Below are 144,179 nucleotides of genomic sequence, written 5' to 3' on the forward strand. Positions count from 1 at the left end.
CCTTGACAAGACTTAATTAAAATTGAAACTAAGATTTAAAAGTGCTTAGAAATGCTATTTCTTCATGTAGTTTGCACCAAAACGGAGCAAAGGATCACGGTCGATGTAATTCCCTCTGTTTTTTTTAGCTACTGCTGCACCATAACAATGAATTTAAGCAAAGAAACTTGATTCCATTTTCTTCTGCTTATCCAGGGCCAGGTCACGGGGGCAGCAGTCTAAGCAGGGACTCCCAGACTTCCTTCACCCCAGACACATCCTCCAGCTCCTCCGGAGGAACCCCGAGGCGTTCCCAGGCCAGCCAAGAGACATAGTCCCTCCAGCGTGTCCTGGGTCTTCCCCGGGGCCTCCTCCCGGTGGGACATGCCCGGAACACCTCCCGAGGGAGGCGCCCAGGAGGCATCCGGAACAGATGCCCGAGCCACCTCAACTGGCTCCTCTCGACGTGGAGGAGCAGCGGCTCTACTCCGAGCTCCTCCCGTGTGACTGAGCTCCTCACTCTATCTCTAAGGGAGCGCCCAGACACCCTGCGAAGGAAACTCATTTCGAGTGCTTGTATTCGCGATCTCGTCCTTTTGGTCATTACCCAGAGCTCATGACCATAGGTGAGAGTAGGAACGAAGACTGATGGTAAATCAAGAGCTTCGCCTTTCGGCTCAGCACAGCGACCACATCACTGCCGACGCTGCACCGATCCACCTGTCAATCTCACGTTCCGTCCTCCCCTCACTCGTGAACAAGACCCCGAGATACTTGAGGCAGGGACTCTCCAGGGGGGCAAACCACCTTTTTCCGGTCGAGAACCATGGCCTCGGATTTAGAAGAGCTGATCCTCATCTCAGCCACTTCACACTCGGCTGCAAACCGCCCCAAAGAAACTTGTGAATCGATATATTGTGAAGGCCCATGATATTATTGAAAGACTTTTGATGACACGATATCATGATATTTTGGTTATTATTACACATCTAACTTGGAATTGTGTTTTGTTTCATTCATGTTTAACACACAAACTCTGCAGATTTAGGCTGAGCTCTCTCTTCTCTCAAACAGAAAAACACTCTGTTCCAGCTTGTGGTGATACAGGAAGTGCTCCACTGTGTTTTTAAACACCATACACCTTCACTAGAATCATTCGGATGATTTCAGATCTAGAATTTTCAACTTTATCTACTAAACTAAAAGGTAAAGTGTAGCTGTTAACTTGAAAACTACTGCTTCATTGTCCAGTGAGGTTCGTTTGGTCTTCTGACAATTTATGTTATTAGGTTCTTTTTTCAGACCAAGAGTTTGTTTTTCATACCTGACAGTTTCGTTCTTAGAGTAATTCCTCACGTGATGTTGTTGCGACGTGTCCGATCAGCTGATTTAAACAGGTTTTGCCGCTTTCTTCTTACTGGATGTGCAGGAATGAATCAGGTATGAAAACAAACTACTAACATAACATAAACTACTGCTTCATGACATCACAAGGTGGAACAAGAGCATTTTGAGCTTTTGAAATGTAGACAGATGAATAAAGGGTAAATAAAGGGTCACTCAAACATGTGTGAATGAAACAAAACACAACTATGGGTACGATTTTGGTGATTATAACATGTATTTTTATTTATTTTTTTCAGAATTTTGCTTAATATAGGACGTCTCTCTATATACCAAAAGTAAAGTGAACATAAGAAAGATCATCTATAGATATAAAAGTTCAAACATGTGTGAACTTTCACTTTTGTTTTTCGACACTCTCGGTCTCCCCTCCCTTTCCTCTCCGTGTTAAGTCACTCCCCCTACAGAGCGCTATCACAGTACAATTAATACTGCACATCGCATCAGGTTTGTGAAGTTCTCGTGTTGTTTTGCATCACGTTTTTGTATATTTGTGGAGAATTGTCGTGGGGGGTGGACAGAATCTTAAAGCTAAACGTAAGGAGGGTTCGAGTAAGGCTTGAGACAGATCACTAATTGACTCAAACATGCATGGATGACATTTAAAAGCTCTCAAATGGCATGTTTTTGATGAGAGAACAACATTATAATAACAACTCCATAAAGTCAATGCTGCATGATACTTTAATACTTTAAGCTGTGTACATTTTGTCGATCGATCGGTGGACTGAACAAGCACGGCGGCTGAGCAAAAGTCATTTAAATGCATAAGGAAATGCAAATACAAACAATGTAATGTGACCAGGCAGACGGAAAAGAGCTCAACTGAAGATTAGAAAAAGCTTCAAACAACATCTCTGACTTCACCAGGCTTAAAAAAGCTTTTCACTTGACACATGATCCATCCAAAGTAAATAACCTCTGTGAATAATTACATCTCTTTACTTGGCTCACATTTGATTTGTGTGCACATATTGTACATGTATTTCTACCAAAACATGCCTGAAGTGGTTCTAGATGTTATGATAGGTAGAACGATAGGTACTTTATTGATCCCGAAGGAAATTCATATCATCCATGCATGTTTGAATAATCTGAGTTTAATGCAAAATTGTGGATTGTTCCAGGCAAAGCAATAATATCTGCATGGAGACAAGTAGGTGATATAACCTCCTTCACAAAAGTTACATACTGTATCTTTCAGACTATGAGTCACACTTTTTTTCATGGTTTGGATGGTCCTGCGACTTATACTCCGGTGCGACTTATATATTAAAATTTTCACACTGACAGCCACGAGAGGCTCTAGTCTTGTGTGTCAGTATCTGCTGCTCCTGTTCCTCCTGTACCACTGTCACTTCACTCTACTGCGCATGTCTCCTGCAGAAAGAGCCTCTCTCCTGTCTGTATCATGTCAGTCGATCGCACCGTTACTTCTGTAACACTGAACAATTTAACATTTAAACAAACTTACAAAGACGACTGAGAAGACTGAACACAAACGCCCCCAAAAAGAAAGTCATATTTCGCAGATTATGAGCTGCAAATAGTGAAATCTGCAGCTGAAAACGGTAATTGAGAAAGAAAGAAAGTTTGGAGTGAGTGAGAAACTTGTGACACCGGGAGGATGCACCATGAAACTTTCCTGGAAAGTCACTGGATGGATGGACAAAGCCTGAACTTCAGTGACACCGAAACCATCCTGTCAGGATTCAGAAAGGCCAGAATAATTCTAACTGGAACTGATGCTGAGTCTGACGACAGCGACACAGAAGAGGAAGTGTCGCTCTGTTTACCTCCGGAGGTCGTGGAGTTGCTCAGAAGTGACACCGAGGATGAAGAATTGAATGGATTTAGTGATTTGGAGTGAGATGGAGAGTTTGGTAAACTTGTTCTGTTCTGTTGTTTATGTTATAGTTTATCTGAAGAACTGTTCATATGTGATGTTAACAGTCTGTTGTTCTCTGTTCTATTGTTGTTACTAGAACTTGACTTTCAAGATGAAACGTCGGTTCCTGGTCTCTGATTTTATCAAATAAATTTCCCCCAAACTGTGCAACTTGCTGTTTTTTCTTCTTCATTATGCATTTTTTGGCTGGTGCGACTTAAACTCCGCAGCGAATTATAGTCCATAAAATACAGTAATACTCCAGTAGAAATGTATTGTAGCTCTTGAGATATACGTGCTAAATACATCTAATTATAACGCATTTTATAGTCTATAAAACAGAAAGTGCGAGTCAGCATGGTAGTTGTTGTTAGCTTTACCATCACAGCAAAACTCAGCTCTGGACTCTGAAAGTTGTAAAAAGAACCGCAGTGAATTATTAGGATGCTCAGGAGAGGTAGAATATCCAAAAATCATACTCATGTAAGAGGTAAAAGTAGTAGTAAAGTAAAAGTACAAAGTAGCTGTCTAAGAAATTGCTCAAGGAAGAGTCAATAAATATTTGGGAAAACTATTACTAACATTAATGTAATTTGAAGGACAAAACATTAAATAATGCTCGAAATCTGTTTTTTTTTTCCTAACGGACAGACACAAAAATGAGACAAACTAAATCATATCTGAAGGAAACACAAATGAAATACAAATGTTCAAGTCATGTCATATTGTCACGTAAAGCTTTTGTCACTTTAGACTCACTGACAGTGGGAAGAGGAAGCACAACTTTCACTCAAGTAAGAGTACAAATATGACCAAAGTAGGAGTAAACGTAAGCAGCTAGAAAAGTACAACATCTTTAAAAAGTCACTTAGATAAATGTCTATAGATCCAGGTCAGTTGGACGGCTCTCCCTCAGCGATCTCTAATCCTGTTGACTCCTGGCCGTGCAGATTATGTCACTGGATTAATTCAGAGGTTCATCGACCGGTGAATCATTGAGCGACTCGACACGCCAAGTCACAGCTCAGTGCTACGTCTGCACACTGCGTAATACGGTTTATGAAGACGACGGTTAACCTTTCATCTGCCGAAAACCTGAAAAGCATCTTATTTTCAGATCTGTGTTATGATGTTGTTTCTTCATCACAAACAGACCTGGAGTTGTGTTTTGTTTCATTCACACATGTTTCAACACACAAGCCCTGCATATTTACTTATTACTTAAAATCAAATCAAATGCTCCACTTTTTTTACACTCCACACCTTCACAAGAATCATTTGGACGATTTAAGACCTAGAATTGCCAATCTCTGCTGAACAAACGGTAACTTAACTTGAAAACTACTGCTGCTATAACATCACAGAGTGGAACACAGCGTTTAGATTGAAAGAATAATAATAATAATAAAGGTGTACCGTATTTTTCAGACTATAAGTTGCACTTTTTTTCATGGTTTGGGTGTTTCCTGTGACTTATACTCTGGTGTGACTTATATATTAAAATTTTCACACTGAAATCCATGAGGAGGCTCTAGTCTTGTGTGTGAGTATCTGCTGCTCCTGTTCCTCCTGTACCACTGTCACTTCACTCTACTGCGCATGTCTCCTGCAGAAAGAGCCTCTGTTCTGTCTGTATCATGTCAGTCAATCGCACCATTACTTCTGTAACACTGAAAATTTTACATTTAAACTAAATTATAAAGACACTGAGAAGACTGAACACAAATGCCTTCAAAAAGAAACTCATATTTTGCAGATTACAAGTTGCAAGTCGTGACTTATGCAGCTGAAAACAGTAATCGAGCAGCAGAAATAAAGTTTGGAGTGAGCGACAAAGGATGCACCGTGAAACTTTCCTGGAAGTCACTGGATGGATCAACAAAACCTGGACTTCAGTGACACCGAAACCATCCTGTCGGGATTCAGAAAGACCAGAATAATTCTAACTGGAACTGATGCTGAGTCTGACGACAGCGACACAGAAGAGGAAGCGGCGCTCTGTTTACCTCCGGAGGTCGTGGAGTTGCTCAGAAGTGACACCGAGGATAAAGAATTCAATGGATTTAGTGATTTGGAGTGAGATGGAGAGTTTGGTAAACTTGTTCTGTTCTGTTGTTTATGTTATAGTTTATCTGAAGAACTGTTCATATGTGACGTTAACAGTCTGTTGTTCTCTCTTCTATTGTTACTACTAGAACTTGACTTTCAAGATGAAATGTTGGTTCCTGGTCTCTGATTTTATAAAATAAATTTTCCCAAAAAAGTGCAACTTATAGTCCAGTGTGACTTATATATGTTTTTTGTTCTTCATTACACATTTTTTGGCTGGTGCGACTTATACTCCAGAGCGACTTATAGTGTGAAAAATACAGTAGTCAAACATGTGTGACTGAAACAAAACACAAGTGTGGGTATGTTTTTAATGAGGTAACAACATTAGGTAATTAGAGGAAGGTGTTAGAGGTAACAACATTAAAACATGACTAAAAGCTCACAGGAGACAGTTTTGCATAATATGACCTTTAAAAAACACAACAGGCAAATCCACCACGTCTGACAAAAGTGGAGGTGAACTTTTGTGGTGGAGGGCCTGCCACCTGCTTGTCTCCATGGAGATTTTATTCATCAACTTTCCCTGGGGGTTTGACGCCAACTAGAGGCACTGCTCTGTCTGAAGCTCTGTTAAACTTTAAACTGATCTTTATTTTGACACAATCTGACTGTGAAGAACTGGATTAGTTGGAAGAGGTGAACCTATTTGAACTGTTGAACAAGTACCTCAAGTTAGGGATGTAACAATAACCAAAATATCATGATATCGTATCGTCAAAAGTCTCGCAATAATATCATGGACCATCACAATATATCGAATCACAAGTTCCTTTGCTTAAATTCATGGTTTTATAGTTACAACATCTTATAAACAACGGGAACTACATATCCCATGATTCATTTCAGTGCAGAGAAGATGAAGAAATTGATTTTTTACTTGGATTCTTGGGATTATGACAGAAATACAGTAATTCACACCAAGGTATTTTAAAATCAAAAAAGTGTCCCATCTACAATTATATTTAGTCTGCTCCAAAATATCGCAATAAATATCGCACTGTGAGATTTGGACATTGTTACATCCCTACCTCAAGTGCATTTTGTATTTTATAAAACATTTTTGCTAATGTGTGCACTGTGTCACCATGGTAACAGCTGAACATTCCGCCATAGACAAACACGCAGAACCTCTTCCGACGTGTTTTTGATCAGGGAACAATGTTATAACGTGGCGGAAAGCTCCAAAAAGTCTATTTTGCATAATACCCCCTCTTTACAGAGTTTAGCAGAACAGAGGAACCACGCTGAGAGACAAAACTGAGCTCTTACCCACAATCCTTCACTCCACAGAGGCGGAGCTCACATTAGAATTGCATGAGATGAATGGTATGTATTTTTCATGGCATCTTTATGTAGCAGGGACAACTAATACAGATTTATGCAGAGTAAAAGGGAGAGAGTTGAAAAAGTAACATACAGCAAGGACTCAAGAATAAATGGTTATAAAATATTGAGAAAAAAACTGATAATACTAATAAATAAAACGGCAAATAATAAAAACAGCAACAATAAAAAAAAAACATAAATGAATACAAATATTAAAGGTGGATTATGTAACGTTTCCGAAGGGGATTAGTGAAGATTAATGCTGTCATGACACTAAAACGTCAAATTTGATTTTGACAGAAACAGACTTGATACTCAGTAATGATTCTGATACCACAATAATAACAAACACTCTTAGGTTACGTTCAGATTGAAGCCTGAAGTGACCCAAATCCCATTTTTTTTGTCTCTATGTGACCTGTATCTGATCATTTAATGACGATTTTTTCAAATGTGACCAGGCCACTTCGATATGTGCTACTAAAACCGATACGTATCCGATCTTAAGACATGCGACTTCAGTCTGAACGGCCAGGTCGCATTCATTCCACCTACACGTCACAAATGTACACAAATGTTCTTCTTGTCATATGAAACTTGTGTATGAACGCAGTGTCAGTGAAGCAGCGAAGCACAGAACAAACCCACCACTCTTGGCTGCGACTCTGCACACACACGCTCCTTTCTACGGACGTTGCTGCCACTGCCCCACAAAACTACATGGACAAAAACCTCGTCCTTCTTCTTCTCAATCTCCTCCTTAAAACAAATAAGTTGCACATGTTCTGGCACCGGTACAGCAGCAACTTTAAAATCATCAGGTGCTCAAAGCAAACATCCACACTAAACACGCTCTCTGTGTGTGATGTTGTTGTGTCCTCCAGTGCACATGCGGGACAATTTTGGGGTGTTTAATGTTCACACTGGAGATCACATACAAGTCACATTTAATTGGGAATGTGAACGACCTAGCAGAAAATTTGGATTTCACAAAAAAATCCGAATTGAGCATTAAGCCCTGCAGTCTGAACATACTCTTATTTAACAGAACTCTTAGACTCTCTTGGGCGTATACTAGTGACGGGCAAATGAGACGGAGCTCTGGAGCACGTCTCCTTCTTTCTGAAACAAATTGCTCCGAAGCGCTGCCTCGGAGCTCGTCTCGCAGCAGCCGCTCACGTGACCAAAGTGTGGAAGTGTCGGTCCCTCCACCTACTGCTTCACTCTGCGTGACAATCGCTTCAGTGTATCGAAGCGTTTCATTGGCTCAGTGAATGTTCCGCTCTGTGATTGGTTCAGAGTGCTTCAGAGTGTTCAGCGCACTTCTGTGGTTTGACAAGCGCTAAACTGCTTCTGTAGGGGTGTCAAACTCATTTTGGTCCGGGGGCCGTATCCAACCTACTTTGATCTCAAAAGGGCCGGATCAGAAAACTCATGTCATATAAACCCCAAAAATAACAATAAGTTTAAATATTTGTGCAGAGAAATGCAAATCTATTACAGAAATCTTTTTTAATTGATGAACTATTTCTTTTACAAAATATTATAATATTATAAACAACCTGAAACTTTAAGAAAAAAAAACAATTTCAACACAATGTTTTAACATGAACTTGTATGTAAATAGGAATAAGTCAATTTTTCTTGGAAAATCCTGCACTCGGCTCCACTTTTCTCATGTTGGACATTTTTCTGATGAGGGTGTCACGGTCAACAGTCAAAACAATCGTCCTTTAAGAGCGTTTGGAAAGAGACAAGTCTTCATTTGTGCTGCTCTGGTGGGAGGGGCCACGTACAGAGACACTGGAGATGCTGCTGTGATAAACACCACAGAAAATTACCAATATTTTAATAGAAAATATAATTACAATATTTTAGTAGAAAATCAGCTGAGGGCCAGATTAAAGGTCTTGGAGGGCCAGATCTGGCCCCCGGGCCTTATGTTTGACACCTGTGTGCTACAGTATAAAAGATGCACCAATATTTCTTAAAAATGTTGGGTAGTGAGGAGTACTGTGTGACGTTAGTGGTGATTTTAGTGACTTTTGGCGACTTTTGGCATTTGTTTCATTCTCGATGGCATCTACGAGTTGAAAAAAACGATCCATGGTTTGGGATCACTTTGATCTAATTCCACCGAACAAGGTCACCTGTTTTCTTATTTACAGCATGTTATTTATGTTGCTCTTTACATATTATTTTTAAATCATCATTATTACTGTTGTTGTTAGGTACGGTGTCGCTCTGCACACAAGTATTGTCTTACACTAACAATACTTCATTGATGGTTAAATTTGTCCACTAGAGGTCAGTGTTTCTCCGAGGCCTCAGACACGTCGAACCATTTGAAACAATATTGCGACTGAGGTGTCAATGCTTCACGAGGCTCCATTCGCTCATCACTAGCGTATACTAGTCTGTGTGCTCTTATTCTTATACTTATACTTAAACATTCTAAAGCGATTCAGAAAAGGTTCATTGTCCTGTTGATGTGACTTTTTCAGTATTGATACCTGCTCAAATGAATATCTAGCTTCAATACTAGTTTTGGTGTTGATTAGTATCTGATTTTTGATACTTTTGAGAACCTATTGACAGGTAATACGTTTCTCATGTCCTTGCACTTGAAGCTAAACAGGTTTCATTAAAACGCGCCTCGTCATTACGGCTTCATTAAGTGGAGAGAGGGAGAGTGTGATCAGGTTCATTTAGTGGAGGCCAAATGAGCTGAACTCATCAGCCAGTCATTTCCATGTTGCCTCATAAAAAGTTATTGCTTTCATAATTTGAAAATAACAAGCTACAAGAGTGTCTTACTAATGAGAAAAATACACTCAACTTATCAACAACTCAATTCTTTTTTTTTTTTCAAATAATACATATGATTTAATTCAGGGGTAAATTCTCTATACGCTGATATACAAATCTTTGGGTAAATAAACGTGGTTGTATTGTATTTGCTTTACATTTTCAGAGCTCATTGGTTTTTCTTTTTAAACATCACAAAAACTTTTCTAGAGCTTTTGCAGAGGAGCGTCGATCTGCAGCGTGGGCGTTCCAGACGGGAAACAGAAACTCCCTAAAGGGCATTCCTGTAGAGTCTAATTAACCAATCAGAAAGAGCTTTACACTCTTCTGCTTTTTCGCTTCATCTCGGCAAAAGTCAGTACTGTTTATGGTCAAAGCAAAGCGGCAACCCGTGTGTTTCAAGAGGTTATGTCCGTAAGTATCGGCGCTTTCCGTTGGCAAGGGACACGGTTTGAACAGAGGTTTGCAGTCACACACATCTGATTCCCTTTTGCAGTTATGAAGTTTGCAAACACATTTCTCGAACCGTTTTCTGTTGTTAGGACGTCCGACAACCACACAATTACGATGTCCGAATCCTAAAACTAAAACATGACGATATCAGAACCAGAAACAAAAGCGATATGATTCAAAAGACTAGAAAAAACTGGCTTTGTCAATAGACTCCTCCCACTGGGAAAACAAACATGGCGATTTGATGCTCACTTTTTCGGAAAATCCTTCCCAGTATGTATTGCGCGATGACCGGAAGTCCGAAATTCTTGATGCATCTATTGCTTTGGCACACAGAGGACTGAAAAACATGATGGATTTTTGCAGAATCAATAAACAAAACACTGAACTCTTCCTTCATACAACGTGCGTCATCTCAAGTAAATCTGATTTCACAAACATGCTTGGTCCTGGCTCAAGACGTACCAGAGGGTGTGGGGGCCAGACTGACCTGGCATTCTACATCCTGGCAAGCACAATACAATATCCTCAGCAAAACAAATTAAACTATTGGACAATTATCGACTAACAAAGCTATACAAGTCTGATATTTCCCTAAGGAGGCACATTTCCTTACCTTTAGTGCAGCAGGTGGGTGGTTCTTTTCCCACAGTGATGCCAACTAAGCCTTTTTCCACATTTGTGCTGATTTCTTTTCTTTTCTTTGCTCCTGAAATATACAAATCTTCACTTAAAGCTGCACTGTGTAACTGGTGTAACTTGAGATCAGGGCTGGGTATCATTAATAACTTGATGATACGATACATACCTTGGTACAGAGCGGTTTTGGTTCGATACGATATATTTCAAATCGATTTGATACGGTTCAATAAAAAATAAAGGCTAAATCATGGCTGTGATACTAATAGTCTTCACTTTGCACAAGAAGTGGTTTAACAAACATTTTAAATCATCAAAACAATGAACATGAACAAGTTTCTTACCTCTAAACAAGCAACAAAACTGTAGCGCTGTAACAAAATAATTCAGTAAAATATACCAGAAAATACTTTTGGCGATATATCAATACAGCAGCCCACGATATCGATACTGTTTAGATTAAACGATACGATATATCAGTATTTTGATATTTTTGCACACCCCTTCTCGAGATGCACCGATCCTGCCTTTTCAGTTCTGATACTCATTTCGATACTAGAGCCTCAAGTATCTGCCGATACCTGATATCAACCGATACCAGTGCAGAGGCTGAAAATAGTTTTTAATTCCTTTCGACAAAAATAAAATAAGACTAAACTGATGCAAATGTGTTATGTGCATTATGTTATTTACCTCTCAACTCACCACAGAACAACTTTGTGTAAATATAAAATCAAACATTATGAGACTTTCAGAGCCAACTACGACCAGTCTAATTATGATCGATTTATATGTCCAAAAAGGATATCGGCTAATTGGAAGTCAATATCTGATCCTGCAAATTTTTCTGTATCAGCGCTGATATTCTATACCAGAATCAGATTGGTGCACCTGTAAGTATAATTGGTGGTAACATGGTATTGCTTTGCCTTAGATCAGGGGTGTCAAACTCATTTTGTTCCGGGGGCCGTATCCAACCTACTTTGATCCCAAAGGGGCCGGATCAGAAAACTCATGTCATATAAACCCCAAAAATAATAATCAGTTCAAATATTTGTGCAGAGAAATGCAAATCTATTACAGAAATCGTTTTTTAATTGATGAAATCTTTCTTTTACAAAATATTATAATATTGTGAACAACCTGAAGCTTTAAGAAAAATTCTATTTCAGCACAATGTTTTAATATGAACTTGTATGTAAATAGGAATAAGTCCATTTTTGTTGTAAAATCCTGCACTCGGCTCCGCTTTTCTCATGTTGGACATTTTTCTGATGAGGGTGTCACGGTCAACAGTCAAAACGATCGTCCTTTAAGAGCGTTTGGAAAGAGACAAGTCTTCATTTGTGCTGCTCTGGTGGGAGGGGCCACGTACAGAGACACTGTAGACGCTGCTGTGATAAACACCACAGAAAATTAACAAGATTTTAATAGAAAATATAATGAAAATATTTTAGTAGAAAATCACCCCAGGGCCACATTAAAGATCTTGGAGGGCCGGATCTGGCCCCCGGGCCTTATGTTTGACACCTGTGCCTTAGATGTTCCAGTATGGCATTAAACTCATCAACTTTGTATTTATTAACTTACAGATGTTATTAGTACTAAAAAAAAAAAAAAAACTTTGAAAAACATGCTGTCTTACTGCGAGATATAGATATGTATGTTTATTACCAACATTTTCATGGAGACAAGAAGGAAATCTACACTTTTCTGCACCTTTAAAGGACCTAAATTATGCTATTTTCTGATCCAAGTTATAATGTTTGGAGATGCAGACAAACTAATCTCAAGACAAACTAACATCTCACCTATTTTAGCCTCTCTCCATTGGCTTCCAGTGTCTTTTGGAGTCAATTTTAAAATTATTTTATTTACTTTTAAATATTTGCAAGGCCCAGCACCCTCCTACCTCGCTGACTTGATCGACCCTTGCGCCCCCTCTCGCCCTCTCAGATCTGCAGACCAGCTCCAACTCCAGCTTAGTCCAAAGACTAAACTTGAGCTTCGGGGAGGCCGTGCATTTTCTGTTGAGGTCCCTCGGCTGTGGACCCAGTTGCCTTTAGAGATTAGACGGGCGGAGTCTGTACCTGTTTTTAAATCATTCCTAAAAACGCACCTTTTTTTCACTGGCTTTAACAAATAACATGTACATTTTTTGTTGAGTATCTTATTGTTTTCTGTGTTTTTTAGTAGTTGTATTAAGTTTGTATTGTGTATTTTCTTGTACTGCGACTGTCCTTGTCTATTCAATGTTCATGTACAGCACTTTGGCCGGCTGCAAAGTTTTTAAAGTGCTTTATAAATAAAGTTGGTATGGTAATAATAAAGTGTTTCTCGAACATGTGTGAATGAAACAAAACAAACTCCAGGTCTGTTTTTGAGGAAGCTAACCTGACTAAAAGCTCACAAGTGTCAATTTGGTGTAATATAGAACCTTTAATTACAACAATCAACTTAGAAAAGAGCCACCACGAAGTCAATAGAACCAGATAAGGTTGCTGACATGACAGAAGATGGAGTACACTTAGAAGATATTGAACAAAAACCTTTTTAAATGTGTAACTGGAGCTGTGACCCTGGTTGGTTCTCAAAGACTTGGAATTGGATTAGGATAAATCTATTTTCCCCAGAGAATGAGCTGGTTTTGAGGAGATAAGCTGCTTACAAACTGATAACTGATAACCGTACGGCCCCAGCACCGTGATTTAGTTTAAGAGAAATAGAGGAGTCAAGATCAAATTAGACAAAACCCATGAAATCACAGCCATTGTTATTAGAAAAACTTCCATAGAGGAGACTACAGAGGCCCCCCGTAGTCTCAAATTCTCCCCCATGGTAACGTGGAGGCTCCGTCAAATGATTTTTCTTCATGGAGATGTGATTGTCTTTGTCTGGAATGTTCCACAGTGTGGCATTAAACCTTTCTGTCTTCACGGAGACCAAACCGGACCAAGTTACAGGTCAGATCTGTGGAGAAAGGACCCCGGCTCACAGTCAGAATGTCTGTTTGTCTGTTTTTCTAGGCGTTTTTGAGCTATAAAACCACCTGTAAGTGAATAAATGTAAACTAGAGCTGTTTAATGTCACACTGTGGAACATTCGTATCCGTAGAAACAAGCAGGCAATGGACCACCCCAACCGAAATGTTACATAATGCACCTTTAAGATTAAATATAGTCAGTAAAAGTCATTTATACTCCAGAATCAATGGGAAACACTGAATTAGACACTATAGTAAGATTATTTTTTCACCTTGGGTATTATTTTGAAGGTTATTTTTTCATGTAATAATTTTGTTTCTCCACTGTGGACCCTGAAGGACACAGAAGAGGGACACTTTTGGCTCTTCCACAGGATTTGCTGACCCTTCTTGACCAGTCCTCCTGTTAAACTGCACTGAGACCTTTGAAAAATAAAGGACACTGAAAAGTAGAAATGTTGCTGTAGCAAATCTTGAATTTCCCTCAGGATCAATAAAGTCTCTCTCTCTCTATATATACATAAATTACATTTGTACAGTTTAGAGTACTTTCTAGCAGCATACTTTTACTCCTACTTGAGTACAGGGTTCCCAGTGTTTTCCGTGACTTTTCCATGACTTTTCATGACCTTAAGTGGATTTTCCATGACTTTATGACACCTATATTTGTAGAATTTGCTCATTTTAAGACTAAATATGAAATGTTAATCCTTTCCACTCATCTTATGGTTTGGTTTTTATAGTTTTTTAACATTCAAAATACTGTCAGTGCATTTATTGTCATCTTTTTTGAACAAAAGGCGCATACGTTTGGAAATAATCATAACAGTCTAATGAGAACTTAACAGAACGTTGTAGTTCCGTGAAAGAGATACTAAAATGACATGACTTTGCATTACATGACCAGGCCTGGATTTCCAACTTCCATGACTTTTCCAGGATTTCCATGACAGTGAGAACCCTGTGAGTACTAGTTTTATGTTTTTTGCTCTGCTCCTTCAGGTATGACTTAGTTTGTCTTACTTTTGTGTCCGTCCTTTAGGCTAATGTTTTGTCCTTCAGATTACATTAACTTCAAATTATAAATCAGATCTATCACATCATCCTGACAGTTACTCTTCAAATTTTTCTTACAAGAGTGACCAGACGTCCCTATTTACCTGGGACAGTAGCAGTTTTGAGCGTCTCCTTCTCGAAAATCAGTGAGAAATGTCCTTGATATCCCCATTTTTTGCCAAAATGAACCCCACCAACAGTAAAGAGGAGGATATATTGTCCTTTGTTTCACTAAAATACAGAAAACCATGCTTGAAAACGACCATAAATCCAAACAATGCAACAACAGGAGTCCCTCAGATTATGACTAACCCATGAGTATGTCAAGAATGGACAAGGTTAAGCGCTCTTTTCACAGTTTTACTTAGAGCAAACATCCCAACCCAGTGTGTCCAGTTTGGAAATTTTGAAAATCTGATCACCTCAACTCTTACTTGAGTAGTAGTTTTCTCAAATACATTTTTACTCTTACTTTAGTAGTTTCTTGGACCACTACTTTGTTTATCTCCTTGAGTAATATGATTTTGAAATAACATGACTCTTACTTGAGTAAAATTTTTTGGCTAATCTAACCTTCATCTGCTAATTTCTTTCAAAAAGTCAAATTAGTTTACAGTTCTGGCTGCTAAGAAATGGTGTTGTAGTTCCAGAAGTAAACTACAAAATATTACTATAACTATGATTACCAGATTTTCAAAAATAAAAGCAGGGACTCGCCCGGTTTAGGTGATTATAATAAAATTGTAAAATGAGTGCGTATTTAAGGAGAATTGTTCTGCGTTTGACCAATTTATGACAACATATGAGTCAGCATAGTCACATTTAATTTGTGTTTTGGTCATTTTTAAGCAGCTTTTCTGTATTTTACCAAAACAAATGACAATGTATGCCTCGCTTTACTGTTGGCAGGTATCAGATTGGTCAAAAATAGGGGCATTTCTTTTATAAAACTGGGACAAATGACTGGTTTTATATAAATCTGCTGGGACAGGGGACACAGGGCTCCAAACAAATGGTGTTGTAGTTCCAGAAGTAAGCTACAAAATATTACTATAACTATAATTACCAGATTTTCAAAAGCAAAAGCAGGGACACCCCCAGTTTAGGTGATTATGATAAAATTGTGAAAGGACTGCGTATTTAAGGAGAACTGTTCTGCATTTGGCCCATTCATTACTAAAATGTGAGTCAGTATATTCACATTTTCTTCGTGTTTTGGTCATTTTTAAGCAGCTTTTCTGTATTTTACCAAAACAAATGACAATGAATGCCTCACTTTACTGTTGGCAGGGATCATATTGGCCAAAAATAGGGATACCTGGGACATTTCTTGCATAAAACTAGGCCAAATCACTGGTTTTGTATAAATCTGGGCAAAGGGACACAGGACTCAAAACAAATGGTGTTGTAGTTCCAAAAGTAAGCTACAAAATGCTATTATAACTACTTTTAACTACTTTTAACACATTTTGCATTCATATTATTATTTTTTTATTCATGTACACTTACCATGTCAATTTCTCTTATCCAGATTTATTTTGTCCATTCTCTTCAAGCCACTCCACGTTACTGGAGTGGCTTGTAAAATAAGTGCATATTTAAGGAGAATTGTTCTGCATTCGGCCCATTTATGACAAACATATGAGTCAGTATAGTCACATTTAAATTGTGTTTTGGTCATTTTTAAGCAGCTTTTTCTGTATTTTACCAAAACAAATGACAATGTATGCCTCGCTTTACTGTTGGCGGGGATCAGATTGGCCAAAAATAGGGATACCTGGGGCATTTCTTGCATAAAACTGGGACAAATCACTGATTTTGTATAAATCTGCTGGGACAGGGGACACAGGACTCCAAACAAATGGTGTTGCAGTTCCAAAAGTAAGATACAAACAGTGTTGGGAAGGTTACTTTAAAAATGTTTTCCCCTACAGATTACAGATTACATACACCAAAATGTAGTTTGTAACGGAATCCATTAAGTCACTTAAGGTGAGTAATGTAATCTGAATACTTTGGATTACTTGATTTGCTGTAGAAAAGCAAAGACTTGGATATCGTAATATAAGATGTTTTGTCTGTTAAAAGAAACTAAAAGAGCCCAGACTTTCCTTAACCGTATTAAAATTTTATTGATAGAAGAGGAGGAGACATGGTCCGCGCAGCATGATTTAGTCCTTTTAAATCCTGTTAAATCCTGTTTTAGTCCCGTGTTAGACCTGGTTTAGATCCAGATTAGACCTGGTTTCAGTCCTGATTTTGTCCTGGTTTAGTCCTGGTTTAGACCTGGTTAAGATCTAGTTTAGACCTGGTTAGTTTCCAGCAATGAGTGGAATTACCAAAAAAAAAAAAAAAAAAAGGGATTTAGCCCAAAATGTGAAAACAGGAAAATACCGCCGTGTAATCCATTTATTTCAACAAAGTAACTGTAATCCAATTACCACTCATGGAAACAGTAACTATAACTAAATACAGTTACTCATAATTTGTACTCTGATTACGTAACTCCGGGTACATGTAATCTGTTACTCCCCAACACTGGTTACAAAATGCTACTATAACTACTTTTAACTACTTTTAACACATTTTGCATTCATATTATTATTTTTTAATTCATTTACAACACGTACCCTGTCAATTTCTCTTCCCCAGATTTATTTTGTCCACTTTTCTCTTCAAGCCACTCCACGTTTTTTTCTTCTTACTCTTATTGTGAAAACCCCGGACCGGAAGCATGGGTGGAGCTTCGGGATTATTCACTTCCTTCTTCCGCACGGCGCTAGGATAACAACAAATGCACCATGAAGTTACCAGTTTTATTTTTAATTTTCGCCGTGCATTTTCTCTCGGGGACTGCACACATCGGGGTGAGTGTGGTGACTTTTCAGAAGCGTTATTGTTAAGTATAAAATGAATCGGGTTTATTTTATTGAGCCGAGTAGTTGTGGTTTAGCCTGTGCTAGCTGTCATTCAAATGTGCATGTTTTGATTGGATGTTTTGGACGATTATAAACAAAATCTACGTTCCCAGACTTAATATATTTGCTTTTATTGTCTAGAAAAATGTGGGGAATTTCTTTAGCAGCCAGCACACCAACAACTGGGCTGTTCTGGTGAGTTAAATATCGATTGATTGAATGAAAAAGTGAAAATCGAGGCAAATTTTTGTTGTGTTTTTGTTGTTTTGTTGAGCAGGTTTGCACGTCGAGATTTTGGTTCAACTATCGTCACGTGGCCAATACTTTATCCGTGTATAGAAGTGTCAAGAGGCTCGGTATTCCTGACAGGTAACTAACTACTGTGCTACAGATGAGTGAGAAATGCCTAAAAAATACTTAAATGCACTGGAACATCAGTCATGCTTGATTTTCTAATGTTCTAGGTCTGTTTTTAACTTGAATTGTACAAAATGACAGTTATAGTTACATGTGCACTGAATTAATATAGTATTTTTTTTAGGGGTGTGCAGAAATATAATATCGTATCGTTTAATGTGATGATACAGTATCGATATTGTGGGCTGCTGTATCGATATAGCACCAAGATTATTTATTTTTGGTATATTTTACTAAATTATTTTGTTACAGCTACAGTTTTGTTGATTGTTTAGAGGAAGGAAACTTGTTTATGTGACACATTTGACATTTTCACTGTTTTGATGATTAAAATGTTTGTGTTTCATTTGAACTTTGCACAAGAAGCGGTTTAACAAAGACTTTTAGTATCACAGCCATGATTTAGACATTATTTTTTATTGGACCTTATCGAACTGATTTGAAATATATCGTATTGAATTATATCGAATCGTAAGCTCACTGTATCGAAATATGTATCGTATCGTGGCCTATGTATCGCGATATGTATCGTATCGGCAAATTCTGAATGATACCCAGCCCTAGTATTTTTTGAGTTTTAAGATTATTTAAATGACATGTAGACAGCAAAATCACCAGATTTCTTTCTGATCATAGTCCCTCTGATCACTCACATTTGATTTTGCAGTCTGCATGTCATTTAAAGATCCTAGATTAAGCCAAATTGACTTTTGTGAGCTTTAAGTCATGTTATAATGTAGGGATGTAACGATATCCAAATCTCTCGATACGATATTTTCACAATATGCATCTCACGGTACGATATTTATTGTGATTATTGTGAATATGCTACTTTTCTGTCATAACCCAAGTAATTAAGATTGAAATCTGCTTAATAACAGTTGTTTTATCATATAGATTGGACTAAAACATAGCAAAGGATCATGGTCTACGTAGTTCTGTCTGTTTTTAAGATGTTGCTGCACCATAACAGTGAATTTAAGGAAAGAAACTTGTAAATCGATATATTGTGATGGTCCACGATATTATTGTGAGACTTTTAATGATACAATAATACGATATTTTGGTTATTGTTACATCCCTGTTAGAATGTTATTACCTCATCAAAAACATGCGTGGAGTTGCGTTTTGTTTTATTCACACATGTTTGAGTAACACTTTATTATTAGTCTGTCTACATCTCCAAAGCTCAAAATGCTCTTTTCCACTTTGTGATGTCATGAAATGGTAGTTTTCAAGGTGGAAAATAGTGTTTTCTGGGTGAGAAAAGAACTCAGCCTAAATATGCAGGATTTGTGTGTTAAACATGTGTGAGCATATGAACAAAACACAAGTACAAGTATGATTTTGATGCAGAAACGACATTATAATAGATCAGAAAATAGCATAATATGGGCCCTTTAAGTAATCTTCAAGCTCCAGAAATCATATTATAATCAGATTTTGTAAGCCTGGCCGCTGTTGGTTGGTGAATCAGTGTTTGAGTTACTGTAATTGAGTATTTGGCCAGGCAATATTTAAATTTAATTGTGATTTCATCCATGTGACACTTGTGGTGATATTATCAGATCATGATTTAGTATTTCTCCATTTAATGCACTTCTGTTCTCAAACACGGACTTTTTTCCCCCACCTAATCCTCCCGTTGGTCTCTGAGTGATTGACAGGTGGAATTAACCAATCATGTAACTTGAATCATAAAGTCAAAATTGTGATCTGGCTGAAAGAAAACCTTGACATACATATTTTGGCTCAGTGCCCTTCCCTAATTTGGGTTACTGGATCTGGCAAACTCCAAGTGGACACTGACAAAATAGAAAATTAAATACTTGAAAATAAGGTTAAATATTTTCAAAAACAGACAGTGAGACATGATGGCAGTAGTTTTACTCTTGTTTTATTTACAGCAATACTCAAAAAACGGCTTGACTTCCTATTTTTTGTCAGTCTAATGTAGTTTTAGTTATACCTCAAACATGACAACATCAACAAAGATTCCCAGGATCTTTCAAGGAAGAAAACATCACCATACAACCAATGACCTAATAAAAATGCATTTGTTTAATATAAAGCGTTTTCTGATGCTCAAAGGTGCTTTACAGTCTCATGCATTATTTATTAGACCTTCCTACTTTGGATGGAGAAACCAAAAGTCAATCAAATATTACTTTATTGCCCAAAGGTAAATATGTCTCAAGCAAAGTGACTCTTGAATATACATTACACATGAATGGGTAAAAAGGGCAGATATGGCACACAGCATGCAAAGTACAAATAGTATAATCAGAGGTGGGTAGTATTAAGTTACATTTACTTGAGTACTTTTCTAGTAGCATACTTTTACTACTTGAGTAATTATGTTTATTGAAGTAACAGTACTCTTACTCTTAAAAGCTTTATGTGACAATATGAAACGATTTGAACATTTGTGTTTCTTGCAGCGCTCCTTCAGATGTGATTTAGTTTGTCTCATTTTTGTGTCTGTTCTTTGAAAATACCAGATTTTATGCATTATTTATTTGAAATTACATTCACTTCAAATTATAAATCAGACTCTTACTCTTTTAACTACTCTTACTTGAGTAGTAGTTTTTCCAAATACTTTTTTACTTGAGCTATTTCTTGGACCACTACTTCTGCTTGAGTAATAGCTATTATTTTGAATGACTTTACTCTTATTTGAGTACAGTTTTTGGCTACTCTGTCCACCTCCGAGCACAATATTTTGAGATTAAACTGACAAAAAAATCATATAACTAATCATAAAAACATCAGTGTGTATCCTTTTTGGACGGAGAGAGGAAAAAAATCATTGGTTGGCAAAACTTCCCAAAAAGAACCTGACCTGAGGAGAGATGTGCTCCTCGTGGACGGTCCAATATAGAACTGTCTAAACTGTTGCTATGACATCCAGTGCAATAATAACGAGGCTGTACTTGTTGCTGTAGCCACATAGTGCTGATGCTGGCGGACGACATGGCGTGTAACCATAGAAACCCCAAACCGGCCACCGTCTTCAGTCACAAAAACATGGAGCTGAACGTGTACGGGGACGACGTCGAGGTGGACTACAGAGGATACGAGGTGAGATACAGACAAAGGACTGAAAAAAAATAAGTTTATTACTTCTTCCCAAAAAGCTAAAATATGAATAAAACATTTGTTTTTTATGAAAAAGCTGGATTTGTGAATCAATTTGTGAAAAGCTGCAAAGTGGATTTTTTAAAAGAACATAAACAACAAATGCCATCAACAAGGACATTAAATATATATCTGCTTACGGTTAGCAAATGGGCCCAAAACGTGAAAATAAAAAAATTTATAGTTACTGTATTTTTCAGACTATAAGTTGCACTTTTTTCTACTGTGCAGAAAGAGCCTCTGTCATGTCTGTATCATGTCAGTCGATCGCACCATTACTTCTGCACCACTGAAAATTTAACATTTAAAATTTTTAAAGAAAAACAAAATGAAAATACAGCTACAAACGCCTCTCCCTCCTCCTCCTTACGCCAGAAACAGGTTTGTTTACAGCCGGTGCACTGCAATGATGTAAACAACTAATACAGTGTTGGTTAGGCAAGACGGAGAAGTGAGGAGCGAGGGGAGCGGGTGTGCGGACATTTCGTTCGCGGACGAGAAGTGAGGAGCAGGGAGAAGAGCGGAGCAGGGAGAGAGGAGAGGAGAGGGGAGCGGTGCGCGGAGATTCCGTGCCCGGAGAAGTGAGGAGCAGGGGGAAGAGTGGATCGGGCAGCGGGGACAGGAGTAGGAAAGGGGAGCAGAGAAGGTTGCGCGGAGATTCAGTGCGAATGAACTATACAACACGCAGCAGCAAACTCTTTCTTTGCCTTGAAAATTAAGTTCAGACATAAGATATCGCTTTCGTGTCCTGAAAACATTTGTCTAGCTCTTGGAAATAAAGTATCATTAAGCAGAAGTGACTGTAGTAACGTCAGTCTTTAACCCTGCGTTGCTTCAGTCACACCATTTTTTCAAGAATCACCTTAGTTTGCTTCGTACTTTTCCCCTTGTCTTCTTCTTTCTCAAAACAGACTTTCTGCACTGCTCCATTCTTGTGTCTCCTCAAAAAAAGCCGCTAAGAACTGTTGCGTTGGTGGAGTAAACAGCGTCTGTGCGTCTTGCGTCTGTGGACTCTGACAGGCGTACGTAAACCACGTACCGCGCGCGCGCAGGCAAGTCAGTCGGTAGAAATGTAGGGAGATTGATTGACAGCCTGTCAGCTAACAGATAACGAGGCAGTGTCGTTATCTATTCAAATGTTTAGCACGTCCATTTTATTTCTTTTTTTTTGTCATCATAATTACAAGGCTACTGCACCTCTATAATCTATCATTGACAATTTGAAACAAAAAAAACAAAACAAAAAATCCTCCATACAACCTTTAAACAAACTTATAAAGACGACTGAGAAGACTGAACACAAATGTCCCCAAAAAGAAAATCATATTTTACAGATTACAAGCTGCAAGCTGAAAACAGTAATCGAGCAGCAGAAAGAAAGTTTGGAGTGAGCGAGAGTGCACGCTCCCAGTTGTCACAAGTTATAAACTGTCCTGGAAGTCATTGGATGCATCGACAAATTATGGATGTCAGTGACACCAAAACCATCCTGTCGGGATTCAGAAAGGCCGCAATAATTCTAACTGGAACTGGATGGAGAGTTTGGTAAACTTGTTCTGTTCTGTTGTTTATGTTATAGTTTAATCTGAAGAACTGTTCATATGTGACGTTGACAGTCTGTTGTTCTCTGTTCTATTGTTATTACTATAACTTGAATTCAAGATGAAATGTCGGTTCCTGGACTCTGAAAAAATGTGACTTATAGTCGGGTGCGACTTATATATGTTTTTTCTTCTTCATTGCGCATTTTTCGACTGATGCGACTTATACTCCGGAGCATCTTATAGTCTGAAAAATATGGTTTTTTTTTTCATAAGAATCTCCGTTGAGCTATAAAACCACGTGTAACTGAATAAACATAAGGTAAAGCTGTTTAATGTCACACTGTGGAACATTACAGGCAGAGCAATGACATATCCATAGAAACAAGCAGGCGGCAGACCCTCCACCAGAAAAGTTACACAATGCACCTTTAAGAGTCAGTCTTGGTTTTATTTCAGTGCTCATTTCTCTTGTTAAATCTTTTCTGTCAGACTATAATTGCGAGGGGGAAAATGGATTGAGAAATTGTCACACAAGCTATTGATTTTCACAGTTTAATGAAGAGCTAAGTGGAGCTGGTCTGGTGGGATTGTATTGGTCATGTCTGAGTCACTGAATAATCCTGCTCTGGTTTGAAGGTGACGGTGGAAAACTTCCTTCGGGTTTTGACCGGGAGGTTACCACCCAGCACGCCGCGCTCCAAACGCCTCCTGTCTGACGATCGAAGCAACATACTCATTTATTTAACTGGTAAGTACATCAGGAAAAAACACACAGTTCACACCTTTCTCATTATTTGTTACAGATTAGGTCCTCAAACCTGCAGTTTTAATGTTAGAGCTTAAAGTTTGTATGGCTATTGTTTATTTTTACAGGCAAAACCTTTGAACTTTGCTCCAGTTTTTGTTCCATGTGGATGACCTCAGTAATTACAGAGACATTAATCATAAACCAGGTCAACAAATCTGTAATCTGTGACAGTTACACAAAAACCTCCAGCACAGAATTCTGTTTTAAAGGTCCGATATTCCACAAAATTGACTCTTGTGAGCTTTAAGCCATGTTATAATGTTGTTCCCGCCTCAAAAACAGACCTGGAGTTGTGTTTTGTTTCATTCATACAAGCTCCAAATCTTAAAATGCTCTGTTCCACCTTGTGATGTTGTGAAGTGGTATTTTTCAAGTTAACAGCTACATTTTAGCTTTTGTTTAGTAGAAATTGGCAGTCATTTGGCTAGAGCTGAACAATTTATCATTTTGGACTGAAAACTGTGATCTCAGACAACACGATTTTCGGAGTGTCAAAGCCACAGTGCTCCTAAAGCCTAATTCTGAGGGTGAAGTTTAGTTTTGCGTCAATTCTATGCGCACTGCTGCCATCACCTTGCTGCTGTCGTTTTTGATTTGTGGATCTGTGTTGAGGTCTATGCACTGCAAAGTAATTCACCACCATAATGCTAAGAGGCGAGGATTTAAACCTGGCGTTCGTGTAAAGTTTAACATGAACCATCTCAGCGTAATTTTCTTACAGAACAGACTCACCATCAGCAGCACATCCTCTGTCACAGAAAGAACACTCATATTCCACTGAGTCGTGTCCTTTTAGTCCGACAGAAGCTGACCGCATCACAAGGAGCGAGCAGTTTTTTCAGCGCTTACAGTTTATGCAAATTAGCCATGTGGTTTTAAGTTTTGTTTGTGTAAAACTTAAACAAATTGGGCTTTACGGTCCAGCGTTAAATCGGTGCAGGACTCTGGTATAATGTAAGTTTCTGTGATGTTTGCAAATGTTCATGTGCACTCAAACTTGATCTATAAAAAAAAAAAAATCATAGATGAAGTTGAAATCGCAATATCTGCCAGAAAAATTGTAATTAAATTGTTTCTTAAGCTCATTCAGCCCTACCTTAGGCTTAAATTATCTAAATGATTCTAGTGAAGGTGTGTGGAGTTTAAAGACACAGTGGAGCACTTCCTGTATGGCCACATGACATCACAATTTGGAACAGAGTTTTTTCAGTTTGAGAGAAGAACTCAGCCTAAATATGAAGGGTTTTGTGTTTGATTTGGTCACTCGATTCTGTTTGTGGTTTAATTTGGGGAACTTGTGTTTTAGTTTAGTGTGTGTTCCTTTGTTAACCACTCGTTTTGTGTAAGCCTGCGTGACCCCTTTTGTGGTTGCGGTTTAATTTGGGGAACTTGTGTTTTAGTTTTCAACATGAACGAAACAAAACACAACTCCAGGTCTGTTTGTGATGAGGAAACAACATAACACAGATCAGAAAATAGCGTCATACGGGCCCTTAAACCGAGAAAGATTCGAGCGTGTTGTGGCGTCACGTGAACCCACCCTGATAATCTTGAATAATGTTTTGATTTGTCGAATACGTTGAACTCTTTTAGTTAAATGAAATCTTCAGTCTGATCAGATGCATCCAGTCTGAGTTTGTGGTTCGTGCTTTGAGCCTCTGCAGACGCCCACTCGCTTCACTCTGTCTGCCCTTGTGTTATTATCAAATGGAGATCGCACACTGATGCTATTTTGTAATGTTTTGCGTGGAGTTTACAAGTTATCCATATAATCTAGGCTTGTTCCAGATCACTATTTTGCCTCATAGTTTGATCATCTGGAGATATACATTATAGAAATATTGATATATCGTATTGTTTAATGTCATGATACAGTATCGATATCGTGGGTTGCTGTGTTGATATATCACCAAGAGTATTTTTTGGTTTATTTTGTTAAATTATTTTGTTACAGAGCTACAGTTTTGTTGCTCGTTTAGTGGAAGAAAACTAATTTATGTGACACATTTGACATGTTTGGATGATTAAAATGTTTGTGTTTCATATTCACTTTGCACAAGAAGTGGTTTAACAAAGACTTTTAGCATCACAGATATGATTTAGCCTTTATTTTTTATTGAACAGTATCAAATCGATTTGAAACATATCGTATCGAATCGAAAGTGCACTGTATCGAGATATGTATCGTATCGTGGCCTATGTATCGAGGTTTGTATCGTATCGGCAACTACTTAACGATACCCAGCTCTAATTGCAAGATAATTTTTTGTATATTTTACTAAATTATTTTGGTTCAACGCTACTGTTTTGTTGCTTGTTTAGAGGAAGAAAGCGCGTTTACTCCTATAACACATTGACATTTTCACTGTTTTGATGATTAAAATGGTTGTGTTTCAAATTAACTTTAGTTTAACAAAAACTTTTGGTATCACAGCCATGGTTTAGCCTTTATTTTTTATTGGATCGATTTGGAATATATCGTACTGAATCGTATTAAAACGAAAGCTCAGTGTATCAAGGGATGTATCGTATCGGCAACTTCTTAATAATAATACCCAGGCTTATTATTTAAGGTGTAATATTTGTGTGTTGTTTTTTTTTTTTTTTTTTAAAGCATCACTGTAGAACTAGTATTGTTTCGTTGTGTAATACCGATTGAGATGTAGACAGAAACAAAATAATAATTACTAAAGGTACAAATTATAGAACCCAACCAACTGTATAAATGATTGATTGTACATATTGGACAAAAAATATCTGACTGGAAATTTCCTGATCTTCTTTATTCCTCCTGATCATGCTAAATTTCTTTTTATTAAAAATTTGAACTTTGATGAGAATTCTACAATTGAGATTCACCGATCTGATACTGGTGTCAGATATCAGTCAATTAAATTTTATTCATAGAGCCATTTACAAACCACAAGGTGACCAAAGTGCTTCACATTAAAATCAACACAATACATTAAAAAAAACAAAAAAAAAAAACATACAAAACTTCAGACAGTGAAATAAGACAAATTGTGCAAAGTGTCACTGCATTACTGCGTGTTAAAAGCCTGTCTGAATAGAAGGTTTTGAGCTGGACTTACTGTGATGGTGCGGTTTGTTCCAGAGTCTGGGGCCAGAGACAGAGAAAGCCTCGTCACCTCAGTGTTTGAGTCTGGCTCTGGGGAGATCCAAGTAGAAGCTGGTTGTTTGACTCCCTGTTTAAGCTGTGGACAGACAGAAGTTAGGGATGTAACTATATCCAAATCTCACGGTACGATATTATCACGATAAGCATCTCACAGTACGATATTTACTGTGATATTTTGAGGCTGATATCATTGTAGATGGGACACATTTTTGCTTTTAAAACCCCTTGACAAGATTTTGGTGTGATTTATTTCCATGAAAATCCCAAGAATTCAAGTAAAAAACACATATATTCATGTTGTCTGCACTGAAATGAATCATGGGATATGTAGTTCCCGATGTTTATAAGCTGTTGCTACTATAAAACCATGTATTTAAGCAAAGGAACTTGTAATTCGATATATTGTGCCAGCCCACGATATTATTGCGAGACTTTTGACGATACGATATCACGATATTTTGGTTATTGTTACATCCCTAACAGAAGTTCAGTCAAATAGAGAGGGGCAAGGCCGTTCAGAGCTTTATAAAACAAACAATAACATTTAGAGTCAATTCAGCTCAACTCCAGCGTGAGTTAGAGGCGAGTGAGGGGCGGACTGGGAGACATAGCAGCTCCAATACTGAAAAATAAGCTGTATTCAGTATAGAGGCTTTGCACCGTCACGTGACCCATATAACAACGGTACCTACGCCGCCATGACACCGGACACACCATGTCATTGACTTCAGTAACATCGGAGAAACATGGGCAGGTTTTGTTGTGTATTTGGTTGTTCTAGACGCTCTGAAAGAGATAAAACGAATCATTTCTTCACTGTTCCTCTGGAAATGACTCATCAGGAGCTCAAACAAGGGAATCATCGAAAAAAAGACGTGGATTATGGCTAGAGAACATAAACCGCGAAGTGATTTCCTATGGTACCATCAAGACACACTCACATCACTTTCATCAAGGTATTTTCTATTTAAAATGTTTCATAGCTTATTTAATGAGAGAAGCACATTTACTGAACTAAAATGTAAAAAGGAAACATTTGCATTGTGAGCGGCAGTAGAAACTGTATCTTCCAACACACATATAAACATGTCACTCGTCGTAGGACCGATGTTTTCTTTATTGCCTTGTTTATCCACAACTATGTCTTCTAGAATTAAATGCTTTTTCCGAGTGGATCTTTCTAACTTTCGCGAGGATCTTTTCATGGACGATTCTTTCGAGGTTCGGCTCACAGACTCTTCGACTCGTGCGTCATGTTGATCAGAGGAGCCCAGTGTGGGTTCGTTGAATCGTAAACTAGTGCGGGTTTTCCTGGATAAATTAATGAAATTTTTGTTCAGTAAATGTGCTTCTTTCATTTAAATAAGCTATGAAACCATTTAAATAGCAAATACCTTGATGAAACTTCGGATGTCTTGATGGTACCATAGGAAATCTCTTCGTGGTTTATTTTTGCTAGCTGTAATCCGTGTCTTTTTTTCGATAATTCCCTTGTTTGAGCTCCTGATGAGTCATTTCCAGAGGAACAGTGAAGAAATGATTCGTTTTATCTCTTTCAGAGCGTCTAGAACAACCAAATACACAACAAAACCTGCCCATGTTTCTCCGATGCTGCTGAAGTCAATGACAGTGTGTCCGGTGTCATGGCGGCGTAGGTACTGTTGCTATAGGGTCACGTGACGGTGCAAAGCCTCTATTGGCCTCTAAATATCAGTTCAGCTTATATCCTGGTTGGACAGCTGCATTAAGTATAAATTATTCTTAAAGACAATTTTCTGGTTGTAGTTGGTCAAGAACATTGGTAAGTAAGTAATTGTACATGTATCATTTTGATGTCTAACTGTGCACTAAAAAATAGATGTTTTATGTTTTATAACCTTCTAACTTTTCCCCGTCTAAGGTTTGTCGTGGCTTTTATGTGAACTCTGTTTTTTGCAACCGCTAAAATGAGTCGCTCTCTGGCTTTTTTGTTTTGTAATGGAGCTCACAGGAGGAAAAAGGTTGGAGACCCGTGGCTTAGAAAGTCTCATAATGTTTGAACTTTTGTGTACGCAAAGCTTTTCTGTAGTTAATTGAGGATAAATGAAATGGCTACATAACACATTTGCTTCAGTTTTATCTGATTTTATTTTTGTTTTAAGGAAATAAATACTATTTTCATTCTGCTTTTGTATTTCGAGTATCGACAGATATTTAAATGGTATCGAAATCTGTATCGGATCTGAAAAAGCTGGATTTGTCACTTTTTCCCATTTCTTTTGAGCATAAATTCATAAGAACACTGAAGACTGAAATCTGAATTGCTAAACATAATAGAAGATTCATTTCAGAACATGTCTGTAAAGGTCTGAACTGTCAGAAAAGAAAATTTGGTTGTAGGGAGTAAGGAAGTAATGTTACCTAATGTGATCTTTGTTATTAGCTCATTAAATCAATCAAACTTTATTTATAGAGTGCTTTTCATACAAAAAATGCAACAAAATGCATGATCGTACCCATTCAAATTCTGATGTCAATTAAATTACCATTAACCTCACAGCCCTAGATAGATGTTTGTTTGTTATTTGAGTTAATTTGTTAGTAAAATTTGATAAACCACAGCTTTTAAACTCATTTCATTTCACAGTCAGACACATTACCGCTCTCCTCCTCTGCCTTTTCTCCCACATAGTTCATTCTCTGTTTTTTTTCTCACTTTAAAAACCCATAAACAAATGAATAATACATCTTTTCACTTTGGTTTCTGTAACAGGTCACGGCGGAAATGGTTTTCTGAAGTTCCAGGACTCGGAGGAGATAAGCAACGTGGAGCTGGCTGACGCGTTCGAGCAGATGTGGCAGAAAAGAAGGTGTGTGATTTATTTATGAAGTGATGCATAATGCTCCTCTGTGGGCTTTTAACACGCAGTCAAAACAAGCAAACAAAACAATATAGAAGAGGCTCTCAAAATGTGCTGCGTGGACTGATTTTAGTGCTAGTCAGAGATAACAGATGGTAAGCATTCATTTTGAAAGTCCTGTATTACACAAAACAGACTCTTTTAGCAAAAATTGAGCTTTAAGCCATGTTAGAATGCTGTTACCTCCTCAAAAACATATCTGAAGTTGAGTTTTGTTTTCCTAAATATGCAGTGTTTGTGTGTTAAACATGTGTGAATGAAACAAAAGGGCCCAGTCAAGCAGAAGTAAACAGCAAGGCCAAAAATTCAAGTTAATGCATCTGATATAAAAATGTATTCAACAGATACATATGTACTCTAGTTTATGAAACTGTTCACCTTTTTTCTGTACCATTTTTGGTTCTAAAGTTACATACGTTTTAAACAGACCATGTATGAAACATGGAACAAAAATTATCAGTTCAAAGACCTGCAAATCATGTAAATAAACTGATGTATTTCATCATATCTTGTGTTATTCCATCTGTTGATGAAGGTACATGATTTAAAAAAAAAAAAGTATTTAAAATGATAAAAATTTTCTTGGAAGGACTGACATATTTTATAGAAATAGTTTCCTTTCATTTTGAAGTAATATTAAAGTATTCAGAAGAAAAAAGCGACAAATTATGTTAAATCCTGCACCTTCTATTTGTTTGAACAATTTTCCCTCCGTTACCATGACCTTTCTTAATAAAAAATCTCATGACTCAAAAAGTAAGAGGTTTTTCAACCTAATCTTGTACCATATGGTAGAAAACTATATGAAGCAAATATTCAAACCAGTTTGTTAAGGATATGTAAGTGAGAACCAAGAGTTATCACTGTTTGTATTTATTGCCCAAAAAGTGCTGCATATTTCATTTCCTTTGTTACTACATGAGTTTTTAAATTTTTTGTCAACAACTTGAAAGAATATCACAGGTTTAACTTTACCCTGTTGGAGTTTGTAACTCTTTCCTACATTCTGATACTTTACTTATTTCAATAGTTCCTCTAGTTTCTGAATAAGAGACATTTGAATGTAAAAAATCTGCCCCTGTTTCCCTCCGTTATACCACTTGACTGGACCCAAAACACAAATCCAGGTATGTTTGGGATGAGGAAACAACATAACAGAGATCAGAAAATAGAGTAATCTTTTATTATTAGTTTGTCTACAAAGCTCAAAATGCTCTGTGTCTGTGTTGAAACTGTAGTTTTCAAGTTCACATCGACCTTGGACCTTTTGTTCAGCTGAGATTCCATTTTAGTTCTGCTTTAGTCCTAGTTTAGTCTGGGTTCAATCTTGATTTAGTGCTTGTTGAGTCCAGCTTCAGTTCAGGTTATCAAAAGTACTGAAAAATCAGATACTAAACGATACTAAAAGTAGTATCGAAACTAGGTACTCATTTGAACAAGTACTGATACTAACACACTCCAGTTCACAGGACAATGAACCTTTCCTGAACAGTGTGAAGAATCCCTCAGTCGTCCAGGTAGAATCCACGGCGAGGAGAAAATTCAGTTTGTCGACTGGACAAAAGTTAGATTGTTTGAAGACGTTTCACAGCTCGTCCAAGCTGCTTCTTCAGTTCTGGTCAGACGCTGGTGGACAGATATAAGGAAGGGTCTCGGTCTCGGTCTCAGTCCCGCTCTGGTCCCAGTCTGGTCTCAATCTCGGTCTGGTCCCGATCTCAGTTCTGATCTCAGTCCCGGTCTGGTCCCGGTCTGGTCTCGGTCTGGACCCGGTCTGGTCCCAGTCTGGTCTCAATCTGGTCTCAATCTCGGTCTGGTCCTGGTTTCAATTCTGATCTCAGTCTCGGTCTGGTCTCTGTCTGGTCTCTGTCTGGTCTCTGTCTGGTCTCTGTCTGGTCTCTGTCTGGTCTCTGTCTGGTCCGGTCTGGTCCCGGTCTGGTCCCGGTCTGGTCCCGGTCTGGTCTCGGTCTGGTCCTGGTTTCAGTTCTGATCTCAGTCTCAGTCTGGTCCCAGTCTGGTCCCGGTCTGGTCCCGGTCTGGTCCCGGTCTGGTCCCGGTCTGGTCTCGGTCTGGACCCGGTCTGGTCCCAGTATGGTCTCAATCTGGTCTCAATCTCGGTCTGGTCCTGGTTTCAGTTCTGATCTCAGTCCCGGTCTGGTCCCGGTCTGGTCTCTGTCTGGTTCCGGTCTGGTCCCGGTCTGGTCTCAATCTTGGTCTGGTCCTGGTTTCAGTTCTGATCTCAGTCTTGGTCTGGTCCCGGTCTGGTCCCGGTCTCGTCCCGGTCTGGTCCCGGTCTCGTCCCGGTCTCGTCCCGGTCTGGTCTCAGTCTGGTCTCAGTCTCAGTCCCGGTCTGGTCCCGATCTGGTCCTGGACCTGGATCAGTCCTGGTTCAGTCTGTACGCGGTGCAAAAATCCGACATCGCAGTCACTGAAGTCACGTAAACGGGAAACGGCTGTTATCCGTTTTTTCCGTTTTTCATTTAAACACAAAATCGAAAAACTGAAAAAACAAATCATTACCTGATTTTTAATTTTGGTTTTGGAGACAAATAATGAAGAAAACAGTTGTTTTTTTCGTTTTCTTATTTTTGGTTTTATATTTAAAAACAAATAAAGGAATGATACATGGGTTTGTGCCCTTCGCTCTGTGCATAATGTGGCACTTTGTATCAGAACAAATAAAGAGCACATAGACTCGTATACACTGTGGAACCAACCTGGACCACTGAGGCACTACACAGATATAAAACCACATAGAAATATAATAGGAAGTACTAAGATTTGATGTTAAAAATCACATTCTAGTGTCTAAAGAAAGAGTATGTTCCAAGTCTATTTAATTTGAATTAACGCTGAAATAATTAGCCAGTCCAACACCCATTTTTTTTCATTTTCAAATTGGCACTTGGAAAAACAAACAAATAAATAAATAAATCGACTGCACAAAATAATTGGACTCCGCCGCTGCAGAGAGGAGTCAGTTTTGAAAGCTCATAATTCTGAAGCAGTCTTTGGTGCGCTGCCAAAGCTCAGCCCCGGCGCACTTGTAACCGCCTTGAACCACCGCCTAAAACGACACTGTGTCCATGGAGATATTGTGGTGTTGCCTGGAGTGTTCCACAATATGGCATTAAAGGTATCTGTCGCTATGGAGATAAGTAAATGACTCCACCAGGCCAATTTATAGGTCAGATGTTTGGAGAGGCAATCCGGCTTACCACAAGAATGTGTGTTTTCAAGTTTTATATTAAAACCAAAAAAACATTTGGAAGTTTACCTTATGCAAAATGACTCTTGTGAGTTTTAAGAATCTGTGTAGCATTCGTTCATTCGTTTTTCACAATAAAACCAAAAAAAACAACAACTATTTTCTTCATTATTTGTCTCCAAAACCAAAATAAAAAAACTGATAATGATTTGTTTTTTCATTTTTCGATTTTGTGTTTAAATGAATAATGGAAAAACGGATAACGGACGTTTCCCGTTTCTGTGACTTAAACTGCGATGTCGGACTTTTGCGATGCATATGGACTGAACCAGGACTAAACCAGGTCTAAACCAGGTCTAAACCAGGTCTAAACCGGGACTGAACCAGGACTGAACCTAGGACTAAACCAGGGCTGAACCAGAGCTGAACCAGAGCTGAACCAGGTCTAAATCAGAACTGAACCAGGGCTAAACCAGGTCTAAACTAGGACTAAACCAGGACTAAATGAAGACTAAATCAGTCTGGGTCCTGATCTGGTCCAGGTCTCAGTCCTGATCACCCGACAAAAGTGAATTGTTATCAGTTTTTTCATCTTGATTTTGGAGACAAATAACGAAGAAACAGATTTTTTTTTTTTTTTTTTTATGTTATAATGTTTTTAACCTCCTGAAAAATGGTTATGATTATGATTAATCTCTCTGTAATTACTGGATCTTTCAACATGAATCTGAATGAACATAATTATCGCAAAGGCTCATAATTTCCTCCATAAACACCAAAATCTTCTGTCTTATTCTGCTTAAAACTGCTAACCCCGTAGTTTAAAGCTACATTGTGTAACTTTTCGGTTGGGGGTCTGTCACTTTCTGTCATTTCTCTGCCTGGAATGTTCCGCAATGTGACATTAAACAGCTCTACGTTACATTTATTCAATTACAGGTGGTTTTATAACTCAAAAAAACAAAACAAAACAGGCATTCTGACTCTGAACGGGGTCGCCTCTCCACAGATCTGACCTGTAACAGATAGAAAGATTTAATACCACACTGACAAAGCAATAACATCTCCACGGGGCAAAACATTTGACAGACTCTCGACCAGAAAAAGCTCCACAATGCACCTTTAAATCTGCACAAAAATGTTCTGAAATGTGAATCTCTTATTACTTCGCCACTTCACTCTTCAAGTCTTTTTGTAGATTCTTCCGGAGGCGTTTAAAAAGTGAACTTTGAACAGAATCGTTTTATTAAAACACGCAAATTAAGTATTTTTTTTCCCATACTTTCCGGTTACAATTACGTCACCGGTCTAGTCCGACTTGTTTGCTCTGATCTTAACAAAAATCAAGCGGAGGAAGTGACAGAGAGCTACGTGGGCGTCTTACAGTGAGCGTGCGGCTTTCCTCCCGTCGCCATGGAAACTGCTGTCAGATAGATGGGGATGCAGGATTGTCTGGTGCCGAGTCCTATTATAACAAATGAGCGGGTTTTTTTTTTTCTGACAGCTGTGCATCCTCCCATGTGAGGGTTAAGTGAGCGAGAAGATGGGGTCAAAATCTCTGCACCCGTCTCTATTTAATTAGTGCTCTCGTGTGAAGCTGAATTTTCGGTTTTGGACTGTAAATTAGGGCTGAATAATTTGGGGGAAAGAGCTAATTGGGATTTTTCTGGACAAGCATTTTGACTAATTTATGTTTTAAAGCACCCGTATTACACTATTTTGTGATCTGTGTTATAATGTTTGCTTGTCAAAAACAGACCTGGAGTTTTGTTTTGTTTCATTCACACATTTTTAACACACAAACCCTGCATATTTAGGCTGAGTTCTTCTCTAAAACAGAAAATTTCACCTGTTACAAGATGTGCTTCACTGTGTTTTTAAACTCCATACACCTTCTCTAGAATAATTTGGTTATTTTCAGCTCTGGAACTGCCAATCTCTATGAACTAAACGTAAAAGGTCGCTGTTAACTTGAAAACTACCACTACATGACATTATAAGATTGTCTGAGGGGAGGAACAGCCCTCAGGACAAAAGTGTCCCTCCTATGTGCTCTGTGTCCTGCAGCATTGGGGAAATTCAGAACACACTACACGAAAGCGCCTCCTGAGTGGGGCTGGGTGTCATTAAGAGAGTTAGACCCCGTTTACACTGAAACAAATCCACGTATCACCGTATCGGAAACGATCTGCGTCCACACACGTCGTTTCTGTGTCCGCAATCCTTCCTTATCCACACAGCTTTAAGCATATTTGTTTACATTTTACAGAAACTAAACTTGTGTTGCATTTTTATATGAAGCACTCTATAAATAAAGTTTGACTGAGCTTTCGATTTAATACGATATCTTTCAAATGGATTCAGTACAGTTCAATAAAAAATAAAGGCAAAATCATGGCTGTGATACTAAAAGTCTTTGTTAAACCACTTATTGTGCAAAGTTCATATAAAACACATCCTCAAAACAATGAATAAGTCAAATGTGTCGCATAAATGAGTTTCCTTCCACTAATCAAGCAACAAAACTAGCGCTGTAACAAAATAATTTAGTAAAATATGCCAAAAAATACTCTTGGCTGTATATATTGATACTGTATGTTCAAATTAAACGATACGATATATAGATATTTTATATTTTTGCTCACCCCTACTCCTGAGCTTCACTCTCTCCACCTCGCTGTGTTGTTCTGGCCGATGATGAGACAGGACATTCTCTCCGGAACATCTTCTGTCATATTTGGTGTGTAAACTGTCCTTAAAGGTCCTACATTATGCAAAAATTGGCTGTTGCGAGCTTCAGGCCATGTTATAAAGCTGTTACCTCCTCATTGTCCAAAGCTCAAATTGCACTGTTCCACCTTGTAATGTCATTCAGTTGTAGTTTTCAAGTTGACAGCTACCCTTTACCTTCTGTTCAGTAGAGCGTGGCAAGTCCAGAGCTAAAATGATCTAAATGAATATGACCTCACATGACACACAAGGTGGATCTGAGCATTTTCAGTTTAAGGGGACAGTCTGGAATTTTGGACATAGGACCTCATTTCCTAGTGATCCAGAGCGTTGGAGACGTGTGGAGACACTTTTTTAAATATTCCATCCAGTCCTTGTATTTGCAGAGGTCGCTGGTGCTAGGCTAGTGCATGTCAATGGCCATAGTTATCCTGCCACTAAAAACAGTCTTACCCACTCCACAAAACACCCGAAGCAAAACTATTATTACACCAGACTGTCGATGTAAATGTCTGTGTTGATAGAATAATGTTTGAAATAAAACTAACCTTGCATTGCATGAATCGTTGCATGTTGAGGGACTATTTTCTCATATATCAGTCCGCCGCTGCCGAGCTTTCTATCAGGAAATACAACTCCCTGCTCTGCTGATCTGCTGCTCAGACATAAATCCTTCAAATGCAAGGTTGGTTTTACTTCTAAAATTATTCTATCAACATAGACGTTTACATCGACAGTCTGGTGTAATAATAGACTTGCTTCGGGTGTTTTGTGGAGTGGGTAAGACTGTTTTTAGTGGCAGGATAACTATGGCCATTGACATGCACTAGTCTAGCACCAGCGACCTCTGCAAATACAAGGACTGAGTGGTAGGGGTGTAACGATATCGTTGAGGTATGAACCTCAAGGTACAATATTTATTGGGATATCGTGGGAAAGCTCACGATTAGAGATGTCACAATATCCAAATCTCTCAGCATGATATTTTCACGATATACATCTCACAGTATGATATTTATTGCGATATTTTTTGGGGGTGAACAAAACTGTTAACTTTTTCCTCTTAAAATGCCTTGACAAGACTTAATCCAAAGAACTAAGACTTAAAAGTGCTCAGAACTGTTATTTCTTCTTGTAGTCTGCACTGAAATGGAGCAAAGGATCATGGTCTATGTAGTTCCCTCTGTCTTTTTTTTTTTTTTTTTAGCTCTTACTGCACCATAACTCTTAATTTAAGCAAAGAGACTTGTAATTCGATATATTGTGATGGTCCACGATATTATTGTGAGAACTTTGGCGATACGATATCACGGTTATTGTTACATCCCTAAAAAAAAGTCTTCAAGGAAATCAGGTCCTATGTCCAAAATTCCGGACTGTCCCTTTAAGAGAAGAACTCAGCCTAAATATATAGGATTTGTGAGTTAAACGTGTGAATAAAACAACTAAAACACAACTCTAGGTCTGTTTGTGATGAAGAAACAACATTATAACATAGATCTAGAGTAAAACGAGCCCATGGGACAAATTCATTCAGTGGAAGAGAACACATTATTAGAGGTGATGAGTTTCCAGTGTTTGACTGTTGTGATTATGCGTCCTGTTGACAGAGTGTCTGTTTGCTCACTGTAAGCTCCATCGGATTCCTCTGTTTGTGTTTCAGATACAATGAGCTGCTGTTTATCATCGACACGTGTCAGGGCGCCTCCATGTACGAGCGCTTCTACTCCCCGAACCTCATGGCTCTGGCCAGCAGTCAGGTCGGAGAGGACTCGCTATCTGTGAGTGGGACACGGTGCACCGGGAATACAGGGCTCAAAGATCACACCAGCATCAGGCCTGTCATGATAATTACTAATTACTTAGACTTGGACAAACTTTGTTGATCCACAAGGGAAATTATTTGGACACAGTAGCTCACACATCACAATATATTATAATCACTTGACCGAACATGCCGTTATAAATTCTTTAGTTGCATACAGACCTAATTAAGCCTGGGTTTCATTAAGAAGTTGCTGATACGATACATAGGCCATAGAAGTAGTAGCTTTTTTCTGCAATGCTTTTCTTTTTTTCTGGTGACATAATGGCGATTAACTTTTATCACAATTGTACAAAATTTCTCACAAATTACCATATTTTTCGGACTATAAATTGGTCCGGATTATAAGTCGCACCAGCTAAAAAATGCATAATCAGGGCAGCCGCGGGTCTTAAAAGTCTTAAAAAGGTCTTAAATTTGATGTTCCTAAATTAAGGCCTTAAAAAGTCTTAAATTATGTTGTCCAAGTTTTATTTTTTTCACATAGTCTTAAATTTTATTAGCATATTTTTTGGTAAACTCAACCAAGCTGCAGTGCAACGTTAATGGAGGTAAAAAAAAAAAAAACAACAACATGAAATCACTTAATCTGAATGAACGTCTAATTTGGAGTAGACGTTTCTGGCGCCGATGGCAATGAGTAAACAAGTCAGTAGAGTGGAGGAAGACATTGGATGGGATCATGGGGAAGTGTAGGTTTAATCCACAGTGGCTCTTAGATTGTAGATATAGTACCGGTAGTTGGTTGGTCATTATTAGAATTGGATCTGGAGTTTTTCGCCTGCATAATGGGTGCGATGTTGGTCTTAATTTTCCTTTAAGTGGTCTTAAAAAAGTCTTAAATTTGGAGTAGTCAAACCTGGGGATACCCTGATAATGAAGAAGAAAAAAACAAATGTAAGTCTCACCGGACTATAAATCACACTTTTGGGGGGAAATTTATTTTATAAAATCAGAGACCAGGATCCAACATTTCATCTTGAAGTTCTAGTAAAAACAATAGAAGAGAGAACAACAGGCTGTTAACGTCACATATGAACAGTTCTTCAGATTAAACTATAACATAAACAACAGAACAGAACAAGTTTACCAAACTCTCTATCTCTTGAATTCTTCATCCTCGGTGTCACTTCTGAGCAACTCTGTGACCTCCGGAGGTAAACAGAGCGCCTCTTCCTCTTCTGTGTAGCTGTCGTCAGACTCAGCATCAGTTCCAGGTAGAATTATTCCGGCCTTTCTGAATCCTGACAGGATGGTTTCAGTTGTCTTTATGTTTGTTTAAATGTAAAATTTTCAGTGGTACTGGTGCGATCGACTGACATGACACAGACAGGACAGAGGCTCTTCTTCTCTTCTCTTTCTTCTGCAGGAGACATGCGCAGTAGATCCCTGGTGGTACAGCAGTAATAGGATCAGCAGATACTGACACACAAGCCTAGAGCCTTTCGTTGCTGTCAGTGTGAAAATTTTAATATATAAGTCGCACCGGAGTATAAATCGCAGGAAACACCCAAACCATGAAAAAAAGTGCAATTTATAGTTCAAAAAATACGGTAGAAATAAATAAAGATTATTGTCTACCCTTTTTTATCACAAAATGGGTCAGATTATGAAGACCTTAACCTTAAGCCTTAACCGGATGTGACCGTTCTCCTGACAAAGATTGAGTCTCATGATGTGAACAGCCTGGTTGGGTCCTCTTAAAATGTGCCAACAGAAAATTTAAGCAATAGCGTTCAACTTTCACGTGCAGGATTCAATGGAAGTTAAAACGACCTTGTATATAGCGCAGATATTTTTATTACTTATTACTTATTTTCGATTTAAATTTTACTTGTACATATACATTTATATAATTATGCTGTATTTGACACCAGCCTCTTGCTATTTTTATTGCTTCTTATTTAGATTGTGTTATTACCATTCATATTTTTTACTCTGTTATTATAATATATTGTGATCTGTGAGCTACTGTGTCAAAGTATTTTCCCTTGCGGATCAGTAAAGTTTAAGTCTACTTCAGAACATCTACCTTTAGGGGTGTGCAAAAAATATTAAAATATCAGCATTGTATGGTTCAATGTGATGATAGTGTATCGATATCGTGGGCTCACCAAGAGTATTTTTTGATATATTTTACTAAATTATTTTGTTACAGCGCTACACTTTTGTTGCTTGTTTAGCGGAAGGAAACTTGTTTATGTGACGCATTTAACATATTCACTGTTTTGAGGAATAAAATGGGTGTGTTTCATATTCACTTTTAGTATCACAGCCATGATTAAGCCATAATTTTTTAATTGAACCACATCGAATCGATTTGAAATATATCGTATCGAATCAAAAGTGCACTGTATCGAGATATGTATCGTATCGTGGCCTGTGTATCGAGGTATGTATCGTATCAGCAACTTCTTATTGATACCCAGCCCTATCCTCCATAGATTTCATGCCTTAATTTCATGTGTGAATATTGTTATGAGGCTACTCCCAAAAAATACTGATCATTGATTACATTTTGAAGTGAAAGCACAGCACACGGACGCATTATGTCTTATTAGGTTTCAAACTCCTGACAGTATTTTTATTCCAGGCTTGTACTTGGCACTTCTAATTGCTTATTTGAATATTCTAATCCTGTTTAAAGAGAGGGGACCCAGGGGTGCTGCTTCCTTCCTATGAGACTGATGACTCTTATCATGGTTTTAAATGAAGCCATCAATCACAAGTTTGAGTTATGCCAGTATAATACAGTCTGGTCTTTGCTTCTCATAGCAGGAACAAGGTTAAATATACGTTTTTAAAAGATGAAACTATGTATTTATTTGTTTGACGGGGACGTTTTTAGAGGTTTTAGATGTCATAACATGTTTGGGGACCATTCAAACCCTGTTTACAGTTAGCAGTATGAGTCTAAACTTCAGCACACAACAACAATTTTCTTTATTAGTTCCATAAATATGATACAAAACAATATATTACACCTTCACAAACCTCATGTGTGATGATAATATGTAATATGATTGCTCTCTGTGCTAAATCATTCCCCCTTCTGAGCGCTAAGGAAGGGGAGGGGGCTTAGAGGGTTAACTACAAAAGTGAAAATTATTAAACATTAGGGATGTAACAATAATCGAAATATCGTGATATTGTATCGTCAAAAGTCTCACAATAATACCGTGGGCTGTCACAGTATATCAAATTACAAAATCCTTTGCTTAAATGCATGGTTTTACAGTACCAATAGCTAATAGACGTAGGGCTACAATCAGAAAATTATCTTTTAGAATAATTTATAATTAATGTAGCTGTCCAACCAGGATATAAGATGAACCAATATTTAGAAGCTAATACTGGATCCAACCCATTTTTCAGTATTGGAGCTGCCTATGTCTCCCAGTCCGCCCCTCACTCGCCTCCAACTCACGCTGGAGTTGAGCTGAATTGATTCTAAATGTTATTGTTTGTTTTATAAAGCTCTGAACGGCCTTGCCCCTCCCTATTTGACTGAACTTCTGTTAGGGATGTAACAATAACCGAAATATCGTGATATCGTATCGTCAAAAGTCTCACAATAATATCGTGGGCTGGCACAATATATCGAATTACGAGTTCCTTCACTTAAATGCTTGGTTTTACAGTACCAGTGGCTAATAAACATCGGGAACTACATATCCCATGATTCATTTCAGCACAGACAACATGAAGAAATATGTTTTTACTTGAATTCTTGGGAAAATGACAGTAATAATTCACATCAAACTCTTGTCAGGGTATTTTAAAATCCAAAAAAGTGTCCTATCTACAATTATATCAGCCTCTTCAAAATATCGCAATAAATATCGTACCGTGACATGCATATCGTGATAATATAGTACAGAGAGATTTGGATATCGTTACACCCCTATTAAACATGTTAATAAGGCTGTGCAATTAATTGAATTTCGATTTGTGTGTCAGACAAACTCCAAACTCATATAATCGAGCTTAACAACGTTTATTTTGGGATTTTAAAAAAATATAAATAAGTATATTTATTTAATTTTTTAAATATAGAGATTATAGAACAGCTGGATATATAGTTTATTTTGGATAGATTTATGTTTTTCTTTGCCTTATTTCATGTTCAAAGTATATTTTATTCATTTTATGTTTTATACATCGCAAAACTGCTCTAAGGTTCATGGTTGTAGCCTATATTTATTTTCAGTTTGAAAGTTTTGTGAAAAATTATCAATTATAAAGTGTTCTGGGTATATTTTGTGAGAGAGAAATGCTGAATAAATGCATTGTGTAACAAAAAATAATCATTTGAGTAATCGTGATTTCAGTATTGACCAAAAATAATCGTGATAATGATTTTTTCGATAATTGTTAATACATAACATAGCATTTTCAAAACAATAAAAGGTAGCATGGTGGTAAAAGTTATGTGTTGCCAGTTAATACCCCTTATAGAAGCAAAATACGTAGTCTTTTTAAGTAAATAATTGTTTGTCTCTCTCACTTTGCAGCACCAGCCTGATTTAGCCATCGGGGTTCACCTCATGGACCGCTACACCTTTTACCTGCTCGAGTTCCTGGAGGACGTCCACCCGGCCAGCAAAACCAACATGAACGACCTGGTAAGATCTATTAAAACAACCGGATATGCCGTTGCTACCTTAGACTTGTCTCGAGTTGGATTAGTGGCCACTCGCTGGTACTACAACGAAAAAATCCCTGCCCCGAAAGGCTTTTTCCCACAGAGCGCAATGAAGTCACAAACTGCTCATACTTTGCTTTCAGAAATGTTGGATTTTGTGGCGATTTGTACTAGGGATGGGCATGATTAGTCGATTAATCGATAATTGATCATTAAGAATTTCGTCGATTACGTTCATTTTTAATCGACAAACTGAATGTAGGTTGCTGTGCGTAGCGTAGGGTGACCAAGCGTCTGTTTTTCCCCGGACATGTCCATTTTCCACGTCTTGTCCTGGCCGTCCGGGCTTTTTTTTTTTTTTTTAATAAAGTGATGCAAATGTTCAGGTTTTCATTATCTTTCATTGGGCCATTAAACTGAGCGTCTCTCTGTGCATCAGAAGGAGCGAGACACAAACAGTCGGTCAGTCTGCAACATGCCGAAGCACAAATGCGCATTTAACGATGACTTGTACAAGAAATTCCCCGCTTTACGTCCCGGTCGAGACAAGTGTGAGGACATGTGTACAAAGCAGCACATGTTTCGGTGTCCAGTGGCGGTGCCAGGGATCTCAAAGTTCACCAGGACACCGAAAAACATTAAAAAGCTTTGCCAGGTGAGAGTCGCGCAATGTCGATGACGAGACCCAACCTCCCACCCCCCGTACGGTGTCCTGGTTTTCACAAACGCAAATATGGTCACACTAACCTGTATTCACCTGAGTCGTGTCGTTTAGTCCGACAGAAGTTGAACCACATCAGCGCAAAAGAGCTGTTTTTTTCTTCACTTAGTTTATGCAAATTAGCCATGTGGTTTTAAGTTTTGTTTCTGTGAGAGTTGCACAAAGCTGCATTAAACACATTTTAATGTCAAACGGGCTGATGTGGCTCTAGAGTGGTGACAGTTTATTTGTTGTAAAGTTGAGTTTATTTATGCAGATTAATAGTGCAGATAGTAATAATAATAATGATAAATTTTATATAAAAACATTAATGATTAATCGATCGTTAATTCTCCCGACGATCGATTAATGAAATTTCATCGAATGCCCATCCCTAATTTATACCTATTTTTAGGCCATAAACTTTTTCTCCGCTTTCTTCAGTTGTCTTAAAAACAGCTTGATTGGTTCGAGCAGTTACATGGGCGAGAAGACGTTTTAAGTAAGAAATAACTCGATAACTTTTCACATTTTAAGATCCAACTCCTTTAAGTACTTTGCTGTGTGTATTTCCGGGCCCGTTTCCGTTGGTCCCGACCGAATCCACATGAAAGCGCTTCCCTTTCAGCCGCTCTTAAAGGACACTGTGTGATGTGCCCGCCCCGTGACCTTTGACTCTTCAGCCTTTAATAGTTAATGCACAAACATCAAAGCCAGACGCACATCTTTGTACCACCCTGTGTTTTATCTGCAACCTCCTGCACCCATGGGACACCTTACTCTGACCACAACCGTGCACTTCTGTTCAAATGCAAATGGTCTGACTGAGCATAATGAGGGGAAAGGCTGTAAAGTCCATGTGTCGTGTAAATAAATCAATATAAATCAAATAAATAACAGTACTGTACATTGAAGCCCCATTCATGAAAACCATAATGTCGTCTTTTAAGGGAACTTTGTGTGTTCCCATACATGTTTAAGTGTATATCCAGAGTTCATCTCAAACTGAAAACATTGTTCCATGTTATGATGTCATGTGGGAAAACATAAAGTGCTCCTCTGTGTTTTTAAACTCCACGCACCTTCATTAGAATCATCCATAATTTCAGTCCTGGAATTGCCAGTCTCTGCTGAACTAAAGGTAAAAGGTAGCACAACTCCAGGTATGTTTTTAGAAGGTTATATCATCATAATAATCTTAATTTATGAAGCACTTTTAAAAACAAGATTTACAAAGGGCGTTCAGGCATCAAAGAACAATACAAAAAACATAAAAATAGCGTACAGAAGGCACACAAAAACAGACAATGATAGAATAGAATGGAATAGAATAGAATAGAAAGCCTTTATTGGCATTTATTTGGCCGTTGTGTCCTTGGGCAAGACTTTTAACCCACCTTGCCCACAGTGTCTGTGTACATTGGTGTGTGAATGTGTGTGTGAATGGGTGCGTGGTTCCTTGTTGTAAAGCGCTTTGAAGGTGGAAAAGCGCTATAGAAAAATGTGACCATTTACCGTTTATACACTAGTATAATGAAATTCAGAATAGTATAATGATGCAAACGTGTCTATTAACTATAATAAATAAATAAATAAAAAGAAACAGAATAAATAAAATACAGCTAAAACTTGTGTTAAAGGAAGGCCAACCAAAAATAATGAGTCTTAAAAAGTGATTTAAAAGATGATACTGATGGTGTACAAGTTTGCAGTTTGACTCCAGTTTGACGCCAGTTAAGACTCCAAAAATGTTCACGTCTTTGTCTGTGTTGTTTTTAAACCTTACTCGCTGAACCCCAACTCGCTCACGGTCAACCTACGTACGTCACACTCAGGCAGGTCTTTCCAAAGCCGTGGCGTCCGGACTGAAAAGGCTCGATCAAGCTTCATCTGGAGCCTGGACTTCGAACAGTGAACAGGGACCTGCCTGAGGATCTAAGGCTGCAGGAAGGCTTAAAAGTTCTGAAATGTAACTCGGTGCAAGACCTAAACGAGCTTTTTAAAGTGATCAGTAAAATCGATTTTAAAACACATGCTGGAGTTGAGCTGAATTGATTCTAAATGTTATTGTTTGTTTTATAAAGCTCTGAACGCCCTTGCTCCTCCCTATTTGACTGAACTTCTGTTAGGGATGCAACAATAACCAAAATATCGTGATATCGTATCGTCAAAAGTCTCACAATAATATCGTGGGCTGGCACAATATATCGAATTACGAGTTCCTTCACTTAAATGCAGCCATTGAAGGAAAAATAAAACAGGGGTAATGTTAACTTCTTGGGTTCTTTTTAAAGACAATGCAGTAAAGTGTGTTCACCTTGTTGACATGTTTCGGCTGCTGCATCTTCAGAACTGTCCCCGGTGTTGGTGGTGACGTGTCGTATATCAGCTGTTGTTACTTCCTGTGGGCGTGGTCAGACCTGATGGACCTGCAGGTCGCTCAGACTGACCACGCCTCCCGTCGCCTGGTGTTCTCTGGAGGAGGGTGTCCCAGGTGTGTGACAGGAGGAACGCGCCGTCATCACGGTTAACGCTGTCCGTGCCTCGTTTCCTGATTTCACCGTCCTCCTTGATCCAGCGTTTGAACTTGTTGTTTTCCGATCCGATGACCCGAGCCCCGTCCCGATCCAGAATGTGGTTGTTCCTTTTACAGTGTCTGATATGGCGGATTTTAGGTTTTCCTGTTCTGCTTTGTCTTTTTGTGTTCTGGTGAGTCTCCCTGATGTTTCGTTTTCGCATTCCTTTTGGTGTTCCTTTTTTTTGGGTGTGAAATGCCCGGCCCGTTTCCCCTATGTATGATTTATTGCATGATTTGCATTGAATTTCGTATATGGCATTGCACTTTTGTTGTTGTGGGAATTTTGTCCTTGGGGTGTACGAGTTGTTGGCGGAGTTTTGTGTATGGTAAAGTGTTGATGTCTCTTAAAACAGCTTTATAACCCGGCTTAAAGCTCACAAGAGTCAGGTTTGTGTAATATAGGACCTTTTGTGTAATAAATGGCCTTTAAAGACAAAAAATATTTGGGTGAGTAGCATCTGACTGCTGACTCTGACTGCTCTTATCAGCTAATCTTCACTGGCCACATCCTGAAGATAAGAGCCGATAAGAGACACGTCACAGCAGTCAGGTGATGTTTTTGAGGAAGGGGACAGAGGCTCAGACTGTTGATTTGTGTTGCCAGATCCTATAAGACTAAAACCAGTTAAATAAACCCAAAAGTGATCTCTGTCCATACGATTTGTTCAGCCCACAAGCCTGCGTCTCCTTTGCTCCCACACGGCAATTTTCCATAACTTCAAAAACGTGTAGTGTGACAGTGCTCTGAAGGAGGAGTGACTTAGCGGAGAGAGCAAATTAATAAAAAAAAACAAACATAAATTAAATTAAAACTACTACTACTACGATTACTACTACTACTACAATTACTACTACTACTATGACTACTACTACTACTACCACCTCTACCACTACTACTACTACCACTACTTCTATTACTACTACTACTACTACTACTACTACTACTACTACTACTACTACTACTACTACTACTACTACTACTACTACTACTACTACCACCACTACTACCACCACTACTGCTACTACTACCGCTACTACCACTACTACTGTACAACTACTACTGCTACTACCACTACTACCACTAATACTACTACTATTACCACTACTACTAATACTACTACTACTATTACTACTACAACTACCACTACTACTAGTACCACTACCACTACTACTACCACTACTACTACTACTACTACTACTACTAGTACTACTAGTACCACTACCACTACCACTACCACTACTACTACTACTACTACTAGTACTACTAGTACCACTACCACTACTACTACTACTACTACTACTAGTACTACTAGTACCACTACTACTACTACTACTAGTACCACTACTACTACTAGTACTACTACTACTAGTACTAGTACCACTACTACTACCACTACTACTACTACTACTACTACTACTACTACTACTACTACTACTACTACTACTACTACTACTACTACTACTACTACTACTACTACTACTACTACTACTACTACTACTACTACTACTACTACTACCACTACTACTACCACTACTACTACCACTACTACTACCACTACTACCACTACTACTACCACTACTACCACTACTACTACTACTACTACTACTAGTACTTCTAGTACTACTACTAGTACTACTAGTACCACTACCACTACTACTACTACTACTACTTTCAACTTTCTGTTTAATACTAGTTTAACACTTGTAGAGCACCTGTACTGTTATTTTTTAACTCTTTTATGATCCAGTGAAGCGCACTACCTCTTTTCTTCATCTGACATTTCCTCAGACTCTTTTTAAACAACATTCTTGATCTGCCGTCACTAACCAGATGTGAAAAACTGCTCCACAATTTCCCCCATCTGTATCGAAGCAAAACTGAGCTCTTTATCTGACACATTTTGAAACATGATAATTACAATTTTGACGAGTTTTGTATCTGTGAATCTCCGCATTGGTTTTAAAGTCAAATGTGAAATGTTTGGGGATCGTAGTTGTATTATAAAGAATTTTGTACATAAAAATACACATCTGATAAATACTGATCTCATAAATATAAAAAATGTTAAGTTGGATGAATAAATCAGCAGACGAAGTTAGTTGTGATTCGAACAAAACGTGTTTGCACCAATAATATTTTGTTCAGAGTAGTTGAGAAAGTGCAGCCCAAATTATATTACAATATGACAGACAGGGATAAATTAAACTGTAGTATAATGTAAATATAGATTTTGAGTCCAGAAATTTACAAAATTTTCAGCCTGCTCTTTCCAGTTTAGATTATCTACTGTATCTCACTGAATTTGTCTCTCTGCTTCACCTTCTGTTGTAAATCAAGCGCTCCCTAAGAAACCCTTTATTGGGGTTTTAACAGGATTAGCACAGCGGTCTTAGCACTTGAGTCGCTAAAGTAACAGAGCTAATAGATTTAAATGATCAAATGCCTCGTGATTCACACCATTCTTTCATTTCTTTCCAACACCTCCTGCCGAGTCTCTAAATGTGTTCTGTGGAGGTTTGAGCAGAAGATAAAGACGCACACAGTTATGGACTGTTATGTAAAACGGCTTCTCGAGCAAATAGAGTTGTCAAAAGTATCGAAAATCAGACTAATCCAGAGAAAAATTTATATCGAATCTACTAATTTAAGTAGATACAAAAAAATTGCATTGACCGGACAGAAATGAACCTGTCCTGAAAAGCTTTAGAATGGTTCAGTTCTCGGCCCCCTCCTCCTTATAGTCTACATCCTCCTCCTCGGTCATATTATTCGTCACTTTGGCCTCCAGTCCCATTGCTTTGCAGATGATATCCAACTCTACCTCTTCACCAAATCCATAATCCCTTCCACACACTCCTAGCCAGGCGCCACCTAGTGCCTCCGCTCAATTTCATCTCTCTCCGGCGACTAGGTCAGGAATCAGAATACACTAGACGGTTTGCAAGAACCCCGGAAGTTGTAGACCAAGCACCGACCAATCAGCGAGGAGCTGTGAAGTCATGTCTGGGTCCCTTTTGTGGTACAGCACGACAGTAAACAAAGCGGTCGAGGTGAATCTAGACAAAGCCAGACATTCTGTGTTGGCAACGATTCCCGAGATCGAGGATTTAAAGTCGGAACAAAGAGAATGTTTGGTGAATTTTATCAAAAGGGAAAGACGTTATTGCCCTTCTTCCCACGGGATTTGGCGCATTACATACGTCATGTCCAAATAACAGTGATTGGTTAAATTAAAAAAAGTACCCGCCTACTGTCGAGCGAACGAATCCTAATGCTGTGAGGTCAGACGGTTTCCACGAAGAGAAAAAGGCTGCTGAATGCACTACACCTTCACAAACTGCATCTCTGAAATTAAGTCCTGGCTACAGTCAAACTGCCTCCAACTCAACCGCGACAAAACTGAAATAATCATTATCGGCCCCAAAACACTCACCAAAACCCACAATAACCTCACCCTCTCCACTGAAGGCTCCTCAGTTTCCTCCTCCGCCCACCTCGTATTTGGCCTGGAGAACGGCCTCCTCCTGCTTTTTTTTTTTTTTTTTTTGGCTGTAATATTCCACAGTATGGCTTTAAACATCTCTATGGAGAATGTTCCGAAGTATGGTTTTAACTTTCTATTTCCTTAGAATCCTACAGGTGACCAGCCACATCCAGAAAGTCACGTACTGTAGCTTTAAGAATTCTGGTTATGAAGTCAATGTTCATCGGTCAAATTAAATTATCGATTCATTCAAGTCTAAAATAATCAAAACAAAAAATCTAAATAGAAATATACATACTTTAATGTAACCTGAAGTTCATTGTTTATCATAATGTATGTGTCTTTTTTTTTCCTCAGTTCAAAGTTTGTCCCAAGAGCCAGTGCGTGTCCACTCCAGGCCACCGTACCGACCTCTTCCTCCGGGACCCGGGAAGCGTTCTGATCACGGACTTCTTCGGCAGCGTCCGAAAAGTGGAGATCACCACAGACGCCATCGAGCTGACAGAGCCCATCAAACAGAAAGAGCACACGTGAGTAATGATTTTTATGTTCATTTGTATTAAAGATTTAGATTTAAAACTCCATAAACACGACCTGTATCGCAAAGTAAGAGATAAACATCAAATCAAATATAGATTTACGATAAAAGTGTAATGCAGAGGCTGCGCAATCGCCAGGCTGTCATTGTAAATGAGAAGGCGTTCTCAACTGACTTACCTGGTAAAATATTGAATAAATAAAAAAAAATAAATTAAATTAATTGAATTTTGATCACGATTTTGATTTGGTGTCAAATGATCTCCAAACTCATATAATTAAGTTGAAACGATTTAAAGCTTAACAAAGTTTATTTAGGGATATTTTTATATAAATAAGTATATTTATTTTATTTTTTAAGTATAGAGATTGTAAAATAGCTAGATATATAGTTTATTTTGGATACATTTATGTTTTTCTATGCCTTATTTCATGTTCAAAGTATATTTTATTCATTCATTTTATGTTTTATACATCACAAAACTGCTCTAAGGTTCATATTTGTAGCCTATATTTATTTTCAATTGAAAGTTTTGCGTAAATTATCAATAAGAAAATGTTTTTTGTTTTTTTTTGAGAGACAGAAATGCTTAATAAATAAATGCATCACGTAACAAAAAAATAATCATTTGAAAAGTCGTGGTAATTGTTTTTTCCATAATCGAGCAGCCCTGTGCAGATTTATTCTCAACAAAAACATGGGACATTATGGACATTTGTTATAATTAGGTGTTTTGTTTCTCAAGATGATTATCCAGCCAGAAAGCAGAATGAGCCTCACATAAGCCGGTTTCAATGCTGAAACCATCAACTAAACCCCAGTACTCCGTGCTAGTGCAGCCTCTACAGCTTAGTGAGTGAATTCTGGAGGGTCTGAGCTTTCACATGAGTGATGGTCTGTCCATTTACTGAGCATTTATCTGCAGGTTAAAGCTCTGGCAGCACAGGTTCAGCTGTGATTGTAGATTTGTTTTAAACCGTAAGTGCTCAGGCTGCATACAGTTTCTTTAATATTGAGTTAGTTATTTAGTAGGTTAGCAGTTTGGTTAGTTTCTGCCTTTTTCCCTTGAGCAAGACATGTCCTTCTTGACTATCTTTGAAGATGTACAGCCATTTGTCATTTTGTAAAGTCAGTGGTTTAATGAAGCCTATTTTTAAAGTATAATAAATAACTATGCCTATTTTTTTTTAATATAGTTTAGGTCAGTGTTTCCCAAACTTTATTTCTGGGGACCCATATTTTAAAAGTCGCAAACCTTTGTGATTCAAGTCAATAGACATTATTCATAAATCACAAAATAAAGGTGGATTTGACCATTATCGAACATTAATGAGGATATTTTATTGCTGACTGAGTGATCGTGTCTCTCTGAACAATTAGTTTTACTCTAGTTTTAAACAATGAAAAACAGTAATTGAACCAGCAACAAAAGGGATCCATAAGTCGCCTATTTGGACATTAAATGCAGCCCTGTATATTGCAGAATTATTTGTAAACCGTGAACAAGGTGACCCAAAAAAATCTCTTGAATCCAGTCTTTGTGAAACACTGGTTTAGATTAGTAGTTTAGGTTACATGTACATGCAATGCGTTTGTTTTAAAACTTAAACTTGTGCAAAAAAGGTGAGATAAAATAAATATTTGCAGGGTTTCCTTTAGCTTATAATGTTGTTTTTCCATTATATGTATTATATTAACACTAAAAACCTCGCATCAGAATTAAAACACACACAATTTTGGGTTCAATCTCATTAATTAGTACTTTTTAACAAATTATTTTCAATGTTAATCTATCAATTCTGGACTCAAAATCAGAACTTCACTTATAGTAATATTTTTATAGTGTCCTATATCGCCATCTAGTGTCCGTGTAGTTCCAGTGCACAATTTCAATTTCAAAACATCGGCTATGGTGTGGTTATGATGTTTGAACACTAGATGGAGCTGCTGACTAATTTTTAAAGCGCAATTTATCCACTCAGCTTTTTATATTTTTATTATTTATAGTCGTATTTACCCGTCAGATTAACAGTTCCTTTAGCACACATTGTATGATTTAACTTGGCGTTGATAGAGCCAGTGGGCGGTGTGTCTTGTACATACTAATCGAATGCTTTTGGCTGCTAATGACTAATTAAAGGCAATTTCCAGAGAGATGTTTATAGCTGCTTTGCCCGAGGCTGTAGTCATGCGGTGAACAAAACTTCCCCTTTAAAGCTGTCATTGATTTGTGTGTTACGGAGAGGCTGGCCTAATTTAGTCCTGGAAAAATGTGTTTTATTTCACAATGTGATGTAATCAAAGTGCAATCTGCCCCGTATGTGATCCTTCTGTTGGCGTTTACTAAGGCAACAGATATAAACACGCAGGCGCTTAAAAATACCCAAATACAAAAGATACAAGTGTGTATTTATGCAGTGGTGTTCAGCAGTTTTATAATTTGTTTATTAAAGGCTGTATTACGCACTCTTATGAGCTTTAAAGGTGCATTGTGTAACTTTTTGACTGCTTTACTTCTATGAATACCGTATTTTCAGCACTATAGGGCGCACTTAAAAGCCTTTAATTTCATCAAAAAACAACTGCGCGCCCTATATTCCAGAGCGCCTTATATATGAATTTATTGGGGTGTCTTAGTACGACTTTAGTAAACTACAAAGCCGCACCACTTGCAGCATTACGGCTCCCGTAGTCAGGAGCATCGTGGAGTAAAACATACTGTGATTCCTTTTAATATCAAAATGCACCTGTCAAGAGACACGCTTACAACGCCGACTTTAAACTCAAGGCGCTTATAAAGTTAAAGTGCGAGCTGTGAGGGAGCAGTGGATGAGAGAAGGAGAACACACATTCACCAAGACAGGGAGACAGCGCCGAACGACTTACGCCACGATCTGCCAATGAATCGTGGACACCCGGGCTAAAGATCAGTATCAACTGTGGTCCGAGCTTTCACCAAGACCAGAATCATCACTGAACTGCCAGGGAACAGTAACCACACTGACTCGGATAATGACAAGAGGGATGCGGGCGAGCTGGACGCCGTAATCGCTCAACTGTTTGAACAATTATGAGTTATTGTGAATACGATAACAATTTAGCGTCTCAGACAGTATTTTTTTACGCGTTAGAATTGAACAAATTTGAGAGTTATTGTGAACGCATGTTAAATAAAGTTTGACTGACTTATCTAACTGTTGTGTTTCGTTTAATGCGCCTTATAGTCCGGTGCGGTTTATACGTGGAAAAAAGTTAGAAAATAGACCATTCAATGACAGTGCGCCTTATAATCCAGAGCGCCGTATAGTGCGGAAAGTACGGTTTGTCATTAATTTACCAGGCAGTCTGACTGTGAGCGGGGTCACCTCTCCACAGATCTGACTGCCTGTTTTTCTAGGTATTTTTGAGCTATAAAACCACCTGTAATTGAATAAATGTAAGGTAGAGCTGTTTAATGTCATACTGTGGAACATTCCAGGCGAAGTAACGACACATCCATAGAAGCAAACCAACCAAAAAGTTACACAATGCAGCTTTATGCCATGTTATGATTCTGTTTCCTCATCAAAAACATACAGTACTCAGAGTTGTGTGTGTGGGTTTTTTTTTATTCTCTCATGTTTAGCACAGACACTCTATTACAAGTGACATTTTTCTGATATTTTAAACATGACTTTGACAAAATAATAGTAGCTTCTTTTATTTTTATTGTCAGGTAATAATTTAGCATTTGAAACCTAAAAAAAATAGCAAAACCAGGAAAGAAATTGTTTTATTTAATTTTTGTAAACTCTTAAATATAACAATCTTAAAGGCGCATTTTGTAACTTTTTGCTTGGAGTCCATCACAAATATGTAATGGAGTAGAAAGTATCCACTGTAAAAGGTACTTAAAGGTGCACTATGTAACTTTCTGGTTGGGGGTCCGTCACCTGCTTGTTTCTATGGATACGTCACTGCTCTTGCCTGGAATGTCCCGCAGTATGACATTAAACAGCTCTACCTTACATTTATTCACTTACAGGTGGATTTATTGCTCAAAAATACCGAGAAAAAAAGGCGTTCTGACTGTGAGCGGGGTCGCCTCTCCACAGATCTGACCTGTAACTTGGCCCAGTTTGGTCTCCATGAAGATAGAAAGGTTTAATGCCACACTGTGAAACATTTTAGACAAAGCAATAACATCTCCATGGAGAGAAATTTGATGGACCTTCCACCAGAAAAGTAACACAATGCACCTTTAACTGACTAAAATTAAAACTGACAAAAAAAACCTGACTCTTACTGTAATAATATGAAGGAATTCTTACAGTTTTTGGTTTGTTAAAAGTCTGTATACCCTCGAACATAAATACGACTAATGAAACTGTGAGAACATTGTATGGAGTGTCACCAGGTCAATGCAATGAGAAGTAAAAAGAGATGTCGTGTAAGGTTTTCTTGTATTTTATTTTAACAAAGAACTAATCCTTGTTAATTAAAAGGAACACAGACTGTACTCTTAAAAACAGCAGGTGGCCAATTAACATTCATTTAATGTTACTAACATTAATTACTGCTCTAGGTTCTTATCTCTTTTTAAAAATACGATCTTTCCTCATTCCTTGATCAGGCTTTTCAATTATAGTTTTTCTCGATAGGGGTGAGACGAGACTGACTTTTCACGACACGAAACACGAGATAGGGTCCATGAGATCGAAAAGTATCTCCACGGTATCTCCACGTTAGCCAGGCTGGCGCCACCTAGTGCCTCAGCTCAATTTCATTTCTCTCCAGCGACTAGGTCAGGAATCAGAATACACTAGACGGTTCGGAAAAACCCAGGAAATGCAAGTTTGGGCACCAGACAATCAGCAAAGAATCATACATTCCGTGTTGGCAATGATTCCCGAGATCGAGGATTTAAAGCTGGAACAAAGAGAATGTTTGGTGCATTTTATCAAGGGGAAAGACGTTATTTCCCTTCTTCCTACGGGATTTGGGAGAAGCTTAGTATACCAATTAGCCCTGTTAACGGTGCATTACATACGTCACAACCAAATAGCAGCGATTGGTTAAATGAAAAAAAGTACCCGCCTACTGTCGAGCGAACGAATCCTAACACTGCGAGGTCAGACAGTTTCTATGAAGTGAAACCGGCTGATGAATCAGGCCGCTCCTTCCATGAGATCTCCAACTAACCAGTTTTTGGTGGGAAACATTGACATTGGTTTAATTTTTATATATTGTTTTGTTTTCTTTATATTTTAGCGGCAAGACCCTGTGTGGAGGAGTCTTTTAGCTACAGCTGCTCAAATATACACAACTTTCCAGAGTTTGAGCAAGGCGCGTAACCCTTTCATGTCTGTGCCAAATGTAAAAACGGAGAATAGAATCTTGCAAGATCATTTGTCTCGTGTGTGCACTTTCCCATCTCTTATCTCGATTGATAATGCTGAAGTCCATTAACTGCAGCCAGCCACCAATAGCTCGCACTCATTTCTCAAAAACACGACTCTTCAATCAAAACTTTGAACCAGGTCTGTCGTGATACTTACTGTGCAAACATATGAAGGCTGGAACAATACTTTTTGGGAGTCGTGTGCATGTATTTTTTGTTCTACTGTAAATTTTGTTGTTTGTTTTTTTTTAGAATGAGCTGTAAAAGGTCGAATGAATCACTTCTATGAGTCATTACAGATACAAAGTACTTAAGAGTTTTATTCTGCTCTTTTATTTATTGCAGCTCTTGACTTTTTTTTAGCAATATTGTAGATTTAGAAAAGTTTTTGTGGTTTAAGTAATTTTAAAACCCATAATGGACCATCCTTATGGACAACACCACGAGGCAGAGTCCTGCACCGGGTCGGAGTACGGGCAAATAGTTGCTGAAACGGGCAGATTTTAACGTTCTGGAATTTTACGGGCAAGTATGCGGGCGGGTAGTGATTACACACAGGTGGGTCAGGACTAAACCAGGACTAAACCAGCACTACGCCAGGACTAATCTTGGATTTAAGAGAGAGAAACTCAAGCCCGTGGAGTAGGGTGTCTGCAAAGCGCAGTCGGGCGATGGCTGCCCTTACCTCTGTGCGGCGCTGAGCTCTACGCCGGTTCTTTTGCCTGCGGTCACCCAACAAGTCTCCTCGGGCGCACCTCTGAGCCTGTCCTGACAGTGAGTCCTGGTTCAGTTCTGGTTCGTTTCTGGTTTAGTCCTGGTTTAATCCTGGTTTAATCTTGGTTTAGTCCTGGTTTTATTCCTAGTTTAGTTCTGGTTTAGTCCTACTTCTATCCTGGTTTAGTCCTCCTGGGTCAGTCCTGGGTCAGTCCTGGGTCAGTCCGGGGTTTGTCCTGTTTCAGTCTTGGTTGAGTTTTGGGTCAGTCTTGGGTCAGTCCGGGGTTAGTCCTGTTTCAGTCCTGGTTTAGTCTTGGTTCAGTCCTGGTTCAGTCCTGGAATCAATCCTAGGTTAGTCCTGGGTAAGTCCGGGGTTAGTCCTGTTTCACTCCTAGTTCAGTCCTGTTTCAGTCCTGTTTCAGTCCTGTTTCAGTCTTGGTTCAGTCTTGGTTCAGTCTTGGTTCAGTCCTGGTTCAGTCATGGTTCAGTCATGGTTCAGTATTGGTTCAGTATTGGTTCAGTCCTGGAATCAATCCTAGGTTAGTCCTGGGTCAGTCCGGGGTTAGTCCTGTTTCAGTCCTAGTTCAGTCCTGTTTCAGTCTTGGTTCAGTCTTGGTTCAGTCCTGGTTCAGTCTGGTTCAGTCCTGGAATCAATCCTAGGTTAGTCCTGGGTCAGTCCGGGGTTAGTCCTGTTTCAGTCCTAGTTCAGTCCTGTTTCAGTCTTGGTTCAGTCTTGGTTCAGTCTTGGTTCAGTCTTGGTTCAGTCCTGGTTCAGTCCTGGAATCAATCCTAGGTTAGTCCTGGGTCAGTCCGGGGTTAGTCCTGTTTCAGTCCTAGTTCAGTCCTGTTTCAGTCTTGGTTCAGTCTTGGTTCAGTCCTGGAATCAATCCTAGGTTAGTCCTGGGTCAGTCCTGGGTCAGTCCTGGGTCAGTCCTGTTTCAGTCCTGGTTCAGTCCTGTTTCAGTCTTGGTTCAGTCCTGTTTCAGTCTTGGTTCAGTCGTCTTGGTTCAGTCCTGGAATAGTCCTGGAATCAATCCTAGGTCAGTCCTCGGTCAGTCCGGGGTTAGTCCTGTTTCAGTCCTAGTTCAGTCCTGTTTCAGTCTTGGTTCAGTCTTGGTTCAGTCCTGGTTCAGTCTGTGAATTGTAATTCTTGAAGTCGTAACTTTTCAATTTGTATTCTGATGGATGCTTCAGTTAGAAAGCTTTTAATTTATGTGTGATTTATCTCGGGCATGGGGTCCGGGCGGGTGTGGGTTTAAATTTGATATAATGACGGGTTTACGGGCGGGTGCGGGTTTCCAAAAATGCAAGACTCTGACGCGAGGCCAGGTTCCAGGTCAAGATCTTAGTCAAGGTCCTCAGTCTTCTCTCAAATTTTCATCGCAAAATTAGATTGTTTTCCAAAATAGCACAGCACCACAACATACATCCATTTAAAGTCATGCTATGGAACATTCCGGGAAAAATGAATAACATCCCGCCGGAGATGAGCAGGTTACATATCTCGGCGCTTTAACGTGAATCACAGGCTTGTCACCGAAAGCTTTTATCGAATCTAGCGCCGCATTAATCCTCTCGCGCTCGCTGGTTCTTTCACTTAGATAAAATAGTTCGACGGATGCCTCTGTACTTCCTGTATATTCCGAGCGTATCCTCCCTCCTCCCTCTCATCCCAAATAGCTCTGTTCCATTCAGGCTCGCTGCATTAGGGCGATTGCTGTTGATGGAGGGGACCTTTTTAATGCACTTACCCACTACCCACTCTTCATTAAATACACAAGAGATTTAACAGTGTAAAAGCTCCTGCCTCTTACTCACTGTAGACAGAGAGAAGAGGAGGCGGGGAGCGGCGCAGGCGTCCTATTGGTTCACACTAAGAGAATTACGTTAAAGGAGCACTGTGTAACTTTTCAAATTTCAGTACCAAGGAATAGATTCGACACTTTGATACCACGACTTTCATAAAAATCACTTTATAATAACTACACCTTATTTAGCCTTAATAAAGCATGAACAAAGGCTTAATTAACAATGAACAAAGACTTAATTAATAATGATTCACGCTTAGTAATTACTTAATTTCTACCTTAATTAGCACTTGTACTTAATTTGCCTGTGCTGTAAATAGTTACTCATAATTATTTCATACTTAATTACTCATGAACTAACCATTTGAGCATTTATTAATCATTAGTAAACTATGAGAGAATGATTTACTAATAATGCAATGCAGTGATAATTCAGGCAGCTGTTATCTGTTAGTTAAGTCTTTTTGAGAGCTTTTCTAAAGTGAAGACTAATTATCCTTTATTAAACATTTACTAAGCATGAATCATTATTAATTAAGTCTTTATTCATGTTTTATTAAGGCTAAATAAGGTGTAGTTATTATAAAGTGTTACCATGACTCTGTATAATAATCAAGGTTGTGCAAAAATATTGAAATGTCAGTATATCGTATCGTTTAATGTGATGATACAGTATCGATATCATGGGCTGCTGTATCGATATATCGCCAAGAGTATTTTTTTTTAGAGATGTAACGATATCCAAATCTCACGGTACGATATTTATTGCGATATTTTGAAGAGGCTGATATAATTTTAGACGGGACACTTTTTTGCTTTTAAAATACTTTGACAAGATTTTGATGTGAATTATTTCCATCATAATCCCAAAAATTCAAGTAAAAAAAACATTTATTCATGTTGTCTGCGCTGAAATGAATCATGGGATGTGTAGTTCCCGATGTTTATAAGCTGTTGCAACTATAAAACCATTGCATTTAAGCATTTAAGTGATTATATATATTGTGACAGTCCACGATATTATTGTGAGACTTTTGATGATACGATATCACGATATTTCAGTTATTGTGACATCCCTAGTATTTTTTTGTCATATTTTACTGAATTATTTTGTTACAACGCTACAGTTTTGTTGCTTGTTTAGTGAAAGGAAACTCATTTATGCAACACATTTGACATTTTCACTGGTTTTGAGAATTAAAATGTTTGTGTTTCATATTCACTTTACACAAGAAGTGGTTTAACAAAGACTTTTAGTATCACAGCCATGATTTAGCCTTTATTTTTTACTGAACTGTATCTAATCGATTTGAAATATTTCGTATTGAATCGAAAATGCACTGTATCTAGATATGTATCGTACTGTGGCCTATGTATCGAGGTGTGTATCGTATCGGCAACTTCTTAGGATACCCAGCCCTAATAATAATAATAAAAACCTGCTTGTTTCTATGGAGATGCCATTGCTCTACCGGGAATGTTCCACAGTATTATTAATCATTAAACAGCTCTACTTTATATTTATTCAATTGCAGGTGGTTTTATAGCTCAAAAATACCTACAAAAACTGGCGTTCTGACTGTGAGCAGCGTCGCCTCTCCACAGATCTGGCCTGTAACTTGGTTTGGTTTGGTCTCGATGAAGATAGAAAGGTTTAATGCCACACTGTGAGTTTATTCGGTCATTTTGCAGCACTACAAAACAAAACAAAACAAAACAACGACTACAACCCCATGGATCATGACCGAAATGGTTTAGGCTGAAATAAAAAGTACTTATAAAGCCAAACCCTTTTAAACAATGACAGAATTCCGAGAAAGAAAGACATCGTATGAACAGGAATTGCATTTACAAATTCACTTACGACATTCCAGACAAAGGAATAACATCTCCGTGGAGAAAAACATTTGACGGACCCTCCACCAACAAAGTTACACAATGCACCTTTAAATCGATAATTAATACTTTTGACAACCATCGCGCTGTGTACTTTTTTCGGTATGGGGCCTGCTACCTGCTTGTTCACGTGGACATTTCTGGCTTTGTCTGGAATGTTCCACAGTATGGCATTAAACTATACTGTTCTTTACCGTTTATGTTTTGCATTTATTTAATTGCAGGTATTTTTTATTGTTCAAAATACACCTTGGAGAAGCGTGCAGTTTTACGGAGAGCGGGCTCACCTCTCCACAGATCTGACTTGTAACTTGACATGGACGTACATAAGTTAATGTCATAGTGTAGAACATTTGAGGCAAGGCTGTAAGAAAAATTACCTATTTTATTGCCTTGCCTTGCCAAGAATAAGATATAAGATATGCCTTTATTAGTCCCACAGTGGTGAAATTCCAGTGTTGCAACGCGCAATTCAAGAACAGCAGGAAAAAAATGTAACATGCAATAAAATAGATAAAGGCTTAAAAATAATAAAAAATAGACTTAAAAATTATTATGTACAATAAAAGTAACAGTGCAGCATGTTCCACGGTATGGCATTAAACATAAGGACACGTAAGGATACCATGGGTCCACAAAGTGAAAAAGAACAACATTTAAATCCAGCAACTTTTTATCTGTCTTTGGATGAAGCTGGGCTCTCCTAATGGGAGCTCTTTTATTTACCCGTTTCTATGGTAATGGCCACAGTGTGTAGTCGTACAGAACGGGGATAAACTGTTTCTGGACTTCCCGTGGTCACGCAGAAATAATGCACGCCAGTTAGTTTTAGAATTGTCTGTCTACGGTGTATACATAATGTTTATCAAATATGAAACACAAACTTTTACATAAAGAATATCATAAAGAATAGAATTTTGTAATAAGTACTATAACAAAAGGTGAGTGGGCGGCAGTAGCTCAGTTGGTAGAGCGTTCGTCCACTGATCTGAAAGTTGGTTCGAATCCAACTCCCACAGATGAACGCTGTCATTGTGTCGTTGGGCAAGACACTTAACCACCTCGCCCCCAGTGTCTGCGTACACTGGTGTCTGAATGTGTGAGTGGTTTCTTGTTGTAAACCGCTTTAAATGCCTTGAAGGTGGAAAAGCGCTATAGAAAAATGTGACCATTTACCATTACTCGTAGTATTATGGAAATTGTCTTGGATTCTTCTTCGATAATATAACTTTCCCACATCAAAAACATGCCTGAAGATGTTTTAGATGTCATATATGCGATGTACATATTCAGATATCAAAATATTACAAGTTGAATTGTTTTTGACATTTGGATGCAATTGATTTTGCATGCATTTTGATTTTTGGCTTTTCTTTTAACAAACTTTCTGCTCCATCGGCCATTCTAAAATACAGTATAATCAAATGGAGCACACTCAGGCCCCGTCCACACTAGTTCGTATTTGAGTCGTTTTTGTTGTGGATGCAGTGTTCGTTCACATTAATCCGATGGAAAACGGCTCCAGAGACGGAACGATCTGATGCCGCCAGCTCCCACGAATTCATCTGAGTGTGGATCTGATCGAGCACCGTGTAGACGCCTGAAAACATTGATACGCTGATGTAGGTCTATGCGCCGTGAGGTAATTCACCACCAAATCGCTAAGAGGCTAAAATATATGTCCATTCATAAATAAGGTCTATGCGTATGCCCTCCAGACGTATAATCTCTGAAAAGTTTCACATAAACCACCTCCAACGCAACAGAAGCACAGAACAGACTCACCATCAGCAGCACACCCCTCTGTCACAGAAAGAACACTCATATTCCACTGAGACGTGACCTTTATTTCGACAGAAACTGAACTGCATCAGCGCACAATATCGAGCAGTATTTTTGAGCGCTCAGTTTATGCAAATGAGCCATGTGGTTTTAAGTTTCGTTTCTGTAAAACATAAACAAATATGCTCAAAGCTGTGTGGATACGGAAGGCTTGCGGACACAGAAACGACGTGTCTGGACGCAGATCGCTTCCGATACAGTGAACGTAGCCTAAGTCTAGAATCTACAATCTAGTTTTCAATCTAGAACATTGGAATATTCAGCATTCGGAAATCTTAAAAGTCAAAATTACAGAGCCTTTAACAATGACAAGCTGTTGAACTGGACACTCTTGAAAAAAACATTTAATCACAACAAACATACATCTGATTGAGAGCACACCTAAATTGAATTGGGAGGCTGCTGCTGTCGATGTTTGAATAATTTAGCGATCTCTCATTATTTAATTCACACCCTCCTTATGGCTTGCAGTACAATTCTGTCTAAAGCTCCGTCCACAAATCAATATCACTCATGCTCCCACGTAAGATATGATACAAAACAAAGCACTACAACTTCACAAACCTGATGCGATGTGCAGTATTTTCATTAGTGGGGCGCACGCTGATTATTCTAAGTGAATATAGAGTTTTCAGAGCAATAAAAAGTATCACGCTGATCTAAATATGTTTTGTTTTAGCCGTTAATACGCCACAGAAGTGCAAAATGCCTTCTTTAACCTTCCGTCTAAAAAAAATATCAGACCATATGTTATAAGCATTTGGGAAAAGACACAAGCAATTAAGAATCATCAAGGACAATAAAATAGCTCTCCAAAAATAAATCTGTATGTGTGTGTGCGAGAGCGAGGACAGATGGGTGGTGTGAGTGTCTGGGTGGGGAGACGGGGCTGATCTCTGGAGCGGAGTTCACATTGAGCACAGTAGGAGCTGTCTGTCTCTGTGTGTTTTTGTGCTGTCTGCAGATTGTGCCCTCTGTGCCTGAGGGAAGAAGTCGCACGAAATAACAATAATTTCTCCTTATTTCTCCTTTACAATGACGAATACTTTGAGTTGATTTGGTTCAGTTTGCGTTAGGGTCATGCCAGGACTATTAAAGTTCATTCTCAACACACTTTTTTCAGCTAAGAATACATATTCGGCTTGTGTCTGCGCTGGAGTTAGAATTTATGACACCAGTGGATCGATATGTTATAATTTGGGCATTTTAAATCACAATATTCATCTTAAACGAGTGCGCTGACTATCGCGTTAGGAAACTTTGGTGCCCAGTGGGAAATGACATCGCCGTAAACGTCAGTACAACAAAGAGGCATCTGTCTGTCACCACCTCTGATGGATAACTGCAGATTTTTTTTTCATTTGCACCAAAATGATGACGCTGCCTGTTGTAGAAGTTTTCAGCTTGTCCAAGAAAGGATGGAAGTAAAAGGCTGGACCAAATGGATGTCTTAAGCAGGAGAAGTTTATTTAACATCAATAATACAGGCCCGTGGAACTAAGCAAACATTGTATGGTCTTTGAATGCTTCCAAAGTAAGGGTTTATATAGGCGAGTTTCGTTGTTGACAAAAGTGCGCGTTGCATGCTGGGAATTATTTTGGTCTGCGGCAAGAAACGCTAATTCAACATGACGGATGGAGCGAAAAAGCACGTAAAGGGTATTGATCCCGGTTATTTATCCACTCTAACGGCAGAGGACCCAAGACCATTTGACCAGAAATTGGTCATAAGCATCGATGGAGCCAAATCACCCTTTTCAACCCCTACAAAAGGTGGACCAAACCAAATTTCTGGTCGGAATCGCCAACTACCTGGACAAATATTCACTTTGGCGATATCCACAATGACTTGGTGGAAACTCCTGGGCCATTCACAGCAGAAAAGATGAAAGTCTACAAGAGTCTCGATGTGTTGTTGAACTTGTTGGAGTCCACGGTTTGTTAGGATCTTCTACGTTTGCTCTGCGAATGTTTGAAAGCCGTTTAATTCACCGTTGGCGGTTCTTTTCACTCGGAATACGAAAAAGACATTTTCCTTCTTCCGTGCTTCTATTTGTGCATCCGATAAAGCAGCAGGAATTTACCATTATCGGGGATAAATACGCGAGGTTACGCACTGTGTTTGACGCTATCCTGTTTCTTGCCTCCGACCAAAATATTTCCCAGCATGCAACGCGGCTTTTAATAACAATGACGTCAGCTGAAACTCGCCTATTAAGGATGGGCATGATTAGTCGACTTATCGATAATTGATCATTAAGAATTTCGTCGATTACGTTCATTTCTAATCAACAAACGGAATGTAGGTTTCTGTGCGTAGATACGAAGCTGCGTCTGACAGCACAGACAGGGGAGCTGCGGCCTCACAGTCCCACGTTTGGGCTCTGGCACCTCCTTGGAGAAACTGTACCACTCAGTGAGTGTGTTTACATGTAAATCTGTGTCCCAGTTTCGTCATGGTGCATGTAAACGCTGTAGCCCGGTTACTGCAACATAAAGAGCTGCGCTAAACCTGCACACGTACGATCTCTGAAAACATCACGACACACATATAAAACAGACTCACCTTCAGCATCTACATCCCTCTGTCACAGAAAGAACACCTGTATTCCACTGAGTTGTGTCCTTTAGTCCGACAGAAGTTGAACCGAGAGAGCTTTTTTTTTTTTTTCTCCTCGCTCAGTTTATGCAAATTAGCCATGCGGTTTTAAGTTTTGTTTCTACTTGCGCAAATCTGCATTAAACACAAACGGGCTGATGTGGCTCTAGAATGGTTATAGTTTATGTGTTGTAAAGTTGAGCTTATTTATGCAGATTAGTAATAGTAATAATAATGATGATACTTATTATATAAAAACGTTCATGATTAATCGAAAATCGATCGTTAATTCTCCCGATGATCGATTAATAAAATTTCATCGAATGCCCATCCCTAGTTTATATACCAAGTGTAGTGAGACTATGAAGGCAAGTAGACTCTGGTTAGACAGCAATATGCCACAGTTTAGATCAGACATGTCAAACTCAGGCTTGGGGAACAAATTTGGCCCATGATTTAATTATATTTGGTCCTGGAGCTCATATCAAATATGTATTAGAGCTGGCCTGGTGGCTACAGACAGGCTAAAGAGACATTATTTATTTAAGTTTTTGTTACTATTTTATATTATGTTTGTTCTGGATTCTGTTGAAGCAAAACTATTATTAAACATTTATTTTAATTAGAAAAGTTTTAACATTACATATCTCAAAAGAAGAGAAAACCTGCAGATGTTGTTGAAATTTTTCAATAAATACTTAGTTTGGTCTTGTTCATGAGTGAGGGGAGGACAGAGCGTGAGATTGACAGGCGGATCGGTGCAGCGTCTGCAGTGATGCGGTCCTTGTATCGGACTGTTGTGGTGAAGAGGAGCTGAGCCGAAAGGTGAAGCTCTCGATTTATTGGTCAGTCTTCGTTCCTACTCTCACCTATGGTCATGAGCTTTGGGTAATGACCGAAAGGACAACATCGCGATGCAAGTGCTCGAAATGAGTTTCCTCCATAGGGTGGCTGGGTGCTCCCTTAGAGATAGGGTGAGGAGCTCAGTCACACTGGAGGAGCTCGGAGTAGAGCCGCTGCTCCTCCACGTCGAGAGGAGTCAGCTGAGGTGACTCGGGCATCTGTTCCGGATGCCTCCTGGACGCCTCCCTCGGGAGGTGTTCTGGGCATGTCCCACCGGGAGGAGGCCCCGGGGAAGACCCAGGACACGCTGGAGGGACTGTGTCTCTCGGCTGGCCTGGAAACGCCTCGGGGTTGGGTGGAGAACGTGTCTGGGGTGAGGGAAGTCTGGGAGTCCCTGCTTAGACTGCTTCCCCTGCGACCCAGTCCCGGATAAGCGGAAGAAAATGGATGGATAGATGGATGGATATTTAGTTTGGCCCATGACTTAGTCCCAGTTTTTAATTTTGGCCCTCTGTGAATTTGAGTTTGACACCCCTGATTTAGAGAGTGGTATGCCAATGGTATGCCAAAAGAAGATCATGGAGTAAATATAGCTCTTTTGAGGCGACGTTAAACTGAGAAATGTAAGTGGAGAATAAATGACTTAAATTCTTTTACACTCCTATCACTGATCAAGAAAATAAAATTGGAGAATGAAGTAAGCACAGATCAGTAGTTGTGTACTGGTGGTGGTGAAAATGGGAGTTTGAAGTCTTAAACACAGGAGAATAAAGATGACTCAAACACATCAATCACTCAATGAGAAGGGGAACATCTAGTTATCGTTGTTTTCTAAAGCTCTGAGAAGTCTATTTTGCAGAAGAAGACTTTAACTGGGATTTTGTTGTATAGATGGACAGTTCATTGACAGTTGTTGTCGGATTAAATCCATGTGGAGACCTCTATATGACATGATTTATCGGTCATGCATTCACAGGAGTTTTTACTTCTCAAAATAGCTTGAAAAACATATTTACTGTGAACAGGTGACAGTTTCAGACAGGGCAGTGGCTCTAGTTAGTATCACCTGCAAAGTATCAATACCCCCCACCAAAAAAACAAACAAAACACAACTAACTAGTGAGATTTGTAATGAAAGCAATGTATAATTTTCAGCCAACATCCTATCTCTTATTTGTAAAGAGCCCTCACTTTTACTTTGGCTGTGTACTTTCTGCGTAAAGTTGCATCGCCTTTTAATAATCCCCAAATGAGTGCTCGGCCGTCTTCATTATGATGGGGCTGATTTCAGATTGTGAGCTGCGTTTCTTATTTCTCAGGGTAATCGCCTCATTTGCATTTAGTCTTTGAGTTTATTCTGCGTTTCATTGACTTTGAACAGAAAATGAGCTGTCAATCACACCGTCCATAGACACTGCAGTCTATTCTCCAAGATCCCCGCCTGGGATCTAAAGTACACACTTCTCCAATTCAATCACCATTAGATGTGAGTTTGGTCACTGGTGAATCCTCCTGTTTTCAGATTGACAGGTGGATTAGCCAGTCAGGGACAAGCGTGGTCTGTCCGCATCAAAACACATGGCTGCTTACAGGGAAAAAAGAAAGAAGAAGTATCACAGGATTTAAAAATATTACAGTATTTTTCAAACTATAAGGCGCAATATCAATAATGTTAAATTCTCTCATCTATTTTCATATATAAATCGCAAGGTGCATTAAGCGAAGCAAACTGATGAGACTTGAGACTTATACATTTGCCCAAGCATCCACGATCGATAATTTAAGTTTGTTTTTTTCTACGAGTTGGACTCAAATATACATTGAGTAATAGTGTGTTTAATGCAGCTTTGCAGACAGTTGTTTATATTTTACAGAAACAAAACTTAAAACCACATTACTACTTTGCATAAACTATAAGTGCTGAAAGAAACAACTCGCTCGCTCTTACTCCGTGAGGCTCCAGACTACAGTAGCCGTAATGCTCCGACAGTCCATCAAGCAGTGTGGCTCTGTAATTTACCAAAGTCATACTAAAACATTTTGACAGATTTTTGAGCGCCGTGTGCCGCATACAATCGGTTCGAGGTCTGTAAGCACAACCAGAATGGGTTGGGATGATTGGTATAAATAAAATTGTGAAAAGAGCCTGTAAAAACAACTCGCTCCTTGTGCATTGATACGGTCAGCTTCTGTTGGAATAAGGACCGTAAATTTGGCTTTACTCCATGTGACAAAGAGGGCCTTTGTCCCCATTTTTCACCTTAGTTCGGTTACATCTATCTATATCAACTAAACAGCTAAATAATAACTATCCCAGGTTTGTTTTATTTAGTCTTTGTTTAATTGATCACATTCACACAGTTACTTTAAATTCATTTTATTTGGTTATATCCCTTCATTTTTGTTTAAACTTACCACCTTCACCTGTGACTCCACATGGTCTGGGAACAAAAGAGGGGGCGTGTCCTTTGGCAGCCATATTTATAGGCTCAGGGGGAGGTGTTGGCCCAGACCATGTGGAGGGAAGCCTCGGAAATGGTTCTCTTTGTTTTATCAAATGGGTTATTAGAATTTTGGTTTCAGTGTATCTAGTTAAGTTGGAGCACTGTTCAGTTTAAAAGGGGGATTAGGCTTCAGAAAATAATTTAAGGCAGCACACCAGTAAGGAAAGGAAATTGCTACAGTTTTCCCCGTAAGTTGGTGTGAACCCAGGGGGAGGGACTTCCTCTCTGGGGGGTATATAAGTAGAGGCAGTTTAATCAGTAGGTAGATCACCATCAGTGCAGCCAGGTGCCTGTGGGTATTTTCTTTTGTTGCGTTATTTTCTGTTGCTTTTGTTTAGTTAAGCACAGTTCTTTTTTGTAAATATGTATATAATTTTGCCCACGACTTGGAAGGATCCAATAAAGAATTTGGTTTGGTGAAGGACAACTTTGCACTGGACTCTCATTTTGACCACTTGGGCCAGCTTCCCCACACTCCGTGAGGCTCCTGACTACAATAGCCGTAATGCTCTGACATTCCATCAAGCAGTGCGGCTTCATAGCTTACCAAAGTTGTACTAAAACATTTTGACAAATTTTTGAGTGCCGTGTACCACATAAAATCAGATCAAAGTCAGTAAGCACAACCAGAATTAATACATAAGGCACATTTTTTGAGAAAATTAAAGGTATTTAAGCTTGCTATTTAGTCCGAGAAATACGATAATATGTTTACAATTTTTTTCCTTTTTTAGTCACCACACACCTCCTTAAAGAGAGACTGTAGGTTAGGGTGACCAGATTTTCAAAATTCTAAACTGGGACACACCCGGGTTGGGATGGTTGGTATAAATAAAATTGTGAAAAGAGCGTGTAAAAACAGCTCACTCCTTTTGTGCTGATGCGGTCAGCTTCTGTTGGAATAAGGACCGTAAATTTGGCTTTACTCTGCGAGGCTCCTGACTACAGTAGCCGTAATGCTTAGACAATCCATCAAGTAGTGAGGCTTCGTAGTTTACCAAAGTCGTACTAAAATATTTTGACAGATTTTTGAGCGCCATGTACCACATAAAATTGGTTTGAGGACAGTAAGCACAACCAGAATTGATACATAAGGCACACCGGATTATAAGGCTCACTGACGATTTTTGAGAAAATTAAAGGATTTTAAGTGCTCCTTATAGTCCGAAAAATACGGTACTTTACTGATATTATAATGTTACTTCTGTAGAGTCAGTGAGCAAAGCACTAAATGAGGGGTGACCAATGAGCTCTTTTGTTGAAATGAACAAATCTGATTGAGCGTTACTGTCTGAATCTGTCTTGAGGAGGGAGTGGTGACCTGTTTTAACATGTTAACCTGTTAAACGTTGTGTCAGATGGTCAAATGTCAAATTATTTCTGTTTTTTGTTTTGGATTTCCAGCGCCGTGAGTGAGGAGCAGGAGAGGAAGCAGTACTCGTATGTGGACCAGCTGCCAGTGTCTGAGATCATACATCAGGTAAGAACAACCAACGTGAAGGCTTCCCACTTCATCCTAGGCGAGGTGTGTGGAGTGTCTTGCCTAAGGACACAATGACAGCATGTAATAGAGCCGCTTCTGCCCCACTGTGGTACTCGGCAGTCATTTTTTCCACATATATTTGAGCAAAATCCGTCTTGCCCAGTACAGATATAATGTATAAGCAGCTCTAGAGGTTGCATGTCTGTCTGCATCTAAGCGTTTTTTTAGATTAATATTGAGGAAGTGTGTGGTAAGCATGCTAGTTGTTGCTTTTCCATGCCAACAAAACTCCGCTCTGGTCTCTGAAGGTGTTGAAAAGCATTTATAAACTCACTGTAGTGAATCATTCGGATGATCTGAATGTATAAGGTAAGTGAGGAATAACTTTGGACCACGACAAACCGTTTGAAATGAACTAGTGCTGTTTTTCACATTTTTAAAAATCAAGGACAGCGTCTTTTTAAATGGGCTGTATAGATACATTTGAATTGAGTTTGGACATTCTCAAGGTGTCATGGGCATGTATTTGTGTAGCACTACAAAATATATTTTTTCAAACTTTACTTCCTTTACTAGCTGTAAAAGCAGGCAAGATTTAAAAAAGAGGTATTATTTGCCAACACATGACATATTGAGGTCACCGGGTTACCTTTTATTGTTTTGAAAATGCTATATTTGCTGAAAACTATTTTTAATTTAACATGTTTAAGTTTCACTTTCGTTTTTGATGCTCTGAATCCCCCTGCACTTTGTCTACGTTCAGACTGCAGCCTGAAGTGACCCAAATCCAATTTTTTCATCCCTATGTGACCTGTATCTGATCTTTTAATGACAGTCTGAACGACACAGATCAGATTTTTTCAAATGTGACCCAGGAAACTTGGATTATGTGGTCCTAAAATCGATACATATCCGATCTTTTGACATGCGACTTCAGTCTGAAAGGTCAGGTCACATTCATCCCACCTACACGTCATCTACATGCGGCAAACATCAGTAAGCTCCTTCTCAGTCTCCTCCTTAGAACAAATAAGTAAATAAATAAAAGTAAATAAAAATAAAATAAATATAAATATAAATATTTTATAAAATAAAAGTAAATAAATAATAAATAAATAAGTAAAAGTAAAAGTAAGTATGTTTTTTATTTATATAGCGCTTTTTCACAGACATTTGTCACGAAGACGCTTTGCAGAGCATTATTCATTCACTCCATACCCGGTGGTGGTAAGGTACTATTGTAACCACAGCTGCTCTGAGGCAGACTGACTGAAGCGCGGCCGCCATGCCAATTGCCGCCATCTGTCCCTCCGACCGCCACCATCGCCCACGCACACACCACTTTCATACTGGGCAGTGTGGGTGAGGTGTCTTGCCTGAGGACACAACAATAGCCAGCTCCATCCATGGGGAAGCAGTAGAAATGGTACACTCTTATAAGTACTTGGGAAGTGTGTTTGATTCCTCTCTAAGGTTTGATAAGAACATTGAGCAAATCATCAAACGAAGACAGCAGCGGGTTGCTCTTTTAATGTATCGCCTAACATTTTAAATAATTTGTATCATTCTTTTATTGAAAGTTTGCTGATCTTTTCTTTTATTTGTTGGTTTTATGGATTATCTGTGAAGGACAAGAACAGTCTGAACCAGATAGTAAAAGTGTGCAGCAAAATCAGTGGTGTTCAGATGGAGGACTTGGCCTCCGTGTGGAGACATCGGGTGCTCCAAAAGACTAAGGCCATACTGAGCCAGCCTATCCATGTTCTGAAAATGCCCTCTGGGAGGCGCTATGTCACCCCACGGCAAAAGACTAACCGCTACGCCAAATCTTTTATTCCTTCTGCCATAAGGATTTTAAATGGAAAGTGAATTTGCTACTGTGTCCCTGATGCACTGTGGTTTGAACATACGGTGTCTATCTTTCTAGTTTATTATTATTTATAGATTGTGCACGATCAGAGATGTGCGAACTGAATTGTCTTTTGGGATTAATAAAGTTGTTGATTGATTGATTGATTGAACAGTTTTTGCAACTGGCGCCCCACTGTGACACCTGATTTTCCCAGGTCTCCCATTCAAGTATTAATCAAGCCCGGCCTTGCTGAGCTTCTGAGATCTTACAGGATCAGGCTTGGACAAGATGTTATGGCCACAAATGGAGCTGTACATGTTCTGGCTCCAGTACGACAGCAACTTTAAAAGGGTCTAGTGCTCAATGTTCATGTCCATGTTTAGGCGACTTCTGTAAACACTGCGCACACTCGTCGTTGTGTCCTCCAGTGCGCGTGCCGGACACTTTTGGGCTGTTTAAAGTTCACACTGGAGATCACATATAATTCGCATTTAATTGGAAATGTAAAGAACCTCGCAAAAAAACAAAAAAATCTCAATTGAGCATTAAGCCCTGCAGTCTGAACGCAGCCTAAGTCACTTCCCTTCAGAGCACCATCTCACGCAGAATCATACTGCTGACCGCAAGGAGACTTTGGATCGGGCTCAGGAGAGATCACTGGATTACTCAAACATGCATGGATGGCATATAAAACCACTTAAGGCATGTTTTTGATGAGGGAACGACATTATAACATGGTATAAAGCTCCAAAAAGTCGATCCCCCCACCCCATTTTTTAAAATTTCGTGCTGAAAAATAGTTCTGACTCTAAATGCATCAAACTCAAACCGTAATAGCAAAATTCTTTCAAGGCTTTTAATCATACATTTCCAGCCCATTTGAAGCTCTATATTTAGATTGTGTGTGCGTGCGTGTGTGCGTATGAAGCCTTTGTAGTCTTTTGTGTCTCTGTGAAGTGCGTCCTCGCCTGATTTTTAATTTGGATCCGAACAGAAAGTTGTGTGCGCCGCTCTTTGACAGATGTGCCGTTACCGTGGATACCGCTCCGGGCGCAAAAATCCAAGTTTGTCCCCGAGGTCGCGATCGGAACAGGACCAACGAGAAAACCGAGCCAAGCCAAAACCACTTTATGTGCATGAATGTCAAATGGGATGTTCTAATGTTGGACTATTTAGTGCTTTAGTTCAGATTTTATGTTTTTTAAAGTCCATATGACCGGTTTTTATGTTTTGTTTTTTTATTCTGACTTGGTTAAGTACCCGTGTTAAATAAGTATGTAAATAAGTAAGTTTTATGTCAGTTAAGTGGTAGTTTGTATGAAAAAAGTAAAATCAAAGCACAAAAATACATGAAGTAGTGCAGTGAGCTCATCAACATAGAAAATTCCAGTTAGAGAGATGGATTTTTTTTATTTTGATACCGATCCAATATTTGGCCTTGGTTATTATATTTGATCAAATTTACTGATATTTAGCTTTTAAAATCTATAATATTCACAAATTTATTTTAAGTTAAAGGTGCATTGTGTGACTTCTCTGGTGGAGGCCTTATCAAATGCTTTTGTTCATGGCGATGTTATTGCTTTGTCTGGAATGTTTCACAGTGTGGCATTAAACCTTTCCATCATGGAGACCAAACCAGACCAAGTTACAGGTCAGATCTGTGGAGAGGGAGCCCCTTTCACTGTCAGAATGCTTGTTTTTCTAGGTATTTTTGAGCTATAAAACCATCTGTAATTGAACAAATGTAAGGCTGAGCTGTTTAATGTCATACTGTGGAACATTCCAGGCAGAGCAATGACGTATCCATAGAAACAAGCACGTGACAGACCCCTAACCAAAAAGTTACATAGTGCACCTTTTAACTAATAAAATAATAAAACATTTTTCACTTTAGTAAAATTAATGTTGTTGTTCATTTTTACAGGAGTATAAAATAGTTTGTTGCATGTTTGTGTAAACATACTCGGCGTGTAAAGGTTCACAAAAATCACGGTTTGGTACGTACCTCAGTTTTGACGTCACGGTTCGGTTCATTTTCGGCACAGTGCGAAACCATTTGTGTGTTTATTAAAGCAGCATTTTGTTTTAACATTATACAAATGAGAAAAAATACATTCAAAGTGCTGCTTGGTAATACTAATAAGTACAATTATATATTCTCAAATAAGCAACAGATGAATGAAATATTATACAAAATAGATTCCTTATAAACAGTAGACAAAACTCTGTGCCGGGGAAAGGGAGGAAAGAAGTGCGATGACTGTAGTTTTGCAAGAATTGACGTGGTTCGGCAGGGACGTAGTCAAGGCGGGGGGCAATTGTTGTTGTTGCCCTAACTATAAAGCGCTACGAAAAACACTGCCCCAATCACGGACAAGTTCTCCATGAATATTAAAGAGCCGAGCCTTCGAGTTGCTGCACATGTAGTGGCGAAATGTAAACACACACAGATTGCGCAAACTCACTCGCGGACAACCCCGCACCGAACCGAGCGTCCCGTACTGAAACGACACCGCACGAATAAATGTACCCTAAAACATACAGCTATATAACTCTCTTCTATCTTCATTTCGACTCAGTTTATTCAAAAAGCGCACACATGCAAAAATCTATTTCAGCCGATACTAACACTAGAACCAGTTTTTTCCAAAATGCAGAGAGAAATTACACACAAGAAACTAATTTCTTCCTGCCATTTAAACCTCCATTTAAAAAATAAATTGTTGTCATTTATTTTCATTAGTCTAATCATAACTATTGTGCGATTTAGGTAGTAACTGTTACCTAGCAACCATAATGTTAACCAGAGTTAAAACTTATCTAAATTGCACAATAGTGATTAGACTAATAAACAAAAATTATAACATCTGTTTTGTTAAATGAAGGTTGAAACTGCCAGAAAATTGCGCGTAAATTGGAACCTGCATTTTTGTGCGTTGATGACATTGGTAGAGGTTTAATCTGTTTTATAACTCACTGCCACTTCTTTTCTTTTCATCTTTTTTTTTTTTTTCTCGCACAAACGGCCCCTTAGCTGATGTAAAACTATGATAAATACTCCGTAGATGTGCTATTCCGCCAGACCAAGTCCTAATTAGAAAAAACCTGAAAACCTGTCACACGCACTTTAACATTCACGTCATGGATTATGTCTTTTCTATCGTCGCGACCTTCACGATCCAGCACCTACTTCTGTCCAATCCCATCTCTACAGCCTGTGCGCCGCATTCGGATGACTGTAAAGAGCCCGGTGCAGTTCTCAGAGGATTTTTCATTACAGCTCCATTAAAAACACTATTTCGCTGGTTTCACTTTGACTCAAGGGAGAGCACATGTCACGAGTCAGCGGGGGGGGGGGGGGGGGGGGGGGGGAAAGCGCACTGATGTCTGCTTCGTGTAGAAAGTATAGATTTATTACAAATTACAGTGCCCGTCGCTAACGTTCGTGGTAATGTCGGTAACTCCAGGAGACTTTCTGATCCCAAGAAGCAGCTATTAGGGTGGAATAGGCTTGTGGGCAAATTCAGCCTTTTGGAGCTTTCTGCCGTGTTTTATAATGTTTTTCCCTCATCATAAACATGCCGGAAGGGGTTTTATATGTCGTCCATGCATGCTTGAGTAGCAGTCTCTCCCGGGCTCTTTTCGAAACTACGTTAGCTGTACGATCCTGTCAAGAGATATGACCGATATTTGCACTGCTTAGGGTATCTGCGATCGTCCTTCAGTCTCCCACAGAGGTTTTATTTGGCTCAATCAGCTGCCCACATCTGCATAAAGAATATACACTTACTTAGACTTAGGCTACGTTCAGACTGCAGCCCGAAGTGACCCAAATCTGAGTTTTTTGGCCCCTAGGAGACCTGTATCTGATCTTTTAATGACAATCTGAACGACACAGATCAGATTTTTTCGAATACGACCCAGGACACTTGCATATGAGGTCTTCAAACCGATATATATCCGATCTTTTGACATGCGACTTCAGTCTGAACGGTCAGGTCGCATTCATCCCACCTACACGTCAGGCTCAGAGTCTCGTCAGTGGAGGGAAGGCGAGGTTAGCGTGTTTATTAATATTTGGGGGGGGGATCGTTGTGTTCAGGCCAAATTGGAACTGGTCGGTTTTTGAAATGATTGCCAAAGAAATGGGCGAGCGTGGCTAGAGGCGGTCCTGGCTCCAATGTCAACAAAAAATAAAGAGCCTGCGAGCCAAATACAAGGAGGCTAAAGACTCCAACAAACAAAGCTGTAACCTGTCCATTTTACGAAAAATTTGACCGTATTTTGGGAGACAAACCCAGCGTTTAGGCGACTTTGCTTGCTGGGTGTGATGCCGTCATGTCCTCCAATGCGCATGCAGGACACACGGAGATCACATACAAGTCGCATTTAACTGGAAATGTGAACAACCTCGCAAAAAAAATCGGATTTCACAAAAATATCCAAATTGAGCATTAAGCCCTGCAGTCTGAACGTAGCCTGAGACTTAGACAAACTGTATTGATCCACAAGGAGATTATCTGGACACAGTAGCTCACACATCACAATATATTATAATAACAAAGAGAAAAAATATAAATGGTGATAGTAAATCTAAAATAAGTAGCAAAAATAGCAAGAGACTGGTGTCAGATAAGTCATAATTATATAAATGTGTCTGTATAAGTAAAAATAAAACACATAAAGCTTTATTTGAGCACTTGAGTTCAAAGAGGGACTGCAAAATGCGACTCCACTGCTGTCTTTCTGTTTCTTTCTCTCAGATTGTGGATGAATTTGTACTAAATTCAAATTACATCATTTGGAGAAAATGACCAAAATCTGCCCTGTATACAATATCAGGCCAAAAAATATCATCACAGCTTATCGGCCAGACGTTTTTCTGGATTTTCAACAACCAGTATTGGTATCGGTATTGGCAGGATAAAACACACATGCTCCCACATGACAATTCTTTATAAATATACAAAAACACGATACAAAACTGTACAACAACTTGACAAACCTGGTGCGATGTGCAGTTGTTTTATTAAGCGATTATATGTGATAGCGCTCAGAGTAGAGTGTGGATCATGCTGTATTTTTCTGTCCGAGCCCGGTCCGCGTTCAACAGAGCAGTGATCGAATCCGACCCGAGCTCGATAGGCGTAAAGATATCTGTGTCCGAACTCAACACAATTAAGATAACATGATTTTCATAGGCTGACTAATGACACACGTAGGATATTGTTTGTGTGGCCTCTAATGGACACAAAAACGTAAAATACAAACTCGGGTCATAGCGAAAACAATGAGAAGACTTTATTATTCACCTCTTGTAAAGATGTAAACTTTAAGTGCTGCATCTCAACCACATTATCCATAGAAACTGTCTTCCGTGAATAATGCAGCGCTGTTAATCCAGTTTGAAGCGTTAAAAGTAAAAAGGCGAGAGTAGTTCACGTGTGTCTGTTTGCATCCACACAGCGCACGGATCGAGGTGAAGCTGCAGATTTGCGATAGTGACTCTACTTCCTGTGTACTTTATCTCCAATCTTTTATGCTTTAAAAATCACCTATCTGAAATATTGCACCACATTTCACAAATAATAATAACACAGTTTTGACTTGTATCTAAACTAGAAGTGCAGCGCTGTGATCTTTTGAGCACTTAAGAGTCTCAAAGTGAGTTGTTTTACTGTAGACAGGAAACAGCTGACGCGATGATGTGTCCGAGTCCCACCCAAGCCCGAACATAAGTTGTAAATATTTGTCCGAGCCCATGTCCGTCAGGTCTCATTGGACTTTGGTCGGGTTTCCATGCTCTAACTCAGAGCTTAAACTTATTAAACATCTTAATCCATTGGTTTTGGTGACTATAGCTTTTTCAAAACAATAAAGGGTAACATGATGATCTAAATATGTTATGTGATCGCAGTTAGAAGTAAAATACTCCCTCTTTAAAGGCACACTGTGTAACTTTTCCAGAGGGCCTGTCATTTACTTATCACTATGGAGATTTTCTTACTTTTCCTTTTTATTATCTCTCTATAGAGGCAAGCAGGAGATGCCACTAGGCCAATTTACAGGTCATGTCTGTGGAGAAGTGACCTTTCTTACAAAGGAATTGTACAGTTTTAAATGTACGTTTGTTGCACTACAAACACCCGCGATAAATTTAATATCGCCCATGGAAACGTTCTAGACAACACAATAACATCTATACGGTAGCGGACCCCCCCAGCAGAAAAGTTACAGCACACTTTTACGTTTTTGTGAAAGACCGAGAACTAGAAAATATCAAAATCAGTAAATCGTATCGTTTAATGTGATGATACAGTGTCAATATCGTGGGCTGCTGTATCGATATACCGCCAAGAGTATTTTTTGGTATATTTTACTAAATTATTTTGTTACGGCGCTACAGTTTTGTTGTTTGTTTAGTGCAAGGAAACTCGTTTATGCGACACATTTGACATTTTCACTGTTTTGATGATTAAAATTTGCATGTTTCGTATTAACTTTGCACAAGAAGTGGTTTAACAAAGACTTTTAGGTTCACAGCCATCATTTAGGCTTTATTTTTGATTGAACCGTGTCAAATCGATTAGAAATATATCGTATCGAACCGAAAGTGCAGTGATACCCGGCCCTAATCTATATGGTAGCAGACCCCCCACCAGAAAAGTTGTGGCACACCTTTACGTTTTTGTGAAAGACTCTGAACATTCTGTGCGTGATCTCGACGCGTTTAAAGCCAGCATAAGCCCAGTGTGGTAGTACAGGTGCTCGCCCGTGTTCAATCAGACATTCCCATTCCCATCACAGGTTTGTGCAGGAGCCTTTAAGCGCTGCAGACTGGAGCACACCTGGTCCGCGCACGAAAGACGCGCTTTTCTCAGCACAAATAAAAGCCTCACTTTGGCTCGGCGCACAAAATGGCTGCCAGCTCTTTTTAGTTATTTTTGTCTGGCTTCGAAGTGAGATTACAGCGTTCGCACCTGCCCAAACCATTTTCACTAAAAAGAAAACAACATTTGTGCGTTTTTGGTTTTGAAAAGAGGCGGCGAGATTGAAAGAAGCCTTAAAAAGTACGAATTCACTGACCCTATGTTCCAGCATTTGTATTCATCACAGTTCAATTTTCAAGATGGTTACTCATTTTGGTAACTTTGCTTTCGGCATTTGTGTACTTTTTGGTTTTTGCTAGTTTCATGAATCTGGGTTATTACTGAGAAGAATTTTTTCACCAGTTTTCCACTTGACAAAATGAAAAGAACCAAATAGCTGCCGTTGTAGACAGCAGCCTTTTTCATTCAATTTTCTTACTCATTTTGACACCTAAATTGCACGATTCAGCACTTCAATGTATTCTTTTGCCGACTGTACACTAAATGAAAGAGTAACAGTGCCTAAAAATAGTGTCGAAATGAGTATTTTTAATATGTATTCATGTGTAGAGTTTATTCGCAAAAACAATTCCAGTGCCATTTTAAAAAGTAATCAGAGCCTTGGAATCTACTCTTTGTTTTCTCAAGCCAAGTGTATATTTCTGCAATCCAAATATGACTCAATCCAAGCAGCATGTGTTTTTGCAGTTGGACTCTTCAATCATGCTACTTAACGTGAACTTCTGTGACTTATGAACTTTTTGAAGGCGCTGATTAAAAGTTCATAAGCCTTAGAAATGTGATTTTGTGGTTCAGAGTTATTCCTCACTTACCTTATAATAATAATAATAATAATAATAATAATACATCGGACTTCTATGGCGCTTTTTTTGGACACTCAGACGCTTTACAAACAAATAAAAGTAAGGATCATCATGGGGGGAAATGCCAGTTTGAACAGGCGAGTTTTTAGATGTGATTTGAAGTGCTGCGGTGAGTTCGAGTTCCTGATGGATTGCGGGAGTGAGTTCCAGAGGGAGGGGGCGAAGGCAAAGGCAGTGGCAGCGGCGAAGGCGAAGGCTCGGTCCCCCAAGGTCCGGCGCTTTGCCCTGACGAGGGGGAGTGATCTGAGGCGGCGAGCGGGACAGTGCAGACGGAGGAGGTCGGTGAGATCGGGAGGGACTTGTAGATGATGAGGAGGACCTTGTATTGGATGCGGTATTGTACGGGGAGCCAGTGGAGTTGCTTAAAGGTTGTATGGAGGATTTTTTTTTTTATTTCAAATTGTCATTGAAAGTTTAAAATACCATTACAGAGACGCAGCATTCTTGTAATTATGATGACCAAAATAAAAAAGAATGAAAATCTATCAACTGCGGACGTACTGAGGCCAGATAAACATCAGCCAATAGATAACAAGGCTCCCTCATTTTCTATTGGCTGTTAGGTTGTCAATCAAACTCCGTAGGTTTCTAGAGTAAATGACTCGCTGATGCGTGGGGATTACGTGGTTTGCGCAGCGGTTCTTAGAGGCTTTTTTAAACTGTTGCTTCCTCGCAGTTCGCACAAAGTTTGTTGAGATGGCGGACGAGAATCCACGACCAGTTTATCGCAAAAGAAAGTCCGTTTTTGAGGTCGCTGAAAGAGGAAGAGAAGGAGAAAAGGAGCGAAGACAAACTGAGGTGATTCTTGGAGATTCCTTCCAGCGATGGCGTGACTGAAGCAGACGAAGGGTCTAAAAACTGACGCGTCGGTCGCTAAATTATTTCTAGAAAAGGTCACTTCAACAGTAATTCTGTAAACAAGCGTGATTTCTAGAGTAAGGAGTTGGGAGGAGGTGTTTGTCCTCTCTACAACCTTTAAGGACAGGAGTGATGTGGTCTCTGGAGCGGGCGTGGGTGAAGTTAAGTTTTGAATGTATTGCGGTTTTTGGAGGCGGGCGGAGGGGAGACCGAACAAGAGGCTGTTGCAGTAGTCGAGTCTGGAGGAGATGAAGGCGTGAATGAGTATTTCTGCGGTGGGCTGAGAGAGGGAGGGGCGGAGACGGGCGATATTGAATGATGTTTTGGTGGTGTGACTAATGGGCTCTGAATAAAAGGGTAGGGTCGATGATGATGCCAAGGTTGCGTACTGAGGGAGAGGGGGCAACGGTGCGATGAGGGAGATGTTCTGGAGAGGAGAGCTTTTGGTCCAGTGATGAGAAGTTCTGTTTTATTGCTGTCGGGTTTGAGAAAGTGTTGTGGTCCCTCCAGGTTTTAATGTGTTCCAAGGTTCCTAACGCCTCTGTCAGACTGCTCCTGTCCAGCTGTGACTCGAGTGTGGGAGGGGTGTTGTTGTAGTGTGGCTCTCACGCTCGGAGCGCTCGGTGCCGTTGTGGCTCTGTCTCTGAGGCTGCTCACACCGCAACTTATGAAAGGAAAAGGCTGTGGTGGGATCTGTGTCCGGTAAAAACATACTCCTGAGCACGAGCAGCACCTCCGGACTGCACGTGTTCTGTACAAGGGCATTAATCAAAGAAACACTGAAGAGATGCTTTGTACCAGACTATAGTTCTCGGAGATAATTTCCATCTGCAGTCTTGGTACTTTGAATTATTCTAGATCAGACATGTTAGACTCGGGCCCGGGCCGCAATATAATTATATTTGGCCCGCGAGATCATATCAAGTGTGTATTAGAGCTATCCCGCCGGCTACAGACGATAGCAGGGGTCTCCAACCTGTAGCTCTCCACCCTCTTCCAAGTAGCTCTCCAAGGGATTTTTTAATTATACATATTGCGCTGAATAACTCAAATTTGATTGATTAAATGCCTATTTCCTTTGTAAATGTATAATTTTGATGTGTAATTTTATGCACTGATAACTAGATAATGGGTTATATATCTTATAGACATCTAACTGTACTTCATCTTCGGTTTACCATGTCTCTTATATTTACAACATTTCTTGCAACCGCTAAATTTAGTAGCTCTCTGGCATTTTCTTTTAACAAAAAGTAGCTCACAGGAGGAAAAACATTGGAGGCCCCTGGGCTATAGAGACATTATTTATTTAAAATGTTGTTATTAGTTTATATTATGCTTGTTCTGGATTCAATGTTTAAGCAAAACTATTATTAAACATTTATTTTAATAAGAAAAGATTTAATTTTGGCCCTCTGTGAATTTGAGTTTGACACCCCTGGTCTACATACTTGTGGCCACCGGACCTAAGCTGCACTGTGTGGAGTCTGAGCTCAGGGTTATTATTAAGCTGTTTATTTGTGCTTTTTACAGCCTTCAGAGGTCAGAGGAGAGTTTTATCATCACAGTAAAGCTCACAATCAGCATGCTAACACACAGTTCCTTTTTGCAGAGAATAAAACACTTGATAATTAGATGCAGACCGCAGACACCAGCCTCATTTTGCCCTTAAAAGCTTTTTGTACAATATATCTGTACTGGGGCAACATAGGCTACGTTCAGACTGCAGGGCTTAATTCAGATTTTTTTGTGAAATACGATGTTTTTGCGAGGTCGTTCACATTTACAATTAAATGTGACTTGTATGTGATCTCCAGTGTGAACATTAAACAGCCCAAAAGTGTCTCATATGTGCACTGGAGACACGACGACGTCAACCGCAGCGAGCGTCTCTGTGTTTACAGAAGTTGTCCAAACATGGACGCGAGCATTGAGCACCTGGAGATTTTAAAGTTCCTCTCGTACCGGAACCAGAACATGAACAACTTACTTGTTTTAAGGAGGAGATTGAGAAGGACGATGTTTTTGGTTGTGGTGTTTTGTGGTTCAGTCCGTTGAAAGAAACGTGTGGATGTGGAGACGTAGCCAAGAGTGGTGAGTGGTGATGTGCTTCGCTTCAATGACACGGAGTTCATTAACAATTTTTGCCTACTTCAGTGCAGAATAGTGACGTTTGTCGCTTGTTGATAACGTGTAGGTCGGATGAATGCGCTTTGGCCGTTCAGACTGAAGTCGAGTGTCAAAAGATCGGACATATCGAAGTATCTTGAGTCGCATTTGAAAAAATCGGATCTGTGTCGTTCAGACTGTCATTAAAAGATCAGATACAGGTCACATAGAGGCCAAAAAATTGGATTTGGGTCACTTCAGGCTGCAGTCTGAACGTAGCCATATTTGACTTAACACTTCCAAGCTGTTCGCGTAATTAAGTGTTCAATTTTAAATATTTATTCATTACAGATCATGATTTTGACTGTGTGGTTATTGATGACTCTGCTGCTGAGTTTAGTATTTTCTTTTAGCCACATATTACACTTGACCATCTGGCCCATTGTAGATGCACTTAGCTCTGCATTCTGTGGGTGTGGTTCCTCAGCGTGTATTGGGGCAGTCGCTTTATAGCCTGAAAATGTCCCTGGCAGAAAGGACCAATCCCGTTGATCTGTGCTGTGAAGAGGGAAACATCCATTAGTCTTGCTGGAGGCCCATTGGTCGTGAACGGCTTTGAGTGTGCGGCCCACTCAGTTGGTTTGCCCGCAGATTGGGTCTAACCACAGGCTCTGTCAGACTCTCACTGGGCACCGTGATCGAAAGCACAGGTCTCCACAGCCAAAAACCACTTTAGGAAATGAGCTAAGTGGCGTCTTCGAGGCCAGCTCAAAACACCGGGAGAAAAAACACCACGAGCCAAAGAGACGGACACCGGCTCTGTGATGGTCAGTCTGCTCTGTCGCCGAGACTTTCACACCTGCTCCAAACATTGACACAAAAACACACGCCATCACTGCAACAAAAACAGTCCGTAAAAGCAGGACGCTCCACAAAACCTCTCAAAATACACACCTACTGAACTCATGTTCCTGTTATTAGATCTCCGTGTTCCACAGTTCAGCTTTCCCATTTCAGCACGGGCATGTATTAAGCTTTCTCAGATAGTTTTCCCTTATTTGAAAAAGTACTTTTTAGTGTGCAGTTTCAAAAAAAAACAAACTAAATTTGCTAAATGTGTTATTGCAGAGGCACGCCGACTTGATTAAGAAATTAACTTAACCAATCACAATTACTGTCAAAAATAAACACATAACTAACAAACTAAATAATATGAAATCACAAGAAATAATTCAGCTACTACTACCTCTACTACTATTACACTACTAATTACCGTATTTTTCGTACTATAAGTCGCTCTGGAGTATAAGTCGCACCAGCCAAAAAATCTGTAATGAAGAATAAAAAAACATATATAAGTCGCACTTTTTGGGGGAAATGTATTTTATAAAATCAGAGACCAGGAACCAACATTTCATCTTAAAAGTCAAGTTTTAGTAAAAATAATAGAACAGAGAACAACAGGCTGTTAACGTCACATATGAACAGTTCTTCAGATAAACTATAACATAAACAACAGAACAAGTTTACCAAACTCTCCATCTCACTCCAAATCATTAAATCCATTCAATTCTTCATCCTCGGTGTCACTTCTGAGCCACTCTGTGACCTCCGGAGGTAAACAGAGCGCTGCTTCCTCTTCTGTGTAGCTGTCGTCAGACTCAGCATCAGCTCCAGTTAGAATTATTCCTGGCCTTTCTGAATCCCGACAGGATGGTTTCAGTCGTCTTTATGTTTGTTTAAATGTTAAATTTTCAGTGGATACAGAAGTAATGGTGCAATTGACTGACATGATACCAGACAGGACAGTGGCTCTTTTTCTTTCTTCTGCAGCCGACATGCTCAGTAAAAGTGCGAGGTGACAGGTGTCTTTGTGAAAATTTTAATATATAAGTCGAACTGGAGTATAATCGCAGGAAACACCCAAACCATGAAAAAAAAAGTGTGACTTATAGTCTGAAAAATACAGTCAGTCTTTTTAAATGAGTGAAATGAATGAAAAATTTAATGAAAAACCAAAAAAACAACATACACAAATATTTTAAGGTATTCCTCACTTACCTTATGCATTTTGGGAATCCTAAGTATTCACCACAATGACTTTACCAGTGCTTTTCACAACTCAGACACACATTTCACACATTTGGGAGAGTTAAAGGCTTTATAATTCACATATCACGTCAGGTTTGTGAAGTCGTAGTATATTGTTTTGTATCATGGTTTTGTATATTTACGGAGAATTGTCATGTCGGAGCGTGGGTGACGTAGGCTTGTGGGCGGAGAATTGTACAGCTGACCATGAGGGGGTTCGAATAGTGCCCAGGAGAGGTCACTAGATCAGTGTTTCCCAAACTTTTTTTTTTCTGGGGACCCATATTTTAAAAGTCACAAGTCAAGTCGCGACCCAAGTCAACAGACATTATTTGTAAATCACAAAATAAAGGTGTATTTGACCATTATCGAACATTAATGAGGAAATTGTATTGTTGACTGAGTGATCATTTCTCTCTGAACAATTAGTTTTACTCAGATTTTAAACAATGAAAAACAGTAATTGAAAGGATCCATTCTTTTCCATCCATGTTTTCTTTTCAACATTCAATTGAACCAGCAATATTGGAACAAAATAGTCAATAAAATAGTTACAAAAAGATTAGAAATTATACAAAACATGTCTTAAAGGTTGTATGGAGGATTTTTTTTGTTTGTTTCAAATTGTCAATGAAAGTTTAAAATACCATTACAGAGATGCAGCAGCCTTGTAATTATGATGACCAAAAAAAAAAAAAAAAAAGAAAATCTATCAACTGTGGATGTAGTGAGGCCAGATAAACATCACCCAATAGAAAACGAGGCTCCCTCATTTTCTATTGGCTGTTAGGTTGTGACTCGCGGCTCGTGGGGATTACGTGGTTTATGCAGCGGTTCTTAGAGGCTTTTTCAAACTGTCGCTTCCTCGCAATTCACACCAAGTTTGTTGCGATGGCGGACGAGAATCCACGACCGGTTCGCCGCAAAAGAAAGTCAATTTTTGGGGTCGCTGAAAGAAGAAGAGAAGGGGAAAAGGAGCGAAGCCAAACTGAGGTGATTCTTGGAGATTCCTTCCAGCGATTGCGCAAAAGAAGCAGACGAAGGGTCTAAAAACTGACGCGTTGGTCGCTAAAATATTTCTAGACTGGTCACGTCAACAATAATTCTGAACGCACACTGGCTGTAAACAAACGTGATTTCTAGAGTTAAGAGGCGGGAGGAGATGTTTCTACTTGTGGAGCTGTGGAGGAGGAAGGTGGTGTCGCTGTATTTCACTTCCCTTAAAAAATCCTCTATACAACCTTTAAGATTCCAACATTTCTACTGAGATCGGTGGGCCTGTGTGCGTTTTTGTAGCGTGTTCCAGTCCGGGGCGCGGGAGGCTCCGATCTCTGCTCAACAGCGTTAACACTCGCCTTATTTCCATCTGTTTTTTTCAGTGGTAACAACACTCGTACCGGCTTCACTGCAGATTGCCTCCTGACTTCCCTCACTTCACTGTAGTGCACTCGCCTTTGCAAATTTATCACCCTTCTTTTTGGACAACCGAGCAAGCGTTCAGGGCAGGCAGAAAGGATTCGCTCGCTCGCTCTACATGCAGATCGCGACGAGGCGAACCAAAAATAATCTCTTGCGATCCAGTCTTTGGGAAACAGTGCGCTAGATTACTCAAACATGCGTGGATTAAACCTCTCGAGACGTGTTTTTGATGAGGGAACAGTGTTAGAAAGCTCCGGAAAATCGATTTAGCATCAAAACAATAAAGAGATGGATTTGTAGAAAGGTTCCAGATTCTTTTCCTGTTTCCTGTTCTGTTTTTCGATTCTCTCTGAGCTCCAGGTGCAGTGACACGTATCGCAGACAAACTCGACCCCGCGACCCCGTCACACATTTCCATCACATCCAGGCCGCCCGCTGCCCGCCCTCCATCTCACCTCTACCTCCCTCACCTCTCCTCTCTCCATCCTTTCTCTCGCTCTGTCTCTCACCTCTTTCTCCTCGTCTCCACCTCTCTGCCTCCCGCTCTCTAACCCCCTTTTCGTCTGAATGCCTCCTTCTCCTCTTCTTCTTCTTTTATTTATTTGTAAAGGGACAGTACATATTAATGAACATTAAAAATGTAAATATGCAAAGATTATAGCCAACGTGGCTCATTTCCATCTTCAGTCCCTCGGCAGGTTGATGTAAAATCATCTATAGGACGAGGAAAAGTACAGCAACAATCACACAAAAGTACACAACACCAGCACACTCACTGTACACACAATTAGTTTCAAACAGTTCATTTGAAGCTCAAAGTCAGAAGTTTAAGAATTAAGTCAAGAGTTAAACCAACAACCCCTCAAAATAAAAGAAAATATAAATTGGTTAAACATGGAGACATATTTGACCATTGAATAACCACTGTTTTAAAGCTTTAGAAAATGCTGCCAGTGTTGAAAGTTCTCGTACATGAGCAGCTCTGTGTTCCATGTTTGAGCCGCTCGATAAGCAAAAGAGATTTGTCCAGAGGTACTTTTCCTAAACGGCACAGAGCAGTCGCCTCTGGAGCTGCTCTTGTTGTGCGATTAGAATTTCTTTTCACAAACTCCTTTAGAGGAGGTGGAGCAAGATGATTAAAAACTTTGTAAACCAGAATTAAATCTGCATATTTGATTGTGTTGTCCCAATTTAGGAATTTGTATTTGTCAAGTATTCTGCAACAGTGATAATTTGTGGGCTTTTTGTCTAATACTTTAAGTGATTTTTATATATTGTTTCAGCTAATTTAAAAGTACTTTTGTTTGTCAGAGTCCGAGTAGTAATGCAATAATTTAGGTGTGGCAAAATTATTGAATTTAAATACATAAATGCTGAGTTGGTCGTTAGATTATTTCTTATATGGCGAAAGTTAGATAAATGATATTTGATTTTATTCACTGTTCTTTTGATGTGTTGTTTGAATGATAGTTGTGGGTCCAGGGCGACTCCCACATACTTCAATTCTCTCTCCTCTTTCTTTCCCCATCCGTCTTCCCTCCTCCTCCTCCTCCTCCTCCGTCTCTATCTTCCCTCTTACCTTTTTTTGCCACTCCTCTACTCCTCCGTCTCGCCTCCCTCCGCTCTCTTCTCCTGCCCCCGTGTCCCGCTCCTCCTCCTTTCTCCTCCCACGTTCCTCCTCCCCTCTTCCTTTCTCTTCTTCCCTCTCTCCGCTCTTCCTCTCTCTTCTCCCTTCATTTTCTCACCTCTTCCTTCCTCCCTCTCTCTTCCCTTTTACCCCTTCACTAATCCACAGCTGGCCCACACCTTCCCACATCTCTCTCCTCTTCCTTTTCCCCTCCTTTCACTCTCTCTCCACCTTCATAACGCTCCCCCTCTTTCCTCCTCACTCTCTCTCTCTCTCTCTTCCTCCCTCTCTCCTCCTCTATCTTCCCCCCCTTCCTCTCTCCTGTGTCCCTCTCTTCTCCTCTATCCTCCCTCTCTCCTCTCCTTCGTCCCTCTCTCCTCCCTCCTCTGTTCTACCTTTTTCCCTCTCTCTCCCCTCCTTCCTCCCTCTCTCCTCTGTCCTCCCTCCTCACACTCTCCTTCTCTCCTTGCTTCTCTCTCTCCTTTCTTCCTCTCTCTTCCCTTCTCTGTCCTACCTCTTTCCCTCTCTCCCCCTCCTCCTCCCTCCTCCTACTTCTCTCTATCCTCCTCCCTCTTCTCTCTCCTCCTTCCCTCTCTTCTCCTCCCTCCTCTCTTCCTCCCTCTTCTCTCTCCTCCTCTATCCTCCCTCCCTCCCTCCTTTCCGCTCCGCCCTTCTCCTCTCTTCCCCTCCTCCCTCCTCTGTCCCTCTCTCCTTCCTCTTCTCTCTTCTCCTCTATCCCTTTCTCCTCCCTCCTCGCTCCCTCTTGTCTGTCCTCTTCTGATCTCCCTCTCTCCTTTATTCTCCCTCCTCCCTCCTCTCTCCCTCTCTCTTTCTCTCCCTTCCACTCTCTTTCTTTCTCCTCCCTCTTTCCTCCCTCCTCTGTTCTCCCTTTCTCTCCCCTCTGTCCCTCTCTCCTCCTCTCTCTTCTCTCCTCCCTCTCTCCTCCTCCCTTTTCTCTCTCCTTCTCTCTCCCCCTCCTCCTCCCTCCGGCTTCCCTCTCTCCTCCTCCTCCTCCTTCCTCTCGCTCCCCTCTCCTTCCTTTCTCTCTCTCTCTCCTCTCTCTGTCCTCCCTCTCTCCCTCCTCTCTCTCTCCTCTGTTCTCTCTTATTCTCTCTCCTCCCTCCTCCCCCTTTCTCTCTCCTTCTTTTTCCTCTATTCTCTCTCCTCCTCCCCCTTCCACCCTCCTTCTCTCTCCTCCCTTCCTCCCTCCCTCCTCCACTCCCCTTCTCTCTCCTCCCTCCTTTCGCCTCCTCTGTTTGCCCTCTTTCCCCCTCTCCTCCCTCTCTCCCTCTATTCCTCTCTCTCCTCTCTCCTCCCTCCTCTCCCCCTCCTTCTTCCTACCTTTTGCCACTCTCTACTCTCCGTCCTCTCCCGTCTTCCTCTCCCTCCTTCCTCCCTCTCTCCCTCTCCTCCCGTTTATTTTCTTCTTCTCCTCTCTCCCTCCTCTCTCTCTCCTCTCTCTTCCTCGTCTCCTCTATTCTCTCTCCTCCCTCCTTCCCCTTCCTCTCTCCTTCTTTTTCCTCTATTCTCTCCCCTCCCTTCCTCCCTCCACTCTCCTTCTCTCTCCTCCCTCCTTTCGCCTCCTCCGTTTGCCCTCTTTCCCTCTCTCTCCTTTGCCCTCTCTCTCCTCCTCTCCTCCTCCTCTCTTCTCCTCCTCTCCTCCTCCTCCTCTCTCCTCCTCTGTTCTCCCTCTCTCTCCTCTATCGTCTCCTCCTCCCTCCTCCTCTTTCCTCTTCTCTCTCCTCCTCTCCTTCCCTCCTCTCTCCTCTCTCTCCTCCTCCTCTATTCTCTCTTTCCCTCTTTCCCCTCCCTCTCCTCTTTTCCTCTATTCTCTCTCCTCCCTTCCTCCCTCCACTCTCCTCCTCTCTCCTCCCTCTCTCCTCCTCTCTCTCTCCTCCTTTCACCTCCTCTGTTCGCCCTCTTTCCCTCCTTCCCCTCTCCTCCTCTCTCCCCTCTCTCTCCTCTCTCCTCCCTCTCTCCCTCTCCTCTCTCTCTCCTCTCTCCTCTTCTCTCCCTCTCTCTCCTCTATTCTCTCTCCTCCCTCTCCTCTCCTCCTTCTTCTTTCCTCTATTCTCCTCTCCTCTCCTCCTCCTCCCTCCACTCTCCTTCTCCTCTCCTCCTCCCTCTCGCCTCCTCTGTTCACCCTCTTTCCCTCTCTCCTCCCTCTGCCCTCCTCTCTCTCCCCCTCTCCTCCTCCCTCTCCTCTCTCTCCTCTCTCCTCTCCTCTCCTCTCCTCTCCCTCCCTTTCCCCTTCCTCTCTCCTTCTTTTTCCTCTCTACTCTCTCCTCTCTTCCTCCTTCCACTCTCCTTCTCCCTCCTTTCGCCTCCTCTGTTCGCCCTCTTTCCCTCCTCTGTTCTCCTTCTCTCTCCTCTATCGTCTCTCCTCCCTAGTTCCTCTTCCTCTCTCCTTCTTTTTCCTCTATTCTCTCCTTCCTCTCTCTCTCTCTCCTCTCCACATCTCTCCGTCTCGTGTATTGACGGGCGTCTGCTCCTTTAGATTATCTGTGCGTCCGCGTTCGCCTCCTGACGTCTTTGTTTTCGTCCTGTCAGAATGAAGTGAATGAAGCCGTGGGCAGGAGTATTGGAGATCTGATCGACTGGATTTGAGCTTCTCTCTTTTTTTCCCATCATGCACCTGACACGTAGGTTTATTACACACAACAGAAAGTTAAGGCTGTCAATTTTTATCGCCGGTATCATGAAAGAACAAGAAGAATGCAGGAAGGTTGTTCCAATACAAGAATGTTTTTTAAATTTTCAGATTCAGGTATCGATTCGCCGATCCGATACTAGGCTGTATTTTCCTGAACGAGAAAGTGAGCACCGCCGCTGTCGTCGTCTGTGGCTCTCTCTCTCTCTCTCTCTCCACTCTGTTTCTCTTGTTTCCTCCTCCGCCCTCATCCCTCTCTTCTCCTCCTCTCTCTCTCTTCTCTTTTATCCCTTCACTAATTCACAGCTGCCCCACACCTTCCCACATCTCTCTCCTCTCTCCTCACGTTCTCCCTCTTTCCTCCTCCCTCTTCTCTCTTCTCCTCTGTCCCTCTCTCCTCTTCGCTCTTCTCTCTCCTTCTCTTTTCTCCTCTCCTCCTCTGTCTCCTTCCTCCTCCCTCTCTTTTCCCATCAACCCACTACTTCATAGCCGGCTCTCCCTCTTTCCTCCTTGCTCTCTCTCTCTCCTCCTCTCTCCCCTCCTCCTTGTCCCTCTCTCCTCCTCCCTCTTCTCGCTCCTTCTCTCCTCCCTCTCTTCTCCCCTCTCTCTTATCCCTCCTTCATCACTCTCTCCTCCTCCCTCTTCTCTCTCCTCCTCCGTCCCTCTCTCCTCTGTCCCTCTTTCCTCCTCCCTCTTCTCTCTCCTCCTCTCTCTCTTCCCTTCTACCCACTAATTCTTAGCCGGCTCTCCCTCTTTCCTCCTTGCTCTCTCTCTCTCCTCTCCCTTCTCTCTCTCCTCCTCCTCTTTTTCTCCCTCTTCTCTCTTCCCTCCTCTCTCCCCTCCTTCGTCCTCTCTCTCTCCTCTCTCTCCTCCTCCCTCTTTTTTCTCCCTCTCTTCTTCTCTCTCCTCCTCTCTCCCCCTCTCTTATCCCTCCTTCATCCTCTCTCCTCCTCCCTCTTCTCTCTCCTTCTCTCTTCTCCTCTCTCCTCTGTCCCTCTCTCCTCCTCCCTCTTCTCTCTCCTACTCCGTCCCTCTTTCCTCCTCCCTCTTCTCTCTCCTCCTCTCTCTCTTCCCTTCTACCCACTAATTCATAGCCGGCTCTCCCTCTTTCCTCCTTGCTCTCTCTCTCCTCCTCTCTTCCTTTCCCTCTTCTCTCTCCTCCTCTCTCCTCCCTCTCTCTTTCTCTCTTCTCCCTCCTCCTCCCTCTTCTCTCTCCTCCTCTCTTCCTTTCTCTGTCCCTCTCTCCTTCTCTCTTCTCCTCTCTCCTCCCCTCCCCACTCTCTATCCTCCCTTCTCTCTCCTTCTCCTCTCCTCTCTCTCTCTCTCTCTTCTCTCTCCTCCTCCTTCTTTTTATTTTTTTATTTTCACATTTAGGTATCGATTCACCGATCCGATGTCACATTGTATTTTCCTGAACGAGGAACATCTGTGGCTCACTTCGTCCTCTTCCTCTCTCTCCACTCCTTTTCTCCTCCTCCTTTTCCCCGTCCTCCCTCTCTCATCCCCTCTCCTCTAATTCTCAGCCTGCCCACACCTTTCCACACTTCTCCACACCTCCATCTCTCTTATTTCTTTCCGCTTCCTCTTTCCTCTCTCTCACCTTCCCTTTTTCTCGCCTCCCTTCGCTTTCCCGCCTTTCCCAAGTATCGGTATCAAGTACGCATACCAAAGATCCGATACCACGTCGTATGTTCCTGAACGAGGACGCGAGCACCGCCGCTGTAGTCGTCTGTGGCTCTCCCCCTCCACTCCGTTCGTTTCTCCTCCTCCTTTCCCCGTTCTCCCTCTCTCACCCCCCCCCCCCCCCCCTCCTCTATCGGTATCGAGTACTCATACCGAATCACCGATCCGATACCACATTGTATTTTCCTGAACGAGGACGCGAGCACTGCCGCTGTCGTATGTGTCTTTTTTTCCTCCCTCTCTCATCCTCACAGCTTCACATCTTTCCACACCTCCATCTCTCCGGTTTCTTTCCCCTCCTCCTTCATCTCTCGCTTTCTCTCCTCCTCCTCCCTTTCTCTCTCCCCTCTTCACTTTCCCACCTTTCCCAGGTATCGGTGCCACGTTGTATTTTCTCGAACAAGGACACGAGCTTTGCCGATGTCATCGCCGTCTGGCTCTCTCCCTCTACTCCTTTTTTCCTCCTCTTTTCCTCATCCTCCTTCTCTCATCCCCACCTCCTTTTCCTTTCCTTTTCATCCCTTTCTCCTGTTTCTTTCCCCTTCCTCCCTCTCTCATTCCTCTCTCAAGCTCCCTCCTCTCTCTTCTTCTTTCATTCTCGTCTCCTCCTTCTTCTTTCTCTCTCTACCCGCCACTTTCCCCACCTTTCCCAGGTATCGGTATCGAGTACTCATACCGAATCACCAATCCGATACGCACGACATGTGAATAACGACAAAAAAAACACAGAAATTTGGGCAAATAACCGCGGAGACAAAACCTGCCCGACAACAGTAAACCCTAAAACACCTCTGCCTTTATTTTGCCTCGGAGTGGACGCTGAACTTGGTCAAATTCACAAGAGAAAACGCCCGACAACAGCGCAGACTTTGTTTACGCTGCATATTTCATTAGCCATGTGCTCCGAGGATGAGCGACTTTTCACAAGCTTCACACTGCTGCTTTAATCTGCACTCCAGCGGTGGAAAGTGACACTAGAGAACTGTCAGTATTTGTTCAAAAACGTACTTCAAATACTTTTTAACGCATTATTCTTAGTATCGGACTGGTATCGGTATCAGGACCTACACCGAGGCCAAGTATCAGCATTGAATCTCGTCTAAAAACGATATCCGAGCAACACGGGAATACTTTGTCCGTGCAGTCGAGTCGTGATCCAGCCCCTCTGATACTAAAGGTTAATGATGTGCAGAATTGTGTTGTCTGTTTTTTATTTGACAGAAAACGACGCCGGGTCGCATTTTCATTACAACAACAAATTCTCAAACTCGTCACACTAACACATAATTTCAACACAAAACGATGCCAGTGATTTTTCGACTTGGCAGTGAAAATGTTACGTCTTTGTGGAGGTTCTGCTGCTTTCTTGTATCTGTGAAGATGTTTTTATTCATTTATTTATTTGAAATAGGGACAAAACACATTAATGAACATATACGTGATATGTAAATAAAACAAATACACACAGTAAAAATATTACAGTAAGTAAAATATAAAAATACCTATTTAATAAATAGTAAATGCACATTGCCCATTGCACATTGTAAACTATATTAAATTATTATGTCTTTAAATGGTCTTTAAAAGTAGTGAAGCTGGGGGAGTCTCTAACTGTGGGTGGTAAACTGTTCCACACAACACTGCCCTTATATGAAAACACATTTTGACTGAAAGAGGTTTTTCTATCAGGCACCTCACAGTCACCTCGTGTTGTAGCCCTGGAGGAGCGACATGTAAGAGTTGACCTGTACCTAATATAGTCATTAAGTGGGGGCGGAGCTAAACCATGTAAAGTCTTATACAACAGACAGGCATTTCTAAATGTAATAAAATTCTGAAAGCTCAATAGATTGTATTTGGAGAGAACATCGCAGCTGTGGTAAGGAAAGGGTTTCTTGTCTAATATTTTCAAAGCTTTTTTGTAGAGGGATTCTATTGGCTTAAGAGTTGTAACAAAGACCAACTGGTTATACAATGACTAATGTGAGAGAAAATCATACAATGTCAAAACATCATTGCAGCTTCATTAGTTAATGACCTGCGTATTTGATTGAAATTGTATAAATTGTATTTGACTATTCTGGACACCATTTTAACATGGTTTTTTGAATGTAAGTGCAGAGTCCAATATTATTACAGATATTTGAACTCCTTCGCTAATTTTAATTCTTGACTTTTGAAATACACATTTGACTTTTTTTTTTTTTTTTCTTAGAAAAAAATATACACACAGTTTTTTGTGTGTTTAACAGGAGACAGGACCTGGTGAGTCAATTCTCAACATGTGTTAATGCTGATGAGAGAATTTGAGATACTTCTTCCAAATGTGTAAAGAGCACTGCATCATCTGCATAAAGTCATTGTCATTGCTTTGCCCTGAATGTTCCACAAAACAGCAAGGCATTAAACTTATCTGTTTCCATGGAGACAAGCAGGGGGACTCCGCCAGGACAGGTCACAGGTCAGATCTGTGGAGCGGTGACCCTGTAACACAAGAAGACTGCATATTTTTAGGGTATTTTGTAAGGCTGTGCAGTTAATTGAGTTGTGATGGTGATTTTGATTTGTGCGTCAGACGATCTCATTTAATCGAGTTGAAACGATTTACGTGCGGCAAAAGTGAGGACCGGGATGCAACGACCGTAGTTTTGCGAGGTTTCACGTGGTGCCCTACTCGCTGCGCTTAATGTGCGTAATGGGAGCTACAGCACTGATTATATCCATAAATTAACGGAGGAGCACATATCGCAGCAGGACTCATGTCTGTCTCACTATTTAATAGATATTTCTGCCGCTGGACTTATTTTCTCCATTAAAATCTCTTATCTCTGCTGCTCATGCAAACAAACAACACCGTGTGATGACGTCATGTGCGGGACATAGAACTCTACGAAATCATGATTGAGCACTGCACGGTTCTGAAGTCCTAGTGTGACTGCGCCCTAAAGATTCACAAAGTTTATTTTGGGATATTTTTTATATAAATAAGTATATTTTTTGTTTTTTAAATATATAGATTGTAGAACAGCTGGATATATACCGTATTTTCTGGGCTATTAGTCATTAAATGGTTTATTTTCGAACTTTTTTCATAAATAAACCGCACCGGACTTTAAACAAAACACAACAGTTGGATGGGTCAGTGGGACTTTGTTTGTTGCGTTCACGGTGACTCTGGGCTTTGTTCAGTTGTGGCGTGTAGGGAGGTGCTGTCTGGGACCAACGGATTGTCGGCGTGTTCGCAGTGACTCAGTTGTTCAGTCGTGTCTAGAAGTGGCACATTGCACTCGCTTTTTCGGTTCGTTCCTCCGTTCTGTTCCTCGTCGGCGTGGAGTGATGAGTGTGTCTGTGGGTGTGTTTTGCTGTGCGGTCGCTGTCTGCTCTGTGTGTGTTTTCCTGCGGCTTTGTAGTTTACTGAAGTCGCACTGGGACACCCGAGTGGATTCGTGTATAGGGTTCTCTGGATTGTGGGGTGCGCAATCGTTTTTTGATGGGGTTAGAGGCTTAAAAGCGCGCCTAATAGCCCGGAAAATACGGTAGTTTATTTTGGATACATATGTTTTTCTATGCCTTATTTCATTTTCCGAGTATATTTTATTCATTTTTATTTTTTATACATCACAAAACTGCTCTAAGCTATATAGTTGTAGCCTATATTTATTTTCAATTTGAAAGTTTTGCATAAATTAGCAATAACAAAGTGGGGTTTTTTTGAGAGAGAAATGCTGAATAAATGCATCGTGTAACTAAAAAATAATCATTTGAATAATCGTGATTGGAATATGGACCAAAATGTGTAGTCCCAAAAAGCAGAGCTACAATGACAGCAGAGACATTAAATAAGGTAAATAAAACCATTGTGAGGCTAAAACTGGGAAATGAAATGCACAATGTATTTATTATTTTGAGCTTTGAGCAGTATAAACTCCTGTAACTGAACTTTTGCGAGGTAGATAAGTTCAATGCCACACTGTTGGGTCCATAAGGCAAAACAACAGCATCTCCATGGAGAGGAGGTGGTGGACAACATAAATCCATCCAGAGTTTTAGCTGCAAGTACTGATGTTTTGCAGCTGACGTCATCCACATAACATGAGGAATAAGTTGAGCTGATTTGTGCTGTTATACAAGTTTCTCTCTTATAACCTTACAGGAACAAGCTTTCTCTCACTGTTTTTGTTGAAAATCAAATAACTAAACAAGAGCATGAGCACTCGTATTGATCTCCTGAAAATGTGTTTAAAAATAAATGTTGTTTGTTTTTTTTCCTTGAGTTTTCAGACTTTTTTGTGCATTGTATCACCATGGAAAGTGCTGAAAATTAAGCCATAGACGTTCATGTAACTGTATGGCGAAATGTTCATCAGTTACCATGGTGTCACAAAGCACACATTACCAAAAAAATGCAAATCCGACCTACACGTTATCAACAAGACACAAACGTCACTATTCTGCGGTGAAGTAGGTGAAAATTGTTAATGAACTCCGTGTCACTGAAGCGAAGCACATCACCACTCACCACTCTTGGCTACGTCTCCACATCCACACGTTCCTTTCAACGGACGTCACTGCCGCTGCCCCACAAAACACCTCGGCCAAAAACCTCGTCCTTCTCCTTCTCAATCTCCTCCTTAAAACAAGTAAGTTGTTCATGTTCTTGCTCCGGTACGAGAGGAACTTTAAAATCTCCAGGTGCTCAATCCTCGCGTCATCGTGTCTCACTTTTAGGTCGTTTAATGTTCACACTGGAGATCACATACAAGTCGCATTTAATTGGAAATGTGAACGACCTCGCAAAAACATCGGATTTCACAAAAAAGTCCAAATTGAGCGTTAAGCCCTGCAGTCTGAACGTAGCCAAAATGGATTTACTGTAAACACATTTTCAGGAGCCTGTGATCGATACGAGCGATTGTCATCCTTATTAGGTGATTGATTTTCAACAAAAAAGGTGAAAGCGAATAACTGGTCAAATTGTGTTAAAGTAAAGCTCAGATTAAAGTCTAAAAGAGCTTCAGACAGAGCAGAGCCTGCAGTTGGCGTCACACCCCAGAGGATATTGACGACATCCGCTGCAAAGTATGAGCAGAAAGCAGATGTGTAGTTTGCATCGTAAGCAGAGCGGATTTGTTTAGCGCTGGAGCAGAGAATGGAGAGATGTCAGATTGAGTGACGGCGGGAGCGAGGAGCTGTGCGCTGTCTACAGGATGTCCGCGCCGAGACGGGAGCACGGGATGGATGCCCTGTCCACATTGGCAGGTGTCTCAAAACAGGAACAGGCTGAGCTCACCGAGACAGCACCCATCACTATAGGCTCTGTGATAAAGGTGAGGGGAGACGTGGAAAAAAATCGAAACATTGATTGCAGTTGTTGTTTTGGAGGTATGAAAAAAATTACGATATCGAGTGTGTTGAGTTTGATTTCAGTACTAAGGAACAGAGTTGATACGGTGATGATGTAAAAAAAAACACTCTTTATTTAGACAATAGAATGCAATTTTCAACATTAAATCATAGTATTTTTGTTTTTGTTACCATGGAGCCTTATATCTGTGTAATCCCTCAGTCATTCAGAATTAGAATACGATCTGTACGATACTAGGGATAGACATGATTAGTCGACTAATCCATAACTGATCACGTTCATGTTTCATCGACAAACTGAATGTAGCTTGTTGTGTGTAGCGTAAGGAGACAAGGCTGCGTCTGACACAAACACTGGAGTTGCAGCTCACAGTCCCACGTTTGGGCTCTGGCTCCTTGGAGACACTGTACCACTCAGTGAGTGTGTTTACAGCACATCAGTGTCCCGGGTTTTTATGATCCCAGTTTCATCATAGTGCCTGTAAACGCAGTATCCCGGTCACCGCAACATAAAGTTTTCAGTCTTTTCATCACAACAGAAGCCAAAGTAAATAATTATGTAAAGAGCTGCCCTAAACCTGCACACGTCTGATCTCTGAAAACATGAACCATCTCCAACACGACACACACACAGAACAGACTCACCATCATCATCATCATCATCATCAACATCCCTCTGTCACAGAGAGAACTCTCATATTCCACTGAGTCGTGTCCTTTAGTCTGACAGAAGCTGAACCGCATCAGCGCACAAAGAAAGAGTATTTTCAGTGCTTACAGTTTATGCAAATAAGCCGTGTGGTTTTAAGTTTTGTTTCTGTAAAACATAAACAAATGTGTCAAAGCTGCATTAAACACATTATAATCTCAAACGGGCTGATGTGGCTCTACAGTGGTTTTGGTTTATATGTTGTAAAGTTGAGTTTATTTATGCAGATTGGTAATAGTAATGATAATAATGATCATTTTAATATAAAACATTAATTATTAATTGAAAATTGATCAACAATCTATTGAGGAAATTTTATTGAATGCCCATCCCTATAAGGCAGGAGTGTCCAAACTTTTTTCATCAAGGGCCACATATCTAAACACAGATGAAGCAGAGGGCCGATCGAGGGCCGTAGACTGGAGCGCAACACAGTGAATAACTGAAATATGTGCATGTTTAAACATGTTAAAATGAGGCATCAGTCTTTATTCATGCTAAGATCCTTAAAACCACACCCTAAATATTAAATATTGGCTTTATCAAGGTAGATTTTCAAAAAACTTGCAGTAAAAAGTTAATTTTTAATTGATGCAAGGCAATTTGGGCCAATTCACCTGCAAGCCTGAGGGCCAAGAAAAAACTGTCTGAGGGCCGCATTTGGCCCCTGGGCCATAGTTTGGACATGCCTGCTATAAGGTATAAAAGAATGAGAACTTTACACATCAGTTACTTTAGAAGGGTGCGTTGGAGGAGACGGAGCAGCCCAAGAACATAGAGAAAAATCCCGCACACCATCTTACTTGCAAATTGTGAGATTTATTAGGTCAAACCGTGCAACGTTTGGGCACTAGGCCTACGTCAGGCAAGCAGAATGAGCACTCAGGTGGCCATCTTAAATAGGGTTTGGCAAACACTCAAGGGTGACAGGTCCTAAAGAAACATTGTACCCAGTGGGGACGTTGCACGGTTTGTCCTAATAAATCTCACAATTTGCGAGTAAGACGTTGTGCGGGATTTTTCTCTATGTTCCATCCCTCTATATGGTACAATAAAAAAGTCTGCTGTCAGATCTGATGAAATCCCATTTACAAGGTCGTCTTCTCTGAGCACTCAAAACATAGTTGAATTTCCCCTGGATTGTTACGTCACAGGTAAAAACCCAGACTTTTCTTGTGTAGTTCACAGTCAATAAACCATCATGCGTTCAAATCTATTAACACAGCATTCACGGGGGATAAGCACTTCATTTATTTTGACGACAGCAGAGGGAGAACTGCTGTGAGCCTCGCTGGAGATGGAGGCATAGTTCAGAAATGATATTTTCCAAACATAGACATTATTTTAAGTTACAAAATGTGAAATACTGAGCAAAAACGTTTTTAAAACTCTTTAACTTTTATAGTTAACTAATGTTTACTCTTTCAGACTGTCTTTGCCCAGGTGGTGCAGCAAGTAGATTTTCTAGTAAAGACGTGAAAAATAATAGTTCATTTTAGACAGTTTGCAGTGGACAATAAAGCCAACAGCAACTACCATGCTAATGCACAATTCCTAACTATCTGACAATAAAACGCTTTATATTTAGATTAGGGATTGGCATGATTAGTTGATTAATCGATAATTAATCATTAACAATTTCATTGATTATGTTCATTTTAATTGACAAACTGAATGTAGGTTGCTGTGCGTAGCGTAGGGTGACCAAACATCTGTGTCCGGGGACAAACACGGGTCTGGACATGTGTCTCTCTGCACTCAGAAGGAGCGAGACACAAACAGTGGGTCAGTCTGCAATGTGCCAAAGAGCAAATGCATATTTAACGATGACTTGTACAAGAAATTCCACACTTTCTGTTGCGGCTGGGACAAGTGGGAGGCCATGTGCACAGTGTATAAAGCATAAACATGAAAAAGTTTTGCCAGGTGAGAGTAGCGCAATGTCGATGACGAGTCCCCTCCTCCCTCCCCCCGTACAGTGTCCTGGTTTTGACAAACGCAAATATGGTCACACTAACCTGTATTCCACTGAGTCGTATCGCATCAGCGCGCAAGAGCTGTTTTTTTTTTGTCGCTTTGTTTATGCAAATTAGCCATGCGGTTTTAGAGTTGCGCAAAGCTTCATTAAAGGTTGTATAGAGGATTTTTAAGGGAAAAATACAGCGACAGTCCTTTAGAAACACCTCCTCCCGCCTCCTGACTCTAGAAATCAGGCTTGTTTACAGCCGGTGCGCATTCAGAATTACTGTTGAAGTGACCTGTCTAGAAATAATTTTGTGACTGATGCATCAGTTTTAGACCCTTTGTCTGCTTCATTTGCGCAATCGCTGGAAGGAATCTTCAAGAATCACCTCAGTTTGGCTTCGCTCCATTTCCCCTTCTCTTCTTCTTTCAGCGACCTCAAAAACAGACTTTCTTTTGCGGCGAACTGGTCGTGGATTCTCGTCCACCATCGCAACAAACTTTGTGCAAATTGCGAGGAAGCTACAGTTTAGAAAAGCTTCTAAGAACCGCTGCATAAACCACGTAATCTCCACGCATCAGTGAGTCAGTTACACTAGAAACGCAGGGAGTTTGATTGACAACCTAACAGCCAATAGAAAATGAGGCAGCCTCGTTTTCTATTGGCTGATGTTTATTTGGCCTCACTACGTCCGCAGTTGATAGATTTTCATTCTTTTTTTTTTTTTTTTGGTCATCATAATTACAAGGCTGCTGCGTCTCTGTAATGGTATTTTAAACTTTCACTGACAATTTGAAATTTTTAAAAATCCTCCATACAACCTTTAAACACATTATAATGTCAAACGGGCTGATGTGGCTCTAGAGTCGTTACGGTTTATATGTCGTGAAGTTGAATTTATTTATGCAGATTAGTAGTGCAGATAGTAATAACAATTATGATAATTTTGCTATAAAAATGTTAATGATTAATGGATAATTAATCGATTAAGAAAACTGAACCGAATGCCCATCCCTAGTTTAGATGCAGACCGTACACAGCAGACTTATTTTAACCTCGAGCTGCTTTTACAATATTTCTGTACTATTGCAAGACCATTTTTCTTCAAATAAACAATTGGTTACAGGGCCTCTAAAGATACACTGTGTAATTTTTCTTGTGGAGGATTTGCCATCTGTTTGCCTCCACGGAGATGTTATCACTTTTTCTGAAATATTCCACAATCTGGCGCTTCTTGCATTTATTCAATAACAAATGCTTTAGAAAAAAAAAACGCAGATTTGACGTCACAGTTTCAAATAAACACCTTGACGATAATGGAAAAGTCATAATGCAGGTTTGTTTGTTTTTTCCTCATCATCATCTTGGCTTGGTGGAGGTCGTATATTGTATAGTGAAACAAAATGGAGAGATTTGTAGCTCAGATCTATTGTACATCTCGGGTGACTTTGCCGGGGGCTGTCTTCTTGCTGATTGTTTTGGTGGGTTGCCAGTTCCTAATCACAATATGCTCAGGTCTGGAACGCTCTGAAAATAGCCTGTTATTTTTAGTCCCCCGTGAATTCCACTTTTTCTTCATCTTTGCAGAGTCCCGGTCCCTGGCGTCAAATTATTGTTTGTTCTTGTTTCCAGCCCGCAGCTACACCATATGGCTCTACGGAGTGAGAATCAGAAACAGTGAAGATATATTGCTTTCTCCGCGAGCTTCTTTTAAAATGCTCCTTTTCTCCTCGAACGAATCGCACTTTTCAGGACTTTATATCAGATAGTCTTTGGTAGTGTAATTTTGACACATGCGTCCACTGTGAGTTGTTATTATTATCGGAGTAAAGTCATGTGTACGAGGGATGTGTGTACAATCCCTCAGTCGTTCAGGTTGACAAAAGAAGAAATTTAATTCGTCAACTGGACAAAAGTTTATTTTGGTCCAAGCTGCTTCTTCAGTTCTGGTCAGACGCTGGTGGACAAGGTGGACGCCGGAGAAGGCAGTGTCCACCAGCGTCTGACCAGAACCGAAGAAGAAGCCGCTTGGATGAGCTGCAAAACGTTTTCAACCAAAATAAACTTTTTTCCAGTTGACAAATTGAATTTCTTCTTTTGCCAGATCTCATGCCACAAGATCAAAATTTCCACAAGATTGTAAAAATGACTTCATGAGATTTTTTTTTAACTCATGTTTTTTACAGTTGGAATGAAAGAAAAAGTACTGGTGAGTTACATTTTTTGTAGTAAGGCTGTAGCCTGATTCATCAGCTGGTTTCACTTTGTGGAAACCGTCTGACCTCGCAGCGGATTTGTTCGCTCGACTGTAGGAGGGTACTTTTTTTATTTAACCAATCGCTGCTATTTGGTCGTGACGTATGTAAGCTTTTCTCAAATCCCGTAGGAAGAAGGACAATAACATCTTTCCCCTTGATAAAATTCACCAAACATTCTCTTTGTTCTGGTTTTAAAATCCTCGATCTTGGGAATTGTTGCCAACACAGACTGTATGGCTCTTTGCTGATTGGCTGGTGCCCGAACTTGCACTTCTTGGGTTTTTGCGAACCGTCTAGTGTATTCTGATTTCTGACCTAGTCACTGGAGAGAAATTGAGCGGAGGCACTAGGTGGCGCCAGCGTAGCTAGTAAGGCTGTGCAATTAATCAAATTTTGATTGCGATTTTGATTTTGTGTGTCAAACGATCTCCAAACTCATATAATTGAGCTGAAACACTTAACGTTGATTTTGGAATGTTTTTTATATAAATACGTTTTTTTTGTTTTTTTTTTTTTAGATATAGAGATTGTAGAACAGCTGGATATATAGTTTATTTTGGATACATTTATGTTTTTCTATGTCTTATTTCATGTTCAAAGTATATTTTATTCATTTTATGTTTTTTGTACATCGCAAAAATTGCTCCAAGGTTCATATCTGTAGCCTATATTTATTTTCAATTTGAAAGTTTTGCGTAAATTATCAGTAACAGAGTGTTTTTTTCTTTGAGAGAGAGAGAGAGAAATGCTGAATAAATGCATCCTGTAACTAAAAAATATTCATTTGAATAATTGTAATTTCAGTATTGACCAAAATAATCGTGATAATGATTTTTTCCATAATCGAACAGCCCTAGCTGCATTTTTTGAGAATGTTTCGCCCCAAAAAGCAGAGCTACAATGACAGCAGAAACATTAAATAAGTTAAATAAAAAATTGTGAGGCTAAAACTGTGAACTGAAATGTTCTATGTTTTTATTACAGCTTAAATAAAGTCAAAATCTCGTGTCTCGTCTTGTAGAACTGGATTGTATCTCTTCCCGCCCCTAATGTACAGACTTTTGTAGGGCACTGTCCACTATGGATTCACCAAGCGGCGCCATTATTCAACCCGAAAGACGTGATTGTCGCCGGCCGAAATGACTAGTAATGGGTCTTGCGGCGGTCGCATCCACTGACCCGCAGGAAAATAGAGTAATATCAGACCTTTTAATGTAGAAGAGTAGACAGAGCGACAGTAACAGAGTAAACTCCTCTATTTTAAATGTGTAATAATCAATAATATATTAACATAGAGCAGAAGCGTGTCACAAATAATGACACGAGTGATGGACTGATGAAGAGGAGAGCGTCGCAGTCGTCCTTGTAGTCAAACACCGAGCTGGGCGTTTTCAGACCTCCTCCGTGCCACCATTACAGTCAGCGCTGTAGTCTTAATGAGGCCTCATCAATCACCGGAGCTGCCGTTAATTGATTCTCTCACCGAAGTGAATACGCAACACAAAACCTGTTTAAAGGATCTATAGGCTGCTCCTGTGTAAGAGCTGTCCTTGGCGCTGAAGGGCTGCGTCCACCGAAGGTCAGATAATACGACTGATAGTACAAGCCGTGAGCCAGAGCTGGGAAGAGTGGCTTAGGTACGTCAAAATATTATTCAAGTGGAAGTAGGAATTATTGAAAAGCGTAAAAAACGTCAAGTAACTTAGAAAGAGTAAGAGTCGGAGCAAAACACCTGATTTAAAAAGGACGAACAGGAACAAAAATAATTCAAAATTCACATTCGCAGGACAATAATGAATCTTTCCTGAGTAATCCGTGTATCATTTGTTCATTTGTTTTTCAAAATAAAACCAAAAATAAGAAAATGAATAACAGATAATGATTCATTTTTTTCAGTTTTTCGATTTTGTGTTTAAATGAAAAATGGAAAAAACGGATAACGGTCGTTTCCCGTTTTCGTGACTTAAACTGAGATGTTGGACTTTTGTGCCGCATACAGACTGAACCAGGTCTAAACCAGGTCTGAACTGGGTCTAAACCAGAACTAAACCGGGACTGAACCAGGACTGAACCGGGACTGAACCAGGACTGAACCAGGACTGAACCAGAACTAAACCGGGACTGAACCAGGACTGAACCAGGACTAAACCAAATCTGAACCAGGTCTAAACCAGGACTGAACCAAGTCTAAACCAGGACTGAACCAGGACTGAACCAGGACTAAACCAAGTCTAAACCAGGTCTAAACCAGGACTGAACCATCACTAAACCTAGTCTGAACCAGGACTAAACCAGGACTGAACCAAGTCTGAACCAGGTCTGAACCAGGTCTGAACCAGGTCTAAACCAGGACTAAACCAGGTCTAAACCAGGACTGAACCAGGACTAAACCAAGTCTGAACCAGGTCTAAACCAGGACTGAACCAAGTCTAAACCAGGTCTAAACCGGGACTGAACCAGGACTGAACCAGGACTAAACCAAGTCTAAACCAGGTCTAAACCAGGTCTGAACCAGGTCTGAACCAGGTCTGAACCAGGTCTGAACCAGGTCTAAACCAGGTCTAAACCAGGACTAAACCAGGACTAAACCAGGACTAAACCAGGTCTAAACCAGGTCTAAACCAGGTCTAAACCAGGTCTAAACCAGGACTAAACCAGGTCTAAACCAGGACTGAACCAAGTCTAAACCAGGTCTAAACCGGGACTGAACCAGGTCTAAACCAGGGCTAAACCAGGGCTAAACCAGGTCTAAACCAGGTCTAAACCAGGTCTAAACCAGGACTGAGTGTCAGGATGAACCCAGAGGTGCGCCTACATGGATTGTTGGGTGATTAGGGATGAGACCGGTTCAGTCCTGGTTCAGTCCTGGTTTAGTCCTGGTTCAGTCCTGTTTCAGTCCTGGTTTAGTCCTGGTTCAGTCCTGTTTCAGTCCTGGTTTAGTCCTGGTTCAGTCCTGTTTCAGTCCTGGTTTAGTCCTGGTTCAGTCCTGTTTCAGTCTTGGTTTAGTCCTGGTTTAGTCCTGGTTTAGTCCTGGTTTAGTCCTGGTTTAGTCCTGGTTCAGTCCGTATGCAGCGCAAAAGTCCAGCATCGCAGTTGATGCCAAACGGCAATCAACAAATGATACACGGATTATATAGGAAAGGTTCATGTCTGTCCTGTAAATGTGATTTTTTTTTAGTATCAATACCAGCTCAAATGAGTATTTAGTTCCGGTACTAGTTTTAATATCGATTAGAAACAGATTTTCAGTACTTTTAACAATCCTATTCCTCACTTATGCCTTCTAAGCATCTTAATTATTCACTGTAATGAGTTTATTAAAGCTTTTCACAATTCTTCAACAACTAACACACCTGATTAATGGACATTTTACCAAATACATGCGAAAAGATGTAATTATAACTAAGTAATCACACTTCCTTGTTCCTTTTTGAAGCTTGTAGTAAACTTTTGTCAAACCGGCCCACAACTTTTTCCCTTTTTCAATGTACTGCACAAGTTCGAATGTTAATAATTGAACGAGTCGACCCCCGAGACACCGCGCTGTGATCAGACCCATTAAAGTCGTATGGGAAAGGCAATTATTCACTCCAGCATTTTTCCCAATGACAATAAATCAATAACATTAACCTCCCGGACCTCTGTCAAAGCACATCTCCCGTCAATGCTAGTTCCCGTGGATTAGCAGCTCTCCGTTCAGCGGAATGCAAACTACCGAACGTTTCAAACACGTCACCTTGAAGCTACTTTGTAAAGAAAAGTTGTGTACGGAAGTGTGGACAAACTTCACTGATCCACACGGAAACGACAAAATAATAGAACAACAAAGAGCAAAAATATGAATGGTACTATAAAGAGCAAGAGACTCGTTTCATATTAAGTAATTTTTAGGGTTGTAATGATATCCAAGTGTCTCGATGCGATACTTTCATGATATGCAGTAGGGGTGGGCGATATATCGATATTTTAAATATATCGATATGAATTCTGACATATCGTATATATCGATATAATGCTTAGATTCAATTCTGATTTCGCCGCTTCGCTTGTTTACCTTCTCTCTCGTCGCCCCCGCCTCCCTGATTTTGTTCGCTCGTGTCTCCTTCACTCGTCACTATCAATGTGAACGCCGAAAGTTGGTGCCAGTGAAAAGCTTCAAGCACCACGAACCTTTTCCACCATTTACAGACAAAACCACCAGCAGCACATCCTCATATTCCACCGAGTCGCGTCCTTTAGTCCGAAAGAAGCTAAACGAGTTGAGCTGCATGAGAAGTGCTGTTTATGCAAATGAGCCATGCACTTAAGTTTCGTTTCGTTTCTGTAAAATGTAAACACACGTGCGCAAAACTGCATTAAACACATTATTATCGCAAACGGGCTGATGTGGCTCTAGAGTCGTTATGTTTTATATATTGTAAAGTTTAGCAATGTAAAGTTGATTTATGCATAATATTTTAATTAATAATCTGCTGCAGTGTCACTTGTACAACAGTGTTTGGAATCGTTGGGTTTGATCTGCAGTGGATTGTGGGATTAAACCTCAGAGCTCCTCACTGCTGGATAAGAACATGGATCTGTTAAAATAAGGAACATCCTGAGCTTCTTCTGCTAAATGAGCTCATGGTTCTGGTTCTGGTTTGGATAACAGAGTTAATGCAAAGATGAGCTTGTGTTGAGTTGGTTTATTTATGAATGAAAAGAAGGAAATATGTATTATTTCTTTTATTTTACAGTTAAATTATTATTTATGTAATTAGTTTTTTTTTGTAATCTTAAATGTTCCTATATGAACTGTCGACCTCTTACACTTCCAATAAAAAAAAAAGACCTTGTGGAATTTGGCAGATTTGTTTTTGCAGTTTTCAGTTTTAGGGGGTTATTTTTTCTTGAACATATATCGAGATATATATCGTATATCGAGATATAGCAAAATATATCGAGATATATTTTTTGATCCATATCGCCCAACCCTAATAGTTGGTACGATGGAGGCTTACAAAATTGTGAATATGCTACTTTTCTCTCATCATAATCCAAATAATTAAGCTTTAAAAGTGCTTCATAACAGTTATTTTAATATGTTGATTGGATTGAAACAGAGCAAAGGATCATGGTCTATGTAGTTCTCAGTTTTTTAGCTGTTGCTGCGCCATGACAAGGACTTTAAACAAAGAAACTTCGATATATTGTGAAGCGAAGGCCCACGATATTACTGTGAGACTTTTGAGCGGAGGTGGGACCGAGTCGTTGTTTTGCAAGTGTCAAGTACGTCTCAAGTCTTTGACCTCAAGTCCGAGTCAAGTCCCACGTCAAACACAGGCAAGTCCAAGTTGGGTTTCGAGTCACTGGCCCATAAGTCCAAGTCAAGTCCAAGTCATTTCAAATCTTTAAACCAAAATACCAAATAGAGCTTTGATTTTTGTAATTTAAATGAATTTTAAACTAAATTGTACTTAAAAAAATCATGGTATATTTATATATATTTTTAATCGTCTTGAAAAGAGTGTGAATTATTAGGGTCAGAACAGAAACAGTTAAGATTTAAGAGTGTCCAAATTTTAATGCAATAGTGATTTGACATGACAGAAGGTTGAGTTGTTGTACGATTGTGTGGACCAGATGGGAATAGAAAAAATGTACTACTACTACTACTACTTTAATATTGAAAATCACATTCTATTGTCTGAAATAAGACAATATGTTTTTTATTATCGTTGTGGGATTGGTATTGAGTATCGAGTCTATTCCTTAGTATCGAAATAACTTTAGAATGATCTTGAGCTGTAGCAAAACAAATGTAAGAGCACACAGACTAGTACAGACCCACAGTGCTACAATTTAATGTTGAAAATCACTTTATACTGTCTAAATAAAGAGTATTTTTTAGTATTTTAGTACTGAGTAGCGAGTTTATCCCTTAGTATCGAAATGATTTGGGATTTTCACATCATGGCAACACCACAACTGTACAAGTGTAAGATGATTTGTGCAGTTGTGTCGAGTATAAAGTCCTTCGTCTTTCACAAAGGCAGTTGGAGCCTGTTAGAGAATTTCAGGTACACAGGAGAACTGGAGTACTATTATGTGTTATAGAAGTGGGCTGATATTTATAATTTAAGTACAGGCTTTCAAGTAGTACACCTACGAAACAACTGACGCACGTTCGAGGAAGTTTTTCTTGAACGATGCAGGTTTTTACCATGACCCGTTTTAGAGTGAGACGGTGACGTATTCAAGTGTAGCATTGTCACAAAAATGCTACTTTTGATACTAAAGAAAAAGAAAAAGTGTAAAACCTAATGAATCTAATGAATGTGATTTTCAACACAAAGTAATAGTAGTTTCTAAGGTTGAAAGATTAATCGCAATTGAATAGAAATACCACTTTGAATGGACGCTGCAGTTTGATCAGATTCTTGTATTTGTCACTTCAGATTGCTGTATCCGTAACACTTCCATGGCACTAAAATATGAGATATTTCCATCGCTTAGCCACTAGGGTTGTCAAAAGAATCGAAAATAAGACACTAATCATTTGAGCAGGTATCGTTACTAACAAATTCACATTCACGGGCCCAAAATGAACCTTTTCTGAATAGTTTTAGAAAGATCTTGTGCTGTGTCAGAACAAATATAAAGGTCAGCACACACCGGGACGCTTTGACGTGCTGCAAAACTGACGCCTCCATTATTTTCCATGAGCCAAAACACACAACAGACGCACTCATGCCGTGTTTTGGTGCGTTGGCCTTAAAGCCTACACATTCTATTGTCTAAAGAAAGAGTGTTTTTATTATCCTCGCGGTATCAGAGTCGGTATTGAGTCCCTCGGTGCCTTGAGTATTCCTTAGTATCATAATCAAGTTTGGAGTTTTTGTATTGTGACGACACTATTCACCACAAATAAATGAAAATATGAGATTATAAGTGAAAATAGAAATTTCTTTGCCGGACTGAACCAGGACTGATCCAGGTCCGAGACCAAACCGAGACCAGGCCGGGACCATACTGAGACTGAGACCAGACCGGGACTGAGACCGAGACCAGGCTGGGACCAGACCAAGACCAGACTGAGACCAGACTGAGACCAGACGGGGACCAGACCAGGATTTAGACCGAGACCAGGCTGGGACCAGACCAAGACCAGACTGGGACCATACCGAGACTGAGACCAGACGGGGACCAGACCAGGATTGAGACCGAGACCAGGCTGGGACCAGACCAAGACCAGACTGGGACCATACCGAGACTGAGACCAGACGGGGACCAGACCAGGATTGAGACCGAGACCAGGCTGGGACCAGACCAAGACCAGACTGGGACCATACCGAGACTGAGACCAGACGGGACCAGACCGGGACTGAGACCGAGACCAGGCTGGGAACAGACCAAGACCAGACTGAGATGGGGACCAGACCAGGATTGAGACCGAGACCAGACTGGGACCATACCGAGACTGAGACCAGACGGGGACCAGACCAGGATTGAGACCGAGACCAGGCTGGGACCAGACCAAGACCAGACTGGGACCATACCAAGACTGAGACCAGACCGGAACCAGACCGGGATTGAGACCGAGACCAGGCTGGGACCAGACCAAGACCAGACTGAGACCAGACGGGGACCAGACCAGGATTGAGACCAAGACCAGACTGGGACCATACCGAGACTGAGACCAGACGGGGACCAGACCAGGATTGAGACCGAGACCAGGCTGGGAGCAGACCAAGACCAGACTGGGACCATACCGAGACTGGGACCAGACTGGGTCCAGACCAAAGGCTCAGAGCCCAGGGCAGGGCCGAAGCTCTAAGCTGAGGCTCGGAGTCAAAGCTCGGAGTCCACTCTGGTCCCGCTCTGGTCCCGGTCTCAGTCCCGCTCTGGTCCCGCTCTGGTCCCGGACCTGGATCAGTCCTGGGTCAGTCTGTATGCAGTGCAAAAATCCAGAAGTCACGTAAACGGGAAACGGCCATTATCAGTTTTTTCCATTCTTCATTTAAACACAAAATTGAAAACTGAAAAAACGAATCGTTGTCTGTTTTTTCATTTTGGTTTTGGAGACAAATGATGAAGAAAACAGTTGTTTTTTTCATTTTCTTATTTTTGTTTTTATATTGAAAAACGAATGAACGAATGATACATGGATTTTGGGGAGCCGAGCCTTCGCTACTGCTGCTCCCTCCCTCTGGAACTCACTGCAGCACCTCACATCACATCTAAAAACTCACCTGTTTAAACTGGCATTCCCCTCATGATTCCTCTGTTTTCTACAGTGTTACTTTTTATTTGTTTGTAAAGCGTCTTTGAGTGTCCAAAAAAGCTCTATATAAGTCCAATGTATTATGAGTATTATATGATAAAGCCTTTTTCAAATGTGGGTTGTGCTACTGAAAAACAATCAGGCTAAACAACAAGGATACTGCGATGTGTATTTTTTGCAGTTACAAAGTGAGATTTCCCCTGGTGCAGCCATCTTAATTTATCAATCAAAGCTCAAGGACTCTGCGGACAGCCAATCTAATATGTGATTCAAATACATGGGCCTGTTTATAGCCTCCTCCTTCTCATTAGTTGTGTAAGTTTTCAGTCCAAGGAGATGTTCAAACTTTGCCTGGAATGTTCCAAAGTATTTGTCAGTTTTCTTGCATTTATTAAATTAAGTATTTTTATTTTTTTTTATTTCTCAATAATATTTATCGCCTCTCCACAAATCTCTCAAACTGAAAAGACCGTTCTTGACCTTGTGATGTCATGCGGTAATGCTCCCACTTAACATTTCTTTCATAGATTTACGAGCGCACGATGCAAAACTGTACGCTACAACTTCACAAGTTTCTGCAGAGAAACACAAATCTATTACAGAAATCTTTTTTTAGTTGATGAACTCTTTCTTATTATAATTTTATAATATTATGAACACACTGCTCCTCCTGAATCCGAGGTTCGACTATCGGCCGGATTCTCCTCTCCAGTACCCTGGCATAGACCTTACCGGGAAGGCTGAGAAGTGTGATCCCCTATAGTTGGAACACACCCTCCGGTCCCCTTCTTATACAGAGGGACCACCACCCCGGTTTGCCAGTCAGAGGTACTGTCCCCGACCGCCACGCGATGTTGAAGAGACGTGTCAGCCAAGACAGCCCCACAACATCCAGAGACTTCAGGTACTCAGGACGGATCTCATCCAACCCCGGAGCCTTGCCACCAAGGAGCTTGCCAACCACCTCAGTGACCCAGCTCTACACTCTCCATAGGGTGCTCGAGGGTTCATGGGAGTTTGCCCAACCAGTCCACATGTGTTTTGTGGATCTGGAGAAGGCATTCGACCGTGTCCCTCGTGGTGTCCTGTGGGGGTGCTCTGGGAGTATGGGGTCCGGGGCCCTTTGCTAAGGGCTGTCCGGTCCCTGTATGACCGGAGCAGGAGCTGTGTTCATTGCCGGCAGTAAGTCAGACCTGTTCCCGGTGCATGTTGGACTCCGCCAGGGCTGCCCTTTGTCACCGGTTCTGTTCATTGTATTTATGGACAGAATTTCTAGGCGCAGTCAGGGGCCGGAGGGGGTCCGGTTTGGGGACCACAGGATTTCATCTCTGCTGTTTGCGGACGATGTTGTCCTGTTGGCTTCATCGAACCAGGACCTGCAATGTGCACTGGGGCGGTTTGCAGCCGAGTGTGAAGCGGCTGGGATGAGGATCAGCTCTTCCAAGTCCGAGGCCATGGTTCTCGACCGGAAAAAGGTGGCTTGCCCTCTCCGGGTGGGTGGGGAGTCTTTGCCTCAAGTGGAGGAGTTCAAGTATCTCGGGGTCTTGTTCACGAGTGAGGGAAGGACGGAACGTGAGATTGACAGGCGGATCGGTGCAGCTTCGGCAGTGATGCGGTCGCTGTATATCGGACCGTTGTGGTGAAGAGGGAGCTGAGTCGAAAGGCGAAGCTCTCGATTTACCGGTCAGTCTTCGTTCCTACTCTCACCTATGGTCATGAGCTCTGGGTAGTGACCGAAAGGACGAGATCGCGGATACAAGCGCTCGAAATGAGTTTCCTCCGCAGGGTGGCTGGGCGCTCCCTTAGAGACAGGGTGAGGAGCTCAGTCACACGGGAGGAGCTCGGAGTAGAGCCGCTGCTCCTCCACGTCGAGAGGAGCCAGTTGAGGTGACTCGGGCATCTGTTCCGGATGCCTCCTGGGCGCCTCCCTCGGGAGGTGTTCCGGGCATGTCCCGCCGGGAGGAGGCCCCGGGAAGACCCAGGACACGCTGGAGGGACTATGTCTCTCGGCTGGCCTGGGAACGCCTCGGGGTCCCCCTGGAGGAGCTGGAGGACGTGTCTGGGGTGAAGGAAGTCTGGGAGTCCCTGCTTAGGCTGCTCCCCCGCGACCCGGCCCCGGATAAGCGGACGAAAATGGATGGATGGATGGAATATTATGAACAACCTGAAACTTGAAGAAAAATTCAATTTCAACACAATGTTTTAACATAACTTGTATGCAAACAGGAATAAGTCAATTTTTCTTGGAAAATCCTGCACTCAGCTTCCACTTTTCTCATGTTGGACATTTTTCTGATGAGGGTGTCACGGTCAACAGTCAAAACGATCGTCCTTTAAGAACGTTTGGAAAGAGACAAGTCTTCATTTGTGCTGCTCTGGTGGGAGGGGCCACGCACAGAGACGCTGGAGACGCTGCTGTGATAAACACCACAGAAAATTACCAATATTTTAATAGAAAATATAATTAAAATATTTTAGTAGAAAATCACCCAAGGGCCACATTAAAGGTCTTGGAGGGCCGGATCTGGCCCCCGGGCCGCATGTTTGACACCTGTGGATTAAATGATAAAAAGTACCCGCCTACCGTCGAGCGAACGAATTCTAAAATTGCGAGGTCAGACGGTTTCTATGAAGTAAAACCGGCTGATGAATCAGGCTAAGCTCATGGTGCGTAAAACGAGACTTAAAACCGGGGGGACTGGGTCTTGTCTGTGGTCGGCCCCAAACTTTGGACCACTCTGCCCCCCCACATCCCAACAGCCACAGTGGAGTCTTTTAAATCTCGTCTTAAAACCCACTTTTACTCTCTGGCTTTTAACACCACGTGAGTTGTGTGGTCTCCTGTGTCTTTTATTTATTTTAGTTCAGGGTAGCCACAGGGTCTTAAAACTCTTAAAAAGGTCTTAAATTTCATGTTCCTAAAGTCTTAAATGATGTTGTCCAAGCCTTATTTTTTTCACAAAGGTCTTAAATTTCATTAGCCTATTTTTTTGTAAACTCAACTGGGCTGTTGTGCAATGTTAAATGGAGGGAGGAAAATACAACAACATGAATGAACGTCTAATTTGGAGTATGCACAAACAATGCTTTGGTTTCTGGCACCAGCGGCAATGAATAAACAATCAGTAAGTGGAGAAAGACGTTGGATGGATCATGGGGAAGTGTAGGTTTAATCCACAGTGGCTCTTAGATTCTAGATTTAGTACCGGTAGTTGTTTGGTCATTATTTGAAGTGGATCTGGTGTTTTTCGGGTGTGATGTTGGTCTTAATTTTCATTTACATGGTCTTAAAAAGGTCTTTAAAAAGTCTTAAATTTGGGGTAGTCAAACCTGGGGACACCCTGTAGTTAGTTTTGTTTAGTTTAGTTTACTTATTTACGGCTATTTTACGATTTTTATGGTTTTGCTTTTATTTTATTTGACTGGTTTTCTTGTTTTTAGGACTGGTGTGACCAAATTTTCGCAGTTTACCTTTTTGTTGTCTTCGTTTTATGATCTCTGCGCAGCACTTTGGAAACTGCTTTGTTTGTAAAATGCGCTATAAAAATAAAGTGGATTTGGATTTAAGACAGGACTTAAAACACGACCGTGGGGGCTTTTCTTTTGAAACCTGCGCCATTTTTGACAAACATTGTGATCTAAAATGTCCAAATTATAACATAGTGATCCACAGTTGCCGTAGATTACAACTATGGAGCCGACACAAGCACAATATGTCTTCTTTAACTGAATGCCACCAAAAATGCAGAGGGAGAAAAAAGGGAAGACTTATTTATCTCATTTAAACATGATTTTTTAGTAGAAGAAAGAGCACGTGTGTACTTTCCGAGCGCTGTCAACTTCTAGTGTCAGCAACAAACTTAAAACCCCGCAGGCAAAACTGTAACAAGCAGCTCAAAACCTCTGTCATTTCACATTTCCAGGTCAAACCTCTGCTGAGTCGGCCTGAGTTTTTAGTTTCAGTAGCGGTTTTGGTCAGGAGAAGCCTTGCAGAGGTTTGTTGATTTTAAAAGACGCGAAGGAGCTTTACGCATGTGCCAAAATCTCCGTCTTGCACAGAGGTTTTTCCATTTCAAACTGATATTTTCAAATCACTTTTATTATTTTTATACAACAGGTTTGTCAAAGAAAGTGTAAACATTATTCTGATACTCGCAGTCCTTTTTGCAGGATGACAGCTTGTGCAAATTTGTTTATTTTCAAGTGAAATAAAACTAGATCCACCAGCGAAATACGAAGGCCAACTCTGACAGATATGCCAAAGTTCTTTCCTCTGCTTCCAACTCTGTGAATGCATTAACATAATTTTCATTAGACTTTATATATGTGTGTTTATGGTGCGTGTTTTACAGTCAGTTACGGTCTAAAACTAAAATTACACACTTTAAAATAACTAATTATCCTTTTCAAAGCACGATTAACGACTTAATTCACAACGCACAAATGTTTTTATTAAACTAAATCGACATTTTTGGAGCTTTCTACTGTGTTATAATGTTCAAAAATATGTCTCAAGAGGTTTTAGATGTTGTCCACGCATGTTTGAGTAATTTCATGATCTCTCCTGGGCCCGATTCAAGCCTTCCTTACCTTTGGCTGTATGATCCGACCTACAGTGTTCATAAATATACTAAAACATGATACAAAACAATAGACTACAACTTCACAAACCTGATGTTTTGTGCAGTAGATTCATTCACGTGGATTGTGTTGCGATAACGCTCTGAAGTGAGGGTGACTTAGCGCCGAGAGTGTGTTTTGAGTCTTAAAACTGCGGGTGCGTGTTCATGTGTCTGGTGTGGGGAAGCCACAGGAGAGTGGGGAAGCAGGATCTGCTGGAGGAGCCGGAGACAGAGGAGCCGGAGACAGAGGAGCCGGAGACAGAGGAGCCGGAGACAGAGGAGCCGGAGACAGAGGAGCCGGAGACAGAGGAGCCAGAGATAGAGAAGCCAGAGACAGAGGAGCCAGAGATAGAGAAGCCAGAGACAGAGGACCTGGAGCCTTGAGGAACCGCAGACAGAGGATCCGGGGAATCAGAGGACCCGAGAAGACAAAGGAACTGCAGTCAGAGGCCCCGGAGACAGAAGACCTGGGGCCAGAGGACCCGGGTAGTCAGAGGAACTGCAGACAGAGATCCCGGAGACAGAGAACCCGTGAGACAGAGAACCTGAGAGACAGAGGACCTGAGAGAGAGACAGAGAGACCCAGAGAGAGACAGAGGACCTGAGAGAGACAGAGAGAGAGAGAGAGAGACGTGAGACAGAGACCTGAGAGAGACAGAGGACCTGAGAGACAGAGAGGACCTGAGAGAGAGAGACAGAGGACCTGTGAGACAGAGAACGTGAGAGACAGAGGACCTGTGAGACAGAGACCTGAGAGAGAGACCTGAGAGAGAGACAGAGGACCTGTGAGACAGAGACAGAGAATCTGAGAGACAGAGACCTGAGAGACAGAGGACCTGAGAGACAGAGGACGTGAGAGACAGAGGACCTGTGAGACAGAGGACCTGAGAGACAGAGGACCTGAGAGACAGAGGACCTGAGAGACAGAGGACCTGTGAGACAGAGAACCTGAGAGACAGAGGACTCGGGAAGCCAGAGGAACTGCAGACAGAGGTCCTGGAGACAGAACACCCGGAGAATCAGAGGACTGGAGCCACAAGAGGAGCCACAGGAGGAGCCGTGTCCAGCTGTGGAGAAGGGTCGCACCATAGCAGGAAAGCAGGATCCACCGCAGGACCCAGAGCCAGAGGAACCGGAGCTGCAGGAGAAAAAAATAAATAAATTCCCAGCTCTCAGAGACCAGATTTTGTCCTGGAGAGCAGGCCAATTCAACCTTTTATGGCTTAAACTTATAATATAATTACATCTTAAATCTTAACCCTCTCAGGCTCAAATTAATTTTTAGTATCAGGAAAAATCTGTTATTTGGGGAAAATTATAATATGCGGTAGTAATATACAATTCTGACTTTTTTATCCTTTGTGAACAAAAAAAGTATTTTGCACTTCTGGTAGGCCGTTTGCGTGGAGCCGTTCTTGCACAGTCTGCATCGCCCACGTTTATCAGCATGGATGGGAGAAAAGGCTCCTGAGTAAAAAAAAGCTCATAATAATATGGATGTAGAGTAAGTAGGTAATTGGAATTTAGCTGTTGCAAATCTGCAACGCCTGCCTGGAGAGGGTTAAACTTAAATCTTAAATCTTATAATATAAATAAAAATAACCAAAATGTTCCCATTATTGCAAACAAAATGTACACACAATAAATATATTTTTATTTGTCATTGTCCAAGGCATAACTTTGTCCACCACTACTGAAAAAGTAACTGTACCGGTACACAAAAGTGTATTCTAAATACTTATTCATGATACATGTATTCACTTACTTCCTACACTGTCAGTTTGTCCCATTCACTGCCACATCTTCACTTTGCGCACCATTCTACTGAAATCCCCACAGTATTGAACAGGCGTCTCACAAGGAGCACATTCAGATGCTAATTCTGGTGCAGTATTCTACTCCGAGATGGAATTTAACCTCTGCGGATTCCCCTTAAGTCGTACGCCGGCCACAAAAGCTACACACAGACATTGACGACGCACTTAAGAGATTTGTGTTATCCTCACTGTACAAGCTGCCATTATCCTCGAGTGAGATCCCAGCCAGGAACGCTCCGACTTGGCAAAGAGGATGAGACGCAGCATGTGTCCCTCAGGCAAGACACGCCGCCGCTCTGTGGAGAACCGCTAAGAGATGCTGAGATGACTTTAATGCTACTCCAGCTTTGGCTTTTTAAAGGGACAATAGTGCGCTGTTTTCTGATCTTATAAAGTATAAACAGACCTGGAGTTGTGTGTTTGGTTCATTCACACATGTTTAACACACAAATCTACTTATTTAGGCTGAGTTACACTTTGTGCTGTCATGTGGTAATACAGGAAGTGCTCCGTCATTTGGATAATTTCAGCCCTGGAACTTCCGATCTCTACTGAACTAAAGGTAAAAGGAGCTGTTAACTTGTTGTGGCCAAACCGACTTGTCAAAGCCTGATCCCGTCAGATCTCAGAACCTCAGCAGGGCCGGGTCTGGTTAGTACTTGGATGGGAGACACTGGAAGAATCAGGTACCATTCACAAAAAAAAAAACTGTTGTTATGTCCTTAGGCAAGACATTTCACACACATTGCTTAGTATCAGTGTTTTCCGCAGTGCTTTATAGTTAGGGCAGCCGCTTTGACATTCCCCGAACCACATGAATCCTCGCAAAACTACGGCCATCGCACAAACGAAATCTTTGCACGCTTCCCCGCTCCTCACTTTTTCTCCGTGCACGCAATCCAGTTTTCTGCGGGAAAAACACTGCTAGTTTGAAAGTGGTGTGTGTGTGTGAGTGATGGTTGTGGTGGTCGGAGGGGCTGATGGTGCAGATTAACAGACTTGCTTCCGTCAGTCTGTCCCAGGGCAGCTCTGGCTGGAGTAGTACGTTAATGCCACCGAGTGTGGAGTGAATGAATAAAGCTCTGTAAAGCTTCTTTGAGTTTCCAGAAAAGCGCTATATCAAACTGAATCATGAGGGATGTAACAATATTCAAATCTCTTGGTACAAATATTATCACGATCTCACTGTACGATATTTATTGCGATATTTTGGAGAGGCTGATATAATTGTAGGATGAGCACACTTTTTACTTTTAAAATACCTTGACAAGATTCTGGTGTGAATTATTTTCATCATAATCCCAAGAATTCAAGTAAAAAACATATTTCTTCATGTTGTCTGCGCTGAAATGAATCATGGGAAATGTAGTTCCTGATGTTTATAAGTAGGGGTGTGCAAAAATATCGGAATATCGATATATCGTATCGTTTAATGTGATGATACAGTATCGATATCGTGGGCTACTGTATCGATATTTCACCAAGAGTATTTTTAGGTGTTTTTTACTAAATTATTTTGTTACAGAGCTACAGTTTTGTTGCTTGTGGAGTGAGAGGAAGCTCGTTTATGCGACACATTTGACATTTTTACTGTTTTGACGATTAAAATGTTTGTGTTTCATATGAACTTTGCACAAGAAGTAATTTAACAAAGCCTTTTAGTATCACAGCCACGATTTAGCCTTTATTTTTTATTGAACCGTATCGAATCGATTTGAAATATATCATATCGAATCAAAAGTGCACTGTATCGAGGTATGTATCGTATCGGCAACTCTTTAATGATACCAGCCCTATTTACAAGCTGTTGCTACTATAAAACCATGTATTTAAGCAAAGGAACTTGTGAAGAGTTAGTTTTGTGTAATAAAGGTTTAAAAGTCCTATAACTCTACACAGGGAATATTTGTATTAAAGGTTGTATAGAGGATTTTTTAAGGGAAGAGAAATACAGCGACAGTCCTTTTTCAAATGTTGTCCGTGTGTGACACCACCTTCCTCCTCCACAGCTCCTTCAGTAGAAACACCTCCTCCTCCCACCTCTTTACTCTAGAAATCACGCTTGTTTACAGCCGGTGCGCGTTCAGGAATTCCCGTTGAAGTGACCTGTCTAGAAATAAAATCCTTCGTCCGCTTCAGTCGCGCCGTCGCTGTAAGAAATCTCCAAGACTCACCTCAGTTTTGTTTTGCTCCTTTTTCCCTTCTCTTCACGACTTCAAAAACCGACTTTATTTTGCGGCGAACTGGTCGTGGATTCTCGTCCGCCGTCGCGACAAACTTTGTGCGAACTGCGAGGACGCTACAGATTAAAAAAGCCTCGAAAAACCGCCGCATAAACCACGTAATCCCCGCGCGCCGGCGAGTCAGTTACACTAGAAACGTAGGGAGTTTGATTGACGACCTAACAGCCAATAGAAAATGAGGGAGCCTCGTTTTGTATTGGCTGATGTTTATCTGGCCTCATTATGTCCACGGTTGATAGATTTTCATTCTTTTTTTTTTTTGCTCATCATAATTACAAAACTGCTGCATCTCTGTAATGGTATTTTAAACTTTCACTGACAATTTGAAACAAAAAAAAAAATCCTCCATACAACCTTTAAGCATTGAGGTTTTTACGAGGTTGTTGTATACCTGCTGTCTCAATCTTTTAAGGTCTCAGGAGCGTTTGGGCTTGTTTAGCACTTCAATGTGAGCCCACTGGGATTACAAAGTGTACTCTAGTGGAAGCTGTTGTTGTGTTCTTAGGCAAGACCCTTCACCACGCAGTTTTTAGGGTGAATGTTGTGTGTGTTGTGAGCGTTGGTGGTCGACGTAGCAGATCAGCAGCCTCGCTTCTACTGTAATATGAGAATGGAGTGAAAGAATAACGCGCTGTGAAGTATCTTTGAGTGTCAGCGTAATGCTAGCTGGAGGATATACTTTGTCTGAAGCTGTTAAAATCAAATTAGGCTTTAATCTGAGTTTTATTTTAACGCAATCTGACCTGAATTAAACACCTAATCAGGACCAGGAACTCTCATATTAAAGGTTGTATGGAGGATTTTTTTGTTGTTGTTTCAAATTGTCGATGAAAGTTCAAAATAGAATTATAGAGATGCAGCAGTCTTGTAATTATGATGACCAAAACAAAAAAGAATGAAAATCCATCAACTGTGGACGTGGTGGGGGCAGATAAACATCAGCCAATAGAAAACAAGGACACCTCTTTAACTATTGGCTGTTGGGTTGTCAATCAAACTTGCGTCACTGACTTGCCGGCGAGCTGGGATTACGTGGTTTACGGTCGCCTCTCACGTACTGATGCTGTTTACTCGACCAACACAGCGGTTCTTAGCGTCTTTTTCGAACTGTAGCTTCCTCTCAGTTTGCACAAAGTTTGTTGTAACGGCAGACAAGAATTCACGACCAGTTCGCCGCAAAAGAAAGTTTGTTTTTGTTTTTGTTTTTGATGTTGCTGAAAGAAGAAGAGAAGGGGAAGAGGAGCGAAGCGCGACATTTGAAAAAGGACAAACAGTCGCTGCATTTCTCTTTCCTTGGAAAATCTTCTATACAACCTTTAATAAAAGGGTCTAGAAAATGTGCCTTTTAACCCATTTTGCGTTTTACTTCTTGAGTTTTCCTGCACACACCCATTACTTTTCTAACCACAAAGCTGCAAATATATCTAATCTACACTAAAATGGCAAAACAGAACAGTGGACAGCGCTATTACAACACAATTTATAGTTGAGTTGCAAAAAGAAGTTGAGCGTTTAGTTCCTTTTTAAACTCTAGGTATCCATTTTTCATTCTCTCTCTCCTTTGTGTTTTTCAGAAGCCGAAGCAGAAGGACTGGCACCCCCCTGACGGCTTCATCCTGGGCCTGTGGACCCTCATCCTGCTGGTGTTTTTCAGAGCGTACGGCATCAAGCACCTCAAGCACATCTTCTGAGAGCTCACGTGTCTCCGCTGTCTCCTCCAACCCTGCGCCGTCTTCCATTCTCTCTCTCCTTTCTTCTCTCCCTGCCCCACAAGAGAGTTTTTGGAGTTTTATAACTAGGGCCCGACCGATATGGATATTTTTGCAGCCGATATGATACAGATAAAACAGGAGTTGAAGCTGCCGATAGTCGATCTAAAAGCCGATATATTTAGAGATGTAAAAATTCACTGTAAATCTTCAATTGGTTATAAACACTTAGGTCTGGCTCTACTGGACTTTTTATACTGGGTTTGTTTAGGCGACATTTACTGTTATTCAGCTTCTTTACTGTCATATTTCAAGACAGTAGGTCGGCCTAATGGCATTTTTTCCTGACATTCATGCCAGTACAGTAAAGAAAGCTAAGTATACTACTGCTTTCAGCCTTTAGCGGTAAATGCATGCCGATCATTCACACCTCTATTCACAGCTCATCTACATATGAATGCAGGTAATGTGTGTAATGTGTGTAATGTGTATAATGTGTGTACAGCCACGATATTCACTTTACACGAGGCCAGTGTAAGAGAAAACAGGCTGTTTATGTGTGGGAGCTACAGCAGCTAAGAGCGAACCAATGAGAAAGAACCAAAATTTGCCTCAAAACCGACACATTTGCGACACTCACCGCTCACACAGGCTCCTCCCAGATCACAAGTCTTCACAAATAAGTGTCCTTGTAATCCTGACTCAAAACGACTGTCCGTAAACGAATGTTCTAGGGGTTCTCTCTCTTAAGATTAGTCCTGGTTTAGTCCTGGTTTAGTCCTGGTTTAGACCTGGTTTAGACCTGGTTTAGACCTGGTTTAGGCCTGGTTGTAATCCTGGTTAGACCTGGTTTAGTCCTGGTGTAGTCCTGGTGTAGTCCTGGTTTAGACCTGGTTTAGACCTGGTTTGAGACCTGGTTTAGTCCTGGTGTAGTCCTTGTCCTGGTTTAGTCCTGGTTTAGTCCTGGTTTAGACCTGGTTTAGACCTGGTTTAGTCCTGGTGTAGTCCTGGTGTAGTCCTGGTTTAGTCCTGGTTTAGTCCTGGTTTAGACCTGGTTTAGACCTGGTTTAGTCCTGGTGTAGTCCTGGTTTAGTCCTGGTGTAGTCCTGGTGTAGTCCTGGTGTAGTCCTGGTGTAGTCCTGGTTTAGTCCTGGTTTAGTCCTGGTTTAGACCTGGTGTAGTCCTGGTGTAGTCCTGGTGTAGTCCTGGTTTAGACCTGGTTTAGACCTGGTTTAGACCTGGTGTAGTCCTGGTGTAGTCCTGGTTTAGACCTGGTTTAGACCTGGTTTAGACCTGGTTTAGACCTGGTGTAGTCCTGGTTTAGACCTGGTTTAGACCTGGTTGAGACCTGGTTTAGTCCTGGTGTAGTCCTGGTGTAGTCCTGGTTTAGACCTGGTTTAGTCCTGGTTTAGCCCTGGTGTAGTCCTGGTTTAGACCTGGTTTAGACCTGGTTGAGACCTGGTTGAGACCTGGTGTAGTCCTGGTGTAGTCTTGGTTTAGACCTGGTTGAGACCTGGTTTAGACCTGGTGTAGTCCTGGTTTAGACCTGGTTTAGACCTGGTTGAGACCTGGTTTAGTCCTGGTGTAGTCCTGGTGTAGTCCTGGTTTAGACCTGGTTTAGTCCTGGTTTAGTCCTGGTGTAGTCCTGGTTTAGACCTGGTTTAGACCTGGTTTAGACCTGGTTTAGTCCTGGTGTAGTCCTGGTGTAGTCCTGGTGTAGTCCTGGTTTAGACCTGGTTTAGTCCTGGTTTAGTCCTGGTTTGGACCTGGTTTAGACCTGGTTTAGACCTGGTTTAGGCCTGGTGTAATCCTGGTTTAGACCTGGTTTAGACCTGGTGTAGCCCTGGTGTAATCCTGGTTGAGACCTGGTTTAGTCCTGGTGTAGTCCTGGTGTAGTCCTGGTGTAGTCCTGGTGTAGTCCTGGTTTAGACCTGGTTTAGACCTGGTTTGAGACCTGGTTTAGTCCTGGTGTAGTCCTGGTGTAGTCCTGGTTTAGTCCTGGTTTAGTCCTGGTTTAGTCCTGGTTTAGACCTGGTTGAGACCTGGTTTAGTCCTGGTGTAGTCCTGGTGTAGTCCTGGTGTAGTCCTGGTGCAGTCCTGGTGTAGTCCTGGTTTAGTCCTGGTTTAGTCCTGGTTTAGTCCTGGTTTAGACCTGGTGTAGTCCTGGTGTAGTCCTGGTTTAGACCTGGTTTAGACCTGGTTGAGACCTGGTGTAGTCCTGGTGTAGTCTTGGTTTAGACCTGGTTTAGACCTGGTTGAGACCTGGTTTAGACCTGGTGTAGTCCTGGTGTAGTCCTGGTTTAGACCTGGTTGAGACCTGGTTTAGTCCTGGTGTAGTCCTGGTGTAGTCCTGGTTTAGACTGGTTTAGTCCTGGTTTAGCCCTGGTGTAGTCCTGGTTTAGACCTGGTTTAGACCTGGTTGAGACCTGGTTGAGACCTGGTGTAGTCCTGGTGTAGTCCTGGTTTAGTCCTGGTGTAGTCCTGGTGTAGTCCTGGTTTAGACCTGGTTTAGACCTGGTTTAGACCTGGTTTAGACCTGGTGTATTCCTGGTTTAGACCTGGTTTAAACCTGGTGTATTCCTGGTTTAGACCTGGTTTAGACCTGGTTGAGACCTGGTTTAGTCCTGGTGTAGTCCTGGTTTAGTCCTGATTTAGTCCTGACCCGCCCGTGTGTAATCACATACCCGCCCGTAAAATTCCAGAAGTTAAAACCCGCCCGTTTCCGCAACTATTTCCCCGCACTCGACCCGGTGCAGGACTCTGCCACAGCCCTGTAACTTCTGCCTTCCTTCAGCGTGTCCAGAAGTCCAACTTTTTGTGCGATGGTTTGCATCTTCCTCTGCCTTTTGGGTGCGAGCGCAGGAGCCTTTGTCGGTGCAGAACGTTTCGTCGACGTTTTTGTCGGGGAGAAAACTTGCAAACATGCAGCAGCAAAAATAAGTGTTCATTTAATCCTGACTCAAAATGATTGTCCATAAAAAAAATATAATCCAGCATGTTGACAGCAGCTGTGTGTGTCCTCTGTCTATGCCATTGTCTCCCAAAGACTGGGTCGCAAGAAATTTTTTTGGTCGCCTAGTACATTTTTTTTGTACATAAATGTCCACACACACCCCACTCCTCAGTTCTTCCCGGCAGCACCACCACTGTTTAAAACTTGAGTAAAACAATCAGTCAACAATAAAATATTCTTATTAATGTTCAATAATGGCCACAAATTTATTTTTTGATTTACGAATAATGTCTATTGACTTGGAAAGATTTGTGACTTTTAAAATGTGGGTCCCCAGAAAAAAGTTTGGGAAACACTGGCCTATGGAACAGTCCTCTCTTCTCCACACTCGCGCCTTGATAAAAACAAGCAGTAGTTTTGTTTCCGGCCCAAACTACGCTGAAGTCCACTTTTATTTATATTTATCTTCAGTATCGTGGATCAGGCACAAGAGCGGTTAAAGCAGCGCCTCATGTGAGTGACGTGACTCTGGGTTTGCGTTCAGGGGCAGTACGACATCACAAACACAGACAAATTACTCCACAGATAAATATCGATGCGGCGCCACATATTAGGACATTTATCTGTCTGTAAATTGGGTTAAATGGACATAATTTAGAGAGTTTATAACATGCCCACGTGGACTATCAGCCCAGATCGGTAAGATTTAGGGCAATAGTCGATATGTTCAAACTGCATTTCGAATTTTTTTTGTGAAATCCGATGTTTTTGCGAGGTCGTTCACATTTCCAATTAAATGCGACTTGTATGTGACTCCAGTGTGAACATTAAACGGCCCAAAAGTGTCCCGCATGTGCACTGGAGACACGACGACGTCAACCGCAGTGAGCGTGCTCTGTGTTTACGGAAGTTGTCCAAACATGGACGCGAGCATTGAGCACCTGGAGATTTTAAAGTTCCTCTCGTACCGGAGCCAGAACATGAACAACTTACTTGTTGTAAGGAGACTGAGAAGGAGAAGGACGAGGTTTTTAGCCTTGGCGTTTTGTGGGGCAGTCTGTTGAAAGGAACGTGTGGATGCAGAGACGTAGCCAAGAGTGGTGGGATAGCGATGTGCTTCAGTGACATTAACAATTTTCGTATGACGAGAAGAACGTTTGTGTATATGAAGAATCCCTCAGTCGTCCAGGTAGAATCCATGAGGAGAAAAATTCAGTTTGTTTGACTGGACAAAAGTTGGTTGAAGACGTTTCGCAGCTCATCCAAGCTGCTGAACTGAACTGAAGAAGCAGCTTGGATGAGCTGCGAAACGTCTTCAACCAAACTAACTTTTGTCCAGTCGACAAACTGAATTTTTCTCCTCAACATTTGTGTACATTTGTGGCTTGTTGATAACGCGTAGGTCGGATGAATGCGCCTTGGCCGTTCAGACTGAAGTCGCATGTCAGAAGATCGGATATGTATCGGTTTTAGGACCACATATCCAAGTGTCCTGCGTCACATTTGAAAAAATCAGATCTGTGTCATTAAAAGATCAGATACAGGACACATAGGGGCCAAAAAATCGGATTTGGGTCACTTCAGGCTGCAGTCTGAGCGCAGCCTAAGAGTCCATATCGATATATCGGTCGTGCCCTAGTTATAACATTAATCTCTCAACAAAAACATGCCTTAAGAAGTTTTTATTTACCATTCATGCATGTTTGAAGAATTTAGCGATCTCTTCCCAGGCTCTATTGGAACCCTCCTTACAGTTACCAGTACAATTCTGTCCCAAAAATCCATGAAACGAAACAACAACTTCACAAACCCGATGCGATGTGCGGTGCATGTCAAAAAGGAAACTTAAAAAAAACATGTTGATGGATTGTTTTGGGAGAATATAGCATTTTCAGAACAACAAAAGGCAACATGGTGATCTAAATATGTTATGTGTTAGCAGTTAATCTCTGTCTCCTTTCTCTTCCTCTGTCTCTCTCTTTCTCTCCCTCCGTGGACCTTTTATTTTTTCGAGACTCTGATGTGAAAATGTGGCTCAGTCTGAAGTTTCATCCAGCAGAAAAAGAAAAGACACTGAGCCCTGTTCGTTTTTATTCTGGTACACTGGGTTTGTTCTATTTATTGTTTCAAATGTTTCGTGAAGAAATAAATACTTGAAAGGCTTGTAGTGCGTAAGGGATCGTGTTGACTCGGGCTGCACAATATACCGTAATGTAATTCAGAGTTTTATTATACTTTAAAGAAAAAAATTGATGCAAAATTGACTCTTGTGAGATTTAAGTCGTGTTAAAATGATGTTTCCTCCTCAAAAACAGACCTGGAGTTGTGTGGTTTTGTGTGTTAAATGTGGGAATGAAACAAAACATCATTCCTTCGTTTGTTTTTCAATATAAAACCAAAAATAAGAAAACGAAAAAAAAATTTTAAAACTATTTTCTTCATTATTTGTCTCATTTCATTTTATTTGTCCAAAATGAAAGAATGGATAACGATTTGTTTTTTTTAGTTTTCGATTTTATGTTTCAAATGAATAATGGAAAAAACGGATAACGGCCCCGTTTCCGTGACTTTCGTGACGGCGATGTCGGACTTTTGCACCACATACGGACTGAACCAGGACTGAATCATGACTAAACCAGGACTAAACTGTTTTCGGTCCTGGTTTCTTCCCAGTCTCAGTCCTGGTCTGGTCCTGGCCTGGTCCCGGTCTTGATCCTAGTCTGGTCCTGGTCTCAGTCCCGAACTCAGTCCTTATCTGGTCCTGGTCTCAGTCCCGAACTCAGTCCTTATCTGGTCCTGGTCTCGGTCCCAGTCTGGTCCCAGTCTCGGTCCCAGTCTGGTCCCAGTCTGTTCCCAGTCTCGGTCCCGGTCTCAATCCTAGTCTGGTCTCAGTCTCGGTCCCAGTCTGGTCTCAGTCTCGGTCCCAGTCTGTTCCCAGTCTCGGTCCCAGTCTGTTCCCAGTCTTGGTCCCGAACTCAATCCTTGTCTGGTCCCGGTCTCTGTCCCAGTCTGGTCCCAGTCTGTTCCCAGTCTCAGTCCCGATCTCAATCCTTGTCTGGTCGCGGTCTCGGTCCTGGTCTGGTCCCGGTCTCGGTCCCAATCTCGGTCCCGGTCTCAGTCCCAGTCTGTTCCCAGTCTCGGTCTCAGTCTGTTGCCAGTCTCGGTCCCGAACTTAATCCTTGTCTGGTCCTGGTCCCAGTCTCGGTCCCAGTCTTGGTCCCAGTCTGTTCCCAGTCTCGGTCCCGGTCTCTGTCCCGGTCTCGGTCCCGGTCTCTGTCCCGGTCTCGGTCCCGGTCTCGGTCCCGGTCTTGGTCCCGGTCTCGGTCCCGGTCTCGGTCTCGGTCCCGGTCTTGGTCCCGGTCTCGGTCCCGGTCTCGGTCCTGGTCTCAGTCCCGAACTCAGTCCTTCTCTGGTCCCGGTCTAAGTCCCGGTCTCAGTCCCAGTCTGGTACCGGACCTGGTTTAGTCCTGGTTCAGTCCTATATCCGTTTTCTCCATTCTTCATTTAAACACAAAATCAAAAACTGAAAAAACGAATCATTATCCAATTTTTCATTTTAGTTTTGGAGACAAATAATGAAGAAAATATTTTTTTCATTTTCTTATTTTTGTTATTTTACATTGAAAAACAAATGAACGAATGATACACAGATTCAGAAGTATCAATGAAGTTTGAACTGATCCGATAATGATACAAGAATCAAATTTCAGAACATTTTTGTAAAGATCTAAACTCCAGGGTCGGATGTTTTTATGCAGAATGAGGCAGGATGTTTGTTGTTTTTTTAGGAAATGGCACTTGAAAAATTTGTCTTCGATTTACTGTGCTGCCCTAGAAAACACGGATTCTAATAACGTTTATAAATGTAAATACTTGTGTTTTTTAAGCTCTGTACATTTGCAAGTCTAATTCTGAAATGTTTATGGATAGAAGCAGGAAATGCAGAAATTAAATTCTTATAAATGCTAATAAATCTATCCTGTTGTTTTTACACTTGGATTCAAAGGAGTGACCCATAATCTGTACTGTATATCTGATCCGATAGCTGGAAATGACGATGGGGGCACTTCCGGCTCCATCCACTCTGGCTCCAGTTCGCTTTTCATTGAACAAACATCGTCCTTTTCTCTGTACCTGCTGTCATTTTGGTTTTAAACGTCCGTATTAACCCGCTCTACACGATCCCGCTGTTTTTATTTTGCCACTTTGTCCGTAAATCAAGATACGAACGTTAATAACAGACAAAAGTGGTGCGGTTTTTCCGGCGTTAACAACGGGTTTGATTGACAGCGTTGCTAAGCAAGGATTTTGTTTCTAATTCTTTCAGATCGGTAAACTCACGAAGCAGCAGATAGTTCTAAGAAAAATCATATTCACATCATGCTTTTTTTAAGTTTTACGTTTAATGTTATTGTTTATTATATTATTATCACAAATGATCTCATGTATGTTGTGAGAAAAAAGGGCATGTGGGATTGTTTTTAATGCATTATAAAGTTCTTTGTGTTACATTTTTGTATGAAAATTGCTTTATAAATAAACTTTGATTTGATTGTTGTATTTTTCTTTATTTGAATTAACTTAAAGGAAGAGCCGGCTGTGTGGACTTTCATTCTACGGACCTTACGTCACTGTGGGTTTTGTGTGTGTGTTGGTCAGTTTATATATGAATGTGTATCTACGATTTGGACCCTAAGTCTGTAAATAAAAGTTATATATATTAAAGAGAAAACAAAGAAATTAAGAAAATGCCTTTAAAATTATGCTTTAAGATTGTAATGAACAGTCAAAGATGATAAAAGGAAATGATGGTGGTGAAAATAATATTAGTAGACTAGATAGTGACTACAAATGTTTATAAAATAAATTGGCCAAAATATCAATAGCGGTGTCGTTATGCAGCACTACCACGTTACTTTTGTTTTATTTTATTAAATTTGTGTCTGTGTGTGTGTTTGTGTGGGGTTGTTGTGGATATTGTTCTGTGTTTTTGTGTTTTGTTTATGTGTTGATTATTTTATTTAGTTAAATGTTATATTCTGTTGTCTTTAATAAAAAAGAATAAAAACTAAAACTAAATACCTTAAAGGGGCAGCTCGGAATTTTGGACATTGGACCTCATTTTCTAGTGAGCCAGAGTGTTGGAGACGTGTGGAGACACTTTTTTAAATATTCCATCCAGTCCTTGTATTTGCAGTAGAGATGCGCGGATTGCGGTTACAACCGCGGTATCCGCGGTCGGGTGGATGATGTGATGAAAATTTATATTTTAATTAAATTCGGGCGGATGGCGGTTTAACTACTAAAAAAAAAAAAAAAAGTTATTGTTAGTATTGTTACGTACATGTGAAAAGACGAGTGTCATTGTCTATGCTTGTAGTATGAAGTGTAGGTCATATCCTTAATTAGTCCATTTGACCTCGTTTTTATGTTCTGAAGGTTCAGGTTGTGTCGGGTTATTGATGCCTAAGGTTTACAAAGCACTTATTATATGCAGTTTATTTTATTATTTCTAATTTATTTCAGCTGTTTGCCAACACATAAGTGGCTATAGGGCCATATTTATTTAGTTATGCATATTTTTTCTTGCCTATTTCAGTTGGAATATAAAGAAGGCATTGCCTGATTTCAATAAAGGTTCATCTGGATGAGATGATCTGTCTATTTTGTTTCGATATCAGATATATTTTAAAACACGCAGACATTATAGCGTAGACTGCCACTCGGGGGATTTAAAACTTAAAGAAAGACCGATGGAGTGAGGCTATGACTTTGAAATAACATCGGGCAATGGCAGAATGTTCAGAATGTAACAACATCCAACACGAAGGCAAGAAGGTTCAAAAATAGCCTAGTCGGAAAACATTGTCAATTAATTAGCTGCGCAAGAAAACCAGGTAAGTTTGGGGTTGTTACGGACAATTAAGAATGTGAACATACACGCTGAGCCAATTTTGGAATGAATGAGCTATAGAGTTTGCATTTTTATCAAGGCTCCTTAGTTTGTTTGCTGTATGATTGTTCTAAAATCTAAAATCAATCAGCGGATGGCGGGCGGGTGCAGTTTTGAAAACCTTCGGTGCAAAATGGACAGCGGGCGGATGATGAGTTTTGTGTCGCGGTTGCGGATGAAAAAATAGCCCATCCGCACATCTCTAATTTGCAGAGGTCTGGATCACTAGGAAATGAGGCCCTATGTTCAAAATTCCTACAATATGTTGCTTTCATAACCATAAAACCATACTACGAAACATTCTCCAAGCAGATAGATGCGTTTTATGCCAGACTGTGGAATATTTTAGCCAAAGGAACGACATTTCCATGGTAACGAGCGGTCCAGCCCAAATAAGTGAAGATTGTAAAGACGTAATCAGGTTTTCAGCGCAATAAATACGTCCAAAATAATAAAAAAAACACATGATTTTGTTTTCGTCTAGTTTAGTTACAGACCGTGGCTTTCATACTAAACATTTAAATGAAGCCTGAACCCAGCGGTGAGTGCAGCAGTTGCCGTCGCAGAGGAGAAGTGCTCCGTCTCGGCGGCGTAATGCCCTGTATAGCATTACAGCCGAGTAATTGAGTGAATGAGCAGAGGGCACGACACAATCACTCTAGATGAGATTGTGTGTAGTGTTATCCATCTGAAGAGCGGACGTGATGGCGAGGGGGTCATGAAGTCGTGCGCGTGTGAGAGCCGTGGAGAGGCCCTCGGCTCCAGACTCTCGGCCTGTGCGGTACAGCGCCGCACTCTGCGCTCGTGTAATGACATCACAGTGTGCAGCGCGATCTAAAGAACCACCCACGCTCTTTACTCAACAACGATTTGAATAACAGTACAGGGACATCAAAGTAGAGGATGCTTAAAGGTTGTATGGAGGATTTTTTTTTGTTTCAAGTTGTCAATGATAGATTATAGAGGTGCAGTAGCCTTGTAATTATGATGACCAAAAAAAAAGAGAATAAAAATTCATCAACTCTGGACGTGGTGGGGCTAAACATTTGCCAATAGATAACGACACTGCCTCGTTATCTGTGAGCTGACAGGCTGTCAATCAATCTCCCTACGTTTCTAGCGTAACTGACTTGCCTGCGCCGCCGCCGGTACGTGGTTTACGTACGACTGTCACGCAGTCCACAGACGCAAGCCGCACAGACGCTGTTTACTCCACCAACGCAACAGTTCTTAGCGGCTTTTTTTGACCTATATCTTCCTCGCAGTTCGCACAAAGTTTGTTGCAATGGCGACAAGAATCCAGGAGCAGTTTAGCCGCAAAAGAAAGTCCGTTTTTGAGGTCGCTGAAAGAAGAAGACAAGGGGAAAAGCAGCGAAGCCAAACTAAGGTGATTCTTGAAGATTCATTCCAGCGATGGCGCGACTGAAGCAGACGCAGGGTCTAAAGACTGACGCACTGGTCGCCAAATTACTCCTGGACAGGAAACTTCTGCTTATTATGAAAACGTACTTTATTTCCAAGAGCTAGACAAACGTTTTTCAGGACACGAAAGCGATATCCTATGTCTGAAAACGTAATTTTCAAGGCAAAGAAAGAGTCCGCTTGCTGCTGCGTGTTTGTAGCTAGTTCATTCGCACTGAATCTCCGCGCACCTTCTCTGCTCCCCTTTCCTGCTCCTGTCCCCGCTGCCCGATCCGCTCTTCCCCCCTCCTCACTTCTCCGGGCACAGAATCTCCGCGCACCGCTCCCCTCTCCTCTCCCTCTCTCCTCTCTCCCTGCTCCGCTCTTCTCCCTGCTCCTCACTTCTCGTCCGCGCACGAAATGTCTGCGCACACCCGCTCCCCCCGCTCCTCACTTCTCCGTCTTGCCTAACCAACACTGTAGTTAGTTGTTTACAAGTCATGTGCACCGGCTGTAAACAAACCTGTTTCTGCCGTAAAGAGGAGGATGGAGGAGGTGTTTCTACGTAGGAGCTGTAGGGGAGGGGGGGTGGTTTCACGCATGCGCAACATTTGAAAAAGGACAAACAGTCGCTGGATTTCTCGTTCCTTGGAAAATCCTCTATACAACCTTTAAGGGAGACATATTGTGCTTGTGCCTGTTCTATGTACTTATAATCTATGACACTAATGCATCATTATGTTAAGATCTGTACATTTTAAATCTCTATATTCATCTAAAACAACTTAACACTTCCAGACCTAATGTAATTTTAGTACATTTGTTCTCACCTTGCTTTTTTTTTTCAGAATTTTGCTACTAAAACTCCCTCTTTTACCTCCTAATGAAGTGTTATACATCCTTTTTTTCAGTACATCCTGTTATTTCACAATCTGCTGCTGTAGTTGTTGTCATATGGCTGTAATAAAAGCTACAGGACCAGAAATACAAATGAAAAAAAAAATCACACTCTTTCATACAAAACACACCTGTATAAACAACTTTTTGGACATTAAAAAAAATGTTTAATTTAGGGCCTTGGTTACAAAAGTGCAAAATATCAAGTCTGTATGTAAACAAAAAATATCCTTATTGCCTCAAAACAAAACGTGCAAAAAAAGTGCAATGGCCCCATGACTTTCCTGGTGCCAATATATCGAATTACTTTGCTTAAATTAAAAGTTATGGTGCACCAAAAGCTAAAAAAATGACAGAGGGAACTACATAGACCATGATCCTTTGCTCCATTTCAGTGCAGACTACAAGAAGAAATAACAGTTCTAAGTCTTAGTTCTTTGGATTAAGTCTTGTCAAGACATTTTAAGAGGGAAAAGTCACATATGAACAGTTTTAGCTGTTTAACCTCCACAAAATATTGCAATAAATATGGTACTGTGAGATGTGTATCATGAAAATATCGTACAGAGAGATTTGGATATTGTTACAGTCGTCCCTCGTTATATCGCGGTTCACCTTTCACAGTCTCGCTGTTTCGGCGATTGTCAGGTCCAGGTCACAGAGCCACATCACTTCCATTCATTTCCATGGTCTGTTTATTTCATTTGGATTTGTACATTTTGAGTGAAATAAATCTTAAATCTAAATAAAAATAGCAAGAGATGAGCAATTACGCAGCAGATCGTTTATTTGAGAAATAACTGCACTTAGAGCGGATTTTTCAATTGTTTCAAACACAGACGCTCAGAGCGGTCGACCATCTTGACTCACTACACTCTTTGGCAAAGTTTGGGCCAATCAAAATGGATGGAGCGCAGGCGTTTGGTGGAAAATAAACTTCCTATGGACACTTGTTATCCCTACGTCATCATGCAGCGTGTGTGTGACGTAGGATAATGCCGGAAATCTGTTCGGGAAAAGCCACAACTCTCAGTTTTTCAAGGATAAAAAATAAAAAGTAAGTTTCTTTCATTTATGGCTGGAAAGGTATGCGCGGTTATATAAAACATATTCCCAGGTATTGTTTACTATATCAGTCTGAAAGGGTTAATTAAAAACTGCAGTGTCCAATAACTTTTTTTTTTGTGAACTGACCAAAAGGTAATCCGAAAATACTTTTTTAAACAACTATTTATATTCATTTTAGTGTACTGAAGATTAAATCAGTTTGCTTTCGNGTATGTAAACAAAAAATATCCTTATTGCCTCAAAACAAAACGTGCAAAAAAAGTGCAATGGCCCCATGACTTTCCTGGTGCCAATATATCGAATTACAAGTCTCTTTGCTTAAATTAAAAGTTATGGTGCACCAAAAGCTAAAAAAATGACAGAGGGAACTACATAGACCATGATCCTTTGCTCCATTTCAGTGCAGACTACAAGAAGAAATAACAGTTCTAAGTCTTAGTTCTTTGGATTAAGTCTTGTCAAGACATTTTAAGAGGAAAAAGTCACATATGAACAGTTTTAGCTGTTTAACCTCCACAAAATATTGCAATAAATATGGTACTGTGAGATGTGTATCATGAAAATATCGTACAGAGAGATTTGGATATTGTTACAGTCGTCCCTCGTTATATCGCGGTTCACCTTTCACAGTCTCGCTGTTTCGCGGATTGTCAGGTCCAGGTCACAGAGCCACATCACTTCATTCATTTCCATGGTGTTTATTTGCACAATATACCGTAATGTAATTCAGAGTTTTATTATACTTTAAAGAAAAAAATTGATGCAAAATTGACTCTTGTGAGATTTAAGTCGTGTTAAAATGATGTTTCCGCCTCAAAAACAGACCTGGAGTTGTGTGGTTTTGTGTGTTAAATGTGAGAATGAAACAAAACATCATTCCTTCGTTTGTTTTTCAATATAAAACCAAAAATAAGAAAACGAAAAAAAAATAAAAAAAAACTATTTTCTTCATTATTTGTCTCATTTCATTTTATTTGTCCAAAATGAAAGAATGGATAACGATTTGTTTTTTTAGTTTTCGATTTTATGTTTCAAATGAATAATGAAAAAAACGGATAACGGCCCCGTTTCCGTGACTTTCGTGACGGTGATGTCGGACTTTTGCACCACATACGGACTGAACCAGGACTGAATCATGACTAAACCAGGACTAAACTGTTTTCGGTCCTGGTTTCTTCCCAGTCTCAGTCCTGGTCTGGTCCTGGCCTGGTCCCGGTCTTGATCCTAGTCTGGTCCTGGTCTCAGTCCCGAACTCAGTCCTTATCTGGTCCTGGTCTCGGTCCCAGTCTGTTCCCAGTCTCGGTCCTGGTCTCAATCCTAGTCTGGTCTCAGTCTCGATCTCAGTCTGGTCCCAATCTCAGTTGGATTTGTACATTTTGATTTGTACATTTTGAGTGAAATAAATCTTAAATCTAAATAAAAATAGCAAGAGATGAGCAATTACGCAGACTAAGATTCGTAATTTGTCGTTTATTTGAGAAATAACTGCACTTAGAGCGGATTTTTCAATTGTTTCAAACACAGACGCTCAGAGCGGTCGACCATCTTGACTCACTACACTCTTTGGCAAAGTTTGGGCCAATCAAAATGGATGGAGCGCAGGCGTTTGGTGGAAAATAAACTTCCTATGGACACTTGTTATCCCTACGTCATCATGCAGCGTGTGTGTGACGTAGGATAATGCCGGAAATCTGTTCGGAAAAGCCACAACTCTCAGTTTTTCAAGGATAAAAAATAAAAAGTAAGTTTCTTTCATTTATGGCTGGAAAGGTATGCGCGGTTATATAAAACATATTCCCAGGTATTGTTTACTATATCAGTCTGAAAGGGTTAATTAAAAACTGCAGTGTCCAATAACTTTTTTTTTTGTGAACTGACCAAAAGGTAATCCGAAAATACTTTTTTAAACAACTATTTATATTCATTTTAGTGTACTGAAGATTAAATCAGTTTGCTTTCGGTGATCCTTTACCTTTAGATTAGTAGAGTTTGAGAGAAGAACTCAGTCTTAATATGCAGGATTTGAAAGTTAAATAATTATGTAAATGAAACTAAACACAACTCCAGGTCTGTTTTTGATGAAGAAACATTATAATGTAGATAAATAACGGAATATGGGCCCTTTAAAGCTCACAAGACTCACTTTTTGCGTAATATAGGACCCAGCAACATTTAAAAACGTATAGATCTGGATGAGAGTTGCGACTGGATAACATAGTCCCATTCCTGTTTGTGTTGCTCTAAGAATAAAAATGACAGACTCCACATCGTGATCTGGAGTCAGGAGGCTGTTTTGAAACCTCAGCTGTTTTGAAACCTCAGCACATAAAAGTCGTATCACAGAGAAAGAAGAAGAAGAACCATTATGTTATATGAGCTTTACCAAGGACACCGCATTCCAGGCTCCTTGTGGAGTTTAACGCCGTGTCCGCCCGAGCGCGTCTTGTATAAAGTTGCCACACAATGATTCAATAAGAGAAAAAGATTGAGCTCGAAAGGCTGCAGCACATTTTCTTAATCTCTGCTTTAACTTACGGGGCTCATCAAAAAACATAGACGAATCATCTTGAATTTGGCGCCTCGTCTCTTCTAATCGCATGTACTCAGTGCGCTCGGAGTTGTGTGTCAGTGGGAAAATGATAAAAACTGAGGTGTGGTTGTTATTGTTGATTAGTCGAACATAACAGAACGCTACAATGACGTGTAGATGAAAAAAACTGGAACATTTTCTAATTTTTCTTAGATCAGAGCCCGCCGGAAGTTGTCATCGCATCTTTCCAAACGGTTCGTGGTTCCGTAAATACTCTTACTGGCGCACTGGGATTATGTTGTTTACATTTGCAAGAAGACGCGGTTTACTCGACCAACGTAGCGGTCGTTTAGCCTGATTCATCGGCCGTTTTACACGAAGTGAAAACCTTCTGACCTCGCAGCGTTAGAATTCGTTCGCTCGACGGTAGGAAGGTACTTTATTAATTTAACCAATCACTTCTGTTTGGTCATAAGGTTTGTAATGTGCCAAATCCCATAGGAAGAAGGGCAATAACGTCTTTCCCCTTGATACAATTCACCAAACATTCTCTTTGTTCAGGCTTTAAATCCTCGATCTCAGGAATCGTTGCCAACACAGAATGTCTGTCTTCGTCTACATCCATCTCAACGGCTTTGTTTACTGTTGTGCTGTACCACAAAAGGGACCCAAACAGGTGCTTGAGTTTGACGTCATGGCTTCACAGCTCTTCTGGGGTTCTTACAAACTGTCTAGTGTATTCTGATTCCTGACCTAGTCGCTGGAGAGAAATGAAATTGAGCAGAGGCACTAGGTGGCGCCAGCCTGGCTAGCGGTTCTTGGAGGCTTTTTGGAACTGTAGCGTCCTTGCAGTTAGCACAAAGTTTGCTGCAGTGGCAGATAAGAATCCACTACCAGTTAGCTGCAAAATAAAGTCAGTTTTGGAGGTTGCTGAAAGAAGAAGAGATGGGGAAAAGAAGCGAAAGCCAAACTAAAGTGATTCTTGAAGATTCCTTCCAGCGATGGCGGGCACTGAAGCAGACGAAGTGTCTAAAGACTGACACGATGGTCACTAAATTACTTCTGGACAGGTAACTTCAACAGCAATTCTGAACAAGCACCGGCTATAAACAAACAAGATGTGTTTTCTAGCGTAAGGAGGAGGCGGCAGGAGGCGGGAGAAGCCAGTTTCTACTTGGGAAGCTGTGGAGGAAGGAGATGTCTCACACATGCGCATCATTTGACAAACACGTCAACAAACAGTCGCTGTATTTCACTTTCCTTGAAAAATCCTCTATACAACCTTTGACTGCTAAGACATAACGTACATGATGGTATAGTCATGAGATCTGGGTAATGACCGAAAGGACGAGGTTGTGGATACAAGCGGCTGAAATGAGTTTCCTCCGCAGGGTGGCTGGGCGCTCCCTTAGAGATAGGGTGATGAGCTCAGTCACACGGGAGGAGCTCGGAGTAGAGCCGCTGCTCCTCCACGTCGAGAGGAACCGGCTGAAGTGGTTTGGGCATCTGTTCCGGATGAATTTCCTTCGGGAAGTGTTCCCCGAGAAAGACCCAGGAGACACTGAAGAGTCTATGTTTCTCGACTGGCCTGGGAACGCCTTGAAGTCCCCTCGGAGGAGCTGGAGGAAGTGTCCGGGGTGAAGGAAGTCTGGGAGTCCCTGCTTAGACTGCTGCCCCTGCGACCCGGCCCTGGACAAGCTGATGAAAATGGATGAATGGACATAACATGAGTATTAAGATCAGCACGTTACTTTTTATTGTTTTGAAAATGCAGCATTCACCGAAAACATATTCAACTTTGAGTCTCCCCGCACTAAGTCATTCCCCCTTCAGAGCACTATGGTAAAAGGTCACATTTTTATACAGCACTTTTCCACCTTCAAGGCTCTCGAAGCACTTTACAAAGTTTACAACACAGCAAAAACTGGAGGGTTAAAATTTTAAGGTAAAATATTTCAGAGTTGTTTTTACCACCAAAAGTGTTATTTTAACTATTTGAAAGTTAAATGAGTTGGGATTATTTGCCAGAGTTGATGTGGTTGAGGTCAATTCAACTTCTCTTAGTGTTAATTTGGCTCCTCCCATTCACCACTTCAAACTCTCGCGAGAGAAGACCAGTTTGAACCAGTTTTGTACATAATTTCATCTTAAATTAACTAAAATAAAGTTAAAAATAAAACCCCTCTGTGTGTTGTTTAGCTCTAACTCTACAAAGTGTTATTTGTTTACTCTCAAAACATTAATATAACTCTGGATTTCGGGGTTAAACAGGAACTTTGGTCCAGTGTTACTTAATTAACATTTCCAAAAAAATGTTAAATTAACTCTAGAACAGACTGGACTCATATAAACTCTGAGAAAATGTTAAAGTTGATTCAGTGAGAGTCAATTTTAACACTCCACTTTTTGCACATTTATTCACCAGAGATCGCTAAATTACTCAACAACTCTATAACCTCTTCAATCGTGTTTTTGATGAGAGATTTTGCATAATACCCTTTCTTTAACTGTATTTTGACACTTTTGCGATAAACTCTCTCGTGAAACCGTCCCGTCCTTCATCAGATTTGACACTATAAGCCTTTCTAATGTTTCCTGAGCTCCTGATTGGCCCTTTGAGCTGTCAATCATCCACCTCTCTCGATAATTGTAATTTCCCCCACAGCGCACGTTCCCTCCGCGCTCGGCTTCGGCACGCTTGATGTATTTTTAAATCCAAATATGGCTCTTTCTCCAAACTTCTGATGATTGCGCTCATTTGGGTGGATTGAAAGAGAGAGTGAGAGAGTGTTTAGTCTTTTCCTCGTGGGCTGCGTTGTTTGAGATTCATTTATTTATGCAAAGAGAGAAGAGAGAGGAGCGCTCACGTGGGAGTGGCGTTACCGTCGGACAAAAAAGGGAGACACTTGCTTCAAAGCTTTAGCAAATATTCACCAAAAACACACTGTAGGTCTGTAATCCTTGTATCATTTGTTCATTTGTTTTTCAAAATAAAGCCAAAAATAAGAACATGAAAAAGCAACTGTTTTGTCTCCAAAACCAAAATGAAAAAAAAAAACGGATAATGATTTGTTTTTTCAGTTTTCGATTTTGTGTTAAAGTGAGTAATGGAAAAAAAAGGATAACGGGCGTTTCCCATTTTCGTGATGCCAGGAGTTTTGCACCGCATACGGACTGAACCAGGACTGAACCAGGACTGAACCTGGACTAAACCAGGACTGAACCAGGAGGAATAAACCACGACTGAAGCAGGACCAAACAGGACTAAACCAGGTCTAAGCCGGTCCTTTTGCCCATGGTCACCTGACATTTCTACGTGGGTGCACCTCCGGGCCCGTCCCGACACTCAGTCCTGGTTCAGTCTGGTTCAGTCCTGGTTCAGTCCTGGTTCAGTCCTGGTTCAGTCCTGGTTCAGTCCTGGTTCAGTCTGTATGCGGCGCAAAAGTCCGGCATCGCAAAGTATCGGAAACAGGAAATGGCCGTTATCCATTTTTTGTATTATTCATTTAAACACAAACTCGAAAAGTGAAAAAACAAATCATTATCCATTTTTTCATGTTGGTTTTTGAGACAAATAATGAAGAAAATTGTTGGTTTTTTTTATTTTCTTATTTTTGGTTTTATTTTGAAAAACGAATGAACAAATGATACACGGATTGTCTGTGTCAGTTTTCACTTTTGGGCAGCACCAAAAGAAAAAAACCTTGTTACTTGGTAAAATGTTGACTTCTCGTCTCGGACTCGAGCGCATTTGGACTCGGTCTTGTCTTGACTCGGTCTTGTCTTGGACTCGGTCTTGTCTTGGACTCGGTCTTCTCTTTACTCGGTCTTGTCTCAGTCTTGAAGGTGCTTGGACTCGGTCTTGTCTCAGTCTTGAAGGTGCTTGGACTCGGTCTTGTCTTGTGTCGGTCTTGTCTTGAAGGTGTTTGGACTCGGTCTTGTCTCGGTCTTGAAGGTGCTTGGACTCGGTCTTGTCTCTCAGGTCTTGAAGGTGCTTGGACTCGGTCTTGTCTCGTCGGTCTTGAAGGTGCTTTGGACTCGGTCTTGTCTTGGTCTTGTCTCAGTCTTGAAGGTGCTTGGACTCGGTCTTGTCTCGGTCTTGAAGGTGCTTGGACTCGGGTCTTGTCTCAGTCTGGTCTCGGTCTTGAAGGTGCTTGGACTCGGTCTTGTCTCTGTCTTTTGGTCTCTCAGTCTTGAAGGTGCTTGGACTCGTCTTGTCTCGGTCTTTGAAGGTGCTTGGACTCTTGTCTCGTCTTGCTTGGACTCGGTCTTGTCTCGGTCTTGAAGGTGCTTGGACTCGGTCTTGTCTTGGTCTTGAAGGTGCTTGGACTCGGTCTTGTCTCAGTCTTGAAGGTGCTTGGACTCGGTCTTGTCTCGGTCTTGAAGGTGCTTGGACTCGGTCTTGTCTCGGTCTTGAAGGTGCTTGGACTCGGTCTTGTCTTGGTCTTGACTCGGTCTTGACTCGGTCTTGTCTCGGTCTTGAAGGTGCTTGTACTTGGTCTTGTCTCGGTCTTGAAGGTGCTTGGACTTGGTCTTGTCTCGGTCTTGTCTCGGTCTTGAAGGTGCTTGACTCGGTCTTGTCTCTGGTCTTGAAGGTGCTTGGACTTGGTCTTGTCTTGGTCTTGTCTTGAAGGTGCTTGGACTCGGTCTTGTCTCAGTCTTGAAGGTGCTTGTACTTGGTCTTGTCTCGGTCTTGTCTCGGTCTTGAAGGTGCTTGACTCGGTCTTGTCTCGGTCTTGAAGGTGCTTGGACTCGGTCTTGTCTCGGTCTTGAAGGTGCTTGGACTCGGTCTTGTGTCTCAGGTCTTGAAGGTGCTTGGACTCGGTCTTGTCTCGGTCTTGAAGGTGCTTGGACTCGGTCTTGTCTTGGTCTTGTCTCAGTCTTGAAGGTGTTTGGACTCGGTCTTGTCTTGGTCTTGTCTCAGTCTTGAAGGTGCTTGGACTCGGTCTTGTCTCGGTCTTGAAGGTGCTTGGACTCGGTCTTGTCTCGGTCTTGTCTCGGTCTTGAAGGTGCTTGGACTCGGTCTTGTCTCAGTCTGTCTCGGTCTTGAAGGTGCTTGGACTCGTCTTGTCTCGGTCTTGAAGGTGCTTGGACTCGGTCTTGTCTCGGTCTTGAAGGTGCTTGGACTCGGTCTTGTCTCGGTCTTGAAGGTGCTTGGACTCGGTCTTGTCTCGGTCTTGAAGGTGCTTGGACTCGGTCTTGTCTCGGTCTTGAAGGTGCTTGGACTCGGTCTTGTCTCGGTCTTGAAGGTGCTTGGACTCGGTCTTGTCTCGGTCTTGAAAGGTGCTTGGACTCGGTCTTGTCTCTCGGTCTTGAAGGTGCTTGGACTCGGTCTTGTCTTGTCTCGGTCTTGAAGGTGCTTGGACTCGGTCTTGTCTCGGTCTTGAAGGTGCTTGGACTCGGTCTTGTCTCGGTCTTGAAGGTGCTTGGACTTGGTCTTGTCTCGTCTTGAAGGTGCTTGGACTCGGTCTTGTCTCGGTCTTGAAGGTGCTTGGACTCGGTCTTGTCTCGGTCTTGAAGGTGCTTGGACTCGGGTCTTGTCTCGGTCTTGAAGGTGCTTGGACTTGGTCTTGTCTCGGTCTTGAAGGTGCTTGGACTCGGTCTTGTCTCGTCTTGAAGGTGCTTGGACTCGGTCTTGTCTTGTCTTGTCTTCTTGAAGGTGCTTGGACTCGGTCTGTCTCGGTCTTGAAGGTGTTTGGACTCGGTCTTGTCTCGGTCTTGAAGGTGCTTGGACTCGGTCTTGTCTCGGTCTTGTCTCGGTCTTGAAGGTGCTTGGACTCGGTCTTGTCTCGGTCTTGAAGGTGCTTGGACTTGGTCTTGTCTCGGTCTTGAAGGCGCTTGGACTCGGTCTTGTCTCAGTCTTGAAGGTGCTTGGACTCGGTCTTGTCTCAGTCTTGAAGGTGCTTGGACTTGGTCTTGTCTCGGTCTTGTCTCGGTCTTGAAGGTGCTTGGACTCGGTCTTGTCTCAGTCTTGAAGGTGCTTGGACTTGGTCTTGTCTCGGTCTTGTCTCGGTCTTGAAGGTGCTTGGACTTGGTCTTGTCTTGGTCTTGTCTCGGTCTTGAAGGTGCTTGGACTCGGTCTTGTCTCGGTCTTGAAGGTGCTTGAAAACTACAATTTCTTTAAAAAGTTACTCACGAAGTATATGTAACTGAGTAAATGAAAACTGAACCCTTACTACTGTGTAATTACGTAATATTTTGATTACTACAAGTACAGTTGTGATCTCCTCTTTGCATGTATATGAATTAAAGTACTTCTCACAGTATTTGCAGTACAATTTTAGTCTCCTTCATATCCTCAAAGACATGAAGTCCAACCACAAGGGGCAGTCACGCTCACAGATATGAAAAGCTGTAGTGCCCTTATTAATCGTAACTAAAAAATAACATCATTTGGTGAACATCAGGCAGAAAAATAGGACTTCTATTCCCAGATGCTGTCGGTTTGTGGCTGATCCGCGTCACGGTGTGAGCTGAGCAGTATTCAGGAGGGGTTGTAGCTCCCTGTCACTGGTGTTATTTCAGTTTGACAGAATTCAGTGACACATGGAGGCCTGGACAGAGGAGGGAGCAGCAGCAGCAGGAAGAAGAAGAAGAAGAGGAAGGTGATCTGGGTATATCTGAACCATCCTACTGCATTTTAATCTTCACCGTTAGTTTACGATTGTTTGTGTGTTTCCATAAAGATTAAAAAACAGACTTTTTAGCTCCGTTCGTTCTTCTGAATTTCAATTAAGAACGAAAAACAATAAAATGGAAAAAGTTTGTTGTTTTAGTGTGAAACAATAAAACAGATTTCAACCTCTGTTTCCAATATTTAATTTAAAGTTTATTCTCTGTGCCTGTTTTAATTTTGATATTTTATTCTCTCTGGGGTTTTTTGCCCTTGAAGTTCTGCAGCAGCGTAAACCGTGGATCTATAATAAAAAACTATTTTTGTTATAGTTCTGTGGTGTCAGCTGAACAAAAAAGAGTTTATTGCCGCTACTTGTTTCTCGTCATGGACTTCAACGATTACATTCTAAAACGTGAAAGCTGTTTGACCACAAAATTGCAACAATTTTTCATGTACGTCGCTCTTAGAACTGGTTAAAATGAGTCTGGAGATGATTTATGGACTTAAAAACGGCACAGCGCTTCTGTCTATGACGTCACAATCCAGGGAAATTTCAAAAGGTTCAGCGTGAATGACGTAAAATACAACTTCAGGTATGTTTTAAATGAGAGAATAAAAGCTCAAAAATATATGCTTATTAAATTTAAATAAAATGACAAAACATTTAAAGGTTGTATGGAGGATTTTTTTTAGTTTCAAACTGTCAGTGAAAGATTAAAATACCATTACAGAGACGCAGCAGCTTTGTAATTATGATGACCAAAAAAAAAAAAAAAAGGAAAATCTATCAACTGTGGACGTGTTGAGGCCAGATAAACATCAGCCAATAGAAAACGAGGCTCCCTCATTTTCTATTGGCTGTTGAGTTGTCAATCAAACTCCCTAGTATAACTGACTCGTCGGAGCGCGGGGATTATGTGGTTTACGCAGCGGTTCTTAGAGGCTTTTTCGAACTGTCGCTTCCTCGCAATTCACACAAAGTTTGTCGTGACGGCGGACGGGAATCCACGATCGGTTCGCCCCAAAAGAAAGTCCGTTTTTTGAGGTCACTGAAAGAAGAAGAGAAGGGGAAAAGGAGCAAAGCCAAACTGAGGTGATTCTTGGAGATCTCGTCCAGCGATGGCGCAACCGAAGCAGACGAAGGGTCTAAAAACTGACGCGTCGGTCGCTGAATTACTTCTAAACAAGTCACTTCAACACTAATTCTGAACGCGCACAAGGACTGTCGCTGTATTTCTCTTCCCTTAAAAAAAATCCTCTATACAACCTTTAATACATGTGTGTTTTAGTTTTTGCTATTGCATTTTTTTTAAAAATCACCTTACATTTTTGATTGGAGGAGCTAAGTACTTCAATCGGAGGTGCTTACTTAACTTATTAACACTTATTAACACCCTCTACCGTGTTTTCTTTGCTGTTTTCATTCATTCTTTTTATTTTTTATTAAAGTTTATTGGAAACAAAGGAACAGAATATATTGTACATGTCACTGTACATGTATAACAAGAATCATCAAGCTTGAACAAAAAAAATCTTGGTAATAATAAGAGTAGTAATAACAAAAATAAGAAAAATAATTCCTTCATAAATAAAATACATTGGTTTCAGGTCAGACTCAGTTAAAATCTCATCTAAATGTGGCAACAGACCCTCTCCAAGTTTTCTAATAATTGTCAGTTTTGTCAAAGTCAAATCTATAAAATGTCAGTTTTTCCATTATGTAAATAGTTTGGACAACATTCATCCTCGATCCTCAAGGCAGGAACTTTATCTCTGAGCCATCTTCTTGTAATACACTTCTGTCCAACAGCCTGTAGTATATTATAAATACATTTTTTCTTATGTTCTATAAGATGAGCAGGTCTTATCCCAGGGTACAGTGTCTTAAAATTATGCAGTAAAGTAATAGAGAAAACTTTTTCAGTACTGCTCCAAAGAGGTGGGGACTTGCAAATCGTGACTTGGACTCGAGTCAGATTGAGTCACTATTTTTAGGACTTGAGACCTGACTTGATAAAATGGACAAAGACTTGGGACGACTTGGACTTGAGGCCTGTAAGTAAGTAAAGTAAGTAAGTCTTTATTTATATAACGCTTTTCACAATCATATGTCACAAAGATGCTTTACAGAGCATTATTCAGCATTATTCATTCACTCTTTACTCAGTGATGGTAAATATAAGGACACATCGTCAGTTTTTTAGCTTCTGAGATCTGCTGGGATCAGACTTTTACAAGCCAGTATGGCCTGTGACTTGAGAAGCACTAAATCTTAATTCTTTCTATTCTGACCGTAATGATTCACACTAAGATCTTGTCAAGAATAATTAACTAAATTCATTTCTACAACTCCGACATACTCTATAAAATACTCAACTCAAATATAAATATACTATGATTTTCTTAAGTACAATTTAGTTTAAAATTCACATAAATTGCAAAAATCTAAGCTATATTTGTTAGTCAGGTCAGTCTTCGCTCAATTTCATTTCTCTCCAGCGACTAGGTCAGGAATCAAAATACACCAGACAATTTGGAAGTGCGAGTTTGGGCACCAGCCAATCAGCGAATGAATGTTGTCAACGATTCCCGAGATCGAAGATTTAAAGTCGGAACAAAGAGAATGTTTGGTGAATTTTATTGAGATTAAAGACGTTACTGCCCTTCTTCCTACGGGATTTGAGACAAGCTTAAAGGTTGTATAGAGGATTTTCCAAGGAACGAGAAATCCAGCGACTGTTTGTCCTTTTTCAAATGTTGCGCATGCGTGAAACCACCCCCCCTCCCCTACAGCTCCTACGTAGAAACGCCTCCTCCCGCCTCCTCCTTACGCCAGAAACAGGTTTGTTTACAGCCAGTGCACATGACTTGTAAACAACTAACTACAGTGTTGGTTAGGCAAGACGGAGAAGTGAGGAGCGGGGGAAGAGCGGAACGGGCAGCGGGGAGAGGAGCAGGAAAGGGGTGCAGAGAAGGTTGCGCGGAGATTCAGTGCGAATGAACTAGCTACAACACGCAGCAGCAAGCGGACTCTTTCTTTGCCTTGAAAATTACGCTTTCGTGTCCTGAAAAACGTTTGTCTAGCTCTTGGAAATAAAGTACGTTTTCATAATAAGCAGAAGTTTCCTGTCCAGGAGTAATTTGTGGACCAGTGCGTCAGTCTTTAGACCCTGCGTCTGCTTCAGTTTGCGCCATCGCTGGAATGAATCTACAAGAATCACCTTAGTTTGGCTTCGCTGCTTTTCCCCTTGTCTTCTTCTTTCAGCGACCTCAAAAACGGACTTTCTTTTGCGGCTAACTGCTCCTGGATTCTTGTCGCCATTGCAACAAACTTTGTGCGAACTGCGAGGAAGATATAGGTCAAAAAAAGCCGCTAAGAACTGTTGCGTTGGTGGAGTAAACAGCGTCTGTGCGGCTTGCGTCTGTGGACTGCGTGACAGTCGTACGTAAACCACGTAACCGGCGCGCGCAGGCAAGT

At 40.8% G+C, this 144,179-nt stretch overlaps 1 protein-coding gene across 2 annotated transcripts; it reads left to right on the forward strand.

The window, feature by feature from the left end:
* The first annotated feature begins 17,403 nt into the window (after positions 1-17,403).
* On the forward strand, positions 17,404-120,089 carry pigk (phosphatidylinositol glycan anchor biosynthesis, class K). 2 transcript variants are annotated; one of them, XM_020941033.2, is made up of 11 exons: positions 17,404-17,515; positions 17,708-17,761; positions 17,844-17,935; positions 20,932-21,067; positions 23,305-23,416; positions 29,368-29,464; positions 37,114-37,231; positions 41,790-41,900; positions 49,041-49,213; positions 68,212-68,287; positions 119,149-120,089. In XM_020941033.2, exons 1-11 carry the CDS (start codon positions 17,450-17,452, stop codon positions 119,263-119,265), a joined length of 1,152 nt encoding a protein of 383 aa, XP_020796692.1. In that variant the 5' UTR covers positions 17,404-17,449; the 3' UTR covers positions 119,266-120,089. The 2 variants fall into 2 exon arrangements, with proteins under 2 accessions (XP_020796692.1, XP_055007558.1); XM_055151583.1 differs by lacking the exon at positions 119,149-120,089 and adding an exon at positions 88,553-88,644.
* The last annotated feature ends 24,090 nt before the right edge of the window (positions 120,090-144,179 follow it).

This window comes from Boleophthalmus pectinirostris, unplaced genomic scaffold (genome assembly GCF_026225935.1).
Source record: "Boleophthalmus pectinirostris isolate CB_2022bp ecotype Guang Dong unplaced genomic scaffold, ASM2622593v1 HiC_scaffold_16, whole genome shotgun sequence".
Classification (NCBI taxonomy): domain Eukaryota; kingdom Metazoa; phylum Chordata; class Actinopteri; order Gobiiformes; family Gobiidae; genus Boleophthalmus; species Boleophthalmus pectinirostris.

Coding starts and splice junctions, on each gene's coding strand:
- pigk (XM_020941033.2), top strand. CDS start 17,450: ATGAAGTTACCAGTTTTATTTTTAATTTTCGCCGTGCATTTTCTCTCG. Junction 21,068..23,304: donor TGGACTACAGAGGATACGAG/GTGAGATACAGA, acceptor TCTGGTTTGAAG/GTGACGGTGGAAAACTTCCT. Junction 29,465..37,113: donor CAGATGTGGCAGAAAAGAAG/GTGTGTGATTTA, acceptor TTTGTGTTTCAG/ATACAATGAGCTGCTGTTTA.